Source organism: Coffea arabica, chromosome 5e, assembly GCF_036785885.1.
Source record: "Coffea arabica cultivar ET-39 chromosome 5e, Coffea Arabica ET-39 HiFi, whole genome shotgun sequence".
In the NCBI taxonomy this organism is placed as follows: domain Eukaryota; kingdom Viridiplantae; phylum Streptophyta; class Magnoliopsida; order Gentianales; family Rubiaceae; genus Coffea; species Coffea arabica.
The window spans coordinates 21952548-22096726 of NC_092318.1; positions in this window are offsets into that span (position 1 = coordinate 21952548).

Below are 144179 nucleotides of genomic sequence, written 5' to 3' on the forward strand. Positions count from 1 at the left end.
TTGCATTTCGATGATTTCGATGATGTCATGATTCAGAGATCAAATGTCCGTTTAGTGCTCTCGTGAGCCAGTGAAATCATTGCACTAGAACACCCAACGCTCAAATAGATCATAACACACGAACAGAGAGAGGAAGCCCCTTTTTGAGCTCCAGATAACCATGAACATGAACCACAAACAGAATGGAGACGTTGGTGTCCAGCACAAGACTTTCCCAGAACTCATTGAAGCCAAAATCATATCATGAATTCACATGCAAGCACGCATGAGATGCAATCGAATAAATAATGCAAGAAACATTTCACAAATAACTTTGGAAATAGTTTAGGGTCACTCACCTCCATGGCTCAGAAACCATCCATCATATATCATTGCCTTGCTCAAATCCAAGTCTTAGATCACAAACTCAAGGCAAACAAGTCCTTTAAAAGTTCGGACAGCACTTCCCCTGAATTTGCTTACTTTTCCAGCCATCATGGCTTCATTATATCCTCAGCCAGTCCCAAAGGTACACACACAACAACAAGTTCATCCAATAGCCATTCAGAAAGCTCCAAGTAGTACTAGTACAAGTCAAGATAGGGAAAAGTCCGGAAATGAAAATTAAGCTCAAAACCAGAAAAATAGGTTTTGACGTCATTTTACGGTAATGGCACCAAAGGCACATCGAGTATCGGATGAAGGTGCAAGATACACCGTTTCGAAGCTAAAAGACAGGGCTAAAACATTGTAGAAGGTAACTCAGTCCAAATCCCAGCACAACTAAGTCATATATGCCAAATACCAAACCAGAACCGTAATTGCAGGTTTACAAATTACACTATGCTGTAATCAGTACAACTCAGTCTAAACAGGTCCAAATGCAGAAATTCCAAAGGCATATTGTAGCTAGGGCATCAAGCTACATTTCATCAGAAGACCTCAACACCGAAATCCAAAACAATTCCAGTCAAAACAACCCATTTCAGACGCAGTTCTAACATCCTGATGAACCCAGAACAGCAATAGTAATTTCGGCTTATCTCATTCTACACTACTTCGATTGACCTGAAATTTTACAGGAACCCTTAAAACATTAATACCTACAACTTTCATGTTTTGAGCCAAGGCCAATTCGGCCTCTATCTAGGACCAAAAATTTCGGACAGAATGAAGAACCAAGAACCCTAATTTTCCAGATTTCTTCCAAAACAGAAATTAATTGCAATCTTCCACTTTTTCCACCTCATAGAGTCCTTAAACATCATTTCCAATCATCATAGATAGGCACACAATCATGCTTATATTAAAACAGAAAATTCCCCAAAAATAATAAAACTTCATTATTTCAACCACAAATCAAGAATCAATCCATAAACTTGCATCTTATACAACCACTAAGCATGCTTTAAGCATCAATTAAAGGAGGAGGGTGGTTCTTCACAACTTACCTTTAAAACAAGAGAGAGAGAGAGCTATGGGTAACCTTAACTTTCCAAACAACTTCACACACCAACTCACAATCACTACTTGAAGAGGTTTTATGGAAGGAATTCAAGATTAAACGGTTAGTTTGTGAGATTGGACAAGATTGGAGCAAGAAACTTGGAAGCTTTTCTTTCTTTTCTTGTAAGAAGAGGTTCAGCCAAGCTTGAAGGAAAAATGGAAGATTTTTGGTCAATTTTGATATTAATTTGGTAAAGGCATGAATAGTGGTCAAATGGCAAGATTAACTCTTATGGTGACACTTGTCACCTTTAGGTTTAAAACTTATCTTTTTGTCTCTCCAATACAAATATCTTAACACTTTGTAAAATAATATCACTTAATACAAAATTCCAACAAGTTGTCAAAAATATAATGCATTTACCGCACTTGCGGGTCCCACGTTCAAAATACGCTTTTAATTTCTCAAAAACTAACCGATACTAGAAAAATCATTTTCAAACTATCTTTGCTCATAAACTTTATCTGGGGAATTTTTCTAATAAAGAAAATGTAGAAAGGCGGGCAAATAAATAAAATAAACCCTAGAAAATTAGAAAATTTCCGGGTTCTCAAACTCATTTTTTTCTTCGGGGCGTCACAAACTCACCTCCTTAAAAGAATGTCGTCCTCGACATTCCATCTTGTACTAATCAAGTCAAGACATCCCGCAAGAATCACTAATATTGCAAACCAAACCCACAGTCCGGCATCCTAAACTTCAAGCCTAGGATACACTACAGAGATCTGAAGCCTAAGCTCTGATACCAACTGTGACAGCCCCACTTTCCCCTAAGGCGAACCAAAGGGGTTAGCGGACCGTCTGCCCAGCTCTCGTCGGGACTCAGTCGTTCACTACAATCCTCAATTGAATTTCAAGATAAAACTTCAAATATTACATCAAATTCTCCAAAAATTACATGTCACAAATGCAGCGGAAACAATTCCTAACTATACATAAAATGATTCCAAATCAAAACTGTACAAAACATAGGCCATCCAATCACGTGCACAAGTACTATAAGTCCTTCCTTCGCCTTGAGCCCTGTGGAGGGGAATAAAATATTTTTGGGGTGAGCTAGAAGCTCAGCGAGTAACCAACAAAATCATTAAGCAAATATATTTCACAATGTTGCATTTCGATGATTTCGATGATGTCATGATTCAGAGATCAAATGTCCGTTTAGTGCTCTCGTGAGCCAGTGAAATCATTGCACTAGAACACCCAACGCTCAAATAGATCATAACACACGAACAGAGAGAGGAAGCCCCTTTTTGAGCTCCAGATAACCATGAACATGAACCACAAACAGAATGGAGACGTTGGTGTCCAGCACAAGACTTTCCCAGAACTCATTGAAGCCAAAATCATATCATGAATTCACATGCAAGCACGCATGAGATGCAATCGAATAAATAATGCAAGAAACATTTCACAAATAACTTTGGAAATAGTTTAGGGTCACTCACCTCCATGGCTCAGAAACCATCCATCATATATCATTGCCTTGCTCAAATCCAAGTCTTAGATCACAAACTCAAGGCAAACAAGTCCTTTAAAAGTTCGGACAGCACTTCCCCTGAATTTGCTTACTTTTCCAGCCATCATGGCTTCATTATATCCTCAGCCAGTCCCAAAGGTACACACACAACAACAAGTTCATCCAATAGCCATTCAGCAAGCTCCAAGTAGTACTAGTACAAGTCAAGATAGGGAAAAGTCCGGAAATGAAAATTAAGCTCAAAACCAGAAAAATAGGTTTTGACGTCATTTTGCGGTAACGGCACCAAAGGCACATCGAGTATCGGATGAAGGTGCAAGATACACCGTTTCGAAGCTAAAAGACAGGGCTACAACATTGTAGAAGGTAACTCAGTCCAAATCCCAGCACAACTAAGTCATATATGCCAAATACCAAACCAGAACCGTAATTGCAGGTTTACAAATTACACTATGCTGTAATCAGTACAACTCAGTCTAAACAGGTCCAAATGCAGAAATTCCAAAGGCATATTGTAGCTAGGGCATCAAGCTACATTTCATCAGAAGACCTCAACACCCAAATCCAAAACAATTCCAGTCAAAACAACCCATTTCAGACGCAGTTCTAACATCCTGATGAACCCAGAACAGCAATAGTAATTTCGGCTTATCTCATTCTACACTACTTCGATTGACCTGAAATTTTACAGGAACCCTTAAAACATCAATACCTACAACTTTCATGTTTTGAGCCAAGGCCAATTCGGCCTCTATCTAGGACCAAAAATTTCGGACAGAATGAAGAACCAAGAACCCTAATTTTCCAGATTTCTTCCAAAACAGAAATTAATTGCAATCTTCCACTTTTTCCACCTCATAGAGTCCTTAAACATCATTTCCAATCATCATAGATAGCCACACAATCATGCTTATATTAAAACAGAAAATTCCCCAAAAATAATAAAACTTCATTATTTCAACCACAAATCAAGAATCAATCCATAAACTTGCATCTTATACAACCACTAAGCATGCTTTAAGCATCAATTAAAGGAGGAGGGTGGTTCTTCACAACTTACCTTTAAAACAAGAGAGAGAGAGAGCTATGGGTCACCTTAACTTTCCAAACAACTTCACACACCAACTCACAATCACTACTTGAAGAGGTTTTATGGAAGGAATTCAAGATTAAACGGTTAGTTTGTGAGATTGGACAAGATTGGAGCAAGAAACTTGGAAGCTTTTCTTTCTTTTCTTGTAAGAAGAGGTTCAGCCAAGCTTGAAGGAAAAATGGAAGATTTTTGGTCAATTTTGATATTAATTTGGTAAAGGCATGAATAGTGGTCAAATGGCAAGATTAACTCTTATGGTGACACTTGTCACCTTTAGGTTTAAAACTTATCTTTTTGTCTCTCCAATACAAATATCTTAACACTTTGTAAAATAATATCACTTAATACAAAATTCCAACAAGTTGTCAAAAATATAATGCATTTACCGCACTTGCGGGTCCCACGTTCAAAATACGCTTTTAATTTCTCAAAAACTAACCGATACTAGAAAAATCATTTTCAAACTATCTTTGCTCATAAACTTTATCTGGGGAATTTTTCTAATAAAGAAAATGTAGAAAGGCGGGCAAATAAATAAAATAAACCCTAGAAAATTAGAAAATTTCCGGGTTCTCAAACTCATTTTTTTCTTCGGGGCGTCACAAAAGAAATGGAGTTTTTCTTCTTCCTTTTTTTCCCTTGAGGTTCGGCCGAGCAAGGTGAGAGAGAGAAGATGGTTTTGTGTGTTTAGCATGTGAGGGAAGATTGATGGAAAGTTACTTTAAGTTAGGTGCAAAAAGGTGTCAACTTTGAATAGTTGTCGAATAGTGTTTCGTACCACTACTTTTCTCTCTTGTTTATTGCACTAGTGCACTAATCCTCCAATGTAATTCCTTTAACACTATAATTGTTTCACCTTGGTTATTTTAGGGTTTCTTGGTGATTAAATCTCTATTTTGGGCAAAAAATTTTGAAGTATCTGTACTGAAACCGGTGAGTGTACCACTCCCCTTATTTGTTACTGTAACGCCCCGAGGCAGAAGGAAAGGGAAAAAGTTGCTGGTGAATAGTGTTTTGTGGAGAATCCGGCTAGAAACCGTGCAAATTCCTTATATTTTTCTTAAAATTCCCTTTTCTTTGATAAATACCACTTTATAATGGCCCTACTACTCAATCACCCCACAATAAGTGCCAATGAACCTAGAAAATTGGGTTTCACACTTCGGTTTCAAGATTTGAGCAAATTAGGGTTTTCGCGATTTTTCCGCCGGATGAATTTTCGGGACGGAGCAAGGATCAAATTTGGTGATTAAAAGTGAATTTTAAGTGAAAAATAATATGTGAGTAGTAGCAATGATATAAGGTTAGTGAATGGGAAGCAAAAACCCTAGTACGTGAGTTTTTAAGAAAAACGGCGCGAACCGGCGGGTCCCGCGCACTAGCGATTGAACGCACCACTTGATCACCATTTTTCTTACCAGACTAGCTTATTGACTTGTGAGCAAAATATCTTCTTAAATTGCAGCAGCTTTGACCGAAATTTGTGGCTCAAATGCAAGGAAGGAAAGAGAAAATTTTTGTGGTTAAGGTTAAGCCAAGTGTTGGCCAAACTTGTGGTTAGAATTAATTCTTACCTTTCTACCTTCTTATAAGACAAACTTAGCTTAATCTCATTCATTATTTTCTGCATCTTGGCCGAGTAAGAAGAGAGAAAAAAGGGAGAGCAAGAGTTCACCATTTTCTTCTTGATTTGCTTCAACCCAAGTAACAAATCCAAATCCAAACCGATTAAAGGGTAGCTTGTGAGTTAGGAAGCTTGAGGAACCAAGAAATATCAAAGGGGGTGAAGGATCACTCTACCAAGCCTTGTTTTTAAGGTACCAACATTTGATCATGATCTTTGTTGCTTTGAATCTTGCTTTAAGATGTGTTTTTAGCTTAAGTTTTGGTTTGATTTCATGATTATGCAAGTGGGTGTGATGAATTTGGAAGTTTTCCCCTTTTATATGATGAACTAGGGCTTGAGGAATTTCTGCCCAATTTGTTGTATGATGCTTGTATGTTGCAATTAAGGTTGTATAAGGTGTTTTGGTAGTGATTAGAACAAGAAAATTGAGAAAGTTCCATTGATTACAAAAAATTCCAGAATCTGGAAAATTTTCCCCAACATTCTGTCCGAATTTGTAACCCTATGTTAGAGGCCGAATTGGCCTTAGGTCAAAGAATGAAATTTGTATAGAATGGTATTTTATAGGTGCCTACAAAATTTCAGCTCAATCGAAGAAACGTAGGTCGTGAAAAGTCCAAAATACCCTTACTGGTTTAAGTTTTTCCCCAGCAGTCCGTGTGATCAGTTTGTCCAGTTTATCACGTTTTTTTTACTAGGATCCGTACTGATTTAGCTTTTTTCCAAAACATGAAAATTGTATTATTCTGACTTAGATTTCAAATGCCTCTAAGAACACCAGAATTGGACTTTTGTAGCCTGAGATATGTCCATTACAGTGTAATGCGGTTAAACAGCCGACAAAGTGGATTTTGGTTCTGTAATTTGAGAATTTGACTAAGTTACATTAGAAAATGGACTAAGTGACCTTCATGAACATTGTAGCCCTGAGTCTTAGTTTCGAAACGACATAGGTTACGCCTCAATCCGATAAGCGTAGCCTCAGATATGTTATTTCCGCATCCATACGTCAAATCTGTCTTTTGCTAAATTGAATTTCTGCACTTGCTATTATTGTGAATCTTGATCTTATGATATTGTGAGCCTATGGAATGGCTCTTGACATGAATTGCTGATATATGTGATGTTGGGTTTTGGTTGAGGAAAAATAATGAAGCCTAAATGGCTGGAAAATTAGGTAAACACAAAGGGCATGCTGCCCGAATTTTTACTCGAGAACTAGAAAACTATATTTGCAACTTGAGTGAAGGTTAAGTGATTACCACTTGAACTAGCGAGAACTTTTGCTACTTTGTTATCGATGGTTATACGTTAAAAACCTAAACAAACTTGTACTCTTGAGGAAAAGATATAATGGCCAGTGTAAACTTGTATTTCCTTGTACTTTCAACTCAAGTATTGTTTCCAAGTATATATGCTACAAAAACCTTATCATTTGAAAAGCGAGCAAGTGTTTCACGAATGCCTTTCAAATGAATTTCAATTGGTTGATTCTTATGAACGGAACGTTTAAGTTTCAAATCTTACTCGTGTTTCAAAGTTCTCAAATCGGATTTTTATCGCAGATCTGGACTCCAAATCTGGAGTATAATTGAACGTGACTACTTCAGGCACTATAGTTTGAGTGAGTGATCCTTCAACTATTTCCAAAGTTACTTTTGAACTAATTCTTGCATTTATTACTCCATTGCATATCATTTGGGTTTGGGTGTATGCCATGACATAATTTGGCTCCAATGAGTTCCTGGAAAGTCTTGTGCTTAGAACCAATGTCTCCACTATTGTTTACACATTCTTTGGAGTACGATGGCTCCTTACTTCTGTTTCATGGTTACCTGATCTAAACAAGCATTGGATATTTAAGTACAAGAACTTCACTGGCTCACATGAGCAATAAATGAACATTTGATTACTGCATCATGACATCATATCAATGCTTTATTGTGAAATATACTTGGTTGTTGATTTTACTGGTCACTCGCTGAGCTTCTAGCTCACCCCCTATTATCTTCTTCTCCCCACAGGGATCGAAGTAAAGGAAGAACTTGTTTTTGGATCTTTGTGTGGCTGGATGGCGTACATCTTGTATAGTTTAGTTTAAGTTTTGGTTTGTGTACTTTTGGGCTTGAATAAATATTTGGAATTGAATCGGATGTAAATCTACATTTTACGCTTAGAACTAGTTTCCACTTCGCTTATGATATGTAATTTTGGAGAATTGGATGTATTATTTGAGTTGTACCTTGTAATTTACTTGAGCAATGTAGTAAGTGAGTGAGTCCCGGCGAGAGCTGGGCAGGCGGTCCGCTAAACCCTTTGGTTCGCCTTAGAGGGAGGTGGGGTCGTTACAGTTACTTAACTTGATTTCTGCACTTGCAATCTGTGATCTGAATGACTGTACTATCTGTTTATTCTGTTTGAGACGAGGGTGTACTTTATCACACTCGCTCTCTTGTCTGTCCATATGCCTATTTACTGTGAATAATCTGTTAACTGTATCTGAATCTGTTCGGACGTCGTTTGGAGGCTGGTATCCAACGACCTTTCTGTGACCACTGAGCTCAACACCTGTGGCTAGTGACTCAAGTCGGGCCGGCAAGTCGATTAGATAATGAACCACAGTAGTCTGTTCTGGGAATCTTTGGGTATTGAGACTCTTGATTCCGGTATACTCGAGTTTTACCATTTCTATACTGTATGGAGTTCGGCCCCGGTAAGGGTATGTTTGGTGGACGGAATTGGTGTAAAGTGGGGTCTACGGATACGTTGGTTCTATTTACGTTGACGGAGAGTCAACGGGTTCGGATCAAGTACTGCAAATGGAAATCTGGCTCCTGAGAGCCACCCGTATCCTTTCCCTTTGAACCACGGTGTTTAAATGCTTTCTTTTATATCTGGTATATGTATCTGATTGATTCAACGTGAAAGATCACGATTTTACTGCTATATGTCTGGTACCTCATTGAGCGCAAGCTCACCCCTTTTGTTACCTTTGTTTTCCTTACAGGGTTCCATGTTTTGAAACCAAGATTTTTGGAAGAAAAGAGTTGAGCTAGTTGCAGGACTTCTTTTGTTTATGCTCCTCTGTAACTGAAACCCTAATTGTATTTTGTGTAGCGTGAATACTCTGGCGTGTATTTACTTCATTGGTTCAAGACTCCGATGTAAATATATGGATAAGTGTTTAATCGACGTCCCGTACTTCCGTATGGTTTGGTAAGCTCTGTTTAACCCTTGGTGGTCTCCAATTGTTCGTTTTCGTTGAGTTCTCATGCGTACTATATAGGGTTTGTGTGAATCGACTCCGTCGTCCTGGCGAGAGCTGGGCAGGCGGTCCGTCGAACCCTTTGGTTCGCCTTAGGGTGAGATGGGGCTGTCACAGGTGGTATCAGAGCCACTTCGCGTGGTCTCTACGCGGAGTGAGTTTGGGCCAAGTGGTGTTATGGTCCTGCTTTCGTGAATGCGTTGAAAGGTATAAGTGCTCTTTTGAACGTAAGCTATGAACTGTGCATGTCATAAGTGTAAGGATCATTATCATGGGACTTGAGGAACCTAGGTATGTATGTCGGGTAGGAATCTTTAATATGGATAATTTACACTTGGGACCGGCCGGCTCGAGTTGTGAATTATCTTAGATGAGATTCTTGCGCCCGGATACAAAAGAAATGAGAGCCTAGGTTAGAAAGGACTTGGGCGATCTAGAAATGTGATTCTATGGAACTTCGCGCGGTCTGTTCGGGTATTGTTAAGCATGATCAACCTTGATTAAGATATAAATGGTGTTGTTCTCGTAGATTAAGGACGGAGCTCTAGAGGGGAAAAGCTTTTCGTATAATACTGGATGACCCCGCTACTTTCATGGATTTGTATCTAATTGATTGCTACTGTGTCACGTGTTTGGTACAGTTATGTTATATATGTATGTTTTTTATCTGTGCGTATCTCTTGCTTCTTGCTTTTGCCTATCTATGTTTAATATTTTATTCCCGCTTCGACCCTAGATTGATTAGACCAATGGAGGGCACTCGTAGTGGATGGGGCCGTGGGCGTGGAATTAGGCAACCTACATCTGAGAGGGGCACTGGGGAAACCTCATATGGACCAAACCCTGAACCTAGGATTCACCCCAACGTCCAAATAGCTGCTGCCATGCAGCAAATGACTGATTTGCTAGCCCAAGTGGTGCACCAACAGGGTCAAAACCCTAATCCCAACCCTGGGAACCCTGGTAATCACATAGAAGGCGAGCATAGAGCCCTTGAGAGATTTCAGAAGTTCTCCCCACCCAAATTTCTTGGAGGCCCTGATCCTGACATGGCTGAGAAGTGGCTGGAGAAGATGATCGATATTTTTCCTGCTTTACACTATACCGTGGAGAGACATGTGACATTTGCTGTCTTTCAACTAGAGGGAGCCGCCCGTTCCTGGTGGAATGTCATTCGAATGAAATGGGAAAGAGAACAAACCCCGAGGACGTGGGCGAACTTTATGAGAGAATTTAACGCCAAGTTTTTACCTCCTTTAATCCAAGAAAAGAAGGAAGATGAATTCATTCGGCTTCGCCAGGGAACTCAAACCGTAGCCGAGTATGAGAGTCAATTCACTCGGTTGTCTAAGTTTGCGCCCGAACTGATCGTAACCGAACAAAGACGGATAAGGCGTTTATTCAAGGACTAAATGTTAAGATTCAAAAGGATTTGGCGGTAGCTCAACTTAGTACCTTTAGTGATGCTGTGGAGAAAGCCTAGCGGGTCGAAGATGCGAGGCTACAAGTTAGAAACTTCCAAACCAAGAAAACGGGCTTTTCTGGGAGCAGCTCAGAACAAGCGGATAATAGTACAACTCCTAAAGTTCGAAAGGGAAATGGGGAAGTACGGCTACCAGGGGTGACAGGTGGTGTTCCACAGGGGGGATCAGTCTCTGCTACTCGTGGTCCCTGTGAATATTGCGGAGGGCCAAATCATACGGAAGCAAATTGCTGGAAGAAAGAAGGGAAATGCTTGCGCTGTGGAAGCGCCGAACATCGGATTGCTAACTGTCCAGCTGGCCTGCGCGAGCGGAGAGGGACTCTGCCACCAACCAAGACCAATTCTCAGCAACCAGCCAAGATCAACCCTGGACAGACGAAAGGAGAAGGGACTGGATCGAAGGCACCAGCTCGGGTATATTCTCTAGAGCAGCATCAGGTCCCTGACTCGTCTGAGGACGTAGAAGGTACGATCCGTTGGGTACCTTAGGTTTTGATAGATTCCGTTGATAAGAAAAATTTCGAGGACAAAATTTCTTTAAGGGGGAGAGAGTGTGAGGACCCGTAATTTTCTTAATTTCTAGGTTTTATTTTCTTTGAATTGCACGTTTTTCACATTTTCTTTATTCGAAAAATTTTAAAACTTAATTTTATTAGTAAATATAGTTTTTAAATGATTTTTCTAGTATCGGTTAGTTTTTGAGAAATTAAGAGCGTATATCGGATGTGGGACCCGCTAGTGCGGTAAGTTTGATAAAATTCGGCCAATTAGGTTAAGTTGTATATACCGGGTTTAATTTATCAGGTGTGAAGAGATAATTAGAAGTTACCTAGATGGATTATCATTGGAGAGACAAAAGGATAAGTGTTAAACTTAAAAGGTGCCACGTGTCGCTTTTTCATTCGAGCTTGGACTTTGACCATTATTTCTTACCTTTACTAATACTCAATTTTGACCCAAAACTCACACAATTTTGCAAGCCTTTGGCCGGCCCTCTTGACAAGAAGAAAGAAAAGAAAACTCTCAACCTTTTGCTTCTAATCTTGCCTAAATCTTGCAAACCAACCGATTAATCTTGAGCTTACTCCATAAAAACCCTTAAGTGTGAGGTTGTGAGGTGATTAGTGGAGTTATTTGGAAGCTCAAGGTGCTAAGTGGTCTCTTTTCTTTGGTTACTAAGGTGAGTAGTGAAGGAACCCCTCTTCTCTATCTAATGATGGTTAATTCATGACTTGTGGTAGCCTAAGGGATGAAATTAACTGTTACTTCATGATTTTGGTTGAATTTGGTGAAGTTTTATAATTATTGATGATTTTGCTGTTTTCATATGATTATCATTGTGTGGCTATGTATGATGATTGGAAATGATGTTGAAGGAAGCTAGAAGGTGGAAAGTGTGGCTAATTGGAGAAAATTTCTGTTTTGGAAGGAAATGTTGAAAGTTAGAGTTTCATTTTCTTACATTCTGCCCGGCACTGTACCTCATAGTTAGAGGCCGAATTGGCCTTGAGTTAAAACATGAAAGTTGTAGGGGATGATATTTTAGAGATGCCTAAAAAATTTCAGGTCAATCGGAATAACCTAACTTGTGAAAAGACCAAAATACCCTTGCTTCCCTGTTTCTACCCGAACTTGGTAATCAGTTCTGGTAATTGGTTAATTTGATAGGGAATGCTTTTGATTTGGCTGTTTATGTCTTCTGATGAATTGTATCCTTGTATCTTAGCTTTCGGATGGCTTTGGAATCACTTGATTTGGACTTAGGTAGCCTGACTTATGATGTTTGAACCAGAATGCGGTTTGTGAATCTGTTTTTGCAGTTCTGGTGTAGTATATTGAAATTTTGACCTGGTTACACTCGGAACTGGATAGAGTAGCCTTCTTCAACATTGTACCCTACCTCTTAGCTTCGAAACGGTGTATCTTGTACCTCCATCCGATAATCGTAGTGCCAATGGTGCCAAAACCGCAAAATGATGTCAAAAACTGTTTTTATGGTTTAGAGCTTAAGTCCATTTCCGGATTTCACTGGTTTACTCTAGTGCTTATACATTCTTATGGAGCCCTATTTTGGTGGTATTTTGTGACGGCCCCACCTCACCCTAGGGCAGGCCATAGGGTTCGGCGGGTCTCCTGCCCAGCTCTCGCCGGGACTCACTCACTCACTATAGTCTTCAAACAAATTACAAGGTAAAACTCAGATATTACATCCAATTCTCCAAGAATTACATATCATAAGCGAAGCGTCCACGCTTCCGCTGCGCCACTCTGATCCTTGATACCAGCTATTATACAGGAGGAATTCCAAATCTAAACTGTACAAAATATAGGCCATCCAGTCACGTGAATAAGTATTACAAGTCCTTCCTTCGCCACGAGCCCTGTGGAGGGGAATAAAATAGTTTTGGGGTGAGCTAAAAGCTCAGTGAGTAACCAGTAAAAGCAGTCATCCAATATATTTCACAGTAACGTATTTCAATGATGTCATGATTCAGAGATCAAATGTACGTCTTTTGCTCTCATGAGCCAGTGAAATCATTGCACTTACACACCAATAACAGTAAACAGTAAGAGGGAGCCCCTTTTTGAGCTCCGGAGCCATTTGCTCCAAATAAACAGAGGTGGAGACGTTGGTGTCCAGCACAAGACTTTCCCAGAACTCATTGAAGCCAAAACATGTCATGAATTCACATGCAAACACGCATGATATGCAATCGAGTAAATAATGCAGGAAACGGTTCATAAATCACTTTCGAAGTAGTTTGAGGTCACTCACCTCCATGGCTCAGAAACCATCCATCATATATCATTGCCTTGCTCAAATCCAAGTCGTAGATCACAAACTCAATGCAATCAAGTCCTTTCAAAGCTCGGACAGCACTTCCACTAAATTTGCTAACTTTTCCAGCCATCATGGCTTCATTATTTCCTCAGCCAGTCCCAAAGTCACACAAATAAGTTCATTCAATAGCCGTTCAGTAAGCTCCAAGTAGTACAAGTACAATTCAAGCTAGGAAAAAGTCCGGAAATGAAAGTCAAGCCCTAAAATATTCAAATAAGCACGATAAGACTCGATTACAAGTCATAAACCAATTCCAAATACCACAAAAATAGGGCTCCATAAGCCTACATAAGCATTAGAGGAAACCAGAAAAATCCGGAAATGGAGTTAAGCGTTAACCCGAAAAAAATAGTTTTTGACATCATTTTGTGGTTTTAGTACCAATGGCACTACGATTATTGGATGGAGGTACAAGAGACACCATTTCTAAGCTAAGAGATAGGGCTACAATATTACAGAAGGTCAATGAGCCCAGTTTCGAGTGTAACTAGGTCAAAAATGCAATCTACTACACCAGAACCGCAAAAACAGGTTCACAAATCATATTCTGGTTCAAACATCATAAATCAGGCTACCTAAGTCCAAATCCAGAAATTCCAAAGCCATACGAAAGCTGAGACACAAGGGTACATTTCATCAGAAGACCTCAATAACCAATTCTGAAGCATTCCCAACCAAAATAACCACTTACAGACGCAACTATCAAATTCGGGTAAAACCAGGGCAGCAAGGGTAATTCCATCTTTTCTCAAGCTACGCTACTCCGATTGACCTGAAATTTTTCAGGAATCTCTAAAATATCATTCCCTACAACTTTCATGTTTTAACCCAAGGCCAATTAGGCCTCTAACTATGAGCTACAAAACCGGGCAGAATGTAAACATAAACCCTAGTTTTCCAATTTTCCTTCCAAAACAGAAATTTCCAGCAATTAACCACTTTTTCCACCTTCCAGCTTCATTCTAGATCATTTCCAATCATCATACATAGCCACACCATAACAACCATATGAAATCAGAAAAATTCATGAACAAAAGAAAAATCCATCAATCTCACCCATAGGTCATGAAATCATCCATAAAATGACATGCTCTACCACTAGAAATCCTTAATTGATCATTATTAGCATGAGAGGGAAGATATTTAATACCTCACCTTTGTAACTCCAAGAAACAAGACAACTAGAGCTTGTTCTTCACAAATGGCTCCACTCAACACCTTAAACTAGCTTAGCAACTCACTTTTGTGGAGAAATTTGGAATTCAACCGGTAGGTTTGTAAGATTCAAGCTAGAAATGAAGGAAAATTGAAGAAACTCTCTCTCTCTTTGTCTCCTCCATGGCCGGCCAAGAGCAAGGGAAAATGAAGCTCATTTTGGTCAATTTTTTGGTATTTAGTAAAGTTGGTGAATAGTGGTCAAAACCAAGGTCCAATGAAAACGCGACACCTAGCATCTCTTTTGGCTTATAATTATCCTTTTGTCTCTCCACTCTCATCCATATAACAACCTCAAATTATCTCTTAGCACCTGGTAAAATAAATCCGGTATCCAAAACTTAACCTAACTGGCCGAATTTTACCAAACTTTCCGCACTAGTGGGTCCCACGTCCGATATATGTTCTTAATTTCTCAAAAACCAACTGATACTAGAAAAATCATCTAAAAACTATATTTACTCAATAAAATTATCTGGGGAATTTTCTAATAAAGAAAATGTCGAAAAGGCGGGCGAACAATAAAATAAACCCTAGAAAATTAGAAAATTTTCGGGTTCTCGCACTCATTCTTTCGGGGCGTCACATATTTGGAATTGGTTTATGACTTGTAATCGAGTCTTATTGTGCTTATTTGAATATTTTAGGGCTTGACTTTCATCTCCGGTCATTTTCCTAGCTAAATTTTGTACTTGAATGACTTTAAGCCTAGTGAACGGCTTTTGGAAATGAGATTATTTTTGTATGAGATGTTGGGACTGATTTGAGGAAATAATGAAGCCATTGATGGCTGAAAAATAGGTAAACACAAGGGATATGCTGCCCGAAATTTTACTTCAAGGCTAGTTGGATTTACTTGTGACTTGAGCGAAGGGTTTTAGGGTTGTTCATGTCTTTGATACCAACAGCTACCTTTTACTCCAAAATCACATTGTTATTTCTGTGCACTGGTAGCTAATTTGATCAGGCACACAACTTATAATTGAGTCTTATTTATGCATTTTGTGTACTGGATTCGTGAAAGTGGGAACCATAATTGTTTCACCTTGGTTATTTTAGGGTTTCTTGGTGATTAAAACTCTATTTTGGGCAAAAACTTTTGAAGTATCTGTACTGAAACCGGTGAGTGTACCACTCCCCTTATTTGTTACTTAACTTGATTTCTGCACTTGAAATCTGTGATCTGAATGACTGTACTATCTGTTTATTCTGTTTGAGACGATGGTGTACTTTATCACACTCGCTCTCTTGTCTGTCCATATGCCTATTTACTGTGAATAATCTGTTAACTGTATCTGAATCTGTTCGGACGTCGTTTGGAGGCTGGTATCCAACGACCTTTCTGTGACCTCTGAGCTCAACACCTGTGGCTAGTGACTCAAGTCGGGCCGGCAAGGGCCTGGTCGATTAGATAATGAACCACAGTAGTCTGTTCTGAGAATCTTTGGGTATTGAGACTCTTGATTCCGGTATACTCGAGTTTTACCATTTCTGTACTGTATGGAGTTCGGGACCGGTAGGGGTATGTTTGGTGGACGGAATTTGTGACACCCCGAATATTAGGAGGTTGTTTGTAAAGAAGATACTAAAGTACATTTCTTTGGGTTTGATTTAAAACCTTATTTTGTTTTAAAAGATTAGAAACCCTAAAATTTTAATCAAAAACCCTAGTTTATTTGTGACTAACTGGTTTTCTTAAATGTCTCATATTTTAATAGAAACCCTAATTTTAATCACTGAAATTGTAAAACCCTCACGTTTTTCTTAAAAATTTCCTTTTATTTGGAAATTCATTATTTATTAAAGCCCTACTACCCAATAGTTCCACAATAAGTGCAAATAAACCTAGAAAGTAGGGTTTCACTTTTGGTTTCAAGATTGGAGCAAAAATTAGGGTTTCACGATTTTTCGCCGGATGAATTTTCGGTACGGAGCTAGGACCGAAGTTGGTGATTAAAAATGACTTTTAAGTGAGAAATAATATGTGATGAGGAGCAATGATATAAGGTTAGTGAATGGGAAGTAAAAACCCTAGTACGTGTGTTTTTAAGAAAAACGCCGCGAACCGACGGGTATCGCGCACTACCAATTGAACGCACCACTTGACCACCACTTTCTTACCATACAAGCTTATTGATACTTGAGCAAAATATTTTTTCAATTTCCAGCTAGCTTGACCGAAAATTAAGGCTAGAAATGCAAGAAAGAAAGAGAAAAAATGAAAGGTGGTGGTGGCGACACTTGTCGCCACCTAAGGGTTTCTTGACCAAGACATGGTCATCCTTCTTATCCCCAAATTTTGTTCCTTTTCCCCTCATTATTTCTGCCCCATAGCCGAACAAGGAGAGGAGAGGAAGAGAGCAAGAAAACAAATTCCTCCTTCTTGAGTTGAATCATTCAAGTAAGAAATTGAAATTCCAAACCGATTAAAGTGTGGGTTGTGAGTTGGGAAGCTTGTGGAACCAAGAAATTTCAAAAGGAAGTGAAGTATCACTCTTCCAAGCCTTGTTCTTGAGGTATAAAAATCTGATCATGATCCTTGCTCCTTTAAATTTTGGTTTAAGATGTTCTTTAGATCATGTTTTAGCTTGATTACAAGATATGCAAGTTGTTGTGATGATTTTGGATGATATATCCAAGTTAGGGTTTCATAAATTTCTGTCTGGACTTGTTGTATAGTGGGTATATGTTGTATATAAGATTATATAAGGGGCTTTGGTAGTGTTGGAAGCAAGAAAATGAATAGATTGTCATGAAATCCCAAAAATTCCAGATTTCTGGAATTTCATGTTTACATTCTGCCCTGTTTTAGTACTCATATTTAGAGGCCAAATCAGGCTTGGACTAAAACATGAAAGTTGTATATAATGGTATTTTATAGGTGCTTACAAAATTTCAACCCAATCGGAGCAACGTAGATTGTGAAAAGACGAAAATACCCTCGCTGTTCTAGGTTACATTCCAGAGTTCCGCGTGGATAGTTTAGTCTATTTGGTTGTGTTTATTCACTATAATCCGTTGGGATTTAGCTATTTTACAAAACATGAAAGTTTTAGTATTCTGTCTTAGCTTTTAAACGCCTCCAAGAACACCTTAATCGGACTTGGTAACCTGAGATATGACCATTCCAGTACAGTGCGGTTAATTAGCCAACTAGTTGGATTTTAGTTCTGTAAATTGGGAATTTTACTAGGTTGCATTGGAAACTGGACTAAGTGATCTTCATGAAAATTGTAGCCCTATGTCTTAGCTTCGAAAAGGTATAAGTTACGCCTCAATCCGATAAGCGTAGCCTCGGATGTGTTATTTCCGCAACCACACGTCAAATCTGTCTTTTGCTAGGTTACATTTCCGCACTTGTTATCACTTTGATTTTTGTTCTTATGTTGTTATGAGCCTATGGAACGGCTATTTACTTGAATCTATGATATGTATGACTTTGGGATTGGCTGAGGAAAAATAATGAAGCCATAAATGGCTGGAAAATTAGGTAAACACAAAGGGCATGCTGCCCAAATTTATGCTCGAGGACTAGAGAAATATACTTGCGACTTGAGTAAGGGTTAAGAGTGATTACTACTTGAACCCTCTAGGATATTTCGTCTTCTTTTTCCGAGGTATATAAGTAAGGATTTGGCCTAACTTGTACCCTTGAGAAATACAATCATGACTACTAGAAATACGTTTTCCTTGTACTTTCCACTCAAATGGCATTTCCAAGTATAAATGTTACAAAGTTATATAGTTTGAAAAGCGAGCGAGTGTTTCACGAATATTCTCCAAGTGAATTTCCATGTCTTGATTCTTATTGAACGAAACGTCTAAGTTTCGAATCTTAGTCATTTTTCAAAGTTCTCAAACTGAGTTTTATCACAGATTTGGACTCCGAACCCGGAGTATAACCTGAAAGTGACCAGTAAAGGCACTATATCTTTTGGTGAGTGCTTTCAAATACCGAATTGAACTTGATACTTGAACTTGATATGTGGCCAATATGATTACATGTTATATACGTGAATTGTTAGGGCAAGAGTGTACTTTATCGCACTTGCCCTTATGTGATATATACTTGTTTATTGTTGCAATTGACTCGATATACTTGTTTATGATGCGCGCACTTCCTGGAATTCCAGAAACCCTGCGGCGAGTTACTTAAGTCGAGCCGGCAAGGGCTTGGTCGATTGGGTAATGAACCCTGGGTCTCTTGTTTTGTCGAGTGGAGTGATATCTCCTCGACTAATTGGTATACTCGAGTATTACCACCCGTGTTTCTTGAGGATTTTGGGCCCAGTAGGGGGTTTGAATGGTGGACGGAGAGTAGTTAAGTGGTGCTCTACTGGATTGGTTCCTTTACTTGAAAGTTGACGGAGTGTCAACTACTACGTGATCAATCTCCTGATGATGAATGGAAGTTGGCTCCTGAGAGCCATCCGTATCCTTATGCTTTGGAATGATTATTGCTTATTGGATTATTGTTTATTTTGAAAAACTTTTACACTCGCTCATTTTGAGATTTCTACTTGACGTGTTATTGCTCACCTTTATGAACTCTTCATGCTCGTTACTTTGCTATATCGAAAACTTGTACTTATAAATAATGGTCGATTTACTATTTGGAACCTCACTGGGCTTTTAGCTCATTCCACTCCATTTGTTTTAGCGTAGACTAGTTGTATTTGACTTTTGACTTGCACTCGCGTGTTATTCTTGGTTTTGATGATCACAAAGGTCTTTGAAATGTTTGTTTAACTCTCTTCAAATATAAGTGTTTCTTGCCTATCAAAGAATCAGGTACGAATATGTCAAGAAATGAAAATCAACCAAAAGAAGAAGCAAAAACAGGACACTCATGTCGGACGTCCTAAGGAATTGGTCGGACGTCCGAAAGGATGAAGATCATTAAGAAGAAGATTCTGTCGGACGCTCGTGAGGAAGCATCGGACGTCCGGATGGATCGGACGTACTCCTCGGACGCACATCGAACGTGTCGGACGTCCTAAAAATTCCACAAAATGTTGATGACTCTCTGCCAAGACTCTGTCGGACGCTCGTAAGGAAGCATCGGACGTCCTGAAGGATCGGACGCATGCTTCGGACACACATCAATCTCATCGGACATCCTAAAAATTCCACGAAGATTTGATAACTCTCTGGACGACGTTCGGACACAGAAGCTCGGACGATAAAATACCATCGGACGTCCGAACAACAACTTGACTGAGTTTCGGACGATGGGATCGGACGATGACTAAGACGTCGGACGTCGACAGCTCCAACGGCTAGCTGACTCTTCATCTGCCTTCTATCCGTTGGAAGTATTAATGAAGCTCATTTTTTGCTCCCTTTAAATACAAACGATTCTGATTCAGAAGACGACTTTTGCACACTTTGTTTACAAGATCTCAAGAGATATTTTAGCTAGAAAATAGTCTCTAAAGTTAGATTTGTTCTCCAAGTGGTGTGAATTTCTTGTGAGCTTTTCTCTTGTGATTGAAAGTTTCATTAGTGTAGCTTTGTTGAGGGTTATCTGAGTGATTGTAAAACTTCTTAGCTTGACTAAGTGAGGCTTAGGGCAAGGAGGAAGTGCTCCCTCCATTGTACATCTAGTTGATCATCTTTCATCAAAGAGAAGTTGCTCAACCTAGTGATTGGTCTTCAAGTTTGAGGAAAGCTTGGTAGACAATCGGTTTGATATTCTATCTTATTCTTTTTGTTTAATAAAACTCTCATTGCTTATCTATACTTGTTTTTCGAATCAATATTGCTCTCTTCTTCTAATCTACTTGATTGATCATTATTAGAAAAGAAGGTAAATTTTATTAAGCAAAAATTGCATAAATTTGATTAAGATTTTAATCAACCTAATTCACCCCCCCTCTTAGGTTGTCTTTGGACCTTACATCGCGCTATTACTCGAATAGAATGTTTTTGTATCTGGATTGTATACACTTTGAACCAGTTTGGGTATATTGAGGTTTTGTATCTTGATTGTGCATCAATGTAAATTATAAGTTTGAATTGCGATGTTATTTATGGTCTATGGATGTATGCATGTGATACGAGTGAGTGAGTCCTGGCGAGAGCTGGGCAGGCGGTCCGCCGAACCTTTGGTATGCCTTAGGGGGAGGTGGGGTCGTCACAGAATTGGTGTAAAGTGGGATCTACGGATACGTTGGTTCTATTTACGTTGACGGAGAGTCAACGGGTTCGGATCAAGTACTGCAAATGGAAATCTGGCTCCTGAGAGCCACCCGTATCCTTTCCCTTTGAACCACGGTGTTTAAATGCTTTCCTTTATATTTGGTATATGTATCTGATTGATTCAACGTGAAAGACCATGATTTTACTGCTATATGTCTGGTACCTCATTGAGCGCAAGCTCACCCCTTTTGTTACCTTTGTTTTCCTTACAGGGTTCCATGTTTTGAAACCAATATTTTTGGAAGAAAAGAGTTGAGCTAGTTGTAGGACTTCTTTTGTTTATGCTCCTCTGTAACTGAAACACTAATTGTATTTTGTGTAGCGTGAATACTCTGGCGTGTATTTAGTTCATTGGTTCAAGACTCCGATGTAAATATATGGATAAGTGTTTAATCGACGTCTCGTACTTTCGTATGGTTTGGTAAGCTCTGTTTAACCCTTGGTGGTCTCCAATTGTTCGTTTTCGTTGAGTTCTCACGCGTACTATATAGGGTTTGTGTGAATCGACTCCGTAGTCCTGGCGAGAGTTAGGCAGGCGGTCCGCCGAACCCTTTGGTTCGCCTTAGGGTGAGGTGGGGCTGTCACATACTACTATTGAAGTGCATTCAAGGATACATATGTAACTTAAGATCCAACTAACCCTAAAATCAAACCTTACATCTCACTAATATTCATAAGAGCTGTCGGTTAAATAGGGCATTTGGGCAGTTAGGGGTATTTTAGTCATTTCACAAGATATAGTACTCCGATTGAGCTGAACGTTTTTGGGTAGAAAGCTAACTCAATTCCCTACAACTTTGATGTTTTGAGCAAGAACTGATTTGGCCTTTATCATGGACAAATATGCAGGTCAGTTTGGTTCCAAAAACAGGGCAGAATCACTACAAATGCTGGAAATTAACTATTAAAGCTGGAAAATCATACATAGAAGCTAGAAATCTCATTCCAAAGCTTATAAATTCATCCAACCTCATAACAAAGCTAAACCATTCATAGCAAGGCTGTCCAATACCTTTCAAAGCTGAAAATTATAAGCTAATAAGCAAGACCATGAAATCTTCCATAAAATCCACCACAATCAAGCCATGTGTTGCTTAAATTGCAAAATAAGAAAGAAACAGAGAGGTTTCTAGTATAACATCTCAAAAACCCCCAAAATAAGTTGTAATACAAGAACTTTCTTCCTCCCAAAAGTTCCACCAAACTCACCTCCAAGCTTTCCCAAAGATTGATCGGAGTGGATTCAAGATTCACGTTAATTTTCTCAAGAATCAAGCAAGAGATCAAGTTGGAAAAATTGGAAATTTTTCTCTTTTCTCCTCTCCCTAGAGTTCGGCCACCAAGAAGAAGAAAAGTGAAGATTTTGAGTAAATTTTTGGAAGATAAACACAAGTTTTCTCTTGGTCCAAGTCTTGGTCAAGACTTCATGGATGGTTGACACTTGGAAGGGCAAGGATTAATATCTAGTTAATGAATTAAATATCTGTCTTTTCTCTCTTCAAAAATTTTGGCCAAGAAGGTGGAAAAATGATGGAAAATTGGGGCTAGAGGAAAGATAAGAAGGAAGAAAGTTTCTTAGTCAAATTTTGTGGCTAGCTAATACACTTGGCACCACCAATTTTCCTCTTATTTTTTTTTCTTTTCCTCTTGTTTTTAGGTCAAATATTTCAGCTGGATTTAGGGTCAAATGAGGGAGGATTAAACGAAATAAAACAAGGAGATTAGAGTAAGAGAGTATTGGTCAAGTGGTGTACCCAACAGGAAACAAAGGGCGCACGTCAGTTCAAGCCTACTTTCTTAACTCTCTTGTACTTTTGTTTTAACTTATGTTTCACTAATGTACTCTTAGCACTTTTAATCCCACACTTCCTCTTACTTAAAACTCGCTCTTATCCGTCAAATTTAACACACACACCTTACCGGTTGATTACACTACCAAAATGCACCAAAACCCTAGCATACTCTAACTTTAAAAGTAAAAATAAAACTCTTGACTCAACTAATGAAATCACCATGAAATTTAGGGCTAGTAAATAGTTAAATAATCAAGTAAAGAAACATAGAAGGAAATATAAATTATTTTTTTTAAAAAATGGGAGAAAATTCTAAAGGAAGTTTCGGGTCCTCACACTCTCTCCCCCTTAAGAAAATTTCGTCCTCGAAATTTTACCTTCCATCGCCTCAGATGACTCCGGAGCTTGTTGCTTGTCTAAGGCATATACCCGTGCTGGTACTTTTGGTCGGTTTCCTCTTTCATTAGTTTGTTTCGGTTTGGTCCTATCCACTTATTCAGCACTATTCCCTCATAACTGTTTCTTCGGGCAGTTGCTAATTTGATGGTCGTTACTCCCACAAATCAAACACTTTCGCCCCTTCCTCCAACAATCATCCTCAGTGTGATTTGTCTTCCCACAATATCCACAGGCCAAATAAGAAGCCATTTTCTGGCTTTCTCGAGAAATTTCCTCTTGTCTGATTTGATTTCCTTTTGTAGATCTTTCATCTAGTACTCCTAGTGTTAATGGTGGGTAAGGTGAATGGTTCACTTTTTGCACTTTGGAAGTTCCTCATATGTACTACTAGATGCACTCCTTTTTCGTGCTTGGAAAGCTTTTACCTGTGCCTTCGCATTCTGTGATCCGAATGACAGTACTATCTGTTTATTCTATTTGAGACGATGGTGTTCTTTATCACACTCGCTCTCTTGTCTGTCCATATGCCTATTTACTATGAATAATCTGTTAACTGTATCTGAATCTGTTCGGACATCGTTTGGAGGCTGGTATCCAACGACCTTTCTGTGACCTCTGAGCTCAACACCTGTGGCAAGTGACTCAAGTCGGGCCGGCAAGGGCCTGGTCGATTAGATAATGAACCACAATAGTCTGTTCTGAGAATCTTTGGGTATTGAGACTCTTGATTCCGGTATACTCGAGTTTTACCATTTCTGTACTGTATGGAGTTCGGGACCGGTAGGGGTATGTTTGGTGGACGGAATTGGTGTAAAGTGGGATCTACGGATACGTTGGTTCTATTTACGTTGACGGAGAGTCAACGGGTTCGGATCAAGTACTGCAAATGGAAATCTGGCTCCTGAGAGCCACCCGTATCCTTTCCCTTTGAACCACGGTGTTTAAATGCTTTCCTTTATATTTGGTATATGTATCTGATTGATTCAACGTGAAAGACCATGATTTTACTGCTATATGTCTGGTACCTCATTGAGCGCAAGCTCACCCCTTTTGTTACCTTTGTTTTCCTTACAGGGTTCCATGTTTTGAAACCAATATTTTTGGAAGAAAAGAGTTGAGCTAGTTGTAGGACTTCTTTTGTTTATGCTCCTCTGTAACTGAAACACTAATTGTATTTTGTGTAGCGTGAATACTCTGGCGTGTATTTAGTTCATTGGTTCAAGACTCCGATGTAAATATATGGATAAGTGTTTAATCGACGTCCCGTACTTTCGTATGGTTTGGTAAGCTCTGTTTAACCCTTGGTGGTCTCCAATTGTTCGTTTTCGTTGAGTTCTCACGCGTACTATATAGGGTTTGTGTGAATCGACTCCGTAGTCCTGGCGAGAGTTAGGCAGGCGGTCCGCCGAACCCTTTGGTTCGCCTTAGGGTGAGGTGGGGCTGTCACATACTACTATTGAAGTGCATTCAAGGATACATATGTAACTTAAGATCCAACTAACCCTAAAATCAAACCTTACATCTCACTAATATTCATAAGAGCTGTCGGTTAAATAGGGCATTTGGGCAGTTAGGGGTATTTTAGGCATTTCACAAGATATAGTACTCCGATTGAGCTGAACGTTTTTGGGTAGAAAGCTAACTCAATTCCCTACAACTTTGATGTTTTGAGCAAGAACTGATTTGGCCTTTATCATGGACGAATATGCAGGTCAGTTTGGTTCCAAAAACAGGGCAGAATCACTACAAATGCTGGAAATTAACTATTAAAGCTGGAAAATCGTACATAGAAGCTAGAAATCTCATTCCAAAGCTTATAAATTCATCCAACCTCATAACAAAGCTAAACCATTCATAGCAAGGCTGTCCAATACCTTTCAAAGCTGAAAATTATAAGCTAATAAGCAAGACCATGAAATCTTCCATAAAATCCACCACAATCAAGCCATGTGTTGCTTAAATTGCAAAATAAGAAAGAAACAGAGAGGTTTCTAGTATAACATCTCAAAAACCCCCAAAATAAGTTGTAATACAAGAACTTTCTTCCTCCCAAAAGTTCCACCAAACTCACCTCCAAGCTTTCCCAAAGATTGATCGGAGTGGATTCAAGATTCACGTTAATTTTCTCAAGAATCAAGCAAGAGATCAAGTTGGAAAAATTGGAAATTTTTCTCTTTTCTCCTCTCCCTAGAGTTCGGCCACCAAGAAGAAGAAAAGTGAAGATTTTGAGTAAATTTTTGGAAGATAAACACAAGTTTTCTCTTGGTCCAAGTCTTGGTCAAGACTTCATGGATGGTTGACACTTGGAAGGGCAAGGATTAATATCTAGTTAATGAATTAAATATCTGTCTTTTCTCTCTTCAAAAATTTTGGCCAAGAAGGTGGAAAAATGATGGAAAATTGGGGCTAGAGGAAAGATAAGAAGGAAGAAAGTTTCTTAGTCAAATTTTGTGGCTAGCTAATACACTTGGCACCACCAATTTTCCTCTTATTTTTTTTTCTTTTCCTCTTGTTTTTAGGTCAAATATTTCAGCTGGATTTAGGGTCAAATGAGGGAGGATTAAACGAAATAAAACAAGGAGATTAGAGTAAGAGAGTATTGGTCAAGTGGTGTACCCAACAGGAAACAAAGGGCGCACGTCAGTTCAAGCCTACTTTCTTAACTCTCTTGTACTTTTGTTTTAACTTATGTTTCACTAATGTACTCTTAGCACTTTTAATCCCACACTTCCTCTTACTTAAAACTCGCTCTTATCCGTCAAATTTAACACACACACCTTACCGGTTGATTACACTACCAAAATGCACCAAAACCCTAGCATACTCTAACTTTAAAAGTAAAAATAAAACTCTTGACTCAACTAATGAAATCACCATGAAATTTAGGGCTAGTAAATAGTTAAATAATCAAGTAAAGAAACATAGAAGGAAATATAAATTATTTTTTTTAAAAAATGGGAGAAAATTCTAAAGGAAGTTTCGGGTTCTCACACTCTCTCCCCCTTAAGAAAATTTCGTCCTCGAAATTTTACCTTCCATCGCCTCAGATGACTCCGGAGCTTGTTGCTTGTCTAAGGCATATACCCGTGCTGGTACTTTTGGTCGGTTTCCTCTTTCATTAGTTTGTTTCGGTTTGGTCCTATCCACTTATTCAGCACTATTCCCTCATAACTGTTTCTTCGGGCAGTTGCTAATTTGATGGTCGTTACTCCCACAAATCAAACACTTTCGCCCCTTCCTCCAACAATCATCCTCAGTGTGATTTGTCTTCCCACAATATCCACAGGCCAAATAAGAAGCCATTTTCTGGCTTTCTCGAGAAATTTCCTCTTGTCTGATTTGATTTCCTTTTGTAGATCTTTCATCTAGTACTCCTAGTGTTAATGGTGGGTAAGGTGAATGGTTCACTTTTTGCACTTTGGAAGTTCCTCATATGTACTACTAGATGCACTCCTTTTTCGTGCTTGGAAAGCTTTTACCTGTGCCTTCGCATTCTGTGATCCGAATGACAGTACTATCTGTTTATTCTATTTGAGACGATGGTGTTCTTTATCACACTCGCTCTCTTGTCTGTCCATATGCCTATTTACTATGAATAATCTGTTAACTGTATCTGAATCTGTTCGGACATCGTTTGGAGGCTGGTATCCAACGACCTTTCTGTGACCTCTGAGCTCAACACCTGTGGCAAGTGACTCAAGTCGGGCCGGCAAGGGCCTGGTCGATTAGATAATGAACCACAATAGTCTGTTCTGAGAATCTTTGGGTATTGAGACTCTTGATTCCGGTATACTCGAGTTTTACCATTTCTGTACTGTATGGAGTTCGGGACCGGTAGGGGTATGTTTGGTGGACGGAATTGGTGTAAAGTGGGATCTACGGATACGTTGGTTCTATTTACGTTGACGGAGAGTCAACGGGTTCGGATCAAGTACTGCAAATGGAAATCTGGCTCCTGAGAGCCACCCGTATCCTTTCCCTTTGAACCACGGTGTTTAAATGCTTTCCTTTATATTTGGTATATGTATCTGATTGATTCAACGTGAAAGACCATGATTTTACTGCTATATGTCTGGTACCTCATTGAGCGCAAGCTCACCCCTTTTGTTACCTTTGTTTTCCTTACAGGGTTCCATGTTTTGAAACCAATATTTTTGGAAGAAAAGAGTTGAGCTAGTTGTAGGACTTCTTTTGTTTATGCTCCTCTGTAACTGAAACACTAATTGTATTTTGTGTAGCGTGAATACTCTGGCGTGTATTTAGTTCATTGGTTCAAGACTCCGATGTAAATATATGGATAAGTGTTTAATCGACGTCCCGTACTTTCGTATGGTTTGGTAAGCTCTGTTTAACCCTTGGTGGTCTCCAATTGTTCGTTTTCGTTGAGTTCTCACGCGTACTATATAGGGTTTGTGTGAATCGACTCCGTAGTCCTGGCGAGAGTTAGGCAGGCGGTCCGCCGAACCCTTTGGTTCGCCTTAGGGTGAGGTGGGGCTGTCACATACTACTATTGAAGTGCATTCAAGGATACATATGTAACTTAAGATCCAACTAACCCTAAAATCAAACCTTACATCTCACTAATATTCATAAGAGCTGTCGGTTAAATAGGGCATTTGGGCAGTTAGGGGTATTTTAGGCATTTCACAAGATATAGTACTCCGATTGAGCTGAACGTTTTTGGGTAGAAAGCTAACTCAATTCCCTACAACTTTGATGTTTTGAGCAAGAACTGATTTGGCCTTTATCATGGACGAATATGCAGGTCAGTTTGGTTCCAAAAACAGGGCAGAATCACTACAAATGCTGGAAATTAACTATTAAAGCTGGAAAATCGTACATAGAAGCTAGAAATCTCATTCCAAAGCTTATAAATTCATCCAACCTCATAACAAAGCTAAACCATTCATAGCAAGGCTGTCCAATACCTTTCAAAGCTGAAAATTATAAGCTAATAAGCAAGACCATGAAATCTTCCATAAAATCCACCACAATCAAGCCATGTGTTGCTTAAATTGCAAAATAAGAAAGAAACAGAGAGGTTTCTAGTATAACATCTCAAAAACCCCCAAAATAAGTTGTAATACAAGAACTTTCTTCCTCCCAAAAGTTCCACCAAACTCACCTCCAAGCTTTCCCAAAGATTGATCGGAGTGGATTCAAGATTCACGTTAATTTTCTCAAGAATCAAGCAAGAGATCAAGTTGGAAAAATTGGAATTTTTTCTCTTTTCTCCTCTCCCTAGAGTTCGGCCACCAAGAAGAAGAAAAGTGAAGATTTTGAGTAAATTTTTGGAAGATAAACACAAGTTTTCTCTTGGTCCAAGTCTTGGTCAAGACTTCATGGATGGTTGACACTTGGAAGGGCAAGGATTAATATCTAGTTAATGAATTAAATATCTGTCTTTTCTCTCTTCAAAAATTTTGGCCAAGAAGGTGGAAAAATGATGGAAAATTGGGGCTAGAGGAAAGATAAGAAGGAAGAAAGTTTCTTAGTCAAATTTTGTGGCTAGCTAATACACTTGGCACCACCAATTTTCCTCTTATTTTTTTTTCTTTTCCTCTTGTTTTTAGGTCAAATATTTCAGCTGGATTTAGGGTCAAATGAGGGAGGATTAAACGAAATAAAACAAGGAGATTAGAGTAAGAGAGTATTGGTCAAGTGGTGTACCCAACAGGAAACAAAGGGCGCACGTCAGTTCAAGCCTACTTTCTTAACTCTCTTGTACTTTTGTTTTAACTTATGTTTCACTAATGTACTCTTAGCACTTTTAATCCCACACTTCCTCTTACTTAAAACTCGCTCTTATCCGTCAAATTTAACACACACACCTTACCGGTTGATTACACTACCAAAATGCACCAAAACCCTAGCATACTCTAACTTTAAAAGTAAAAATAAAACTCTTGACTCAACTAATGAAATCACCATGAAATTTAGGGCTAGTAAATAGTTAAATAATCAAGTAAAGAAACATAGAAGGAAATATAAATTATTTTTTTTACAAAATGGGAGAAAATTCTAAAGGAAGTTTCGGGTCCTCACACTCTCTCCCCCTTAAGAAAATTTCGTCCTCGAAATTTTACCTTCCATCGCCTCAGATGACTCCGGAGCTTGTTGCTTGTCTAAGGCATATACCCGTGCTGGTACTTTTGGTCGGTTTCCTCTTTCATTAGTTTGTTTCGGTTTGGTCCTATCCACTTATTCAGCACTATTCCCTCATAACTGTTTCTTCGGGCAGTTGCTAATTTGATGGTCGTTACTCCCACAAATCAAACACTTTCGCCCCTTCCTCCAACAATCATCCTCAGTGTGATTTGTCTTCCCACAATATCCACAGGCCAAATGAGAAGCCATTTTCTGGCTTTCTCGAGAAATTTCCTCTTGTCTGATTTGATTTCCTTTTGTAGATCTTTCATCTAGTACTCCTAGGTTAATGGTGGGTAAGGTGAATGGTTCACTTTTTGCACTTTGGAAGTTCCTCATATGTACTACTAGATGCACTCCTTTTTCGTGCTTGGAAAGCTTTTACCTGTGCCTTCGCATTCTCAATTCTTTGAACTTTCTCAAGAGCTTCCGTCAAAGTATTAACTTGAACCACCGCTAAAGCTTCTTGAATCTCCAAATTCAATCCTTGTATAAACCGTCTCACTCTCCTTCGCTCCGTAACCACCAATTCAAGAGCAAATTTAAACAGTTTAGTAAATTACGTTTCATATTCGGCCACACTCTGGGTTCCCTAATGCAACCTGATAAACTCATCCTCTCTCTTTTCTTGGACCAAAGGTGGGAGGTATTTCTCATTAAACTCCCTTATAAAGTTTACCCACGTCTACGCAGTCTGTTCTCTCTCCCACTTTGCCCTAATAACATTCCACCATGTCCGGGCCGGTCCTGCGAATTGAAATACAGCAAAGTTCACCTGTCTTTGCTCCGTGTAGTTCAAAGCTGCAAAGATATTAATCATCGCCTCTAACCACTGCTCAGTTGTCTCCTGATCAGGCCCTCCAAGGAATTTATGAGGAACAGACTTTTGAAACCGCTCCAAGGCCCTATCCTCTCCCATCTCAGGGCTCCGATGTTGATTCACTGGAGTTTGGCCTTGTTGTTCTACCAATCACGCTAAGATATTGGTCATTTGTTGTATCACTGTCGCCACTTGGTCCCTTGCTTCAACCCTCAGTCCATGATCTTGCTCGGTGTCGCGCCCCATTTTTTGTAAAATAAATAAATGGTTTTAAAAAGTGAATTTTTGATTTGAAAAAATGAATAAAAAGGACGGGTCTAAATGGGACTTGAAAATACGACGTTTTGACCCAAAATAATAGTTTTAAAAAGGGTTTTTGAAATAAAAATCGGAGTCGCCACTTGGTATTGAGTTAAGGTGTACCAAGTGGCGACTTCGATTTTTATTTCAAAAACCCTTTTTAAAACTATTATTTTGGGTCAAAACGTCGCATTTTCAAGTCCCATTTAGACCCGTACTTTTTATTCATTTTTTCAAATAAAAAATTTACTTTTTAAAACCATTTAATTATTTTACAAAAAATGGGGCGTAACAGCTGGTGACTCCACTGGGGACTTAGAGAGTCCGAGCAAATTTGATTTAGTCAATCTTTTTCTTCTTTAACCTTTTCATATATCACATTTGGAGGTTTAGGGTTGCATTCTTCTTTTCCTTTTGCCATTTTTCTCTTTTTAGGGATTTTGCATCTATCACGCGCACAATCGCTCTTCGCACACTATGTATGTGATGAATGGATGATTTATTTATTTGTTTACTTTTACTTGTTTCGCGATTGCATTTTGGGGATGGGGGGTAGTTACCCTAGAACCTTCGACCGCATCTAATGGTACAATCCCTCCCCTCAATAAGAAAGCACCTCATACGTGCATGCATAGTCTTATTTACCCTATTTTTTTTCGTGGGCATTTCCCACACCTCCTTGTAGGATTAGGATCGATTGCCTTGGGTAGGCGGATGGTGTGCTCTGCGCCCATAGCGCTACCTAAGGGATCACTCGAGCCACCGATCGAAGGCCCTGGGAGTGATGACCCTTCGCCTTTAGGTCTGAAGGCTTGGGAGCCGAAGCCTTATCGAGTCTAGATGCATTAGTGAGCCAAACCTCATGCATCCATACTAGAGTTGCCTAGGGTAGAGTCGACCTTATCCGGAATTAGGAACACTAGGCACGAGGGGAGGGATTCCACCATTCTTTCCTTATTTTTCTTTATTGTCTTTTATATCAATTAATTGCCTCAACGTGTTATGTGATTATTTACTGAACTAACATTTCTTTGTTTTCTTGTCTTTTGCATTCACAAACGCTAGGAATTAAGAGATCTGGCATGATCCACTTTTTAGAACTTACCCTCTTAGATAGGTTATTGCATGTTTAAGATTCCAATGAATTGCATTTATAGATTGAAAATTGAACATCATTCTAGGCCCACCCTGGCGTATAAAGGGTCCTTTTAGGTCGTGATATCATTTAAATTGTATGTTTTATCGCTTTAATAAACTGGCATCATGCATAAACCCTAGAGAGGGAATGCCACTTAGGGAATCCCGTTATAGGAATAAACCGCCCTGTGTCTCGGATATTTAATCCAAGGAGACTTGCACATTTACATTTTGTACCATCCAAAGGGGTAGTGCACAAGATAAGGTAGGATCCGATCATTTTCATAGAGCGATCTTTGGAATATGAGCATCTAATAATCACTTTTTGGCCATTTTATCAAAATTGGTAAAAATCTCTTGCGTAAAGGACATTAATTTGAAGAAATTTACCAATATTTCCTCACTGTTGAGACGATAAATAAATTGAGGCCAAAATTTGATATTAGAAGGCTCATAGACTAATGCATCGCAATAAATTTTTGAAACTACCAATGGATAGATTGATTTTTAAATAAGCTGTCAATTCCATTCAATCCATTGGACCATTTTATTCATCAATTTTATCCAGTCCATTTTATCAATTTGTTCATTTTTAGGGCAACCTAGTCGATTTTAAATTTATTTGACTAGTTTACCCATTTTAGAGCAATCTAGTCGGTTTTGAATAGATCACCAATTTCATTCAATTCATTTGATTAGTTCTTAGGGCAATCTTATTGATTTTGAATAAATCATCAATTGCGTCCGATCCATTTGACCAGTTTACCTATTTTTAGGATAATTCGGTCGATTTTGAATAAATTATCATTTCACTCGATCTGTTTGATCAATTGATTTCATTCAATTCATTTGATTAGTTTATTCATTTTTAGGGTTATCCATTCAACTTTGAATTTCATTCAATGCATTTGACCATTTTACCCTTTTTAAGGTAATCTAGTCAATTTTGAATAAATCATCAATTTCATCCTATTCATTTGACCCGCTTATTCCCTTTAGGGTTTAAGTCTAAGGTTCACTGAATAAATTAGTCGAGACATTGCAATCCTTTCAAGAATAGGCTCTTTTACACATCATTTTATGTGTTGATCAAAGCAAGCAATCCTTTCAAGAATAGGCTCTTTTACACATCATTTTATGTGTTGATCAAAGCAAGCAATCCATTCGGACTTTGTCCTCATTTTGACAAATGTCTCTCGTCACTCCAATTGACCAAATTTTTCAAATTATCTTTCACTTAATAAGTTGGTCGGATTCATCAGGTATTGTATAGTACCTACCCCAGGTGATTGCATTTCCATGCTAGGCTAACCCTTGGCGTAAAAAGGGCTCCCCCATAGGACATGCATACCGATTTTACAATTTTGCTTACTAACTCTGGGTTTTTTGTTCTTTTATTTTTCCCCCTCCCCTGCATTTATAAAAGGGATTTCAATGAAGTAAAAATATTCTTTCTATATTTGATAACGATTTTGTCTAATGAATCCTGAAAATAACAAGTATTACTTGATTCTTGGGCAGGCCCTACAATGTAAATTTGAAATTTCATCTGGAAGCGCTCGTATAAAACATCTAAGAGATTTCATTGCTCAACGGAAAAAGGGGGCTATTAAGAGAGAAAAGTGTGTATACATGTGTAAAGGAGTTCTTTAGAATGTTTCTCATATGTATTGCTTTTAAAATTCTTCAAACATTGACAATAATGAAGCTTTTATTCAGACAATTATTTGTTTTGTATATACTTGTCTACATTTCATTCTTTGTTGAGCTCATTAAGAGATTTCATGATGAATTTTAAGAAATAAGCTCGAGTTGAGATTTTTTCAACCTCTTGCCTGAAAATTCACGTTAGATTGGTGATCCGAGCTATACAATAAGAGTGCTCAGAATTAAAAGAGGTCACTCAAAAGATCCAATGAGATACCTTTTCCTCCTTCACTGTACAATTCATATTTTTGCCTACCTTATTAGCCCCCCAATAAATCAATCACATTGATTGACAAATTGCAAATTGGGGCAATCTTTGTTTAAAAGTGTCCACTGTGTCTAATCCGGTTCAATTCACATCTAAGTGAAAGCAAAAATGTACATTATTCTTGTTTGTTTTGAAAATTTGGAATGACACTTCAAGCGTTCGTTTCTCTATCTATACAAATTTTATCATTTGCTCTCCCAATTGAGCCTTTAAAAGAATAATTTCATTTCAAATAAGAGCCTTAATGATCATTACCCTACATTGGAAAATTTTTCAAATATCAAAAGGGAATGGATTCTCAACGAGCAAATCGTTTACTTTGGTTGTCATGAGGCGTAAGAATGATACTTTGGCCATCGTTTCTACAATCTAAACACTGCTTATCCCTTGCATCCTCATTTGAGCTAAAATGGGTGGTTCTTTTCAAAGGCACTTATGATCGCACCCCATAATGGGGAAGGAGATTGGAGAATTTGAAAAAAGGGGAAGGAAAAGCATAAATGCTAAAATTGAATTGGGAAAATTTGATTCTACCATTACTATCTGGGCTTCAATTTTGACGGAAAAGGAAAAGGATGAGTTTTGTCCGACGAACCACTTATGGATGAAAAAGAGTCTTTCTCAGTCAGTTAATTCAGATACGTGCAAGAAATTTCGCATTAATGAAAGTTTCCTTTCAGGGTCAATGTGAGGAATGGAATCAATGTGAGGAATGGAATGAAAGTCAGGCCGTCTTCCTTTCCAATCAAACATTTTATCCCTAGTTATCCCTTTTGAACCATCAGAATAATCTATTTCGGCAACCCCTGAGAATCGCAAACCCCACATTGGGGTAAATTGAGTTTTGAAAAAGAAAGGAAAAGGAAAACCCCAATCTGGGGCAAATTTAATTGTTTAAGGAAAGCCGAAAGAAAATGAAAGAAAAGAAAACCTCGGTGAATGAAACAACCGAAGGCCGGAAAAGAGAAGAAAGAAAAGAAAAGAAAAGGAAGAAAATGAAAGAAAAAGCCTCAATGGAGAATGAACTGAGGCAAGTTTTGATTTAGCCCTGAAATAGGGTTGACGCAACAATGCGATCTCAGATTATTTAAACCACTTTTGAAATCTTCCTTCAAGCCTTAACTTTTCTAAATACCCCACCAGACCCCATTACAAAAGCCGAAAGTCCTGACTTCTGTTCTTTGCAATGGCCCTGTCAAGAAAATTTCTGATGCCAGAAAATTTTAGCTGTATTTCTGAATTGCTTGGGTATGAGGTTGACACTACTCACCATGTGAAAATCCACCAGGTCGAGAAAAAGGAGAAAGAAGCAAAAAGCAAAGCAAGAAGAGTAAATGCAAGAAAAATACAAAAAAAAAAAAAAATTCTACGCTGAAATCCCTGGTGAATGATGAGAAAAGTGCAAACAAAGTCTGAGATCTTTGAGTACGAAATGAGAGCAGTTTTGAGAAAAATGCGATCTTCGGTGCAATATCCTTGGAAATTTTTTCTTTAACTATCGTTTTCCAGCCGCATTACAAGCTCATAAAGTCCATCGCTGACTTATCCCTCATGACAACTCAAAACAAGGGTTACGCTCCTAAGAAATCTACCTGTCACTCATGATCATAAAGTTATAACCTGTTTCTGCATGTTTTGGTATCGTTTCTACCCCTCTGTTGCGAGCTTACAAAGCTTATGTGTTGACTAAGTTTTCTTAAGAAATAAGGGTGACAAACTATTTTGCTTTCACTAAGATGTGATATCGAATGGGCACGAAAATAAGACAAATCTTGACCTCCCATTTCCTTTAGCCACTTCCAAATCAGAAATGACGCCCACTTGATTGGTCCTGAAAGATGAGCCAACAAGAAGTGGTGACCCGCTACTCTAAGCACAGATGCTAAAAGTGAGGAAGAAATCTTCTGTAATTTAGTGTTATTATGAGAGATTCATCATGAAATTTCTGCTTGAGTTCAAACTCGACGTTTAAATTTCTTCACATTGTATATATGATTATTTTCTCAATTCTAGAAAGTGCGGTTTCTCTTTGTTCAAATAAATGGAGAATCATCTGAACAAATTTTTACAATCAAAGGAGCCCACACTGGGGCAAATTTTCATTTGAGAGATTTCACAAAATTAGCCCACACTGGGGCAAAAAATTTTCAATACATCTGGGAATTTCGTCCAAGAGTCAAATAATACATTTTTCGAATCAATCACTTTGCTCTTTTCATGCAATTTAAGTGCATGTTGTACTTTGGTAAGCCCCCTGTGCAGGTATTCATGGCTCAAAACGATGGAGAAACATCAATTGAGGTGGAAGGCCGATGCCGGAAAAGAAAAGGAAGAAAAAAGAAGAAGGGCCCACGCTGGGGATTAGGTCTTATCCCACTGACATTAACAAAAATCCCGTTGGGCCTGGACTTTACGCCACCAACATCCCGTTGGGCCTGGACTTTGCGTCACAAAAATCACGTTGGGTCTGGATTTTGTGCCGCCAACATCACAAAAATCACGTTGGGCCTGGATTTTGTGCCGCCAATATCACAAAAATCACGTTGGGCCTGGATTTTGTGCCGCCAACATCACAAAAATCACGTTGGGTCTGGACTTGGTGCCGCCAACGTCACAAAGATCACGTTGGGCCTGGATTTTGTGCCGCCAATATCACAAAGATCACGTTGGGCCTGGATTTTGTACCGCCAACATCACAAAGTTCACGTTGGGCTTGAATTTTGTACCACCAACTAAGGCAGGCTCGGGTTTAATCCCACTGACCAATGCATCACATTGGGGCAAATCTTTGGATAATTTCTCAAGCAAGTCTTATACAGTTTTTTCATACATACCAGCATTTCATTTACACTGCCACTAGCCGTGGGTCAGTCCCACTAGTGAGCATTTTCATTTGCACTGCCACTAGCCATTGGGTCAATTCCACTAGTGAGCATTTCTTTTGTACCGACACTAGCCGTTGGGTCAGTCCCACTAGTGAGCATTTCATTTGCACTGCCACTAGCCATTGGGTCAGTCCCACTAGTGAGCATTTCTTTTGCACCGCCACTAACCGTTAGGTCAGTCCCACTAGTGTGCATTTCATTTTCATTGCCACTAAACATGGGTCAGTCCCACTAGTGTGTATTTCATTTTCACTGCCACTAGCCGTTGGGTCAGTCCCACTAGTGTGCATTTAATTTTTCATTGCCACTGAACATGGGTCAGTCCCACCAGTGTGCATTCCATTTTCATTGCCGCTAAACATGGGTCAGTCCCACCAGTGTGCATTCCATTTTCATTGCCGCTAAACATGGGTCAGTCCCACTAGTGTGCATTTCATTTTCACCGCCACTGAACATGGGCTAGTCCCACCAGTGTGCATTTCATTTTCATTGCCGCTAAACATGGGTCAGTCCCACTAGCGTGCATTTCATTGCCACTATATGGGTCAGTCCCACTAGTGTGCATTTCATTTTCACCGCCACTGAACATGGGTTAGTCCCACCAGTGTGCATTTCATTTTCTTTGCCGCTAAACATGGGTCAGTCCCACTAGCGTGCATTTCATTTACACCGCCACTGAACATGGGTTAGTCCCACCAGTGTGCATTTCATTTTCATTGCCGCTAAACATGGGTCAGTCCCACTAGCGTGCATTTCATTTACACCGCCACTGAACATGGGTTAGTCCCACCAGTGTGCATTTCATTTTGCACCGCCACTAGCCGTTGGGTCAGTCCCACTAGTGAGCATTTCATTTACACTGCCACTAGCCGTTGGGTCAGTCCCACTAGTGAGCATTTTTTTTTGCACCGCCACTAGTCGTTGGGTCAGTCCCACTAGTGAGTATTTTATTTACACTGCCACTAAACGTGGGTCAGTTCCACTAGTGTGCGTTTCATGATTTAAATTTTGTTCGGATGAGTCCCATGATTTAATTTTTGTTCGGGTCAGTCCCATGATTTAAAAGTTTTGTTCGGGTCAGTCCTATGATTAAAATTTTGTTCGGGTCAGTCCCATGATTTAAAGTTTGTTCGGGTCAGTCCCATGATTTAAAATTTGTTCGGGTCAGTCCCATGATTTAAGTTTTGTTCGGGCCAGTCCCATGATTTAAGTTTTGTTCGGGCCAGTCCCATGATTTAAGTTTTGTTCGGGTCAGTCCCATGATTTAAAGTTTGTTCGGGTCAGTCCCATGATTTAAATTTCGTTTAAATTTTCTGTTCGGGTCAGTCCTGTTTTGAATATTCTGTTCAGGTCAATCCCGTTTAAATTTCCTATTCGGGTCAGTCCCGTTTTAAATTTCTTGTTCGGGTCAGTCCCGTTTTAAATTTCTCGTCTGGGTCAGTCCCATTTTAAAATTTTTGTTAAAGGAGGTCAGTCCTCATTTTCAAAGACAACAGTTGTTCGAATAGTGGCAACCGAATGACACAGGTAAGTATTTGGTGTCTACTTCTTTGTCTCAAGTTTTTTCAAAACTCAGACAAAGACGGGCAAACTGTAGACACCAAATTTTTTTATTTTTTTTAACTTTATTTGTTTAATTAATTTAATAGGTTTATTTGCTTCAATTCTAGGGTTCTTATTTTTATTTTATTTTATTTTTGTTCTGGTTTATTTTATTTTTTATTTTTTTTACTTTTTATTTTTGTCTTCATACTAAATTTCAGAAAAACAAAAGAAAAGGGAAAAAAGAGAAAAAGGAAAAAAGAGTGAAAATGACAAGTGGGGAGGCATGCATTTGGACAAGTGTCTCTTTTATGTTTTAGACAACTAAGCACCTAAGGGGTGAGGTGTTAGGGACACATGGTAAGTTTAAGGAGATTTTGGAGGGATTGAGCTAGAGGGAACCATCGGAGAGGCTTGAGAACAGAGGGGCAACAAGACAAGAAGAAAAATAGAGGAAGAAAATGAGCAAAGGAGGGAGCCGAGGGGGCGGCGGACAAGGGATTAGCAAGGAGGAAACTGTCGGGCAAGCAAAAGAAAAATCAAAGGAGAAAAGGCTTCAGCGAAGAAAAAGAAAAAACAGAGAACAGGGGGGGAGGATCTATTAGCAGCTGGAAAAAGAAAGCTGAGGTTTTCGTCGGAAAGATGGTGAAAGCTAGAAACGGGGGAGAGCCAGAAAGGGAGAAACTGAGAGGAAGAAGGAGAACTGGGGACTTGGGCTGGAGAGGAAAATAGAGCAAGGGAAAAACCCAAGGAAAAAGAAAAAAGGCTCTGCGTCTGGGGTTGAAGAAGGCTACGAGAGTTGGTGGGGGAGCTTTGAAGGGAGAGACCGAGGGATTAGCAGAAAAACGCAATGAGAGAAAAGATTTTCCTTCCCAACACTGCCGCCTCTCATCTTCCTCGGCCGCCATGGCAACCGCCCTGTTCTTCTTCACCTTCTTGTTTCTCCGGCAGACATTAACGGGGCCGTTTGTCGTCGCCGTCTGAAGTTGCTGATGCTGAGAGTGGGACCGGGAAGGAGCTCTGAATGTAATAGCTGGAAACGTGACGCCCACCAATGTCCCTAATGTCGTACTCCAGTCATGGAAAAATGAACCTGTAGACTGTTTGTAAAAATGCCCAAATGAAAATCTTCAAACAAATGTCTATGTTTAAAGACATGCGGCGGTGGCGGTGGAGGCAACAGTGGCAGTAACAGGAATTAAACATGAGGACCTTTATCCAACGGAGAAGGTAAGTGGCTTTTTCCCTTAAATTTTACTTCACCGTGGCTTGGTCGAGGGCAATTTTCTTGTTGACTATCTGCAATTGCAATCATAAATGCTCTATGGGTTTATTGGACTGTATTTTTTGTGTTGCTGGCAAATTGTGGGCTAGTTATAGACTCAATTAAGCAAAGAAATACTGAATTTTTCAATGCCCATTTATTGCTCGATGAAATGCCCAACTGAGAATTCGGTTTGAAAGGACGAATTGATTTCTGTTTGCAAACGTTCGGCCAGTCCATGCTTGTCAAAATAGTTGATTCGGATAGTTCGTTTGGCATCCGCTTGTTTGGTATCTGTTCTGTTCCTTGGTATGAATTCGAATTATGTCATGAGATTGCTAGGAAAGGAAGCTTGTGTGAGTTTTATTTATCTTTTGGGGAATGACGAAGAGTTGAAGTTTTGATGTTTTCGTCCGAGAAGAAAGCTGAAATGGTAACTGGTTTAATCTGCTGGAGAAGATGACAATTTGTTCAGATTTATAGTTTCAGTCCCTCCATTTTCTTTTTGTTTTATGATTTGGCCCCATGTTTTCTGAGCTTCATAATTCGACCCCGAAACCTTCGTGATTCCTTCAATTACGTCCCTATTTTTGTTGTGTTTGAACCCCCCAAGTTCCCCCTTATTCTGATGTGACCCCAAAAATTGGAAAAGCTGAACTAATTTCGCCCGTTTGGATTTTTTTATCATCTTTTAATTTTCTTAAGTAGTCTTTCGGGGTAGATTAATTCTTGGTTTTAGGTCATAATTGTGGCTTAAATAATTTTAGTTGATTTGTTATCTTGTTGGGTTTAGACTTATGTTTTGGCTAATGATATTTGGCTGGGTTTGTGCAATAGGGTTTAATTTATTTTTGGGTTTTGACTTGGGCTAGAGGGTCAAGGCCCATTTGTTTGGTTGGCTAATTTTAGGCCAAAATAATAGATTAACCCGCCTGTTTTGCTTGGGTTTTCGGTTGGGCTAGGAGGGTTTCGGCCCAAACAAACAAAGAAAACGGCCCAATGGCCTATTAAGTCAAAAAGTCTGGTGATGAAATTTCATTCCAGTCCCCTGACTTTTGGATATTTTCACTAAGGCCCTAAAAACTTTTAATTTCTTTCAATTGGGTCCTTAACTTAATTGCAAATAGGTCCCTAAACTTTATTTTTCTCTAATTTTGGCCCCAAAATTTTGTTAATCTTTGCAATTAAGTCCCTTCTTCTGTTAACTTCTTAAATGTGGGTTGTCTACATGATTTAACTGATTCAATTTCATGTTTATTTTTATCTTTTGTGATTATTTGTTAATGCCTTGACCCTTTCTTTGTTTTTTGGAGGGTAAATAAGTAAGTTCATTCCATTAGAGCCCTAACTCAAGGGAGGTACACTCTATCCCTTATTCTTGACTCTATTTGACCCTATGTGCCTCATGTGACTTTACGTGTTTAATTGCATGCCCCTTAAATGTTTCCATTTCATTTATTTATTTATTCGCTTCATTTGTTTTTTTAGTTTTGTATATTTATTTTAGTCCGATTTTAATTATTTGGGAGGCACTTGAATGCCAAAGTTGTAATAGTTAGGTTATTATTTTATTTATTTATTCTTTCCCCCCCAGATTGTAGTAGGGCCTCCCTAATGTAATAGTTAGGATTTTATTTGCTTTATTTGTTTTGTGTGATTTGCATGCTTACGTGCTATGTGTTACCGCTTTCTTAGGGCCTTGCATCTAGATACCATGCCTATGTGTTATGTGTTTATGTGATATTATGTGTTTATATGCTTTTATTAAGTTTTGCATGATTAAATTAGTGTATGACGTGATATCACACTAGTCCAATGCTAGTTGTGACTCATTTTCGGATACCACACTAGTCCAACGCTAGTTGTGGCCATTTTTCCGATTTTCCTACTAGTCCAATGCTAGTGAGGATTCATAGGTGTAGGCTAGCCCAACGCTGGACCCTTAGGAGCCCTGCTAACGCTAGATCATATTTGTATGACTGCATTACATTTTCATGCATTTTTTTTACTTTCCAGGGCTTTTTATCTTGCATGACATTCCTCTTATCCCCCTATATGTATATCACTTATCCCATATTCCCCCTATATGTATATTCCTTATCCTTACGTGTGAAAACATGACATTAGACTTGCATTCCATTTAGGGGAAAATTATAAACTAGGTTAGATCATTTGCTTGTTTAGATAGGAAAGCCCCTTGGATATGGGATATGGACGAGTTTGGCTTTCTAGCCTTAGCACGCTCGTATTCCCTCTATTAAAGGGAAAATTGAGTCACAAAACATTAGTCCCCCGCACCCGTTATGATGCATCCCTCTAGGTCATGTATATTTGTACATACTTTTATTTTCGTATTTTCTCTTTGAGTCTCATATTTTTGCACGATTCGTGACTTCTTCGAAATAATCACTTTGGGCATCGCAAGTAATGCGATTTGCATCAATTGAGTTTTGAAGAGAAATTTCGACCCACCGATACCCTCTTAGGTCTAGGATTTGCATTCATATAGTACATCCAAATGTGATAAATCTTTAGGTTAAAATAAGAAAATTTTTGACTAAATCGCGCAACTAGCCTTGGCTAGGTTGAAAGGGTGCCTTGGATTTTTATCCTTACCTTCCCTTTCTTCAAATGTGACTCCCGAATCTTTTTCTCTGATTTTCGTAGATTTGGAGTCGTTTAAAAAGGGTTTTTCTATTTTTTTTCTTTTAACAAATTCATTTTTTAGGTGACTTGGTACACCTTAACTCAATACCAAGTGGCGACTCCGATTTTTATTTCAAAAACCCTTTTTAAAACTATTATTTTGGGTCAAAACGTCGCATTTTCAAGTCCCATTTAGACCCGTGCTTTTTATTCATTTTTTCAAATAAAAAATTCACTTTTTAAAACCATTTATTTATTTTACAAAAAATGGGGCGCGACACTCGGCTGCTATTTCTCTTGCATTCCTTGGTTCTTGTGATTGCCTAGCCCCACGGCCACGACTAGCTCCACGGCCACGACTACGTCTCCCCTCCATACCCTTTTCTCTCTTTTTTTTTTCAAAAGGTGATACAGTACGTAAACAAAATAAATTGGCTAAAGTGGCAGGATAAAGGCAATTTTTAAACCATAAAACCAAGGATAAGGAAACATGCTTAGCATATCTATAATGCACCAAGTTCACAAAGATACATATCAAGATGAACAAAATCAAGTGCAGCAAGTACTATACATGTGAGCATTGACATGTCACGAGCAAAATACATGCAGTGGCAATATAGTGGCAAAACAAGAAGAAAAACACGACATGCCATCCCAACCACCCTAACTTACTTCCTACAACCTCAAGGTCTTACATTTCTAGCTTAGGTCATCACTGAACTAGCTGATTCCACTTCTCTTTGGCTGATATTGTCCCACACTCGGTTAAAATATTCTCCGTCCGATCTCTCACTCGTCTGTTGACCTCTTCCAATTACTCTCGCAAAATATTAGCCCGTTCTTGTTCCCTGCAAATGGAGATCTCACGTCCCTAGCATTGCCCTCAATTCTTGCGTACTCGGGTACAAGAATCCGAAATAAGATAATCACAACTCGAGCCGGCCGGTCCCAAGAGTAAATCACAACATTTGAGATTCCTACCCAACATACATATTTACTTTTCCCCAAGCATCAAGATAAAGGGTTTAGACCTATCACATTCATGATTCATAGCTTACGCTCTAGAAGAGTACTTAAGCCTTTACTCATTCACATAATACCACTTGGCCCAAGCTCACCACGCGCAGAGACCACGCAAAGTAGCTCTGATACCACCTGTGACGACCCCACCTCCTCGTAGGGCGTACCCCAGGGTTTGGCGGACCGCCTGCCCTACTCTCGCCAGGACTCGTTCACTCTCTTCAAATAAAATAAGGTATAACCTCAAGAATAAGTGAAATAACAGTTCCCAAACTTGGAACGTATACTTACATTCATTTCTATCTCAAACATTCATATAATACAAAATATAACAAAAGTTGTGAATTTCAGATACATTCAACCCTAACCGAGTACTAGTGCGAGTACAAACGCAAAAATTCAAAAACTAGACTATGCTAGCATGTATCAGTTGCACGCCCTTGCTCGTATCCCCTGTAAGGAAAACAAAAACTAAAGGAATGAGTTAAAAGCCCAGTGAGGTTCCCAAACAAGTAATCAAGCAATTTAAACAAGGACATTATTCATTGAAGAGAAAACATTCACAATATAAAAGCAATGAGAACACATTCATTAAAAGGATACGTGCCCACGTGGAGCCATTCGTTCATTCATTTGCCAACCATTTTCCTTATCCCTTCAATTTATTAGAAAAACATTTGCAAGTGAAAACTCCTCCAGGGTTCTTGACATTCCTTCATTGATTTCATTTCCCGTCACTAGCCAATTCACTGACCAGTTCTCCACCAACCTTCGTGATCATATTCGAGTATACCAAAACACTGTCCGAGGGTCACCAGCCGCCCGATCGAGTCCACTTCTGGCTCGAGTTGGCTGGCAACAAAGGGCAAGCGCCCAGTTCAGCCAAAAGGCTTACATTCATGCACAAGTAGCATTCGATCATTTAATCATTGAAAATTTCACGTTAACTTAGGTCGAGTGCGATAAAGTACACACTCGCCTATCAAAAATTCATTTCATAATCATTGAAAAGCAATTAACATTCAAGCAAACATTCACAACAACCCACATAGTTATTGGAAGCACAACATACAAAGAACACTCACAAATATGAGTAAGAGTTATGTCAAAAGTTTCCATCCGGGTTGTACTCTGGTTCACCAAAGAAACCTAGATCAGTCAAAACAAGGTATTATGGTTCAACTAATCAAAATCTAGATGAACCATCAAAAATCCAGAAATTACTAGTGCAAATATCAAAATACAGTTTTAGAGTGAATAACAACATTTGAACTTCCAAGTCACGAAAAATCTTGAGTCATTTCTCAAATTCAAAAATAATGAAAGAAAATTCTAGGAATTAGTAGTTGAAAGAACAACCAATCCCAAATTGAAGTGAGCAAATGTAATTCAAAGTTTTAGAGATAAAACTAATATTTTTCATCTTAGTTGATACCAAATCTTGGTATAAAACAACTCATATACTACTATTGAAGTGCATTTAAGGATACATATGTAACTTAAGATCCAACTAACCCTAAAATCAAACCTTGCATCTCACTAATATTCATAAGAGCAAGTAATAGAAATTTGGGTAGTATTTCCCTTATTTTCTTACTTTTCCCATCCAAGTACAACTTGGATTCACACCAACAACCCTCCAATCCAACCACAAGTGATAACCAACCACATTAATCTATTTAAGGCCTTAAAACCAATCGAACAAAACAAATAATAACTTATCACCATGGACCAAAGCTGGAAACCAGTTTAAAGAAGAACAAATAAATGGTTGTTTTGTCATCCTTCAGTGTTTTGGTCGTAACTGTAGCTAGGTATATCGGATCAAGGTAAATTTTATGGAGTTTCAAAGCTAAGACATAGACCTACATTTCCTATGAAAACATCAACACCCAGTTCTGTGAGGACTCATGTTTTTATTCTTAAAATAGACTTTTTTATAATTAATTACCCTAGAGTTAGTTAATTACATTTTTGTTGCATAAATTTCTTTTAAATTTCGTTTTTATCGTGCGCGAGACGAAAGTTTGCGTATTTCACGTCGGAACGACTAAGTGGGGATTTGAGAAATTTATATTAGACTCATAAGAGTGAGTAGTTACAGTGTTAAGGGAATTACATTGGAGGATTCGTGCACAAGTGAAACAAACAAGAGAGAAAAGTGGTAGTGCACCTCACTTTTCGAGCACTATTCAGAGTTGACTTTTACAAAGCTTCTTGGCCACAATTTCTTCAAGCTTCCAAGGCAAGATTGAACACTCAAAACCCTCCTCTCTCTCATACCTTTCTCGGCCGAAACTCAAGAGGAAAAGAAGGGAAGAAAACTCTCATTGTCTTGCTCCAATCTTGTTCCATTTCACTTGAAAAGCTTCACCCAACTCACAAAACCTTTGGAGATTAGTTCTAGCTCGGAGAAAGACAACATCTTGTGGAGCTTTTAGGAGGATTTGTGGTGGAAAAATCTGATTTTTCATCTAGGGTTAGAGGTAATCCTTTAACTCTTCTACTCTTTCCATTTTCTTCAAGAATTATGGTTAGTTTTGCATGGGTTTGAAACCCTAAGCAAGAAATAAGTTAGAGGACTTGAGGAGTTTCATTTATCACCTTAATCTCTAGACTAGCGATCTTGAGGTGGATTATAGGTGGCTGACTTGAGGATTAAAATGTTTGATTATTGTGTTTATGTGTTATATGAGAGGATTACGGTTAGAAGAGGGAGAGAAAGTTCAAAAATTTTGGTTAGTGTGCTGGCTGAAAATTCTGTCCATTGTTGCTCTGTTTTAATTCAAAATTTTGATGCTTGTTTGGCTGTGAAATTGATGGTTATATGTTGTATATTGTGTGTAGAATGTTCCTTGCAAAAATCGTTTCATTTGGTTGCACAAAACTTGAGTTTTGGCAAGAATCAAATCTGGAAAACGTGTAGCAGAGGTCTCGGACAGTGCATCTTTGTTCGAACATATCTCTTTGTACAAAAGTCAAAATTGAGTGCCGTTAGTGGCATTCAAAACTAGACATTCATAGCTTTCCAATGGTATAAAAATCACCTACTAGTTCGAACTGAATGAACCGTAGTGATTCAACAAATTTGACTGTCCTGTTGTGATTGTCTGTCCGAAAGGAATGGAGAAGCTGCATCGTGTGGCTTGATTTTCTCTCACTTGTGAACTGATTTTGAAAATGACTCTTTCTGATGAATGTAGAATTTTGAACCTAGTTTACAATTCTATAAACCATTCTTAATTTGAACTTGTATTGAGTGAGATGTGGTCTGATTTCGAAACTGCAACAAATCTGGAAACTGGAAAGTTTTTCCCTTCTTGCTAGCCGAATGGTCAGGTTTATTTTGGGATGTTTTGTTTGGAAAATTTTGATGTCAATTAACCATCAAATGCTTATTAAATGTTTTTGGAACCTTGGTTTCAAAAATGGAGTGAATTGAGGTTGATTTCATTGGACAAAACCTTTGGAAAGAAAGAAAGAGTGGGTTGGCAGATTTGCTTTGAAAATTTCACGAATATTAGTCATTTTGTTAACTGCCTTCCCATGTGAGTTTTTGCCTATAATTCGATAGAGAGGTAGTCCACATATGGAAGTTTAAGTGTACCAAATTTGGTGTAATTTCAATACCATTTCGATATCCAAATGATGCCCCTAAGATGGCTCTTCAAATCTGGAAATTTCTGATCAGTGTGCAAAATTCAGCTGGGTTTAAGCTGTTATATCTTGATGCTCAAAACTCCAAATTTAGTTTCGCTTGTTGTGTTTGAAACTTGGTTTGGAACTCTTATTGTGTTATAAATTTCAGAGGTTGATTCACTTCCTGTGAATTTTTCCGAATTTCCAAAAATTGATGAAAAACAAGACTGGTTCAAACCTGTCTTCTTGGAACTGAAACTTTGAGCTGAATAATGAATGCCTTTCGTTTAGAATATTGGAAAAATATCTTCTAGGAACTTTTAGTAGTTCGAACCTAGTTTCCGACGGTATAAAGTTTTCTATTTTTGGACATGCCGAACTCAAGATCTGATTTTTCAAAATCGTCGCGCAAAACAGAAATTTTCCGAATTCATAAGAACTGAGTTTTGAGAACTTGTCACTCTCTCTCGATGTCGATAGACTGTTTTAAACTCGATTTCATGGAAGTGGCAACTCTCTCTTGGGACTTTAACTCCTCACTTTCGAACCTCGATTTTCGAGAGATTTAGGTTCTCTTTTAAGACATTGATTTAGTCTGAACAAGTGTACATTCTTTCTTGGTTGATGCATGGTTGTGAGTGATAAAAAAAAATTGTTATTTCTTTAGGCGCTCAAGGCAATCTTCAAGAGAATCTCGGAGCGGACACCTAAAAGTTTGTTTGATCACTTACTCCCTTTTTTACTTGGTGAGTGTCCAGTGCATGATTTGTTGCTAAATGCGTGAATTGCTTCTTGTGAATTGTGTGAATTCGAATTGTCGAGACGAGTGTGTACTTTATCGCACTAGTTCTCTTTTAAATGAAATTATGATCAAATTTTGCTATGTGAATTGATATTCGACTCATGTGAAGTGATGTGGTTGTGAATCATATTTGTGATCGTCGATTGGAGCGTTGTCTCATCGACTTATATTCGTATTTGGGGGGACACCCAAACTCATAGGTTAACTTTATGACTCGAGCCGGCATGGGTTTGGTCGAGAAGCTTGATGAACCATGAGAAATTCGTAAAGCTTGATCTATTTGAGAGATCTCGCTTGGCATACTCGAGTAGTATCGCCTTTTAAAATGATAAGCAGGCCCGGAACAGGGGGTGTAAAGGTGAACGGGATTCGTGAAGTAAAACGGTGTTCTACGGACTAAATATACCTACTCGGTTGACAGAGTGTCATCACGCGGAGGTATATGATCGAGACTCGGCAAAACAAGTGAAATTTAGCTCCTGAGAGCTCCTGTGTCCTCATTAAATGTGTTTTATTTTAAATTGTGAATTACTTGAATGTTATTGCTTATTTCTCGCATAAGTGCTATTGCTACTTGAAATTGTGAATTACTTGAATGTTATTGCTTATTTCTCTCAGGAGCTAAGTTCCACTTGCTTTGCCAGTTCATTCGTATATCTCCCCGTGATGACTCTCCGTCAACCGGGTTGATATTTCCAAACCGTAGATCACCACTTACTTCTCATCCGTCCACCATACACCGCTTCGGGCCCGCACGACATTTATGAGGCGATACTCCACGAGTATGCCAAGCAAGATCTCTCCAATAGATCAAGTTTATCATGTGAATCTCATGGCTCACCGAGGTTCCCGACCAAGCCCATGCCGGCTCGGGTTCCAAGGTCGACCTATGAGTTTGGGCGTCCCCCATGTATCATGTAAGTGTCGAGGAGATTCACTCCATCGACGTATGCAGCCATAGCATACCATGTCATGTATTTAAGCATTTGACAGGTTTAAGCATGTATTTCAGGTCATGTAAACCAGGCAAACCATGTTAAGCATGAGTCATTTGTTTCAAATGAGAACGAGTGCGATAAAGTACACACTCGACTCCATTTTTCAAAACTAAGCAGGCTAAGCATGTAATCAGGTAAGCCAAGCATGAATCAAGTCCATAGAGTTCAAGTAGTCATACACTTGACACTCACCGAGCAAATCAAGAAGAAATATTTTCTGGAACTTCAAGTGTGCACGGTAGGATCCTCTTGAAGGTCCTCATGTGCGCCTGAGCAATTAATAATATATTGTCATTCATATATCCCAACTATCAAGGAAGATTGTACACCAGTACAATCTAAGGAAATTTCATGAAATCGAACCTCAATTACTCGTAAATCGAGGTTCAATTAGAGTTTCTTAAAGTACAAAAGCATTTGGATTTTTATCTTGGAAATCGAGGTTAAAACGTTTGCATAATGTCGAAAGAATAAAGAGTTCTTGGAAAACTCTATTTCCTTGAAAGTTGGAAAATTTCAGTTTTGATATGGATCTTTGAAAAATCGTATCTCACTCGATACAAGTCTAAAATTGGAAAACTTTATACCGTTGGAAACCTCTTGGAAAGTACTAAAATTTTTTAGAAGACACTGTTTCATGAATCTAAGCGGAAGGTATTCAAAAATGAGCTTAAATTTGCTGTTCCAGAACACCCAGGATTGAGCCGGGGTTGGTTTTTCGCTAACTTTGGAAATTCGGCAGAATTCACTCGTTGCAAACCAGCCCTTGAAATTTATAACTCAATTAGAGGTGCAAGTAAGGTTTAGGACAGAACAACCGGATCGAGACTCGGAGTTTCGAGCACCCATATATGGTAGCTCAAATTTGGGAAAAATTCAAGACTGTTGAACAAATTTCCAGATTTGGGTTTCCGACTTTGGACCTTTAGTTAAGTGTTGAAACCGACTTGGTTGGTACCAAATTTTGCAGTATAGTACTCCCATATGTAGGGTATCTCTCTATCAAATTTCGTAGAAAAATACCTTCGGAAAGGTGGTTAACCAATCAACCAAAGTTTTGAATTTACTAAGGCAAAACTGCCTTTAGCTCCATTTCTCCCCGTTTCCAAACATTCGGCTAAAGAAAACCTCTAAACATGGTTCATTTGTGTAAGAAAAGTCTAAGGAACATACATGGTACATTTGGTAGGTGTTTAGCACCAAGAAATTCATTTAGTAAGACCACAACAAGTCTTACATCAAATCTGTCCAAATCCAAGGGTTTTCAAGAACAGGGCAGTCACCGTATTTTGATCATAACTCACTCAATTTAACTCAGAATTGAGCATGGTTGATAGTGTTGGAAAATAGATTCATAGGGTTATAATTTCACAGAAGAAATCGTTTTAAGTTTCAGCATGCTACTGTCTCGAAATTAAGCCTAAAGTTGCAGCATCATCAAATCATTTCAGCAGAACAGAGAAACAGGGTAGCCTTCTTAAAACGATTGGTTTGGATCACACACTTGGAACCAAAATGTGTATTTTATACCGTTACAAAGGTGTGTATGTCTAGTTTCAAATGCCACTGACGGCACTCGATTTCGACGTCGGAGGACAAAGTTACGGCCGCAACACTATCGCTGGACAGAGCTACACGGAAGCAGTTTTCCAGCTTGACTGGTTTCACAAAAAAATTCATTTGCCCAACCAAACTTCAATATTTTCCAATGAAAATTTTTACACAACTAATACAACATATAAACATCATATTCAAGCCATTAGATCATCAAAAATTGGCCTTAAAATAACCGAACGGGGCAGGGGCAAAATCAGAAATTTCTATTCCATGAGTTCCTTGAGATTTCTGCTAATTATACTCCATTAATCCACCATTTCAAACACTAAACCAACATTATAAATAGCATCAATCACCATATCAGCCATCAAGACAGAGGTGGGAGTTCATAGAGCCCACCTTCCATTTTTTTTTTCAACAACAACAACAACCCATAGGAAATTTAGAGCAAAAAGGTATACTAGAACTTCCAAAAACTGAAATTAGAAAGCTTGATCATGACTTACTCTAGTTGATGAACAACTCAGAAATTTTGGTCCCTCCTTGCTCCTAAGCGAGCCGTGAAAAGTCCCCCCTTTTTAGCTAGATATGAACTCCAAGTCTTAGGCTAAGTAGTGTTAAAATTTGAGAGAATTTGGCAGAGATTTGAGTAAAATTTGTAGAGGGAAATGTTGAAGAGTTTTGGTTGTTTCTTTGCAGCTTCTAGCCGGCCATGGAAGCTTGGAGAAATGATATGTTTGGTCTGACCCTTTGGCGTACAAAGAAAGCTTAACGTCTAATAGTTTAGGTGCGCAAAAGTCAACCGCAAATAGTGCGCATACGCGTGCGTTTTGTGCTCGATTTCTCTTAAGTTTGTTGCACTAGTGCACTAAACCTCTAAGGCACTTACATTCATATAAATATTATTCATTCTTAATTGTCCCAAACTAATGGTCCAAAGTCCCACAATTAAGCGCGCGTGTGAAAACGCGTATTTCCAATTTAGGCGCGATAAAGTGAAACCTTTGAGAAATTCTTATAACGATCGTACCACCAACTATCACTTGAGTACTTAAACCTAAATTTACCTATTTTAAGACCATTGTACATGTCTCCAAATTTTCAAACTTATTGTACTCTCAATCGGTTAAAATTTCCAAACACGTTTTCGCTATTTTCACTAAACGAGCTTCCAAAAAAAATTAATTTTTGAAACAAGTCACTTTAAAAATATAATGAAGCTATAATTCCATATATTTAGGTCTAATAAGGATAGAAAATAATATTCGGGGCAAAAATCCAAATAGATAATTAATTGAGCCAAAATTAGGGGTTTAAAAATAATAATTTTATGAGTCCTCACGTGAATTGAGTATTAATTCCTCAATTAACCTTTCTTAATCTATTATTGATCATTCTTAATTCTCCAATATTAATACACTCCCGATTCAAGTATAGCCTAGAAAAAAGTGCACCCGTCGTTCCGGACTAAACAAATTTTCGAAAAGCGAATTTTCCAACAAAACGCTTTAAAAATATAAAGAGGCGTCGTTCCATATAAATGGATTTAAAATGGTCGAAATAAATAATTCGGAGAAAATGAGTGAATAATCATTTAAATATTCCAGTAATATTCTATAAAAATAAGAAAATTTTCGGGTCCTCACAAGCTCATCCCATTAGCTTTAATTTCCTTAACAGGAGCTGAAATGGAAAGAATTGGAGAAGCCAACTTGATGGACTTTTGATTAGGGTTTTGAATGTAATTGTTTAGACAACTTTTGGAGGTTGTATATTTGGGGGAATGTTGATGTACTTTCGGTATCTTGAAATGTAAGATTTGAATGTTTATTAAGGAAGCGATTTCTTTATATCTTCGACTTTTATTATTTGGGTATTTGCCTTAAATTGAATTGGATTTGTATCGAGTCCTGGTGAGAGTTGGGCAGGCGTCCCGCCGATACCCTTTGGTTCGCCTTAGGGAGAAGTGGGGGCGTCACAGTTAGTATCAGAGCACTAGGTTTAGAGATCTATTCGGGAGATATATTAGAGACTTTACCCTCGAGAATAGGAATGAGATAACTTAGTTATACCTTAAGTAATGTTTGAGCGAGTTAGTGACTTTAAGTTTCTAACCCGAAAATTGTGGTTGTTTTGTAGGGATGGAGAATGGTAATGAAGGACACGCTGCTAATGGTAATGGTCATGTTAATGGCCACGTGGAGTCTCTTAGGCCTATTTACTATCGAGCACTTGGTGGAGAGGCTCGCATTCGATTCTCACCTTCTTATAGGTTTCCCCGTTGTCCCTGTAGGGCAACGCACGAGTACCCTAATGACCTGGTACTGTCCATTGACGATGAGTGTCGTCAGTTGGTGAATACCAACAGAGTTTTACTCCAGGAGGTCGACGAGCTGAGCGCCATGATTGATGCTTAGGGTGCTAGGATTGCGGAGCTAGAGGGGACGGTAGTGGACGAGCTGGCTAGGACTGAGGGCGCTCGTGATGAGTTTCAAAGGGCTAGATGTGAGGACTCGCAAAATTTACTTATTTAATTTCCTATTTCTAGCTTATTTAATTATTTACTTGGCCATTTACTCTGAATATTATTTTCTAACCTCTTTAGACCTAATTACATGGATCTATAACTTAATTATATTTTTAAAGTGACTTGTTTCAAAATTTAATTTTTGGAAGCTCGTTAAGTGAGAATAGTGAATGCGCATTTGGAAGCAATAACCGATGTGAGAGTACAATAAGCCTGGAAAATTGGGGACTTGTACATTAGTCTTAAAATATGTAATTTTATATTTAAGTATTCAAGTATTAGTTAGTGATACAATCGTTATAAGAATTTCTTGGAGATTTCGCTTTATCGCGCAAAAATCAGAAGTACGCGTTTTTATGCGCGCGATTAATTGAGGGACTTAAGACCTTTATTTTTAGACTATTAAGAGTGAATAATAATAATATGAATGGAAGTGCATTAGAAGTTTAGTGCACTAGTGAAACAAACTCGAGAGGAATCGAGCACAAAACGTGAACGTGTATGCGCGACGAGAGAGTTGACTTTTGCTTAATTTTGGGCCACACATTTTAGCTTCTCTTGGAAGCTTAATTTTTGATCAAACCTCTCTCTCTCATGCTTCATTCCAGCCGGCCAAGGAGAAGAAAAAAAAACAACTCAAAGCTCTTCCATTTTATTCTTCATTCCTTCATCAATCTTCCACCAAATCACACCAAAATTTAACCACACTTAGCTAATCACTTGGAGACCACATCAAGCTAGGAAAGAGGGCTGCTTTCACGATTTTTCTTGCGCTAAGGAGGACCGAAATTTCTGCTTGGTTCATCAACTAAAGTAAGTGATGATCAACCATGAAAATCTTGATTTATGGAAGTAGTAGTGCACTTATAAGCTCATGCATGCATGTGGGTAGCTTTATTTATGTTGGATTTTGGTGTGTGAGCTCTATGAATTCCCACTATGGTTGGATGGACTGATTTGATGAATTATGGTGTTATTAATGTTGGTTTAGTGCTTGTTATACTAGAAATGAGTGATGTTAAGGATGAAAACCCAAAAGAGGTCAAAGGGAGAATTTTTCCGATTCTGCCCCTGTGAATTTCGTGTGCTTTAGTGCACATTTTTGAGCTTCTAATGACTTGTTTTTGATGTATATGTGTAATATAAGTTGTGTACAAATTTTCATCAAAATTCCGTGATTTGGTTGGCCAAATGTTGTGTTTTCGGAAATCAGCAAAACTGGAAATTTTTCCCGTAACTGCTCTGGCAGTGTTCTTGTTTTGGCTACAACTTTTTGCCCCGATGTCAAACTCGAGTACCGTTTATGGCACTGGAAACTAGACATTCCCAGCTTTCCAATGGTATAAAATGTACATTCTAGTTCCACCTTAGTCGTCCATACCAATCGTTTGAACATGACTGTCCTGTTTCACGTCTACACTGGGAGCTCTGTTTTGAGCAGCTAATTGGTGCCCAAATATGAGCTAGCCGTGGATAGATTTGGGAAAAAGTTTCTTCCAAGAAATTGTATCTTTAAGAATCTATTTTTCAACGCCACCAATCATGCTCAATTCCGAGTTGAATTGAGTGATTTATGACCAGATTTCAAAACTGACTTTGTGGGAGAAAACCCTCATGTTGGACAGATTTGTAACCAATCTTGATTTGAGACTTTCTATTCGAAATTCTTGGTGTAAATCACCTACCAAATGTATCTTGGATCCTTATTAGACCTGGTTATCATAAATGAGACATGTTTTAGGCATTTTATTGGCCAAAGGTTTGAGAAAAAAAAAACTAGAGGTGCAAGGCAGCTTGGCCTTGGAGACTTGGAAAACTTTGATGATTTTGTTAACCAACTTCTCGAATGAATTTTCCTATGAAATTTGGTAGAGGAATAGCCCTTATAAGGTAGGATGATACTACCAAACTTGGTGCCATTCCGAGTCCATTTCGATGTTCAACCAATGTTCCAAATTTAGTGATTTAAGTCTGGAAAATTGGCCCAACGGTCTCATTTTTCAGCAACTTTGAACCACCATATCTTGGTTCTCAGAACTCCAATTCTTGTTTTACTTGTTTTGTTTTAAACTTTGATTGTAAATCTATTTGAGTTTCAAATCTGAGAGGCTAGTTCAAATTCTGTGAATTTTACCGAATTTCCAAAGTTGGCGAAAAACCAACCTCAAAACTGTCTCGCAAGCCTAAAACAGTGACTTTGAGCCAATTTTTGAATGCCCTCCGTTGGGAATCATGGGAAAGTGTATTCTAGGAACTTTAGTACTTTGGAAGTAGTTTCCAACGGTACCAAATTTCCCATTTTTGGACTTGTAGAGAGTGAGATACGATTTTGCAAAGTAAGTGTAACAAATCTGAAAATTCATAACTTAAAGGAAATGGAGTTTTTTTCAAACTCTCTCTTTTCCTTTGATATCACTTGATCATTTTACACTCGATTTCAAAGATGGAAATCAGATTTCACTTGTGTTTTAAAATCCCACTATTGAGCCTCGATTTACGAATAATTAAGGCTCATTTTTTATGAAATTTTCTTAGATCGCACATGTGTACAATCTTCCTTAGTAATTCTGTGACGCCCCCACTTCTCCCTAAGGCGAACCAAAGGGTATCTGCGGGACGCCTGCCCAACTCTCGCCAGGACTCAAGTCAATTCCCGTTCAAGCTTAATGAAATACCAGCCATCACGATGATATAAGTAAGAAAGGGAGGTCATTCCCATAAATAACATTCAAACTTACATCACGAGTTCCAAAATACGTCAAGTATCCAATCCTTACATCAAGTTCTCAAAGGTTACATCAAATCCCAACATATACAATAATCAAGAGTCTAACTCAGTACATTGAAAAACCCTAATACAAAAGTACATTCAAAAGGAGTTTCTCCGAGGTTCACTCCAAATCCTTCCCTGTTAAGGAAAATAAATCTACAGCGTGAGCAAAAATGCTCGTGAGGCCAAGAACACATATGCAGTCACATTATTCGAGTAACAATCCCAATTTAACAAGTAGAGCAATAATATTGCAATAAATAACAATTCGAGCGAGAAAAATAAACAGAAACAATTCAAGAATATAGGAGCTCTCAGGAGCTATTTTCCACTTGCACGATCACGAACCTCCACGAGTCGACACTCTGTCAATCGAGTAGGTTTAGTCCGTAGAACTTCACTTATCATGTCCCCTTTCACCTTACATACCCCTGTATCAGGCCCGCCTGTCATTTGTTTGAGGCGATACTGCTCGAGTATGCCAAGCAAGATCTCTTAATAGATCAAGCTTTTGTTTTCTCATGGTTCGCCAAGGAGCCCGACCAAGCCCATGCCGGCTCGAGTCCAAGGTTAGTCAGTGAGATTTGGGCATCCCCCACTTACCACTTGAGTCGAGGAGATTCACTCCGATCGACTTATGCAGCCATAGCATAAATAATCACATAAACATTTCATTTAAATTCACTTAACAAGTCACTTTGAGTATTTCATATCATGAAATTCAAGTACACTTCACTTAAATGAGAATGAGTGCGATAAAGTACACACTCGACTCAGCGTTTTCAAAATGTTCTATTATCAAAAGCAATTAACACGTTTTCACATACTTGACACTCACCAAGTAAACAAGAAAGAAATGTCACTTGAAATTCAGGTATCCACTGTAGGATCCTCTTGAAGGTCCTCGTGCGAGCCTGAGCAAATTAATAGTGAATTATCATTTATAAACCCCAATTATCACGCATGAGTGTACGCTTGTACAATCCGAGAAAATTTCTCGGAAGTGAGCCTAATTTATTCATAAATTGAGGCCCAAAAGTGGGGTTTCAAAAGTACAAGAGAAATCGAGTTTTCGCCTTCAAAATCAAGGGTAAAACGTTCAAGTGATATCGAGGGAAAAGGAGAATTTGAACAACTCTATATCCCTTAAGTTTTGGAAATTTCAGTTTTGATACGAGATCTTTGAAAAATCGTATCTCACTCGTTACACGTCCAAAATTGGAAAACTTAGTACCGTTGGAAACTCCTTCCAAAGTACTAAAAGTTCCTAGAATACACTTTTTCATGATTCCAAACGGAAAGTATTCAAAATTTAGCTCAAAGTTGCTGTTTTGGGGCACTTGAGACAGGTTTAGGTTGCTTTTTGGCCAACTTTGAAAATTCGGCAAAATTCACTTGATTTGAACAAACATATGAATTTGGAACTCTATTAGAGTTGTAATCCAAGTTTAAGACACAACAAGCAGATCAAGATTCGGAGTTTTGAGCACCAAGATATGGTAGCTCAAAGTTACTAAAATTTCCTTGTTAATCAAGGGTTTTCCAAACTCAATTCATGAACTTTGGAAGTTTAGTTGAGCAGCTAAACGAACTCAGAATGGCACCAAAATTAGGAGTATAATGGTACCACATAAGGACTATTTCTCTGTAAAATTTCATAGAAAAACACGTACGGAAAGATGGTTAACAAAACCACTAAAGTTCCAAGGAGTTCCAAGGCAAATCTGCCTTGGACTTCCGTTTTTCCGTTTTCAACCATTTGGCCAAGGAAAATTCCTCAAACATGGTTCATTGGTGTAGACAAGGTCTAATAATCATCCAAGATGTGTTTGGTAGGTGATTTATACCAAAACTTTCAAATAGCAAGGCCCAAATCAATATTGGTTACAATCTGTCCAAAATGAGGGTTTTCGCCTACAGAGTCGGTTTCGAAATCTGGTCATAATTTACTCAATTCAACTCAGAATTGAGTGTGGTTGGTGGCGTTGGAAAACACATTTATAAAGCTACAATTTATCATAAGAAACCATTTCAACATCTTTCCACAACTAGTCCACATTGTAGCCTCAAGTTGTAGTTCATGTTCTGTCTTCCAGTGAACAACGAAACAGGACAGCGATTTTCAAATGAATGGTGTGGCTCACTCAAGTAGAACCAGGTCTTGCATATTATATCAATGGAAATCTGGGAATGTCTAGTTTCCAGTGCCACAAACGGCACTCGATTTCGACATCGGAGCAAGGAGTTATGGCCGAAACAAGATGACTGCTTGGGCAGTTACGGGAACCATTTTCCAGTTTTCTAAGCTTTCGAAATCAACACATTTGGGTGACCAAATCATGTTATTTTTCAATGAAACTTTTCACACACTCAATATAACATGTATACATCATAAAAAAGCCATTAGAACCTCAAAATTTTGCATCAAAGTGCATGAACATAGCAGGGGAAAAATGGTCACTTTTGGTCATTGCACCATCCTTAAGTTTCAATCAACAACCCAACATTATTTCACTAATTTAAGCACCAAACTAACATTAATAACATCATCATTCACCAAATCAGTCCATCCATCAGATGTGGGAGTTCATAGAGCCTACACAACCATTTTTCCAACATAAACAAGCTACCCACATACATGCAAGAGCTTAGATGTGCACTAGAACTTCCATAAATCAAGTTTTCAAGGTTTGATCGTTCATTACCTCGCTTGATGAGCAAAACAGAAATTTTCGGCCTCTCCTTAGCCCAAGAAAACTGTGGAAAGCAGCCCCCTTTTGTAGCTTAATGTGGTCTCCAAGTGATTAGCTAAGTGTGTTGTGAATTTGAGTTGATTTGTGTAAGAAATGAAGCAAGATTTGACGAAGAAAATGGAGGAGTTTCTTGGTTCCTTTTTGTTCTTGATGGCCGGCTTTTTTGGAGGGAAGAAAAGAAGAGATGTGCTGATGGTAAGCTTCCATGAGAAGCTTTAGAATTTGGCCAAAAGTTGTTTCAAAAGTCAACTAGGAACAGTGCGCGTACGCGCGCGTTTCGTGCTCGATTCTTCTCGAGTTTATTTCACTAGTGCACTAAACCTCCAATGCACTTCTATTCATATTAATATTATTCAATCTTAATTGTTCGAAAATAAGGGTCTAAAGTCCCTCAATTAAATCGCGCGCGTAAAAACGCATGCTTCGTATTTAAGCGCGATAAAGCGAAATCTCCAAGAAATTCTTATAACGATAGCTTCACTAATTAATACTTGAATATTTAAGTATAAAATTACCTATTTTAAGACTAATGTACAAGTCTCCAATTTTCCAAGTTCATTGTACTCTCAAATCGGTTATTGTCTCTAATCGCGTATTCACTATCCTAGCGAAACGAGCTTCCCAAAAATTAATTTTTGAAACTAGTCACTTTAAAAATATAAGTAAGCTATAGTTCCATGTAATTAGGTCTAAAAAGATTAGAATAAAATATTCGGAGTGAACGGGCATTTAAATATTTAAATGGGCTAGTAATAGGGGTTTAAAATAGGAAAATTTGTGAGTCCTCGCATGAGTCTAGTATTACTTCCTCAAATCTCCAATAAATTTGCATCAGCGCGTCTTTCGGAAAACTATCGACGCGCGAGCGGTAAGCACTTAATTAGAACTTATTCACCTTTAATTTCTCAATTAACTTTCTTAATCTACTATTGATCATTCTTAATTTTCCCAAGATAATTACACTCTCGAATAGAATATCACCTCGAAACACATGTACTCATTATTTCTCACTTAAACGAACCTCCAAAAATTAAATTTGGTAACGGGACGTTTTAAAAACCATAAGGAAGACATTGTGTGAAAACCCGTAACTTTTCCATTTTCTAGGTTTTATTATCTTTAATGGCATGTTTTCTGCATTTTCTTGATTAGGAAAATTTCTAGATAATTTGTATGAGTAAATAGAGGTTTTAGGTGATTTTTCTAGTATCGAATAGGTTTTGAGAAATTAAGAGCGTATTTCGGACGTGGGACCCGCTAGGGTGAAAAGTTCGGAAAAATTCGGCCAACTAGGTTAAGTTTTGGACACTGGGTTTAAATTATCGGGTGCTAAGAGATAATTAGAGGTTACCCAAGTGGATTGGTGAGAGAGGAAACAAAGAGATAGAGATGCATTAATTAGGGTGACAAGTGTCACCATATGATTCAATCTTGCTATAAGACCACTATTCATTCTTTTACCATTTGACCAACTAAACCAATAAAACAAAAATTACCAAAATTCACCCTTATTTCAAGCTCTTGAAGTCGGCTCTCTCCAAGGAAAAAAGAAAGAAAACCTCTCCAAATTCTTAGCTCTACTCTTGTTCAAATCCAAGAACTCAACCATTTAATCTTGCTTTTGTTCCATAGAAACTCTTAAGTGAGTGATTGTGAGGTGTTTTGTGGAGTTGTTTGGAATACTAAAGTGATTAGTTGCTCCCTCTCTTGTGTTGCTAAGGTGAGTAGTGAAGGAACCCCTCTCCTCCGTCTAATGATGTTTAATTCATGATTGGTGGTGGTATAAGATGCAATTTTATGGATTATATCTTGATTTTTGGTTGAATTGGTGAAGTTTTATAATTATTGGTGATATTTCTATTTTCATATGAATATGATTATGTGGTCATGTATGATCATTGGAAATGATAGTTAAGGAAGCTAGAAGGTGGAAAAAGTGGTTAATTGCAAGCAATTTCTGTTTTGGAAAGAAAATTGGAAAGTTAGGGTTTCTTTGAATTACATTCTGCCTGGCACTGTAGCTCATAGTTAGAGGCCGAATTGGCCTTGGGTTAAAACATGAAAGTTGTATAGAATGATATTTTAGAGATGTATGAAAAATTTCAGGTCAATCGGAGCAACGTAACTTGTGAAAATATGGAATTACCCTTGCTGCCCTGTTTCTACCCGAATTTGAGAATTGCTTCTGTACTGGGTTATTTTGGTTGGGAATGCTTCGGAATTAGTTGTTCAGGCCTTCTGATGAATTGTATCCCTGTTTCTTAGCTTTCGGATGGCTTTAGAATTACTGGATTTGGACTTAGGTAGCCTGATTTATGATGTTTGCACCAGAATGCGATTTGTGAATCTGTTTTTACGGTTCTGGTGTAGTATATTGCATTTTGGACCTGGTTACACTCGAAACTGGGCTGAGTGACCTTATGTAACATTGTATCCCTATCTCTTAGCTTCGAAACGGTGTCTCTTTCACCTCCATCCGATAATCGTAGTGCCATTGGCACCAAAACCGCAAAATAATGTCAAAAACTATTTTTTTTGGGTTAACACTTAACTCCATTTCCGGATTTTTCTGGTTTCCTCTAATGGTTATGTATGCTTATGGAACCCTATTTCGGTAGTATTTGGCATTGGTTTATGACTTGTAATCGAGTCTTATTGTGCTTATTGGAATATTTTAGGGCTTGACTTTCCTTTCCGGTCATTTTCCTAGCTAAAATTTGTACTTGAATGACTTTAAGCCTAGTGAACGGCTTTTGGAAATGAGATTATTTTTGTACGAGATGTTGGGACTGATTTGAGGAAATAATGAAGCCATGACGGCTGGAAAAGTAAGCAAAGTTAGGGGAAATACTGTCCAATTTTCTAGGCCGTTTGGTTCCTTTAAGTTTGAATTGCCTTTTGGTAGAAATGAAGGGCTTTTGGGTTGTTTGAGCCTAGGTCTTCATGTTACCTTTTCGTTTCCAAAAATCATGTTTTGCACCCTTGCATTAGTAATTATTTGGCGAGGCATACGACTGGTAGTCGAGCCTCACATGTGCATTCTGTATACTCAATTTTTGACAGTGGAACCTTCAATTGTTTTACTTTGATTATTTTAGGGTTTCTTGGTGATTAAAACTCTCTTGTGGGCAAAAATTTTTGAGGTATCTGTACTGACACCGGTGAGTGTACCACTCCCCTCACTTGTTGTTTAACTCGATTTCTGTACATGCAATCTGTGATATGAACGACTGAACTATCTGTTTATTCTGTTTGAGACGAGGGTGTACTTTATCACACTCGTTCTCTTGTCTGTTCATATGCCAATTTTGAGTGCGTATCTGAATCTGCTATCTGTATCTGGTATCTGTATCTGTATCTGTTCTGACGTCGTTTGGAAGCTTGTATCCAACGGCCTTTCTGTGACCTCTGAGCTCAACCCCTGTGGCTAGTTACTCGAGTCGGGCCGGCAAGGGCCTGGTCGATTAGATAACGAACCACGGTTGTCTGTTTTGGGATCTTTGGGTATTGAGACCCTTGATTCCGGTATACTCGAGTATTACCATTTCTGATCTGATTGGATTTCGGGCCCGGTGGGGGTATGTGAGGTGGAAGGAGTCGAAGAAAGTGGAGTCTACGGTATTGGTTACTTCTGTAACGTTGACGGAGTGTCAACTGTTATTTCGATCAAGTTTCGGTGAAGCAAATGGGAATTTGGCTCCTGAGAGCCACCCGTATCCTTTCTGTCTATGGTGTTTGTTCACTTCTTTATTTGATGCACATATGTGATTAATTGAATATGAAGTTCCATGTTTCTTATTTGCTATTGTTTTGGTACCTCATTGAGCGTAAGCTCACCCCTTCCCGTTATCTTTGTTTTCCTTACAGGAAACCACTTTTGGGGCTAAGATGTTTTGAAGCACGAGTCGAGCTAGTTTTAATATCTTTTGTAAAGCTCCTCGATAATTGGAAAACCCTAAATGTATTTTGATCCAACGTTTTCTTTTGGCTGGTAAACTTATTAATATGTACATATTAAAGTGTTTCCTCATGTTTATGTGGAATTTGTATTTCGGAATGTCCATTCTCTCATGTCATAATGGGTGCTTGTACCTGGTTGGATGATGACGTGGCAGCGGCCCGTCCAATTCGATTTGATTCTTGTAGTTTTATTCCGGTTTTGTTTGAGTGAACGACTGAGTCCCGGCGAGAGTTGGGCAGGCGGCCCACCGAACCCTTTGGTTCTCCTTAGGGGGAGGTGGGGCTGTCACAGGTGGTATCAGAGCCACTTCGCGTGGTCTCTGCGCGGAGAGAGCTTGGGCCAAGTGGTGAATGCGTCAAAAGGTATAAGTGCTCTTTTGAGCGTAAGTTATGAACTGTGCATGTCATAAGTGTAAGGATCATTATCATGGGACTTGAGGAAGCTAGATGTGTACGTCAGGTAGGAATCTTAAACCTTGTTGATTTGCACTTGGGAGCTTACAGCCTGAGTTGTAAATTCTCTTAGTTTGGGATTCTTGTACTTGAGTACCAAATACTTTTCCTAAGGGAATACTTGTGAATTCGGAAGGGGTATAGTCTTGTGTGTGATGAGGTAACTAGAAATCATAAGTGATTTTGAGATAAGTTATGATGACAAAGGTCAGAGCACGAGGAATTCTTGTATTGGACTTGACATTGACCCGATTGAGGAGATTGGAATGAGGGATGCTATCTCAGATTTGCCCAATAAAAGTTGAGCTAGGGGTTTTTAAGTGATAGTTTATTATTAAATGTTCAAGCACTCAAAAGGACCCTCAGGAGGATCTCACGGGAGACGCCTAAACCCTCGTTTGTACTTGCTACTTGAATCACTTGGTGAGTGTCAAGTGTGTGAAAATGTGTTAATTGCTTTTGATAATAGAATATTTTGAAAATGCTGAGTCGAGTGTGTACTTTATCGCATTCGTTCTCATTTAAGTGAAGTGTACTTGAATTTCGTAACATGAAATACTTGAATTGCTTGAAGTGACTTGTTAAGTGAATTTAAGTGAAGTGTTAAAGTGATTATTTATGCTATGGCTGCATAAGTCGATCGGAGTGAATCTCCTCGACTCTTAAGTGTTAAGTGGGGGACACCCAAATCTCACTGGCTAACCCTGGACTCGAGCCGGCATGGGCTTGGTCGGGCTCCTTGGCGAACCATGAGAAATAAAAGCTTGACCTATTAAGAGGTCTTGCTTGGCATACTCGAGAAATATCGCCTTATAAATGTATTGCGGGCCCGGTGTGGTATGTAAGGTGAGAAGGGGAAAGTATAAGTGAAGTTCTACGGACTAAACCTGTGAGGACCCGCAAATTTCTCATATTTTTTCTCAAAAATGCCCTTTTATTTGGAAATTACTATTTATTAAAGCCCTACTACCCAATTATTCCACAATAAGTGTAAATAAACCTAGAAAGTAGGGTTTCACTTTTGGTTTCAAGATTGGAGCAAAATTTGGGTTTTCGCGATTTATCGCCGGATGAATTTTCGGTACTGAGCAAGGATCAAATTTGGTGATTAAAAGTGACTTTTAAGTGAGAAATAATATGTGATTAGGAGCAATGATATAGAGTTGGTGAATAGGAAGTAAAAACCCTAGTACGTGTGTTTTTAAGAAAAACGGCGCGAACCGACGGGTACCGCGCACTACCGATTGAACGAACCACTTGACCACCACTTTCTTACCATACAAGCTTATTGATATTTGAGCAAAATATCTTCTTAATTGTCAGCTGCCTTTGACCGAAAATTGAGGCTAGAATAACAAGGAAAAGGAAAGAGAAAAATGAAAGGTGGTGGTGGCGACAAGTGTCGCCACCCTAGAGTTTCTTGACCAAGAGTTGGTCTTTCTTCTTATTTCCAAATTTTGCACTTTCCTCTTCATTTTTTCTGCTGCTGGCCGACCAAAAGAGAGAGAGAAAGGGAGAGCAAAAGAAAACTTCTTTCTTCTTGAATCTTAGCCAAATCAAGTGAGAAAATCGATTTCCAAACCGATTAAAGTGTTAATTGTGAGTTGGGAAGCTAGAGGAACTAGAAATTTTCAAAGGAGGTGGATTATCACTCATCCAAGCTTGTCTTTGAGGTATTAAATCTGATCATGGTCCTTGATCTTTTAAATCTTGCGTTAAGATGTTATTTAGCTTAAGTTTTGGCTTGATTTCAAGATGTGCAAGTGATTGTGATGATTATTGGAAGAAATAAACAAGTTAGGGTTTTGGCGATTTGCTGCCAAACTTGATGTATGATTCATATAGGTTGTATTTAAGGTTATATAAGGGGTTTTGGTAGTGTTGGAAGTAAGAAATCAAGGAAGGTTGCATTGAAAACTGAAAATTCCAGATTTCTGGAAAATTTCCCCACTTTCTGCCCGGTTTTGTTGCTGCATGTTAGAGGCCGAATTGGCCTTAGGTTAAAACATGAAAGTTGTATAGAATGGTATTTTATAGGTTCCTACAAAATTTCAACTCAATTTGAGCAACGTAGGCCATGAAAAGACCAAAATACCCTCACTATTTTAAGGTTTTTCCCATTAGTCCGTTTGGTCATTTTATCCAGTTTATCATGTTTATTCACTAGGATCTGTACTGATTTAGCTTTTTGCCAAATCACGTTTATCACGTTCTTGGAATTACGTTTATCACGTTTATCACGTTCTTGGAATTACATTCTGCCCGGTTTTGTCGCTCATAGTTAGAGGCCGAATTGGCCTTGGATTAAAACATGAAAATTGTAGGGAATGATATTTTAGAGGTGCCTACAAAATTTTAGGTCAATCGGATTAGCGTAGCTTGAGAAAAGATGGAATTACCCTTGCTACCCTGGTTTTACCCGAATTTGGGAATTGCTTCTGTAATTGGTTATTTTGGCCAGGAATTCTTCCGAATTGGTTGTTGAGGTCTTCTGATGAAATGTAACCCTTAGCTTTCATATGGCTTTGGAATTTCTGGATTTGGACTTAGGTAGGCTGAGTTATGATGTTTGTACTAGAATGCGTTCTGTGAATCTGTTTTTGCGGTTCTGGTGTAGTAGATTGCATTTTTGACCTGGTTACACTCGAAACTGGGTCGAGTGACCTTCTGTAATATTGTAGCCCTATCTCTTAGCTTCGAAATGGTGGGTCTTTCACCTTCATCCGATAAGCGTAGTGCCATTGGTACCAAAACTGCATAATGATGTCAAAAACTGTTTTTTTCCGTGTTAACACTTACTCCATTTCCGGATTTTTCTGGTTTCCTCTATTGCTTGTGTGTGCTTATGGAACCCTATTTTGGTGATATTTGGCTTTGGTTTGTGGCTCATTATCGAGTCTCATTGTATTTGTTTGCATGTTTTAGGGCGTGACGGTAGTTCACGGCGTTCCTTTGACGGAAGTGCATGAAATATCACTTTCAAGCTTGGTGAGTGTACTACTCACTTGTGTGTTACTATATGGCTTTGATACTTGAACTTGATGAGTTAAATGTTATTGCACCATTGATATTGATTGAAGTGAGGGTGTACTTTATCACTCTCACTTATTTCTCATGTTATTGGAATGTTACATGAAATGAAAGTACATGACTTGGTGTCGTTTGGACGAGTATCCAACGACCATGATTGTTATCATTGAGCTCAACCTCATTGGTAGTTGATTGAATCGAGCCGGCGAGGGCTTTGTCGTGACAATTAATGAGCCTTGGGGAAAATGTTAAATGGAATCTTGTAGTATGAGAGACTCTCGATTCCGTTATACTCGAGTAATACCACAGTGCAAGTGTTTGGAGTTCGGGCCCGGTAGGGGAATGTTAGGTGGAAGGAATGGAAGTAAAGTGAAGTCTACGGTTGGTTACTTTTAAACATTGACGGAGAGTCATTGAGATCCGATCAAGAATGCAAACGAGGAAAAGAGCTCTTGAGAGCCGCCAGTATCCTTTTATCATCATTATTGATGTGTGTCTTTATTTACTTTTGATGAATTGGACTGAAGAGCTTGATGCATCTATGAACTTGGTTGCTTGAGTAGTATTATCTCACTGGGCAATTAGCTCACTCTATTCCTTTTGTTTTCCTTACAGGAAAATAAATACTTTTGGACTGCAATTGATAATTGGTTGCCGAATTGAGCTAGTTGGACATATCTTTTGTATAGCTCATTTATTGAAACCCTAAATGTACTTTTGGGACCGTTTCTCTTTTGATTTGGCAAACCAGACATGTATCCACTTTTGAATACTGTTGTATGCCACTTTGGCTTGTAAATGCTAAATTTCAAGATGTGAATGTTTGCTTGATATTTGGTTGGGTTCTGACGGGTCGGTTACTATTCATAGCCGACTCCGGTTTCATTTTTTTTTATTTTGACAATTTGACCTGTTTACACGCGTTTGTAAGTTCCGGAACGTATTAGCACGCTCTATACCCAACCGTTAGTCCTGGCGAGAGCTGGGCAGGCAGTCCGCTAACCCCTTTGGTTCGCCTTAGGGAAAGGTGGGGCTGTCACAGGTGGTATCAGAGCCTAGGTTTGAATTAACCTGGGTGTAATAGAAATGCTCGATTTGAGGGTTCTTTGTTTATGGCCTTTAAGTTTATTTATGGTTAATTGCTCTTTTGGTGTAGGATGGCCGGACAGGGTGAGCCTAGTGATAGTCCTTCGGGCGAGAGACCTCGTGGAGCGCTCCCCGTGATACCATACCAGATACGGCCAAGAGGGGCCGTCGTGCGCTGGAGTCCGTCTAACCGCCTCAGACGGTGTGAGTGCCGCCATAAGTATGCTTACCCTAACGCTCTGGTGTTTGCCGTGGCCGAGGAGCGTAAGGCGTTAGCCGCAGATAATGCTAGGCTGGAGGCCGAGGTGACCCAGCTTAGGGCGGCCAATGAGAAACAGGTCGAGCGCATTAAGAGCTTGGAGTACGACGTGCTAGAGGTAGAGGATAGGGTGGATGACCTCTGCACTCAGCTTAGGGAAGTCCGTGAGCGCGAGTCTAAGAGAGCCCGAAAGGTGAAGGTTCGAGCTGCCTCGATCTTGAACCTCTGTACTGACGTGGTCGAGGGCGTGAGCGACGAGGACTCATGTGCGGGGCCCGAGGCTGGGGTTGGATCTACTCCGTCGGGTGGGTCTACTAGCTCGTCGTCGGACTAGGTTATGACTCCTAGGGTCTTTGAGATAGTTGTGTTTTCTGTATATAGGGCGGATAGGGAAAGAGCCTTAGGTAATCGTTTTGTACGTTTGGGTTAGCTACGTGTATATTTCTTTTGGATGGGGCTTTTCCCTCGTGGATTGTCCATGTTTGTACTTGACTTGACTGTACTTGACTTGACTGGTTGTTTATATGTGTGTTGTTGCCTTGTTTGGAATGTATATATATGGTTGTAAAAGTTTTTGGGATTTTATTTACATGCATTGTCATTTTATTGTTCTAGTACGTTTGATTATCAAATAGAACTTATGGAAGGCACACGTAGTGGACCGGGGCATGGGCGCGGGAATAGGCAACCTACGCCAGACCGGGGTGCTGGGGAAACCTCATCTGGACCCAATCCTGAACCGAGAGTTGACCCCAATGTACAGATAGCTGCCGCTATGCAGCAAATGACCAACCTGCTGGCACAAGTGGTGCAGCAACAAGGCCAGAATCCAAACCCTAATCCTAGAAACCCTGGAAACCCTGGCAATCATGTCGAGAGCGAAGACAGAGCTCTCGAACCATTTCAAAAGTTTGCTCCACCCAAGTTCATTGGGGGACCCGATCCGGATGTCGCCGAAAGGTGGCTCGAAAAGATGGTCGATATTTTCGCTGCCCTGCACTATACCGAAGAACGGCAGGTGACTTTTGTCGTTTTCCAGCTGGAAGGGGCGGCCCGTTCCTGGTGGAATGTCATACGGCAAAAATGGGACTTGGGTAAATTTTATGAGAGAGTTTAACGCGAAATTCTTCCCTCCACTGGTTCAGGAGAGGAAGGAAGATGAGTTCATCCGACTCCGCCAAGGAGCTCAATCGGTGGCGAAATACGAGAGACAGTTCACCCGCCTGTCCAAATTTGCGCCTGAGTTGATTGTGACAGAGCAACGGCGAATTAGGTGTTTTATCCAGGGCCTAAACGTGGAGATTCAGAAGGATCTCGCAGTGGCTCAAATCAATACTTTTAGCGAGGCCGTTGAGAAGGCCCAACGGATAGAGAGTGCTAGATTGCAAGTACGGAACTTCCAGGCGAAAAAGCGGGGTTTTTCTGGAAGCAGCTCTGGACAAGGGGATAAAGGTACCCCCTCCAAGTTCGGACGAGGAGCTGGGGGTGGACGACAGTCGGGTACTAGCAGAGGGGCTCAGTCTAGGGGTGGCTCAGCCGGGAGAGGCCAAGGCGGAAACTTCCAGAAGGGTTCAGGTTCGGCGTCCCGTGGGCCTTGTGGGTATTGCGGAAAGTCGAATCACACTGAAGATAATTGCTGGAAGAAGGGAGGTAAATGTCTGTGTTGCGGAAGCGTAGACCACAAGCTTGCTACCTGTCCACTCTTAAAGCAAGACGAAAAGGGAACTCAGATCGCGCCAAAGACCAATACGGGACCGGATAAGGGGAATGGGACGAAACCTAAGGTGCCAGCTCGAGAATATTCATTAGAACCTCAGCAGGTCCCAGATTCCTCAGAGTTCGTAGAAGGTACGATCCCTATTTTCCACCGTTTTGCCAAAGTTTTAATTGATCCTGGTGCCACTCATTCCTTCGTTAACCCTGATTTCATATGTGGCATCGATATAAAACCTGCTAGTTTACCATACGATCTAGAAGTTAGTACACCTACGGGGAATCAACGTTTGGTTACTAATATGGCTTATAAGGATTTTGAAGTGTGGGTAAGAGAGAAGAGATTGTTAGGGGACTTGATAAGTTTGGTCATTAAGGGGTATGATGTGATATTGGGTATGGACTGGCTAGCCAAGTATAATACCCAACTGAATTGTAAAACAAAAGTGGTAGAATTCCGCATTCCTGGTGAGGCAACCTTAAGATTGGATATAAGGGGTAGGTTAGCCTCATCTGCTTTGATTTCGGGCATTCGGGCTAGGAAATTGCTAAGTAGAGGGGCGTAAGGATTTTTAGCCTTTCTGATTAATACCCCCACGGATAAGTTGAAAGTGGAGGACGTGCCCATAGTGAAGGAATTTTCGGACGTGTTTCCTGATGAGCTAGTAGCTCTGCCTCCGGAAAGAGAGATTGAATTCAAAATAGACCTGCTACCGGGATTCTCACCTATCTCAAAAATACCATACCGAATGGCTCCTGCTGAGCTCAAGGAGTTAAAGTTGCAATTACAGGACCTTCTGGAGCGGGGATTCATTCAAGAGAGTGGGTCTCCTTGGGGAGCTCATGTACTGTTTGTGAAGAAAAAGGACGGTGGATTGAGGATGTGTATCGACTATCGGGGCCTGAATAATATCACGGTGAAAAATAAGTATCCACTGCTCCACATAGATGACTTGTTTGACCAGTTGCAAGGAGCGGTGGTTTTCTCGAAACTGGATCTCCGTCAAGGGTATTATCAGCTATTAATCAGGAAGGAAGACATTCCGAAAACCGCCTTCAACTCAAGATACGGGCATTACGAGTTTGCAGTTATGCCCTTTGGATTAACGAATGCTCCTGCCGCCTTCATGGATTTAATGCATAGGGTTTTTAAGCCCTATCTGGATCGCTTTGTCGTGGTAAGCCCTATCTGGATCGCTTTGTCGTGGTCTTCATCGATGATATTCTAGTCTATTCCAAGACACGTGAAGAGCATGAGTAGCACTTGAGGATTGTTTTACAAACCCTAAGAGACCATCAACTGTACGCCAAGTTCAGCAAGTGCGAATTTTGGCTGGAGAAAATTGCTTTTCTGGGACACGTAATTTCTCAAGAGGGTATTTCAGTTGACCCTGCAAAAGTTGAGGTTGTGACTAATTGGAAGAGGCCAGAAAATCCCACCGAGGTCCGCAGCTTTCTAGGACTGGCTGGCTATTACCGGCGTTTCATCAAGAATTTTTCTAAACTAGCCGGTCTTTTAACTGACTTGACAAAGAAACATGGTCGATTCATTTGAAATGCCCGAAGTGAGACAAGTTTTCAAGAATAAAAGAAAAAATTGACCACGGCTCCAGTGCTAGTCTTACCAAACGGGGTGGACGGATTTGCCGTGTATACTGACACGGCACGGGAAGGCCTGGGTTGTGTATTAATGCAAAACAGTAATGTGATCTCTTTTGCCTCGAGAAAGTTAAAACCCCACGAGCAGAACTATCCAACCCACGATCTGGAGTTAGCCGCAGTTGTTTTTGCTCTGAAGAAATGGAGACACTACCTATATGGGGTAACCTTTGAGGTTTACTCCGATCACAAAAGTCTGAGGTACCTCTTCTCACAGAAGGAATTAAACATGAGGCAGCGACGGTGGATGGAATTTTTGGAGGATTACGACTGTACCATCAACTACCATCCAGGAAAGGCGAACGTGGTGGCCGATGCCCTAAGTCGCAAAGCTCAGGTAGCAAGCTTAATGATCAAAGAGTGGGATTTGTTAGAATCCGTTTGTGAGTGGAAACCCTACCTTGGGAGTCATAAAGTGATTTTTGGTAACATTAAGGTAACCTCCACTCTCTTGGAGAGGATTAACGAAGCTCAAAAGGAGGATTTGATGGTGCAGAAATGGGGAGAGAAAGTGGGAAAAGGAGAAACAACTGACTTCAATTTCAGTCCTGAAGGTATTTTAAAATACCGAAACCGAATAGTGGTGCCGAAGGATGAATCGTTGAAAACGGAGATTCTAGAGGAAGCCCATCGGTCCAAGTATACAATCCATCCGGGTAGTAGCAAGATGTATCAGGACCTGAAAGGAACCTATTGGTGGGATAATATGAAGAAAGAAATCGCTCTATACTTGCAAAAATGTCTCATTTGCCAACAGGTTAAAGCGGAGCATCAAAAACCATCGGGCCTGTTACAACCCCTTGAGATACCCGAGTGGAAGTGGGAAAACATCACCATGGACTTCGTTTCGGGTTTGCCGCGGACGCAAAGAGGGCACGATGCCGTGTGGGTGATCGTCGATCGATTAACCAAATCAGCCCATTTCCTGCCGGTAAACATGAAGTATTCCATGAACAAGTTGGCCCAACTGTACATGGACGAGATCGTAAGACTACACGGCGTTCCAGTCAGTATCGTCTCCGATCAAGATCCACGTTTCGTATCTCGATTTTGGCAGAAATTCCAAGAGACACTAGGGACGAAACTCCACTTGAGCACCACCTATCACCCTCAGACGGATGGACAATCGGAACGAACAATCCAAACTCTCGAGGATATGCTACGGACTTGCATTCTGGATTTTGGAGGCAACTGGGGTCAACACATGACCTTAGTAGAGTTCGCGTACAATAATAGCTACCATTCGTCGATTCAAATGGCTCCATACGAGGCACTATATGGATGAAAATGCCGATCACCGATCTACTGGGACGAAGTTGGCGAGAAAAAGGCGCTAGATCTAGCAACTATTCCATGGATGGAAGAGGCTCGAGAAAAGGTCAAGTTGATACGGCAACGACTCCAAACTGCTCAAAGCCGACAAAAGAGTTACGCCGACAACCGAAGAAAAGACTTGGAATTCGAAGTTGGAGACCGTGTTTTCCTCAAGGTTACACCGTTACGGAGTGTCACGGCGGGTAGAGGAAAGAAATTGCAACCGAGGTTCGTCGGACCTTACAAGATCCTGCAGAGGATAGGTGCGGTGGCATATAGACTAGAGCTGCCGTCAAGTCTCTCTAGAATTCACGATGTCTTCCACGTCTCGATGCTAAAGAAGTACTATCCCGACCCATCCCATGTCTTACAACCAGAGGAGATCGACGTAGACGAATCGCTTGCTTACGAAGAAAAACCTGTCCAAGTGCTTGACCGGAAAGTCAAAGAGCTCAGAAACAAGCAGATTCCGTTAGTGAAGATACTATGGAGAAACCATGGGATAGAGGAAGCTACCTGGGAAGTGGAAGAAGAAATGCGAAAGAAATATCCTAACCTTTTCGTAAGTTGAGGTGAGAAATTTCGAGGGCGAAATTCTTTTAAGGGGGAGAGAGTGTGAGAACCCGTAATTTTTCCCATTTTCTAGGTTTTATTATCTTTCATGGCTTGTTTTCTGCATTTTCGTGATTAGAAAAAATTCTAGATACTTTTAAGGAGCAGATATAGTTTTTAGATGATTTTTCTAGTATCGAATAGGTTTTGAGAAATTAAGAGCGTATACCGGACGTGGGACCCACTAGTGCGAAAAGTTCGAAAAAATTCGGCCAACTAGGTTAAGTTTTGGATACTGGAATTAATTTACCGGGTGTTAAGAGATAATTAGAGGTTGCTATGTGGATTGATGTGAGAGGGAACAAAGGGATAGAGATGCATTAATAGAGTGACAAGTGTCACTTGGACATTGGTGGCACTTTTTGACTACTATTCACACTTTTACCATTTGGTTAAAATAACTCAAAATTGACCAAAAATTCACTCAAAATTTTCTCTTCATAGCCGGCCCTCTCCTCCAAGAAAGAAAGAAAGAAAACTCTTCAAATTCTTGCCTCCATCTTGCTCAAATTCAACTAATCAACCACTTAATCTTGCTTTTGTTCCATAGAAACCTTTAAGTGAGTGATTGTGAGGTGTTTGGTGGAGTTGTTTGGAAAGCTAAGAGGACTAGTTGCTCTCTTTCTTGTGTTGCTAAGGTAAGTTGAGAAGGACCCCTCTCCTCCCTCTAATGATGCTTAAATCATGATTAGTGGTAGTATAAGATGCAATTTTATGGATTACATCTTGATTTTGGTTGAAATGATGAAGTTTTATAATTTTTGGGGATTTTTCTGTTTTCACATGAATATGATTATGTGGTTATGTATGATGATTGGAAATGGTATTTAAGGAAGCTAGAAGGTGGAAAAAGTGGTAAATTGCAAGCAATTTCTGTTTTGGAAAGAAAACTGGAAAATTAGGGTTCTTGGAATTACATTCTGCCCGGTTTTGTAGCTCATAGTTAGAGGCAGAATTAGCCTTGGGTTAAAACATGAAAGTTGTAGGTAATGATATTTTAGAGGTTCCTTCAAACTTTTAGGTCAATCGGAGTAGTGTAACTTGAGAAACGACGGAATTACCCTTGCTGCCCTGGTTTTACCCGAATTTGGGAATTGCTTCTGTAATTGGTTATTTTGGTCAGGAATGCTTCCGAATTGGTTGTTACGGTCTTCTGATGAAATGTAACCCTGTTTCGTAGCTTTCAGATGGATTTGGAATTTCTCGATTTGGACTTAGGTAGGCTGAGTTATGATGTTTCCACTAGAATACGTTCTGTGAATCTGTTTTTGCGGTTCTGGTGTAGTAGATTGCATTTTTTACCTGGTTACACTCGAAACTGGGTTGAGTGACCTTCTGCAATATTGTAGCCCTATCTCTTAGTTTCAAAACGGTGGGTCTTACACCTTCATCCAATAAGCGTAGTGCCATTGGTACCAAAATCGCATAATGATGTCAAAAACTATTTTTTTCCAGGTTAACACTTACTCCATTTCCGGATTTTTCTGGTTTCCTCTATTGCTTGTGTGTGCTTATGGAACCCTATTTTGGTGATATTTGTCTTTGGTTTATGACTCGTTATCGAGTCTCATTGTACTTGTTTGCATGTTTTAGGGCGTGACGGTGGTTCACAACGTTCCTTTGACGGAAGTGCATGAAATATCACTTTCAAACTTGGTGAGTGTACTACTCACTTGTGTGTTACTATATGGCTTTGATACTTGAACTTGATGAGTTAAATGTTATTGCACCATTGATATTGATTGAAGTGAGGGTGTACTTTATCACTCTCACTTATTTCTCATGTTATTGGAATGTTACATGAAATGAAAGTACATGACTTGGTGTCGTTTGGACGAGTATCCAACGACCATGATTGTTATCATTGAGCTCAACCCCATTGGTAGTTGATTGAATCGAGCCGGTGAGGGCTTGGTCGTGACAATTAATGAGCCTTAGGGAAAATGTTATATGGAATCTTGTAGTATGAGAGACTCTCGATTCCGGTATACTCGAGTAATAGCACAGTGCAAGTGTTTGGAGTTCGGGCCTGGTAGGGGAATGTTAGGTGGAAGGAATGGAAGTAAAGTAAAGTCTATGGTTGGTTATTTTTAAACATTGACGGAGAGTCAATGAGATCCGATCAAGAATGCAAACGAGGAAAAGGGCTCTTGAGAGCCGCCCGTATCCTTTTATCATCATTATTGATGTGTCTCTTTATTTACTTTTAATGAATTGGACTGAAAAGCTTGATGCATCTATGAACTTGGTTGCTTGAGTAGTATTATCTCACTGGGCAATTAGCTCACTCTATTCCTTTTGTTTTCCTTACAGGAAAATAAATACTTTTGGACTGCAATTGATAATTGGTTGCCAAATTGAGCTAGTTGGATATATCTTTTGTATAGCTCATTTATTGAAACCCTAAATGTACGTTTGGGACGGTTTCTCTTTTGATTTGGCAAACCAGACATGTATCCACTTTTGAATACTGTTGTATGCTACTTTGGCTTGTAAATGCTAAATTTCAAGATGTGAATGTTTGCTTGATATTTGGTTGGGTTCTGACGGGTCGGTTACTATTCATAGCCGACTCCGATTTCATATTTTTTTATTTTGACATTTTGACCTGTTTACACGCGTTTGTAAGTTCCAGAACGTATTAGCTCGCTCTATTCCGAACCGTTAGTCCTGGCGAGAGCTGGGCAGGCAGTCCGCTAACCCTTTTGGTTCGCCTTAGGGGAAGGTGGGGCTGTCACAATCTTAGTGTATTCGAAGTCAAGGGAGGAACATGAACAACATTTGCGGATAGTGCTACAAACCCTAAGAGAGCACCAACTGTTCGCTAAGTTCAGTAAGTGTGAATTTTGGTTGGAAAAGGTGGCGTTTCTAGGTCACATAATTTCAAAAGATGGCCTTGCTGTAGGCCCGGCGAAAGTGGAAGCTGTGGCCAAATGGAAGCGGCCTGAAAATCCCACAGAGGTGCGAAGTTTTCTAGGTCTAGCAGGGTACTACCGCCGATTTATAAAGAATTTTTCGAGAATTACGGGACCCTTGACTAACTTGACCAAGAAACAAGGAAAGTACATTTGGGATGTTAAGTGCGAGAGTAGTTTCCAAGAGTTTAAGAAACAATTGACTATGGCTCCAGTTTTAGCTTTGCCCAGTGGGAACGATAGTTATACAGTTTATACCGATGCTTCAAAAGAAGGGCTAGGTTGCGTGCTGATGCAGAATAGAAATGTTATTGCCTACACATCTCGGAAGTTAAAACCTCATGAGCAGAATTATCCGACCCATGACTTGGAGCTTGCAGCTGTAGTGTTCGCTTTGAAGAAATGGCGACATTATCTCTATAGTGTAACTTTCGAGGTTTATACGGATCATAAGAGTCTTAAGTATCTGTTTTCTCAAAAGGAGCTAAATCTAAGACAACGTCGGTGGGTAGAGTTCTTAGAGGATTATGACTGTACCATTAACTATTATCCTGGAAAGGCCAACGTTGTAGCAGATGCTTTAAGCCGAAAGGCTCAACTAGCAAGTTCCATAATGGGAGAGTGGAGCCTGTTCGAAGATGTCTATGAGTGGAAACCTCGTCTGGAACCGGAGAAGGTGATTTTTAGAAATATTGAGGTGAAGTCGGCACTGTTGGATTGGATTAAAGAGGGCTAAGCAAAGGACACAATGGTGCAAAATGGGTGGAAAAAGTGAAAAAAGGGGAGTTACCTAATTTTAACCTAAGCCATGATGGAATCTTAAAATTCCAAAATCGTGTCGTTATACCTAAGGATGAGGAATTAAAGAGGGGGATTTTGGAGGAATCACACCGCTCTAGGGTTTACTTTTCTAGGGTTTACTTTCTGCTACTCGTGGTATGTATGATTTGATGTATATTTGAGATTTATATTGAAATTTGTTTGAGGTTTGTAGTGAGGGATGAGTCCCGGCGAGAGCTGGGCAGGCGACTCGCCGAACCCTGGGGTACGCCCTTGGGGGAGGTGGGGCCATCACAGGTGGTATCAGAGCTTAGGTTTCAGATTTCTGTAGTGTATCCTATGCTAAAGTTTAGGATGCCAGACTGTGGAATTCGATTTGATTCAAAAGTTAAGCGATTGAGGGATAAAAGCTAGAGCCTGCTTCGCGTGGTCTCTGCGCGGAGTGAGCTTGGGCCAAGTGGTGTTTTGGTCCTAATTTCGTGAATGGGTATTAAGGATTAAGGATTTTTTTTTTTGAAGCTTAAGTTACGAATCATGAAACGTTCTAGGTTTGAACCCTTATCATGGTACTTTGGGGACAATGGTTAGGTATGCCAGGTAGGAATCTCTAATATGGATGATTTACTCTTGAGACCGGCCGGCTCGAGTTGTGAATTGTCTTATTGTGAATTCTTGTACTTGGGTACCATATAGTGTGTTCTTATGTACATGTAATGGACCTGATTTGATATTACGCATGAGTAATGTGACCTATATTTGGACTTGAATTCGGTGACTGTTTGAGAATGTGAATTGCTGGGTATAGGCTAGCCGAGTGAGTTCTTATTCGTACCTGTGCTCCTTGAACTTGAAGTAATTGACTCTATTTTTGAACTTATATGTTTGAACCCTGCTTCGACCTTGTTTTTGAACTTATTTGTACTCGTGTGGTTGTAGACCGGCTACTATTCTTCTGTAGCGGTTGAACTAAAACTTTCTGGTGAGGCATTGCCTGTTGTGTTTCCAAACACCGCCAGGGATGAATTTCTTGAATTAAGACTCACTGGTGAAGTATACCATTGTGCTAGCTTGTTGTGTTTCCAAGCACCGCCAGGGGTAAATATTTCGACTTGAGAAATTTTTGACTTGAGACTTGCATTTTGAGAACATGAACAGGCTTTGTTTGGCTAGAGTGAGTACAAGAAATTAAAGGGCACCTTGGGAAGTGGAGTAAGAAATCGGACGGGGGTGATTTTCACTGAGTGTGGGACGACAAGTCGCGTTTCTTTCATTTTGCCCTTGCATTGTTTCTACATGTCATTTACTTATGGTATGTTAATGCCTACATATATAGTACTTACTGCACTTGACTTTGTCTAACCTGAAATGTCCCTTGGTGTATATGGTGCATTATATTGTATATATTTTGCGTGACTTGTATATATACGTACACACTTTGATCTTGAACCATATTTTGTCCCAATTATAGAAACTATAAAACCATCAAATGGAAACTCGTGGTGGGGGTAGAGGACGAGGACAAGGAACCGAAGGGGTAACTAATGAAAATGCGAATACGCAAGCCGAAACCCAGGTAGCTACAGCCATACAGCGAATGGCTGATTTACTAGAACGAATGGTCAACCAACAGGGTCAAGGCCAAGTACAGCATCCTGGCAATCATGAAGGAGAGGACCGTGCCTTAGAACGGTTCCAAAAATTTCTACCGCCAAAATTCTTGGGTGGACCTAGTCCTGATATAGCGGAGAGTTGGTTGGAGCGAATGTTAGACATTTTTGCTGCGTCAGGATACTCAGAGGAACGGCAGATAGCTTTCGCCATTTTTGAATTTGAGGGAGCGGCTCGTGCCTGGTGGAATGTGATTCGAGCCAAATGGGATAGAGAGCAAACCCCATGGACATGGGTGAATTTTACTCGTGAGTTTAATGAGAAGTACTTACCGCCACTTGTTCAGGAAAGGCGAGAGGATGAGTTCATACGCCTACGTCAAGGGACTATGAGTGTGGCGGAGTACGAGACACAGTTTACCAAACTCTCTCGTTTTGCTCCAGAATTAGTACTGACAGACCAAAGGAGAATTCGTCGGTTTGTTCAGGGTTTGAACGTGGAAATTCAAGAGGCATTGGCAGCTGCTCAATTGGAGACTTATAGTCAAGCGATTGAAAAGGCACAAAGAATTGAAAGTACTAAGAGTCAAGTAAAGGCCTTTCATGATAAGAAAAGAAGGCACCCAGATACAAGCAGTTATATTGAGGGACAGAGCTCGGGGAACGAGCCATCACTTAAGAAGAGTCGGGGAATAGGTGGACCACGATCCACTGGGATCCCAAATCAAGGAAATGTTGAGAAAAATCAGGTAGGAAGAGAGGCCCAAAGGGGTACCTCACGAGGAGGTCCGATGTCAGGACCTAGAATGACATGCGGATTTTGTGGAGCTGCTAATCACATAGAAGATAATTGTTGGAAGAAAGGACAAGTACGGAAATGCTACCGATGTGATAGTGCTGAGCATCTGATTGCTCAGTGCCCTCACCTACCAAAAGAAGGAAATTTGCCAAGGGCAGAAGGGAACACGTCTAAGAAGACTAATGCCACGGGTAATCGACCGAAAGTGCCGGCAAGGACCTATGCAATAGGAAGCCAAGAGGTGACAGACCCATTAACAATCACCGAAGGTACCTTCCCTATTTTCCATCGTATTGAGGTATTTGAGTATTCCAACCCTTTAGTTCGTTGATTGGAATTTCGAGAACGAAATTCTTTTAAGGAGGGGAGATTGTGACACCCCAACTTTTAAGATGCTATTGTTTTACGGTTTCTTTCGTTCATTTTATTTTAAAACATTATTTTGTTTCAAAGAAGATATTAAAGTTATTTCTTTGGGTTTGATTTAAAACCTTATTTTGTTTTAAAAGACTAGAAACCCTAAAATTTTAATCAAAAACTCTAGTTTACTTGTGACTATGTTTAAATCCCTCATATTTGACTCAAAACCCTAATTTTATTCTATGGAATTGTAAAATTCATCACATTTTTCTTAAAATACCTTTTATTTGGAAATTATTCATTTATTATGACCCTACTACTCAAGCACCCCATAATAAGTGTAAATGAACCTAGAAAGTAGGGTTTCACTTTTCGTTTTCAAGATTGGAGCAAATTAGGGTTTTCGCGATTTTTTGCCGGATGATTTTTCGGTATGGAGCAAGGATCAAATTTGGTAATTAAAAGTGACTTTTGGGTGAGAAATAATATGCGATTAGAAGAAATGATAAAAAGTTAGTGAAAAGAGAAAAAAAAACCCTAGTACGTGTGATTTAAGGAAAAACGGCTCGAACCGACGCGTACCGTGTACTACCAATTTAACCACCACTTGATCACCACTTTCTTGCCATACAAGCTTATCACTAATTGAGCAAAATATCTTCCCCCTCATGGCTATCTCTTGACCGAAATTTGTGGCTAAAATGCAAGGAAAGAAAGAGAAAATTTTGTGGTTGTGGTTGATCCAAGTGTTGGCAAAACTTGTGGCTTAGACTAATCCTAATCTTCTTGCCTTTTAATCACCATAGAGCAGCCTTTCTTCTTCATTTTTCCTTGAGCTTGGCCGAGACAAGAGAGAGAGAGAGGGGGAGCAAGAGAAAACAATTTTCTTCTTGATTTGCACCATCTAAGTGAGAAACAAAAATTCTAAACCGATTAAGTTGTTATCTAGCTCAAGTGCTACCTACCGGTGTAATTTTCTTGAGGAACAAAGGCCTTAAACACTTGTTTCTAATCTCCTTGGAAAGGTATACATGCTAGAACCTTGACTCTCCGATTAAATTCGCGATTAGTTGCTAAATATGTCACATATGGTTGAATTATTGATGTATGTGGTGAAATAGAGGCTTGGATCATGATTTTCCATTTTTATTGGAATTTTTACAGCTTTCCTATAATTTTTCTAGTGCTTAAAAATTGGGGCTTTGATGTTTATAATCTGATATGGGAAGTTAAGGTAGTGAAGCAAGCCAAAAATAAGGAAATTAGCAATTGATTGCAAGAATCCCAGATTTCTGGAAAATTTCAGTTCAGTTCTGCCCGGTTTTGGTACTCATAGTTAGAGGCCGAATTAGGCTTGATATAAAACATAAAAGTTGTATAGAATGCTATTTTATAGGTTCCTACAAAATTTCAACTCAATCGGAGCAACGTAGGCTGTGAAAAGACCACAATACCCTCATTGTTTTAGGATGTTTCCAGTGTTCCGTTTTAGTCAGTTCATCCCGTTTATCATGTTTATTCACTATAATCCGTTCGGATTTAGCCATTTTCCAAAACATGAAATTTTTAGTACCCTGTCTTATCTTTTCAACGCCACAAAGAACACCTTAAACGGACCTTGGTAGACTGAGATATGGCCATTTGAATGCAGTACGGTTGTTTAGCCAAATAGTTGGAACCAGGTTATATGAATTGGAAATTTGATTAGGTTACACTGCAAATTAGACTAAGTGCTCTTCATGAAAATTGTGGGCCTTCGTCTTAGCTTCAAAATGGTATAAGTTACATTTCAAATCCGATAAGCGTAGCCTCGGATGTGCCCGTTCCGCAAAAACCCATCAAAACTGTTTTTTGTACACATTGTTTCCGCACTTGATATTAGCTTAATTGTTGTTCTCGTATTATTTTGGAGCCTATGGAATGGCTATTGAAATGGAATGGTTTTATGGATAACTTTGGGTTGGATTGAGTAAAATATTGAAGCCATAAATGGCTGGAAAATGGGTAAACACAAGGGGCATGCTGCCGAATTTTCACGAGAAAGATAAACTAGTCTTCGGAGTCCTAGTTTTATATTTTGCAAATTTAACTTGGTTACACTGAAAAATGGATTGAGTTATCTTCATGGAAGTTGTAACCTTTTGTCTAAGGTTCGAGACACTATCTAGTACATTTTGATCCGATAACCCTAGCTCCCGTTATGGACAAGATCGTGTAACCGTTTTGATTATTTTGACCGTTTTCAACTGTATTTGATCGATTCAGTTATAAATTGCTATTGTATGGCCGTTTCACTCATGTGTATATAATCTGCCCATACAGATCTTGAGACTTTTGACGGTGACGGTCAAGCTTCGTGAATTGTATCATTTTTCGTGCCAAGTTGTATCAAGTGAGTAATTGGGTGGTTATTGATGTGAAATTGTTAAAGTGCTTTGTACATGTTAAATGGGTACGTAGGCGAGGGTGTACTTTATCTCACTCGACCTAAGCCCATCCTTTATTTTGATTTTCTATGTGAGAATACATGCTTTATGTTGAGTATCACCCTCTTGCTGTGTGCTGAGGAGGGGAATTACATGACTTGAGTATCACCCTTTTGCTGTGTGCTGATAGGGGTGATCTCGTGACTTGAATTAAACCCCATTTGTTGTGTGCTGTTTGGGGTAAGTATCTTGTTGTGCACTTGTTGAGAGATACCATCTATTGAGAGATCGGATATCTCAGGGTTTGGTTCCAGCCCGGTTCCAAGGGTTAGACGAACTATTCGAGTCAGCCGGGGCTTGGTCGAAGATAGTTCCATGCTAAACTTGGGATTTAGTTTGTTGTTATAGTTTTGATGAAAGCTAAGTTACTTTATTTCGCTCGAGCTGCTGTGTGTTGTTGACTGGTCAACGGGGGTTGATAAGGTGAACGGGTAACGTTTAAGTGGAGTCTACGGACCATGAGTATTTGGTTGACAGAGTGTCAACAGGCGTTCAAGTTCGGGGAATTGAACTGGCTTTGGAGCCACCCGTATCCTACACTTGTGATGTTACTTTTCTGTTTTTTATGTGAAATATCCTGATTTACTTGTTTAATTATGTGAGTTTTATTTTTTTTCCCCCTGATTGCTGACTAAGCATATAGCTTACCCCATTCCATTTGTTTTCCTTAGCAGGGGGCCGACGCGGGGAATCGCTCGATTTTAGATGAGTGAGCTTGTACTTGTTATAAGTTAACTGGCAAGATGTATATAGTTGTTGCGGTGGTTATAATTATCAACTTTTCTAGGGTTTACTTTCTGCTACTCGTGGTATGTATGATTTGATGTATATTTGAGATTTATATTGAAATTTGTTTGAGGTTTGTAGTGAGGGAGTGAGTCCCGACGAGAGTTGGGCAGGCGACTCGCCGAACCCTGGGGTACGCCCTTGGGGGAGGTGGGGCCGTCACAGTGGATGTTTTTTTTTCCTATGGATGTACGTTAATTTTCTTGAGCGATGAGTGAGTGAGTTCTGGCAAGAACTGGGCAGGCGATCCATCGAACCCTAGGGTATGCCATAGGGAGAGGTGGGGCTGTCACAGATGGTATCAGAGCAGACTCCTGTCCTCGGTGTGCCAGCGAGGACGCTGGGTCTCATAATGGGGGTGGATTGTAATGATCCCACATCGGCTAGGGGGAGAGGCTAGGCTGCTTTGATAAGTCTGTAGTGGTCTCTCCCACCTCGACGAGGCCTTTTGGGGAAGCAGCCTGCGGGTGCCTGTTGTGTTGTCCAGCACCGCCGAGAACAAAATCCAATGCCCCACAGGGTGTCAGACTGTAGAAAAATATTGTCGAGGGACTGTTAGAGTGGTATCAGAGCTGACTCCCCACCCCGGTGTGCCAGCGAGGACGCTGGGTCCCCTAAGGGTGGTGGATTGTAATGATCCCATATCGGATAAGGAGGAAGCTTGGGCTGTTTTAATAAGTCTGTAGTGGTCTTTTGGTGAGGTAGCCTGCGGGCGCTTGTTGTGTTGTCCTGCACCGCCAAGAACAAAACCAAAGGCCCCACGGGGTGTCAAACTGTGGGACAATATTATCGAAGGACTGTTAGAGGCCCTGTAAGGGGTTTGGATGGGAGACAGAGTGTAGTTTAAGTGGTGCCCTATAGGATTGGTTACTTACTTGAAAGTTGACGGAGTGTCAACTATTACTTGATCAAGCTCTGCTGATGCAATGGGAATTTGGTTCCAGAGAGCCATCCGTTTCCTTATACCTTGGAATGATTAGTACTTATCGTGTTATTGTTCCGTTTTAAAAGAAAATCTTTACACTCGCTCATTTTGAAATTTGCTACTTGAAGTGTTATTGCTCACTTTTTTGAACTTTTCATGCACATTACGTTGCTACGTGATACTTGTACTTTTAAATAATGGTCAACTTCCTATTCGAAATTTCACTGGTTTTTCTTACAGGGGGTGTGAGCGAGGCGTGAGACCGTTACGGAGTTGTCTATTTTTGAAGTTTTGAAATGGTACTCACGCTAGCACTCGAATAGGGTTGATTGTACTCGAATTGTAAACACTTCGAAGTATATTTTGGTGTGTAGAAGTTTTGTACCTGGATTTGAGCATCAAAGTATATATTAAGTTGAAGTGGATGTGTTTTTTTTCCTATGGATGTACACTATTTTTCTTGAATTATGAGTGAGTGAGTCCTGGCGAGAATTGAGCAGGCGACCCGCCGAATCCTGGGGCACGCCCTAGGGGGAGGTGGGGCTGTCACAGATGGTATCAGAGCCAACATCTGACCCCGGTGTGCCAGCGAGGATGCTGGGTTTCCTAAGGGGGGTGGATAGTAATGATCCCACATCGGCTAGGGAGGGAGGCTTGGCAGCGTTGATAAGTCTGTAGTGGTCTCTCCTACCTCGACGAGGCCTTTTGGGAGGGTAGCCTGCGGGTGCCTGTTGTGTTGTCCAGTACCGCCAACAACAAAATCCACGGCCCCACGGGGTGTCAAACTGTAGAACAATATTGTCGAGGGACTGTTAGAGTGGTATCAGAGCCGACTCCCGACCTCGGTGTGCCAGCGAGGACGCTGGGTGCCCTTAGGGGGATGGATTGTAATAATCCCACATCGGATAGGGAGGGAGCCTGGGCTGCTTTGATAAGTTTGTAGTGGTTTCTCCTACCTCGACGAGACCTTTTGGTGAGGTAGCCTGCGGGCGCTTGTTGTGTTGTCCTGCACCGCCAAGAACAAAACCAAAGGCCCCACGGGGTGTCAAACTATGGGACAATATTATCGAAGGACTGTTAGAGGCCCAGTAAGGGGTTTGGATGGTGGATGGTGTGTAGTTTAAGTGGTGCCCTATAGGATTGGTTACTTACTTGAAAGTTGACGGAGTGTCAACAATTACTTGATCAAGCTCTGCTGATGCAATGGAAATTTGGTTCCAGAGAGCCATCCGTTTCCTTATACCTTGGAATGATTAGTACTTATCGTGTTATTGTTCCGTTTTAAAAGAAAAACTTTACACTCGCCCACTTTGAGATTTGCTGCTTGAAGTGTTATTGCTCACTTTTTTGAACTTTTCTTGCTCATTACTTTGCTACGTGTTACATGCACTTTTAAATAATGGTCAACTTGATATTTAGAATCTCACTGGTTTTCCTTACAGGGGGTATGAGCGAGACTTGAGACCGTTACAGAGTAGTCTAGTTTTGAAGTTTTGAAATGGTACTCACGCTAGCACTCGACTAGGGTTGATTGTACTCGAATTGTAAACACTTTCAAGTATATTTTGGTGTGTCGAAGTTTTGTACCTGGATTTGAGCATCAAGCTATATATTAAGTTGAAGTGGATGTGTTTTTTTTCCTATGGATGTACGTTACTTTTCTTGAATTATGAGTGAGTGAGTCCTGGCGAGAACTAGGCCGGCGATTCACCGAACCCTGGGGTACGCCCTAGGGGGAGAAGGGGCTGTCACTGATGGTATCAGAGTCGACTCCTGACCCCGATGTGCCAGCGAGGACGCTGGGTCTCCTAAGGGGGGTGGATTGTAATGATCCCACATCGGCTAAGGAGGGAGGCTAGGCTACTTTGATAAGTCTGTAGTGGTCTCCCCCACCTCGAAGAGGCCTTTTGGAGAGGTAGCCTGCGGGTGCAAGTTGTATTGTCCAGCGCCGCCAAGAACAAAACCCACTGCCCCACGGGGTGTCGGACTACAGGACAATATTGTCGAGGGACTGTTAGAGTGGTATCAGAGCCGACTCTCGACCCCGGTATGCCAGCGAGGATGCTGGATACACTAAGGAGGGTGGATTGTAATGGTCCAACATCGGATAGGGAGGGAGCCTGGGCTTTGATAAGTCTGTAGTGGTCTCTCCTACCTCGACGAGGCCTTTTGGTGATGTAGCCTGCGGGCGCTTGTTGTGTCGTCCTGCACCGCCAAGAAGAAAACCAACGGCCCCACGGGGTGTCAAACTGTGGGACAATATTATCGAAGGACTGTTAGAGGCCCAGTAAGGGGTTTGGATGGTGGACGGAGTGTAGTTTAAGTGGTGCCCTATAGGATGGGTTACTTACTTGAAAGTTGACGGAGTGTCAACTATTACTTGATCAAGCTCTGCTGATGCAATGGGAATTTGGTTCCAGAGAGCCATCCGTTTCCTTATACCTTGGGATGATTAGTACTTATCGTGTTATTGTTCCGTTTTAAAAGAAAATCTTTACACTCGCTCATTTTGAAATTTGCTACTTGAAGTGTTATTGCTCACTTTTTTGAACTTTTCATGCACATTACGTTGCTACGTGATACTTGTACTTTTAAATAATGGTCAACTTCCTATTCAAAATTTCACTGGTTTTTCTTACAGGGGGTGTGAGCGAGGCGTGAGACCGTTACGGAGTTGTCTATTTTTGAAGTTTTGAAATGGTACTCACGCTAGCACTCGAATAGGGTTGATTGTACTCGAATTGTAAATACTTCGAAGTATATTTTGGTGTGTAGAAGTTTTGTACCTGGATTTGAGCTTCAAGGTATATATTAAGTTGAAGTGGATGTGTTTTTTTTCCTATGGATGTACATTATTTTTCTTGAATTATGAGTGAGTGAGTCCTGGCGAGAATTGAGCAGGCGACCCGCCGAATCCTGGGGTACGCCCTAGGGGGAGGTGGGGCTGTCACAGATGGTATCAGAGCAAACTTCTGACCCCGGTGTGCCAGCGAGGATGCTGGGTTTCCTATGGGGGGTGGATAGTAATGATCCCACATCGGCTAGGGAGGGAGGCTTGGCAGCGTTGATAAGTCTGTAGTGGTCTCAACTACCTCGACGAGGCCTTTTGGGAGGGTAGCCTGTGGGTGCCTGTTGTGTTGTCCAGTACCGCCAACAACAAAATCCACGGCCCCACGGGGTGTCAAACTGTAGAACAATATTGTCGAGGGACTGTTAGAGTGGTATCAGAGCCGACTCCCGACCTCGGTGTGCCAGCGAGGACGCTGGGTGCCCTAAGGGGGGTGGATTGTAATGATCCCACATCGGATAGGGAGGGAGCCTGGGCTGCTTTGATAAGTTTGCAGTGGTCTCTCCTATCTCGACGAGGCCTTTTGGTGAGGTAGCCTGCGGGCGCTTGTTGTGTTGTCCTGCACCGCGAAGAACAAAACCAAAGGCCCCACGGGGTGTCAAACTGTGGGACAATATTATCGAAGGACTGTTAGAGGCCCTGTAAGGGGTTGGGATGGGAGACGGAGTGTAGTTTAAGTGGTGTCCTATAGGATTGGTTACTTACTTGAAAGTTGACGGAGTGTCAACTATTACTTGATCAAGCTCTGCTGATGCAATGGGAATTTGGTTCCAGAGAGCCATCCGTTTCCTTATACCTTGGAATGATTAGTACTTATCGTGTTATTGTTCCGTTTTAAAAGAAAAATTTTACACTCGCTCACTTTGAGATTTGCTACTTGAAGTATTATTGCTCACTTTTTTGAACTTTTCTTGCTCATTACTTTGCTACGTGTTACATGCACTTTTAAATAATGGTCAACTTGATATTTGGAATCTCACTGGTTTTTCTTACAGGAGGTATGAGCGAGGCATGAGACTGCTACAGAATAGTCTAGTTTTAAAGTTTTGAAATGGTACTCACGCTAGCACTCGACTAGGGTTGATTGTACTCGAATTATAAACACTCTGAAATATATTTTGGTGTGAAGAAACTTTGTACCTAGATTTGAGTATCAATATATATATTAAGTAGAAGTGGATGTGTTATTTTTCTTATGGATGTACTTTATTTTTCTTGAGCTATGATGAGTGAGTCCTGGCGAGAATTGGGCAGACGACCCGCCGAACCCTAGGGTACACCCTAGGGGGAGGTGGGGCTGTCACAGATGGTATCAGAGCCGACTTCTGATCTCGGTGTGCCAGCGAGGATGGTGTGTCTCCTAAGGAGGGTGGATTGTAATGATCCCACATCGGCTAGGGAGGGAGGCTAGGCTGCTTTGATAAGTCTGTAGTGGTCTCTCCTACCTAGACGAGGCCTTTTGGGGAGGTAGCCTGCGGGTGCCTGTTGTGTTGTCCAGTACCGCCAACAACAAAATCCACGGCCCCACGGGGTGTCAAACTGTAGAACAATATTGTCGAGGGACTGTTAGAGTGGTATCAGAGCCGACTCCCGACCTCGGTGTGCCAGCGAGGACGCTGGGTGCCCTTAGGGGGGTGGATTGTAATGATCCCACATCGGATAGGGAGGGAGCCTGGGCTGCTTTGATAAGTTTGTAGTGGTCTCTCCTACCTCGACGAGACCTTTTGGTGAGGTAGCCTGCGGGCGCTTGTTGTGTTGTCCTGCACCGCCAAGAACAAAACCAAAGGCCCCACGGGGTGTCAAACTATGGGACAATATTATCGAAGGACTGTTAGAGGCCCAGTAAGGGGTTTGGATGGTGGATGGTGTGTAGTTTAAGTGGTGCCCTATAGGATTGGTTACTTACTTGAAAGTTGACGGAGTGTCAACTATTACTTGATCAAGCTCTGCTAATGCAATGGGAATTTGGTTCCAGAGAGCCATCCGTTTCCTTATACCTTGGAATGATTAGTACTTATCGTGTTATTGTTCCGTTTTAAAAGAAAAGCTTTACACTCGCCCACTTTGTGATTTGCTGCTTGAAGTGTTATTGCTCACTTTTTTGAACTTTTCTTGCTCATTACTTTGCTACGTGTTACATGCACTTTTAAATAATGGTCAACTTGATATTTAGAATCTCACTGGTTTTCCTTACAGGGGGTATGAGCGAGGCTTGAGACCGTTACAGAGTAGTCTAGTTTTGAAGTTTTGAAATGGTACTCACGCTAGCACTCGACTAGGGTTGATTGTACTCGAATTGTAAACACTTTCAAGCATATTTTGGTGTGTAGAAGTTTTGTACCTGGATTTGAGCATCAAGGTATATATTAAGTTGAAGTGGATGTGTTTTTTTTCCTATGGATGTACATTATTTTTCTTGAATTATGAGTGAGTGAGTCCTGGCGAGAATTGAGCAGGCGACCCGCCGAATCCTGGGGTACGCCCTAGGGGGAGGTGGGGCTGTCACAGATGGTATCAGAGCCAACTTCTGACCTCGGTGTGCCAGCGAGGATGCTGGGTTTCCTATGGGGGGTGGATAGTAATGATCCCACATCGGTTAGGGAGGGAGGCTTGGCAGCGTTGATAAGTCTGTAGTGGTCTCTCCTACCTCGACGAGGCCTTTTGGGAGGGTAGCCTGCGGGTGCCTGTTGTGTTGTCCAGTACCGCCAACAACAAAATCCACGGCCCCACGGGGTGTCAAACTGTAGAACAATATTGTCGAGGGACTGTTAGAGTGGTATCAGAGCCGACTCCCGACCTCGGTGTGCCAGCGAGGACGCTGGGTGCCCTAAGGAGGGTGGATTGTAATGATCCCACATCGGATAGGGAGGGAGCCTGGGCTGCTTTGATAAGTTTGTAGTGGTCACTCCCACCTCGACGAGGCCTTTTGGTGAGGTAGCCTGCGGGCGCTTGTTGTGTTGTCCTGCACCGCCAAGAACAAAACCAAAGGCCCCACGGGGTGTCAAACTGTGGGACAATATTATCGAAGGACTGTTAGAGGCCCTGTAAGGGGTTTGGATGGGAGACGGAGTGTAGTTTAAGTGGTACCCTATAGGATTGGTTACTTACTTGAAAGTTGACGGAGTGTCAACTATTACTTGATCAAGCTCTGCTGATGCAATGGGAATTTGGTTCCAGAGAGCCATCCGTTTCCTTATACCTTGGAATGATTAGTACTTATCGTGTTATTGTTCCGTTTTAAAAGAAAATCTTTACACTCGCTCATTTTGAAATTTGCTACTTGAAGTGTTATTGCTCACTTTTTTGAACTTTTCATGCACATTACGTTGCTACGTGATACTTGTACTTTTAAATAATGGTCAACTTCCTATTCGAAATTTCACTGGTTTTTCTTACAGGAGGTGTGAGCGAGGCGTGAGACCGTTACGGAGTTGTCTATTTCTGAAGTTTTGAAATGGTACTCACGCTAGCACTCGAATAGGGTTGATTGTACTCGAATTGTAAACACTTCGAAGTATATTTTGGTGTGTAGAAGTTTTGTACCTGGATTTGAGCATCAAGGTATATATTAAGTTGAAGTGGATGTGTTTTTTTTCCTATGGATGTACATTATTTTTCTTGAATTATGAGTGAGTGAGTCCTGGCGAGAATTGAGCAGGCGACCCGCCGAATCCTGGGGTACGCCCTAGGGGGAGGTGGGGCTGTCACAGATGGTATCAGAGCCAACTTCTGACCCCGGTGTGCCAGCGAGGATGCTGGGTTTCCTAAGGGGGGTGGATAGTAATGATCCCACATCGGCTAGGGAGGGAGGCTTGGCAGCGTTGATAAGTCTGTAGTGGTCTCTCCTACCTCGACGAGGCCTTTTGGGAGGGTAGCCTGCGGGTGCCTGTTGTGTTGTCCAGTACTGCCAACAACAAAATCCACGGCCCCACGGGGTGTCAAACTGTAGAACAATATTGTCGAGGGACTGTTAGAGTGGTATCAGAGCCGACTCCTGACCTCGGTGTGCCAGCGAGGACGCTGGGTGCCCTAAGGAGGGTGGATTGTAATGATCCCACATCGGATAGGGAGGGAGCCTGGGCTGCTTTGATAAGTTTGTAGTGGTCTCTCCTTCCTCGACGAGGCCTTTTGGTGAGGTAGCCTGCGGGCGCTTGTTGTGTTGTCCTACACCGCCAAGAACAAAACCAAATGCCCCACGGGGTGTCAAACTGTGGGACAATATTATCGAAGGACTGTTAGAGGCCCTGTAAGGGGTTTGGATGGGAGACGGAGTGTAGTTTAAGTGGTGCCCTATAGGATTGGTTACTTACTTGAAAGTTGACGGAGTGTCAACTATTACTTGATCAAGCTCTGCTGATGCAATGGGAATTTGGTTCCAGAGAGCCATCCGTTTCCTTATACCTTGGAATGATTAGTACTTATCGTGTTATTGTTCCGTTTTAAAAGAAAAATTTTACACTCGCTCACTTTGAGATTTGCTACTTGAAGTATTATTGCTCACTTTTTTGAACTTTTCTTGCTCATTACTTTGCTACGTGTTACATGCACTTTTAAATAATGGTCAACTTGATATTTGGAATCTCACTGGTTTTTCTTACAGGAGGTATGAGCGAGGCATGAGACTGCTACAGAATAGTCTAGTTTTAAAGTTTTGAAATGGTACTCACGCTAGCACTCGACTAGGGTTGATTGTACTCGAATTATAAACACTCTGAAATATATTTTGGTGTGAAGAAACTTTGTACCTAGATTTGAGTATCAATATATATATTAAGTAGAAGTGGATGTGTTTTTTTTCTTATGGATGTACTTTATTTTTCTTGAGCTATGATGAGTGAGTCCTGGCGAGAATTGGGCAGACGACCCGCCGAACCCTAGGGTACACCCTAGGGGGAGGTGGGGCTGTCACAGATGGTATCAGAGCCGACTTCTGATCTCGGTGTGCCAGCGAGGATGGTGTGTCTCCTAAGGAGGGTGGATTGTAATGATCCCACATCGGCTAGGGAGGGAGGCTAGGCTGCTTTGATAAGTCTGTAGTGGTCTCTCCTACCTAGACGAGGCCTTTTGGGGAGGTAGCCTGCGGGTGCCTGTTGTGTTGTCCAGTACCGCCAACAACAAAATTCACGGCCCCACGGGGTGTCAAACTGTAGAACAATATTGTCGAGGGACTGTTAGAGTGGTATCAGAGCCAACTCCCGACCTCGGTGTGCCAGCGAGGACGCTGGGTGCCCTTAGGGGGGTGGATTGTAATGATCCCACATCGGATAGGGAGGGAGCCTGGGCTGCTTTGATAAGTTTGTAGTGGTCTCTCCTTCCTCGACGAGACCTTTTGGTGAGGTAGCCTGCGGGCGCTTGTTGTGTTGTCCTGCACCGCCAAGAACAAAACCAAAGGCCCCACGGGGTGTCAAACTATGGGACAATATTATCGAAGGACTGTTAGAGGCCCAGTAAGGGGTTTGGATGGTGGATGGTGTGTAGTTTAAGTGGTGCCCTATAGGATTGGTTACTTACTTGAAAGTTGACGGAGTGTCAACTATTACTTGATCAAGCTCTGCTAATGCAATGGGAATTTGGTTCCAGAGAGCCATCCGTTTCCTTATACCTTGGAATGATTAGTACTTATCGTGTTATTGTTCCATTTTAAAAGAAAAGCTTTACACTCGCCCACTTTGTGATTTGCTGCTTGAAGTGTTATTGCTCACTTTTTTGAACTTTTCTTGCTCATTACTTTGCTACGTGTTACATGCACTTTTAAATAATGGTCAAGTTGATATTTAGAATCTCACTGGTTTTCCTTACAGGGGGTATGAGCGAGGCTTGAGACCGTTACAGAGTAGTCTAGTTTTGAAGTTTTGAAATGGTACTCACGCTAGCACTCGACTAGGGTTGATTGTACTTGAATTATAAACACTTTCAAGTAAATTTTGGTGTGTAGAAGTTTTGTACCTGGATTTGCGCATCAAGCTATATATTAAGTTCAAGTGGATGTGTTTTTTTTCCTATGGATGTACGTTACTTTTCTTGAATTATGAGTGAGTGAGTCCTGGCGAGAACTAGGCAGGCGATTCACCGAACCCTGGGGTACGCCCTAGGGGGAGAAGGGGCTGTCACTGATGGTATCAGAGCCGACTCCTGACCCCGATGTGCCAGCGAGGACGCTGGGTCTCCTAAGGGGGGTGGATTGTAATGATCCCACATCGGCTAAGGAGGGAGGCTAGGCTACTTTGATAAGTCTGTAGTGGTCTTCCCCACCTCGAAGAGGCCTTTTGGAGAGGTAGCCTGCGGGTGCAAGTTGTATTGTCCAGCGCCGCCAAGAACAAAACCCACTGCCCCACGGTGTGTCGGACTGCAGGACAATATTGTCGAGGGACTGTTAGAGTGGTATCAGAGCCGACTCTCGACCCCGGTGTGCCAGCGAGGATGCTGGATACACTAAGGAGGGTGGATTGTAATGGTCCAACATCGGATAGGGAGGGAGCCTGGGCTTTGATAAGTCTGTAGTGGTCTCTCCTACCTCGACGAGGCCTTTTGGTGAGGTAGCCTGCGGGCGCTTGTTGTGTCGTCCTGCACTGCCAAGAAGAAAACCAACGGCCCCACAGGGTGTCAAACTGTGGGACAATATTATCGAAGGACTGTTAGAGGCCCAGTAAGGGGTTTGGATGGTGGACGGAGTGTAGTTTAAGTGGTGCCCTATAGGATTGGTTACTTACTTGAAAGTTGACGGAGTGTCAACTATTACTTGATCAAGCTCTGCTGATACAATGGGAATTTGGTTCCAGAGAGCCATCCGTTTCCTTATACCTTGGAATGATTAGTACTTATCGTGTTATTGTTCCGTTTTAAAAGAAAAACTTTACACTCGCCCACTTTGAGATTTGCTGCTTGAAGTGTTATTGCTCACTTTTTTGAACTTTTCTTGCTCATTACTTTGCTACGTGTTACATGCACTTTTAAATAATGGTCAACTTGATATTTAGAATCTCACTGGTTTTCCTTACAGGGGATATGAGCGAGGCTTGAGACCGTTACAGAGTAGTCTAGTTTTGAAGTTTTGAAATGGTACTCACGCTAGCACTCGACTAGGGTTGATTGTACTCGAATGGTAAACACTTTCAAGTATATTTTGGTGTGTAGAAGTTTTGTACCTGGATTTGAGCATCAAGCTATATATTAAATTGAAGTGGATGTGTTTTTTTTCCTATGGATGTACGTTACTTTTCTTGAATTATGAGTGAGTGAGTCCTGGCGAGAACTAGGCAGGCGATTCACCGAACCCTGGGGTACGCCCTAGGGGGAGAAGGGGCTGTCACTGATGGTATCAGAGCCGACTCCTGACCCCGATGTGCCAGCGAGGACGCTGGGTCTCCTAAGGGGGGTGGATTGTAATGATCCCACATCGGCTAAGGAGGGAGGCTAGGCTACTTTGATAAGTCTGTAGTGGTCTCCCCCACCTCGAAGAGGCCTTTTGGAGAGGTAGCCTGCGGGTGCAAGTTGTATTGTCCAGCGCCGCCAAGAACAAAACCCACTGCCCCACGGGGTGTCGGACTGCAGGACAATATTGTCGAGGGACTGTTAGAGTGGTATCAGAGCCGACTCTCGACCCCGGTATGCCAGCGAGGATGCTTGATACACTAAGGAGGGTGGATTGTAATGGTCCAACATCGGATAGGGAGGGAGCCTGGGCTTTGATAAGTCTGTAGTGGTCTCTCCTACCTCGACGAGGCCTTTTGGTGAGGTAGCCTGCGGGCGCTTGTTGTGTCGTCCTGCACCGCCAAGAAGAAAACCAACGGCCCCACGGGGTGTCAAACTGTGGGACAATATTATCGAAGGACTGTTAGAGGCCCAGTAAGGGGTTTGGATGGTGGACGGAGTGCAGTTTAAGTGGTGCCCTATAGGATTGGTTACTTACTTGAAAGTTGACGGAGTGTCAACTATTACTTGATCAAGCTCTGCTGATACAATGGGAATTTGGTTCCAGAGAGCCATCCGTTTCCTTATACCTTGGAATGATTAGTACTTATCGTGTTATTGTTCCGTTTTAAAAGAAAATCTTTACACTCGCTCATTTTGAAATTTGCTACTTGAAGTGTTATTGCTCACTTTTTTGAACTTTTCATGCACATTACGTTGCTACGTGATACTTGTACTTTTAAATAATGGTCAACTTCCTATTCAAAATTTCACTGGTTTTTCTTACAGGGGGTGTGAGCGAGGCGTGAGACCGTTACGGAGTTGTCTATTTCTGAAGTTTTGAAATGGTACTCACGCTAGCACTCGAATAGGGTTGATTGTACTCGAATTGTAAACACTTCGAAGTATATTTTGGTGTGTAGAAGTTTTGTACCTGGATTTGAGCATCAAGGTATATATTAAGTTGAAGTGGATGTGTTTTTTTTCCTATGGATGTACATTATTTTTCTTGAATTATGAGTGAGTGAGTCCTGGCGAGAATTGAGCAGGCGACCCGCCGAATCCTGGGGTACGCCCTAGGGGGAGGTGGGGCTGTCACAGATGGTATCAGAGCCAACTTCTGACCCCGGTGTGCCAGCGAGGATGCTGGGTTTCCTAAGGGGGGTGGATAGTAATGATCCCACATCGGCTAGGGAGGGAGGCTTGGCAGCGTTGATAAGTCTGTAGTGGTCTCTCCTACCTCGACGAGGCCTTTTGGGAGGGTATCCTGCGGGTGCTTGTTGTGTTGTCCAGTACCGCCAACAACAAAATCCACGGCCCCACGGGGTGTCAAACTGTAGAACAATATTGTCGAGGGACTGTTAGAGTGGTATCAGAGCCGACTCCTGACCTCGGTGTGCCAGCGAGGACGCTGGGTGCCCTAAGGGGGGTGGATTGTAATGATCCCACATCGGATAGGGAGGGAGCCTGGGCTGCTTTGATAAGTTTGCAGTGGTCTCTCCTATCTCGACGAGGCCTTTTGGTGAGGTAGCCTGCGGGCGCTTGTTGTGTTGTCCTGCACCGCCAAGAACAAAACCAAAGGCCCCACGGGGTGTCAAACTGTGGGACAATATTATCGAAGGACTGTTAGAGGCCCTGTAAGGGGTTTGGATGGGAGACGGAGTGTAGTTTAAATGGTGCCCTATAGGATTGGTTACTTACTTGAAAGTTGACGGAGTGTCAACTATTACTTGATCAAGCTCTGCTGATGCAATGGGAATTTGGTTCTAGAGAGCCATCCGTTTACTTATACCTTGGAATGATTAGTACTTATCGTGTTATTGTTCTGTTTTAAAAGAAAAATTTTACACTCGCTCACTTTGAGATTTGCTACTTGAAGTATTATTGCTCACTTTTTTGAACTTTTCTTGCTCAATACTTTGCTACGTGTTACATGCACTTTTAGATAATGGTCAACTTGATATTTCGAATCTCACTGGTTTTTCTTACAGGAGGTATGAGCGAGGCATGAGACTGCAACAGAATAGTCTAGTTTTAAAGTTTTGAAATGGTACTCACGCTAGCGCTCGACTAGGGTTGATTGTACTCGAATTGTAAATACTCTGAAGTATATTTTGGTGTGAAGAAACTTTGTACCTAGATTTGAGTATCAATATATATATTAAGTAGAAGTGGATGTGTTTTTTTTCTTATGGATGTACTTTATTTTTCTTGAGCTATGATGAGTGAGTCCTGGCGAGAATTGGGCAGACGACCCGCCGAACCCTAGGGTACACCCTAGGGGGAGGTGGGGCTGTCACAGATGGTATCAGAGCCGACTTCTGATCTCGGTGTGCCAGCGAGGATAGTGTGTCTCCTAAGGTGGGTGGATTGTATTGATCCCACATCGGCTAGGGAGGGAGGCTAGGCTGCTTTGATAAGTCTGTAGTGGTCTCTCCTACCTAGACGAGGCCTTTTGGGGAGGTAGCCTGCGGGTGCCTGTTGTGTTGTCCAGTACCGCCAACAACAAAATCCATGGCCCCACGGGGTGTCAAACTGTAGAACAATATTGTCGAGGGACTGTTAGAGTGGTATCAGAGCCGACTCCCGACCTCGGTGTGCCAGCGAGGACGCTGGGTGCCCTTAGGGGGGTGGATTGTAATGATCCCACATCGGATAGGGAGGGAGCCTGGGCTGCTTTGATAAGTTTGTAGTGGTCTCTCCTACCTCGACGAGACCTTTTGGTGAGGTAGCCTGCGGGCGCTTGTTGTGTTGTCCTGCACCGCCAAGAACAAAACCAAAGGCCCCACGGGGTGTCAAACTATGGGACAATATTATCGAAGGACTGTTAGAGGCCCAGTAAGGGGTTTGGATGGTGGATGGTGTGTAGTTTAAGTGGTGCCCTATAGGATTGGTTACTTACTTGAAAGTTGACGGAGTGTCAACTATTACTTGATCAAGCTCTGCTAATGCAATGGGAATTTGGTTCCAGAGAGCCATCCGTTTCCTTATACCTTGGAATGATTAGTACTTATCGTGTTATTGTTCCGTTTTAAAAGAAAAGCTTTACACTCGCCCACTTTGTGATTTGCTGCTTGAAGTGTTATTGCTCACTTTTTTGAACTTTTCTTGCTCATTACTTTGCTACGTGTTACATGCACTTTTAAATAATGGTCAACTTGATATTTAGAATCTCACTGGTTTTCCTTACAGGGGGTATGAGCGAGGCTTGAGACCGTTACAGAGTAGTCTAGTTTTGAAGTTTTGAAATGGTACTCACGCTAGCACTCGACTAGGGTTGATTGTACTCGAATTGTAAACACTTTCAAGCATATTTTGGTGTGTAGAAGTTTTGTACCTGGATTTGAGCATCAAGGTATATATTAAGTTGAAGTGGATGTGTTTTTTTTCCTATGGATGTACATTATTTTTCTTGAATTATGAGTGAGTGAGTCCTGGCGAGAATTGAGCAGGCGACCCGCCGAATCCTGGGGTACGCCCTAGGGGGAGGTGGGGCTGTCACAGATGGTATCAGAGCCAACTTCTGACCTCGGTGTGCCAGCGAGGATGCTGGGTTTCCTATGGGGGGTGGATAGTAATGATCCCACATCGGTTAGGGAGGGAGGCTTGGCAGCGTTGATAAGTCTGTAGTGGTCTCTCCTACCTCGACGAGGCCTTTTGGGAGGGTAGCCTGCGGGTGCCTGTTGTGTTGTCCAGTACCGCCAACAACAAAATCCACGGCCCCACGGGGTGTCAAACTGTAGAACAATATTGTCGAGGGACTGTTAGAGTGGTATCAGAGCCGACTCCCGACCTCGGTGTGCCAGCGAGGACGCTGGGTGCCCTAAGGAGGGTGGATTGTAATGATCCCACATCGGATAGGGAGGGAGCCTGGGCTGCTTTGATAAGTTTGTAGTGGTCACTCCTACCTCGACGAGGCCTTTTGGTGAGGTAGCCTGCGGGCGCTTGTTGTGTTGTCCTGCACCGCCAAGAACAAAACCAAAGGCCCCACGGGGTGTCAAACTGTGGGACAATATTATCGAAGGACTGTTAGAGGCCCTGTAAGGGGTTTGGATGGGAGACGGAGTGTAGTTTAAGTGGTGCCCTATACGATTGGTTACTTACTTGAAAGTTGACGGAGTGTCAACTATTACTTGATCAAGCTCTGCTGATGCAATGGGAATTTGGTTCCAGAGAGCCATCCGTTTCCTTATACCTTGGAATGATTAGTACTTATCGTGTTATTGTTCCGTTTTAAAAGAAAATCTTTACACTCGCTCATTTTGAAATTTGCTACTTGAAGTGTTATTGCTCACTTTTTTGAACTTTTCATGCACATTACGTTGCTACGTGATACTTGTACTTTTAAATAATGGTCAACTTCCTATTCGAAATTTCACTGGTTTTTCTTACAGGAGGTGTGAGCGAGGCGTGAGACCGTTACGGAGTTGTCTATTTCTGAAGTTTTGAAATGGTACTCACGCTAGCACTCGAATAGGGTTGATTGTACTCGAATTGTAAACACTTCGAAGTATATTTTGGTGTGTAGAAGTTTTGTACCTGGATTTGAGCATCAAGGTATATATTAAGTTGAAGTGGATGTGTTTTTTTTCCTATGGATGTACATTATTTTTCTTGAATTATGAGTGAGTGAGTCCTGGCGAGAATTGAGCAGGCGACCCGCCGAATCCTGGGGTACGCCCTAGGGGGAGGTGTGGCTGTCACAGATGGTATCAGAGCCAACTTCTGACCCCGGTGTGCCAGCGAGGATGCTGGGTTTCCTAAGGGGGGTGGATAGTAATGATCCCACATCGGCTAGGGAGGGAGGCTTGGCAGCGTTGATAAGTCTGTAGTGGTCTCTCCTACCTCGACGAGGCCTTTTGGGAGGGTAGCCTGCGGGTGCCTGTTGTGTTGTCCAGTACTGCCAACAACAAAATCCACGGCCCCACGGGGTGTCAAACTGTAGAACAATATTGTCGAGGGACTGTTAGAGTGGTATCAGAGCCGACTCCTGACCTCGGTGTGCCAGCGAGGACGCTGGGTGCCCTAAGGAGGGTGGATTGTAATGATCCCACATCGGATAGGGAGGGAGCCTGGGCTGCTTTGATAAGTTTGTAGTGGTCTCTCCTTCCTCGACGAGGCCTTTTGGTGAGGTAGCCTGCGGGCGCTTGTTGTGTTGTCCTACACCGCCAAGAACAAAACCAAATGCCCCACGGGGTGTCAAACTGTGGGACAATATTATCGAAGGACTGTTAGAGGCCCTGTAAGGGGTTTGGATGGGAGACGGAGTGTAGTTTAAGTGGTGCCCTATAGGATTGGTTACTTACTTGAAAGTTGACGGAGTGTCAACTATTACTTGATCAAGCTCTGCTGATGCAATGGGAATTTGGTTCCAGAGAGCCATCCGTTTCCTTATACCTTGGAATGATTAGTACTTATCGTGTTATTGTTCCGTTTTAAAAGAAAAATTTTACACTCGCTCACTTTGAGATTTGCTACTTGAAGTATTATTGCTCACTTTTTTGAACTTTTCTTGCTCATTACTTTGCTACGTGTTACATGCACTTTTAAATAATGGTCAACTTGATATTTGGAATCTCACTGGTTTTTCTTACAGGAGGTATGAGCGAGGCATGAGACTGCTACAGAATAGTCTAGTTTTAAAGTTTTGAAATGGTACTCACGCTAGCACTCGACTAGGGTTGATTGTACTCGAATTATAAACACTCTGAAATATATTTTGGTGTGAAGAAACTTTGTACCTAGATTTGAGTATCAATATATATATTAAGTAGAAGTGGATGTGTTTTTTTTCTTATGGATGTACTTTATTTTTCTTGAGCTATGATGAGTGAGTCCTGGCGAGAATTGGGCAGACGACCCGCCGAACCCTAGGGTACACCCTAGGGGGAGGTGGGGCTGTCACAGATGGTATCAGAGCCGACTTCTGATCTCGGTGTGCCAGCGAGGATGGTGTGTCTCCTAAGGAGGGTGGATTGTAATGATCCCACATCGGCTAGGGAGGGAGGCTAGGCTGCTTTGATAAGTCTGTAGTGGTCTCTCCTACCTAGACGAGGCCTTTTGGGGAGGTAGCCTGCGGGTGCCTGTTGTGTTGTCCAGTACCGCCAACAACAAAATTCACGGCCCCACGGGGTGTCAAACTGTAGAACAATATTGTCGAGGGACTGTTAGAGTGGTATCAGAGCCGACTCCCGACCTCGGTGTGCCAGCGAGGACGCTGGGTGCCCTTAGGGGGGTGGATTGTAATGATCCCACATCGGATAGGGAGGGAGCCTGGGCTGCTTTGATAAGTTTGTAGTGGTCTCTCCTTCCTCGACGAGACCTTTTGGTGAGGTAGCCTGCGGGCGCTTGTTGTGTTGTCCTGCACCGCCAAGAACAAAACCAAAGGCCCCACGGGGTGTCAAACTATGGGACAATATTATCGAAGGACTGTTAGAGGCCCAGTAAGGGGTTTGGATGGTGGATGGTGTGTAGTTTAAGTGGTGCCCTATAGGATTGGTTACTTACTTGAAAGTTGACGGAGTGTCAACTATTACTTGATCAAGCTCTGCTAATGCAATGGGAATTTGGTTCCAGAGAGCCATCCGTTTCCTTATACCTTGGAATGATTAGTACTTATCGTGTTATTGTTCCGTTTTAAAAGAAAAGCTTTACACTCGCCCACTTTGTGATTTGCTGCTTGAAGTGTTATTGCTCACTTTTTTGAACTTTTCTTGCTCATTACTTTGCTACGTGTTACATGCACTTTTAAATAATGGTCAACTTGATATTTAGAATCTCACTGGTTTTCCTTACAGGGGGTATGAGCGAGGCTTGAGACCGTTACAGAGTAGTCTAGTTTTGAAGTTTTGAAATGGTACTCACGCTAGCACTCGACTAGGGTTGATTGTACTTGAATTGTAAACACTTTCAAGTAAATTTTGGTGTGTAGAAGTTTTGTACCTGGATTTGCGCATCAAGCTATATATTAAGTTCAAGTGGATGTGTTTTTTTTCCTATGGATGTACGTTACTTTTCTTGAATTATGAGTGAGTGAGTCCTGGCGAGAACTAGGCAGGCGATTCACCGAACCCTGGGGTACGCCCTAGGGGGAGAAGGGGCTGTCACTGATGGTATCAGAGCCGACTCCTGACCCCGATGTGCCAGCGAGGACGCTGGGTCTCCTAAGGGGGGTGGATTGTAATGATCCCACATCGGCTAAGGAGGGAGGCTAGGCTACTTTGATAAGTCTGTAGTGGTCTTCCCCACCTCGAAGAGGCCTTTTGGAGAGGTAGCCTGCGGGTGCAAGTTGTATTGTCCAGCGCCGCCAAGAACAAAACCCACTGCCCCACGGTGTGTCGGACTGCAGGACAATATTGTCGAGGGACTGTTAGAGCGGTATCAGAGCCGACTCTCGACCCCGGTGTGCCAGCGAGGATGCTGGATACACTAAGGAGGGTGGATTGTAATGGTCCAACATCGGATAGGGAGGGAGCCTGGGCTTTGATAAGTCTGTAGTGGTCTCTCCTACCTCGACGAGGCCTTTTGGTGAGGTAGCCTGCGGGCGCTTGTTGTGTCGTCCTGCACTGCCAAGAAGAAAACCAACGGCCCCACAGGGTGTCAAACTGTGGGACAATATTATCGAAGGACTGTTAGAGGCCCAGTAAGGGGTTTGGATGGTGGACGGAGTGTAGTTTAAGTGGTGCCCTATAGGATTGGTTACTTACTTGAAAGTTGACGGAGTGTCAACTATTACTTGATCAAGCTCTGCTGATACAATGGGAATTTGGTTCCAGAGAGCCATCCGTTTCCTTATACCTTGGAATGATTAGTACTTATCGTGTTATTGTTCCGTTTTAAAAGAAAAACTTTACACTCGCCCACTTTGAGATTTGCTGCTTGAAGTGTTATTGCTCACTTTTTTGAACTTTTCTTGCTCATTACTTTGCTACGTGTTACATGCACTTTTAAATAATGGTCAACTTGATATTTAGAATCTCACTGGTTTTCCTTACAGGGGATATGAGCGAGGCTTGAGACCGTTACAGAGTAGTCTAGTTTTGAAGTTTTGAAATGGTACTCACGCTAGCACTCGACTAGGGTTGATTGTACTCGAATGGTAAACACTTTCAAGTATATTTTGGTGTGTAGAAGTTTTGTACCTGGATTTGAGCATCAAGCTATATATTAAATTGAAGTGGATGTGTTTTTTTTCCTATGGATGTACGTTACTTTTCTTGAATTATGAGTGAGTGAGTCCTGGCGAGAACTAGGCAGGCGATTCACCGAACCCTGGGGTACGCCCTAGGGGGAGAAGGGGCTGTCACTGATGGTATCAGAGCTGACTCCTGACCCCGATGTGCCAGCGAGGACGCTGGGTCTCCTAAGGGGGGTGGATTGTAATGATCCCACATCGGCTAAGGAGGGAGGCTAGGCTACTTTGATAAGTCTGTAGTGGTTTCCCCCACCTCGAAGAGGCCTTTTGGAGAGGTAGCCTGCGGGTGCAAGTTGTATTGTCCAGCGCCGCCAAGAACAAAACCCACTGCCCCACGGGGTGTCGGACTGCAGGACAATATTGTCGAGGGACTGTTAGAGTGGTATCAGAGCCGACTCTCGACCCCGGTGTGCCAGCGAGGATGCTTGATACACTAAGGAGGGTGGATTGTAATGGTCCAACATCGGATAGGGAGGGAGCCTGGGCTTTGATAAGTCTGTAGTGGTCTCTCCTACCTCGACAAGGCCTTTTGGTGAGGTAGCCTGCGGGCGCTTGTTGTGTCGTCCTGCACCGCCAAGAAGAAAACCAACGGCCCCACGGGGTGTCAAACTGTGGGACAATATTATCGAAGGACTGTTAGAGGCCCAGTAAGGGGTTTGGATGGTGGACGGAGTGCAGTTTAAGTGGTGCCCGATAGGATTGGTTACTTACTTGAAAGTTGACGGAGTGTCAACTATTACTTGATCAAGCTCTGCTGATACAATGGGAATTTGGTTCCAGAGAGCCATCCGTTTCCTTATACCTTGGAATGATTAGTACTTATCGTGTTATTATTCCGTTTTAAAAGAAAATCTTTACACTCGCTCATTTTGAAATTTGCTACTTGAAGTGTTATTGCTCACTTTTTTGAACTTTTCATGCACATTACGTTGCTACGTGATACTTGTACTTTTAAATAATGGTCAACTTCCTATTCAAAATTTCACTGGTTTTTCTTACAGGGGGTGTGAGCGAGGCGTGAGACCGTTACGGAGTTGTCTATTTCTGAAGTTTTGAAATGGTACTCACGCTAGCACTCGAATAGGGTTGATTGTACTCGAATTGTAAACACTTCGAAGTATATTTTGGTGTGTAGAAGTTTTGTACCTGGATTTGAGCATCAAGGTATATATTAAGTTGAAGTGGATGTGTTTTTTTTCCTATGGATGTACATTATTTTTCTTGAATTATGAGTGAGTGAGTCCTGGCGAGAATTGAGCAGGCGACCCGCCGAATCCTGGGGTACGCCCTAGGGGGAGGTGGGGCTGTCACAGATGGTATCAGAGCCAACTTCTGACCCCGGTGTGCCAGCGAGGATGCTGGGTTTCCTAAGGGGGGTGGATAGTAATGATCCCACATCGGCTAGGGAGGGAGGCTTGGCAGCGTTGATAAGTCTGTTGTGGTCTCTCCTGCCTCGACGAGGCCTTTTGGGAGGGTATCCTGCGGGTGCTTGTTGTGTTGTCCAGTACCGCCAACAACAAAATCCACGGCCCCACGGGGTCTCAAACTGTAGAACAATATTGTCGAGGGACTGTTAGAGTGGTATCAGAGCCGACTCCTGACCTCGGTGTGCCAGCGAGGACGCTGGGTGCCCTAAGGGGGGTGGATTGTAATGATCCCACATCGGATAGGGAGGGAGCCTGGGCTGCTTTGATAAGTTTGTAGTGGTCTCTCCTATCTCGACGAGGCCTTTTGGTGAGGTAGCCTGCGGGCGCTTGTTGTGTTGTCCTGCACCGCCAAGAACAAAACCAAAGGCCCCACGGGGTGTCAAACTGTGGGACAATATTATCGAAGGACTGTTAGAGGCCCTGTAAGGGGTTTGGATGGGAGACGGAGTGTAGTTTAAATGGTGCCCTATAGGATTGGTTACTTACTTGAAAGTTGACGGAGTGTCAACTATTACTTGATCAAGCTCTGCTGATGCAATGGGAATTTGGTTCTAGAGAGCCATCCGTTTACTTAGACCTTGGAATGATTAGTACTTATCGTGTTATTGTTCTGTTTTAAAAGAAAAATTTTACACTCGCTCACTTTGAGATTTGCTACTTGAAGTATTATTGCTCACTTTTTTGAACTTTTCTTGCTCAATACTTTGCTACGTGTTACATGCACTTTTAGATAATGGTCAACTTGATATTTCGAATCTCACTGGTTTTTCTTACAGGAGGTATGAGCGAGGCATGAGACTGCAACAGAATAGTCTAGTTTTAAAGTTTTGAAATGGTACTCACGCTAGCGCTCGACTAGGGTTGATTGTACTCGAATTGTAAATACTCTGAAGTATATTTTGGTGTGAAGAAACTTTGTACCTAGATTTGAGTATCAATATATATATTAAGTAGAAGTGGATGTGTTTTTTTTCTTATGGATGTACTTTATTTTTCTTGAGCTATGATGAGTGAGTCCTGGCGAGAATTGGGCAGACGACCCGCCGAACCCTAGGGTACACCCTAGGGGGAGGTGGGGCTGTCACAGATGGTATCAGAGCCGACTTCTGATCTCGGTGTGCCAGCGAGGATAGTGTGTCTCCTAAGGTGGGTGGATTGTATTGATCCCACATCGGCTAGGGAGGGAGGCTAGGCTGCTTTGATAAGTCTGTAGTGGTCTCTCCTACCTAGACGAGGCTTTTGGGGAGGTAGCCTGCGGGTGCCTGTTGTGTTGTCCAGTACCGCCAACAACAAAATCCATGGCCCCACGGGGTGTCAAACTGTAGAACAATATTGTCGAGGGACTGTTAGAGTGGTATCAGAGCCGACTCCCGACCTCGGTGTGCCAGCGAGGACGCTGGGTGCCCTTAGGGGGGTGGATTGTAATGATCCCACATCGGATAGGGAGGGAGCCTGGGCTGCTTTGATAAGTTTGTAGTGGTCTCTCCTACCTCGACGAGACCTTTTGGTGAGGTAGCCTGCGGGCGCTTGTTGTGTTGTCCTGCACCGCCAAGAACAAAACCAAAGGCCCCACGGGGTGTCAAACTATGGGACAATATTATCGAAGGACTGTTAGAGGCCCAGTAAGGGGTTTGGATGGTGGATGGTGTGTAGTTTAAGTGGTGCCCTATAGGATTGGTTACTTACTTGAAAGTTGACGGAGTGTCAACTATTACTTGATCAAGCTCTGCTAATGCAATGGGAATTTGGTTCCAGAGAGCCATCCGTTTCCTTATACCTTGGAATGATTAGTACTTATCGTGTTATTGTTCCGTTTTAAAAGAAAAGCTTTACACTCGCCCACTTTGTGATTTGCTGCTTGAAGTGTTATTGCTCACTTTTTTGAACTTTTCTTGCTCATTACTTTGCTACGTGTTACATGCACTTTTAAATAATGGTCAACTTGATATTTAGAATCTCACTGGTTTTCCTTACAGGGGGTATGAGCGAGGCTTGAGACCGTTACAGAGTACTCTAGTTTTGAAGTTTTGAAATGGTACTCACGCTAGCACTCGACTAGGGTTGATTGTACTCGAATTGTAAACACTTTCAAGTATATTTTGGTGTGTAGAAGTTTTGTACCTGGATTTGCGCATCAAGCTATATATTAAGTTCAAGTGGATGTGTTTTTTTTCCTGTGGATGTACGTTACTTTTCTTGAATTATGAGTGAGTGAGTCCTGGCGAGAACTAGGCAGGCGATTCACCGAACCCTGGGGTACGCCCTAGGGGGAGAAGGGGCTGTCACTGATGGTATCAGAGCCGACTCCTGACCCCGATGTGCCAGCGAGTACGCTGGGTCTCCTAAGGGGGGTGGATTGTAATGATCCCACATCGGCTAAGGAGGGAGACTAGGCTACTTTGATAAGTCTGTAGTGGTCTTCCCCACCTCGAAGAGGCCTTTTGGAGAGGTAGCCTGCGGGTGCAAGTTGTATTGTCCAGCGCCGCCAAGAACAAAACCCACTGCCCCACGGTGTGTCGGACTGCAGGACAATATTGTCGAGGGACTGTTAGAGTGGTATCAGAGCCGACTCTCGACCCCGGTGTGCCAGCGAGGATGCTGGATACACTAAGGAGGGTGGATTGTAATGGTCCAACATCGGATAGGGAGGGAGCCTGGGCTTTGATAAGTCTGTAGTGGTCTCTCCTACCTCGGCGAGGCCTTTTGGTGAGGTAGCCTGCGGGCGCTTGTTGTGTCGTCCTGCACTGCCAAGAAGAAAACCAACGGCCCCACAGGGTGTCAAACTGTGGGACAATATTATCGAAGGACTGTTAGAGGCCCAGTAAGGGGTTTGGATGGTGGACGGAGTGTAGTTTAAGTGGTGCCCTATAGGATTGGTTACTTACTTGAAAGTTGACGGAGTGTCAACTATTACTTGATCAAGCTCTGCTGATACAATGGGAATTTGGTTCCAGAGAGCCATCCGTTTCCTTATACCTTGGAATGATTAGTACTTATCGTGTTATTGTTCCGTTTTAAAAGAAAATCTTTACACTCGCTCATTTTGAAATTTGCTACTTGAAGTGTTATTGCTCATTTTTTTGAACTTTTCATGCACATTACGTTGCTACGTGATACTTGTACTTTTAAATAATGGTCAACTTCCTATTCGAAATTTCACTGGTTTTTCTTACAGGGGGTGTGAGCGAGGCGTGAGACCGTTACGGAGTTGTCTATTTTTGAAGTTTTGAAATGGTACTCACGCTAGCACTCGAATAGGGTTGATTGTACTCGAATTGTAAACACTTTGAAGTATATTTTGGTGGGTAGAAGTTTTGTACCTGGATTTGAGCATCAAGGTATATATTAAGTTGAAGTGGATGTGTTTTTTTTCCTATGGATGTACATTATTTTTCTTGAATTATGAATGAGTGAGTCCTGGCGAGAATTGAGCAGGCGACTCGCCGAATCCTGGGGTACGCCCTAGGGGGAGGTGGGGCTGTCACAGATGGTATCAGAGCCAACTTCTGACCCCGGTGTGCCAGCGAGGATGCTGGGTTTCCTAAGGGGGGTGGATAGTAATGATCCCACATCGGCTAGGGAGGGAGGCTTGGCAGCGTTGATAAGTCTGTAGTGGTCTCTCCTACCTCGACGAGGCCTTTTGGGAGGGTAGCCTGCGGGTGCCTGTTGTGTTGTCTAGTACCGCCAACAACAAAATCCACGGCCCCACGGGGTGTCAAACTGTAGAACAATATTGTCGAGGGACTGTTAGAATGGTATCAGAGCCGACTCCTGACCTCGGTGTGCCAGCGAGGACGCTGGGTGCCCTAAGGGGGGTGGATTGTAATGATCCCACATCGGATAGGGAGGGAGCCTGGGCTGCTTTGATAAGTTTGCAGTGGTCTCTCCTATCTCGACGAGGCCTTTTGGTGAGGTAGCCTGCGGGCGCTTGTTGTGTTGTCCTGCACCGCCAAGAACAAAACCAAAGGCCCCACGGGGTGTCAAACTGTGGGACAATATTATCGAAGGACTGTTAGAGGCCCTGTAAGGGGTTTGGATGGGAGACGGAGTGTAGTTTAAGTGGTGCCCTATAGGATTGGTTACTTACTTGAAAGTTGACGGAGTGTCAACTATTACTTGATCAAGCTCTGCTGATACAATGGGAATTTGGTTCCAGAGAGCCATCCGTTTCCTTATACCTTGGAATGATTAGTACTTATCGTGTTATTGTTCCGTTTTAAAAGAAAAATTTTACACTCGCTCACTTTGAGATTTGCTACTTGAAGTATTATTGCTCACTTTTTTGAACTTTTCTTGCTCATTACTTTGCTACGTGTTACATGCACTTTTAAATAATGGTCAACATGCTATTTGAAATCTCACTGGTTTTCCTTACAGGGGGTATGAGCGAGGCGTGAGACCGTTACAGAGTAGTCTAGTTTTGAAGTTTTGAAATGGTACTCACGCTAGCACTCGACTAGGGTTGATTGTACTCGAATTGTAAACACTTCGAAATATATTTTGGTGTGTAGAAACTTTGTACCTAGATTTGTGTATCTATATATATATATTAAGTTGAAGTTGATGTGGTTTTTTTTCTTATGGATGTACTTTATTTTTCTTGAGCTATGAGTGAGTGAGTCCTGACGGGAATTGGGGAGGCGACCCGCCGAACCCTGAGGTACAGCCTAGGGGGAGGTGGGGCTGTCACAGATGGCATCAGATCCGACTACTGACCCCGGTGTGCCAGGGAGGATGCTGTGTCTCCTAAGGGGGGTGGATTGCAATGATCCCACATCGTCAAGGGAGGGAGGCTAGGCTGCTTTGATAAGTCTGTAGTGGTCTCTCCTACCTCGATGAGGCCTTTTGGGGAGGTAGCCTGCGGGTGCCTGTTGTGTTGTCCAGTACCGCCAACAACAAAACCCACGGCCCCACGGGGTGTCAGACTGTAGAACAATATTGTCTTGGGACTGTTATAGTGGTATCGGAGCCGACTCTCGACCTCGGTGTGCCAGCGAGGACGCTGGGTCCCCTAAGGGGAGTGGATTGTAATGATTCCAAATCGGATTGGGAGGGAGCCTGGGCTACTTTGATAAGTTTGTAGTGGTCTCTCCTACCTCGACGAGGCCTTTTGGTGAGGTAGCCTGTGGGCGCTTGTTGTGTCGTCCTGCACCGTCAAGAAAAAAAACCAACGGCCCCACGGGGTGTCAAACTGTGGGACAATATTATCGAAGGACTGTTAGAGGCCCTGTAAGGGGTTTGGATGGGAGACGGAGTGTAGTTTAAGTGGTGCCCTATAGGATTGCTTACTTACTTGAAAGTTGACGGAGTCTCAACTATTACTTGATCAAGCTCTGCTGATGCAATGGGAATTTGGTTCCAGAGAGCCATCCGTTTCCTTATACCTTGGAATGATTAGTACTTATCGTGTTATTGTTCCGTTTTAAAAGAAAAATTTTACACTCGCTCACTTTGAGATTTGCTACTTGAAGTATTATTGCTCACTTTTTTGAACTTTTCTTACTCATTACTTTGCTACGTGTTACATGCACTTTTAAATAATGGTCAACATGCTATTTGAAATCTCACTGGTTTTCCTTACAGGGGGTATGAGCGAGGCGTGAGACCGTTACAGAGTAGTCTAATTTTGAAGTTTTGAAATGGTACTCACGCTAGCACTCGACTAGGGTTGATTGTACTCGAATTGTAAACACTTCGAAATATATTTTGGTGTGTAGAAACTTTGTACCTAGATTTGTGTATCTATATATATATATTAAGTTGAAGTTGATGTGGTTTTTTTTCTTATGGATGTACTTTATTTTTCTTGAGCTATGAGTGAGTGAGTCCTGACGGGAATTGGGGAGGCGACCCGCCGAACCCTGAGGTACAGCCTAGGGGGAGGTGGGGCTGTCACAGATGGCATCAGATCCGACTACTGACCCCGGTGTGCCAGGGAGGATGCTGTGTCTCCTAAGGGGGGTGGATTGCAATGATCCCACATCGTCAAGGGAGGGAGGCTAGGCTGCTTTGATAAGTCTGTAGTGGTCTCTCCTACCTCGATGAGGCCTTTTGGGGAGGTAGCCTGCGGGTGCCTGTTGTGTTGTCCAGTACCGCCAACAACAAAACCCACGGCCCCACGGGGTGTCAGACTGTAGAACAATATTGTCGTGGGACTGTTATAGTGGTATCGGAGCCGACTCTCGACCTCGGTGTGCCAGCGAGGACGCTGGGTCCCCTAAGGGGAGTGGATTGTAATGATTCCAAATCGGATTGGGAGGGAGCCTGGGCTACTTTGATAAGTTTGTAGTGGTCTCTCCTACCTCGACGAGGCCTTTTGGTGAGGTAGCCTGTGGGCGCTTGTTGTGTCGTCCTGCACCGTCAAGAAAAAAAACCAACGGCCCCACGGGGTGTCAAACTGTGGGACAATATTATCGAAGGACTGTTAGAGGCCCAGTAAGGGGTTTGGATAGTGGACGGAGTGTAGTTTAAATGGTGCTCTTTAGGATTGCTTACTTACATGAAAGTTGACGGAGTCTCAACTATTACTTGATCAAGCTCTGGTGATGCATTGGGAATTTGGTTCCAGAGAGCCATCCGTTTCCTTATACCTTGGAATGATTAGTACTTATCGTGTTAATGTTCCGTTTTAAAAGAAAAACTTTACACTCGCTCATTTTGAAATTTGCTACTCGAAGTGTTATTGCTCACTTTTTTGAAATTTTCATGCACATTACGTTGCTACGTGATACTTGTACTTTTAAATAATGATCAACTTGCGATTTGAAATTTCACTGGTTTTCCTTACAGGGGTTGTGAGCGAGGCGTGAGACCGTTACGGAGTAGTCTATTTTTGAAGTTTTGAAATGGTACTCACGCTAGCACTCGAATAGGGTTGATTGTACTCGAATTGTAAACACTTTGAAGTATATTTTGGTGGGTAGAAGTTTTGTACCTGGATTTGAGCATCAAGGTATATATTAAGTTGAAGTGGATTTGTTTTTTTTCCTATGGATGTACGTTATTTTTCTTGAATTATGAGTGAGTGAGTCCTGGCGAGAATTGAGCAGGCGACACGGCGAATCCTGGGGTACGCCCTAGGGGGAGGTGGGGCTGCCACAGATGGTATCAGAGCCAACTTCTGACCCCGGTGTGCCAGCGAGGATGCTGGGTTTCCTAAGGGGGGTGGATAGTATTTATCCCACATCGGCTAGGGAGGGAGGCTTGGCAGCGTTGATAAGTCTGTAGTGGTCTCTCCTACCTCGACGAGGCCTTTTGGGAGGGTAGCCTGCGGGTGCCTGTTGTGTTGTCCAGTACCGCCAACAACAAAATCCACGGCCCCACGGGGTGTCAAACTGTAGAACAATATTGTCGAGGGACTGTTAGAAAGGTATCAGAGCCGACTCCTGACCTCGGTGTGCCAGCGAGGACGCTGGGTGCCCTAAGGGGGGTGGATTGTAATGATCCCACATCGGATAGGGAGGGAGCCTGGGCTGCTTTGATAAGTTTGCAGTGGTCTCTCCTATCTCGACGAGGCCTTTTGGTGAGGTAGCCTGCGGGCGCTTGTTGTGTTGTCCTGCACCGCCAAGAACAAAACCAAAGGCCCCACGGGGTGTCAAACTGTGGGACAATATTATCGAAGGACTGTTAGAGGCCCTGTAAGGGGTTTGGATGGGAGACGGAGTGTAGTTTAAGTGGTGCCCTATAGGATTGGTTACTTACTTGAAAGTTGACGGAGTGTCAACTATTACTTGATCAAGCTCTGCTGATACAATGGGAATTTGGTTCCAGAGAGCCATCCGTTTCCTTATACCTTGGAATGATTAGTACTTATCGTGTTATTGTTCCGTTTTAAAAGAAAAATTTTACACTCGCTCACTTTGAGATTTGCTACTTGAAGTATTATTGCTCACTTTTTTGAACTTTTCTTGCTCATTACTTTGCTACGTGTTACATGCACTTTTAAATAATGGTCAACATGCTATTTGAAATCTCACTGGTTTTCCTTACAGGGGGTATGAGCGAGGCGTGAGACCGTTACAGAGTAGTCTAGTTTTGAAGTTTTGAAATGGTACTCACGCTAGCACTCGACTAGGGTTGATTGTACTCGAATTGTAAACACTTCGAAATATATTTTGGTGTGTAGAAACTTTGTACCTAGATTTGTGTATCTATATATATATATTAAGTTGAAGTTGATGTGGTTTTTTTTCTTATGGATGTACTTTATTTTTCTTGAGCTATGAGTGAGTGAGTCCTGACGGGAATTGGGGAGGCGACCCGCCGAACCCTGAGGTACAGCCTAGGGGGAGGTGGGGCTGTCACAGATGGCATCAGATCCGACTACTGACCCCGGTGTGCCAGGGAGGATGCTGTGTCTCCTAAGGGGGGTGGATTGCAATGATCCCACATCGTCAAGGGAGGGAGGCTAGGCTGCTTTGATAAGTCTGTAGTGGTCTCTCCTACCTCGATGAGGCCTTTTGGGGAGGTAGCCTGCGGGTGCCTGTTGTGTTGTCCAGTACCGCCAACAACAAAACCCACGGCCCCACGGGGTGTCAGACTGTAGAACAATATTGTCTTGGGACTGTTATAGTGGTATCGGAGCCGACTCTCGACCTCGGTGTGCCAGCGAGGACGCTGGGTCCCCTAAGGGGAGTGGATTGTAATGATTCCAAATCGGATTGGGAGGGAGCCTGGGCTACTTTGATAAGTTTGTAGTGGTCTCTCCTACCTCGACGAGGCCTTTTGGTGAGGTAGCCTGTGGGCGCTTGTTGTGTCGTCCTGCACCGTCAAGAAAAAAAACCAACGGCCCCACGGGGTGTCAAACTGTGGGACAATATTATCGAAGGACTGTTAGAGGCCCTGTAAGGGGTTTGGATGGGAGACGGAGTGTAGTTTAAGTGGTGCCCTATAGGATTGCTTACTTACTTGAAAGTTGACGGAGTCTCAACTATTACTTGATCAAGCTCTGCTGATGCAATGGGAATTTGGTTCCAGAGAGCCATCCGTTTCCTTATACCTTGGAATGATTAGTACTTATCGTGTTATTGTTCCGTTTTAAAAGAAAAATTTTACACTCGCTCACTTTGAGATTTGCTACTTGAAGTATTATTGCTCACTTTTTTGAACTTTTCTTGCTCATTACTTTGCTACGTGTTACATGCACTTTTAAATAATGGTCAACATGCTATTTGAAATCTCACTGGTTTTCCTTACAGGGGGTATGAGCGAGGCGTGAGACCGTTACAGAGTAGTCTAATTTTGAAGTTTTGAAATGGTACTCACGCTAGCACTCGACTAGGGTTGATTGTACTCGAATTGTAAACACTTCGAAATATATTTTGGTGTGTAGAAACTTTGTACCTAGATTTGTGTATCTATATATATATATTAAGTTGAAGTTGATGTGGTTTTTTTTCTTATGGATGTACTTTATTTTTCTTGAGCTATGAGTGAGTGAGTCCTGACGGGAATTGGGGAGGCGACCCGCCGAACCCTGAGGTACAGCCTAGGGGGAGGTGGGGCTGTCACAGATGGCATAAGATCCGACTACTGACCCCGGTGTGCCAGGGAGGATGCTGTGTCTCCTAAGGGGGGTGGATTGCAATGATCCCACATCGTCAAGGGAGGGAGGCTAGGCTGCTTTGATAAGTCTGTAGTGGTCTCTCCTACCTCGATGAGGCCTTTTGGGGAGGTAGCCTGCGGGTGCCTGTTGTGTTGTCCAGTACCGCCAACAACAAAACCCACGGCCCCACGGGGTGTCAGACTGTAGAACAATATTGTCGTGGGACAGTTATAGTGGTATCGGAGCCGACTCTCGACCTCGGTGTGCCAGCGAGGACGCTGGGTCCCCTAAGGGGAGTGGATTGTAATGATTCCAAATCGGATAGGGAGGGAGCCTGGGCTACTTTGATAAGTTTGTAGTGGTCTCTCCTACCTCGACGAGGCCTTTTGGTGAGGTAGCCTGTGGGCGCTTGTTGTGTCGTCCTGCACCGCCAAGAAAAAAATGGTGTTTGGAGCCAACTTCGGACCCCGGTGTGCCAGCGAGGATACTGGGTTTCCTAAGGGGGGTGGATTGTAATGATCCCACCTCGGCTAGGGAGGGAGGCTTGGCAGCGTTGATAAGTCTGTAGTGGTCTCTCCTACCTCGACGAGGCCTTTTGGGAATGTAGCCTGCGGTTGCCTGTTGTGTTGTCCAGTACCGCCAACAACAAAATCCATGGCCCCACGGGGTGTCAAACTGTAGAACAATATTGTCGAGGGACTGTTAGAGTGGTATCAGAGCCGACTCCTGACCTCGGTGTGCCAGCGAGGACGCTGGGTGCCCTAAGGGGGGTGGATTGTAATGATCCCACATCGGATAGGGAGGGAGCCTGGGCTGCTTTGATAAGTTTGCAGTGGTCTCTCCTATCTCGACGAGGCCTTTTGGTGAGGTAGCCTGCGGGCGCTTGTTGTGTTGCCCTGCACCGCCAAGAACAAAACCAAAGGCCCCACGGGGTGTCAAACTGTGGGACAATATTATCAAAGGACTGTTAGAGGCCCCGTAAGGGGTTTGGATGGTGGACGGAGTGTAGTTTAAGTGGTGCCATACAGGATTGGTTACTTACTTGAAAGTTGACGGAGTGTCAACTATTACTTGATCAAGCTCTGGTGATGCAATGGGAATTTGGTTCCAGAGAACCATCCGTTTCCTTATACCTTGGAATGATTAGTACTTATCGTGTTATTGTTCCGTTTTAAAAGAAAAACTTTACACTCGCTCATTTTGAGAATTGCTACCTGAAGTGTTATTGCTCACTTTTTTGAACTTTTCATGCTCATTACTTTGCTACGTGATATTTGCACTTTTAAATAACGGTCAACATGCTATTTGAAATCACACTGGTTTTCCTTACAGGGGGTATGAGCGAGGCGTGAGACCGTTACAGAGTAGTCTAGTTTTGAAGTTTTGAAATGGAACTCACGCTAGCACTCGAATAAGGTTGATTGTACTCGAATTGTAAACACTTTGAAGTATATTTTGGTGGGTAGAAGTTTTGTACCTGGATTTGAGCATCAAGGTATATATTAAGTTAAAATGGATGTGTTTGTTTTCCTATGAATGTACGTTATTTTTCTTGAATTATGAGTGAGTGAGTCCTGGCGAGAATTGAGCAGGCGACCCGCCGAATCCTGGGGTACGCCCTAGGGGGAGGTGGGGCTGTCACGGATGGTATCAGAGCCAACTTCTGACCCCGGTGTGCCAGCGAGGATACTGGGTTTCCTAAGGGGGGTGGATTGTAATGATCCCACATCGGCTAGGGAGGGAGGCTTGGCAACGTTGATAATTCTGTAGTGGCCTCTCCTACCTTTTGGGAAGGTAGCCTGCGGGTGCCAGTTGTGTTGTCCAGTACCGCCAACAACAAAATCCACGGCCCCACGGGGTGTCAAACTGTAGAACAATATTGTCGAGGGACTGTTAGAGTGGTATCAGAGCCGACTCCCGACCTCGGTGTGCCAGCGAGGACGCTGGGTGCCTTAAGGGGGGTGAATTGTAATGATCCCACATCGGATAGGGAGGGAGCCTGGGCTGCTTTGATAAGTTTGCAGTGGTCTCTCCTACCTCGACGAGGCCTTTTGGTGAGGTAGCCTGCGGGCGCTTGTTGTGTCGTCCTGCACCGCCAAGAAGAAAACCAACGGCCCCACGGGGTGTCAAACTGTGGGACAATATTATCGAAGGACTGTTAGAGGCCCAGTAAGGGGTTGGGATGGTGGACGGAGTGTAGTTTAAATGGTGCTCTTCAGGATTGCTTAGTTACATGAAAGTTGACGGAGTTTCAACTATTACTTGATCAAGCTCTGGTGATGCATTGGGAATTTGGTTCCAGAGAGCCATCCGTTTCCTTATACCTTGGAATGATTAGTACTTATCGTATTATTGTTCCGTTTTAAAAGAAAAACCTTACACTCACTCACTTTGAGATTTGCTACTCGAAGTGTTATTGCTCACTTTTTTGAACTTTTCATGCTCATTACTTTGCTACGTGATAGTTGCACTTTTAAATAATGGTCAACATGCTATTTGAAATCTCACTGGTTTTCCTTACAGGGGGTATGAGCGAGGCGTGAGACCGTTACAGAGTAGTCTAGTTTTGAAGTTTTGAAATGGTACTCACGCTAGCACTCGACTAGGGTTGATTGTACTCGAATTGTAAACACTTTGAAGTATATTTTGGTGTGTAGAAACTTTGTACCTAGATTTGAGTATCTATATATATATTAAGTTGAACTTGATGTGGTTTTTTTTCTTATGGATGTACTTTATTTTTCTTGAGCTATGAGTGAGTGAGTCCAGACGAGAATTGGGCAGGCGACCCGCCGAACCCTGGAGTACCCCCTAGGGGGAGGTGGGGCTGTCACAGATAGTATCAGAGCCGACTACTGACCCCGGTGTGCCAGGGAGGATGCTGTGTCTCCTAAGGGGGGTGGATTACAATGATCCCACATCGTCTAGGGAGGGAGGCTAGGCTGCTTTGATAAGTCTGTAGTGGTCTCTCCTACCTCGACGAGGCCTTTTGGGGAGGTAGCCTGCGGGTGCCTGTTGTGTTGTCCAGTACCGCCAACAACAAAACCCACGGCCCCACGGGGTGTCAGACTGTAGAACAATATTGTCGTGGGACAGTTAGAGTGGTATCGGAGCCCACTCTCGACCTCGGTGTGCCAGCGAGGACGCTGGGTCCCCTAAGGGGGGTGGATTGTAATGATTCCAAATCGGATAGGGAGGGAGCCTGGGCTACTTTGATAAGTTTGTAGTGGTCTATCCTACCTCGACGAGGCCTTTTGGTGAGGTAGCCTGCGGGCGATTGTTGTGTCGTCCTGCACCGCCAAGAAGAAAACCAACGGCCCCACGGGGTGTCAAACTGTGGGACAGTATTATCGAAGGACTGTTAGAGGCCCAGTAAGGGGTTGGGATGGTGGACGGAGTGTAGTTTAAATGGTGCTCTTCAGGATTGCTTAGTTACATGAAAGTTGACGGAGTTTCAACTATTACTTGATCAAGCTCTGGTGATGCATTGGGAATTTGGTTCCAGAGAGCCATCCGTTTCCTTATAGCTTGGAATGATTAGTACTTATCGTGTTATTGTTCCGTTTTAAAAGAAAAACCTTACACTCACTCACTTTGAGATTTGCTACTCGAAGTGTTATTGCTCACTTTTTTGAACTTTTCATGCTCATTACTTTGCTACGTGATAGTTGCACTTTTAAATAATGGTCAACATGCTATTTGAAATCTCACTGGTTTTCCTTACAGGGGGTATGAGCGAGGCGTGAGACCGTTACAGAGTAGTCTAGTTTTGAAGTTTTGAAATGGTACTCACGCTAGCACTCGACTAGGGTTGATTGTACTCGAATTGTAAACACTTTGAAGTATATTTTGGTGTGTAGAAACTTTGTACCTAGATTTGAGTATCTATATATATATTAAGTTGAACTTGATGTGGTTTTTTTTCTTATGGATGTACTTTATTTTTCTTGAGCTATGAGTGAGTGAGTCCAGACGAGAATTGGGCAGGCGACCCGCCGAACCCTGGGGTACACCCTAGGGGGAGGTGGGGCTGTCACAGATGGTATCAGAGCCGACTACTGACCCCGGTGTGCCAGGGAGGATGTTGTGTCTCCTAAGGGGGGTGGATTGCAATGATCCCACATCGTCTAGGGAGGGAGGCTAGGCTGCTTTGATAAGTCTGTAGTGGTCTCTCCTACCTCGACGAGGCCTTTTGGGGAGGTAGCCTGCGGGTGCCTGTTGTGTTGTCCACTACCGCCAACAACAAAACCCACGGCCCCACGGGATGGCAGACTGTAGAACAATATTGTCGTGGGACAGTTAGAGTGGTATCGGAGCCCACTCTCGACCTCGGTGTGCCAGCGAGGACGCTGGGTCCCCTAAGGGGGGTGGATTGTAATGATTCCAAATCGGATAGGGAGGGAGCCTGGACTACTTTGATAAGTTTGTAGTGGTCTCTCCTACCTCGACGAGGCCTTTTGGTGAGGTAGCCTGCGGTCGCTTGTTGTGTCGTCCTGCACCGCCAAGAAGAAAACCAACGGCCCCACGGGGTGTCAAACTGTGGGACAATATTATCGAAGGACTGTTAGAGGCCCAGTAAGGGGTTGGGATGGTGGACGGAGTGTAGTTTAAATGGTGCTCTTCAGGATTGCTTAGTTACATGAAAGTTGACAGAGTTTCAACTATTACTTGATCAAGCTCTGGTGATGCATTGGGAATTTGGTTCCAGAGAGCCATCCGTTTCCTTATACCTTGGAATGATTAGTACTTATCGTATTATTGTTCCGTTTTAAAAGAAAAACCTTGCACTCACTCACTTTGAGATTTGCTACTCGAAGTGTTATTGCTCACTTTTTTGAACTTTTCATGCTCATTACTTTGCTACGTGATAGTTGCACTTTTAAATAATGGTCAACATGCTATTTGAAATCTCACTGGTTTTCCTTACAGGGGGTATGAGCGAGGCGTGAGACCGTTACAGAGTAGTCTAGTTTTGAAGTTTTGAAATGGTACTCACGCTAGCACTCGACTAGGGTTGATTGTACTCGAATTGTAAACACTTTGAAGTATATTTTGGTGTGTAGAAACTTTGTACCTAGATTTGAGTATCTATATATATATTAAGTTGAACTTGATGTGGTTTTTTTTCTTATGGATGTACTTTATTTTTCTTGAGCTATGAGTGAGTGAGTCCAGACGAGAATTGGGCAGGCGACCCGCCGAACCCTGGGGTACACCCTAGGGGGAGGTGGGGCTGTCACAGATAGTATCAGAGCCGACTACTGACCCCGGTGTGCCAGGGAGGATGCTGTGTCTCCTAAGGGGGGTGGATTACAATGATCCCACATCGTCTAGGGAGGGAGGCTAGGCTGCTTTGATAAGTCTGTAGTGGTCTCTCCTACCTCGACGAGGCCTTTTGGGGAGGTAGCCTGCGGGTGCCTGTTGTGTTGTCCAGTACCGCCAACAACAAAACCCACGGCCCCACGGGGTGTCAGACTGTAGAACAATATTGTCGTGGGACAGTTAGAGTGGTATCGGAGCCCACTCTCGACCTCGGTGTGCCAGCGAGGACGCTGGGTCCCCTAAGGGGGGTGGATTGTAATGATTCCAAATCGGATAGGGAGGGAGCCTGGGCTACTTTGATAAGTTTGTAGTGGTCTATCCTACCTCGACGAGGCCTTTTGGTGAGGTAGCCTGCGGGCGATTGTTGTGTCGTCCTGCACCGCCAAGAAGAAAACCAACGGCCCCACGGGGTGTCAAACTGTGGGACAGTATTATCGAAGGACTGTTAGAGGCCCAGTAAGGGGTTGGGATGGTGGACGGAGTGTAGTTTAAATGGTGCTCTTCAGGATTGCTTAGTTACATGAAAGTTGACGGAGTTTCAACTATTACTTGATCAAGCTCTGGTGATGCATTGGGAATTTGGTTCCAGAGAGCCATCCGTTTCCTTATAGCTTGGAATGATTAGTACTTATCGTGTTATTGTTCCGTTTTAAAAGAAAAACCTTACACTCACTCACTTTGAGATTTGCTACTTGAAGTGTTATTGCTCACTTTTTTGAACTTTTCATGCTCATTACTTTGCTACGTGATAGTTGCACTTTTAAATAATGGTCAACATGCTATTTGAAATCTCACTGGTTTTCCTTACAGGGGGTATGAGCGAGGCGTGAGACCGTTACAGAGTAGTCTAGTTTTGAAGTTTTGAAATGGTACTCACGCTAGCACTCGACTAGGGTTGATTGTACTCGAATTGTAAACACTTTGAAGTATATTTTGGTGTGTAGAAACTTTGTACCTAGATTTGAGTATCTATATATATATTAAGTTGAACTTGATGTGGTTTTTTTTCTTATGGATGTACTTTATTTTTCTTGAGCTATGAGTGAGTGAGTCCTGACGAGAATTGGGCAGGCGACCCGCCGAACCCTGGGGTACACCCTAGGGGGAGGTGGGGCTGTCACAGATGGTATCAGAGCCGACTACTGACCCCGGTGTGCCAGGGAGGATGCTGTGTCTCCTAAGGGGGGTGGATTGCAATGATCCCACATCGTCTAGGGAGGGAGGCTAGGCTGCTTTGATAAGTCTGTAGTGGTCTCTCCTACCTCGACGAGGCCTTTTGGGGAGGTAGCCTGCGGGTGCCTGTTGTGTTGTCCAGTACCGCCAACAACAAAACCCACGGCCCCACGGGGTGTCAGACTGTAGAACAATATTGTCGTGGGACAGTTAGAGTGGTATCGGAGCCCACTCTCGACCTCGGTGTGCCAGCGAGGACGCTGGGTCCCCTAAGGGGGGTGGATTGTAATGATTCCAAATCGGATAGGGAGGGAGCCTGGGCTACTTTGATAAGTTTGTAGTGGTCTCTCCTACCTCGACGAGGCCTTTTGGTGAGGTAGCCTGCGGGCGCTTGTTGTGTCGTCCTGCACCGCCAAGAAGAAAACCAACGGCCCCACGGGGTGTCAAACTGTGGGACAATATTATCGAAGGACTGTTAGAGGCCCAGTAAGGGGTTGGGATGGTGGACGGAGTGTAGTTTAAATGGTGCTCTTCAGGATTGCTTAGTTACATGAAAGTTGACGGAGTTTCAACTATTACTTGATCAAGCTCTGGTGATGCATTGGGAATTTGGTTCCAGAGAGCCATCCGTTTCCTTATACCTTGGAATGATTAGTACTTATCGTGTTATTGTTCCGTTTTAAAAGAAAAACCTTACACTCACTCACTTTGAGATTTGCTACTCGAAGTGTTATTGCTCACTTTTTTGAACTTTTCATGCTCATTACTTTGCTACGTGATAGTTGCACTTTTAAATAATGGTCAACATGCTATTTGAAATCTCACTGGTTTTCCTTACAGGGGGTATGAGCGAGGCGTGAGACCGTTACAGAGTAGTCTAGTTTTGAAGTTTTGAAATGGTACTCACGCTAGCACTCGACTAGGGTTGATTGTACTCGAATTGTAAACACTTTGAAGTATATTTTGGTGTGTAGAAACTTTGTACCTAGATTTGAGTATCTATATATATATTAAGTTGAACTTGATGTGGTTTTTTTTCTTATGGATGTACTTTATTTTTCTTGAGCTATGAGTGAGTGAGTCCTGACGAGAATTGGGCAGGCGACCCGCCGAACCCTGGGGTACACCCTAGGGGGAGGTGGGGCTGTCACAGATGGTATCAGAGCCGACTACTGACCCCGGTGTGCCAGGGAGGATGCTGTGTCTCCTAAGGGGGGTGGATTGCAATGATCCCACATCGTCTAGGGAGGGAGGCTAGGCTGCTTTGATAAGTCTGTAGTGGTCTCTCCTACCTCGACGAGGCCTTTTGGGGAGGTAGCCTGCGGGTGCCTGTTGTGTTGTCCAGTACCGCCAACAACAAAACCCACGGCCCCACGGGGTGTCAGACTGTAGAACAATATTGTCGTGGGACAGTTAGAGTGGTATCGGAGCCCACTCTCGACCTCGGTGTGCCAGCGAGGACGCTGGGTCCCCTAAGGGGGGTGGATTGTAATGATTCCAAATCGGATAGGGAGGGAGCCTGGGCTACTTTGATAAGTTTGTAGTGGTCTCTCCTACCTCGACGAGGCCTTTTGGTGAGGTAGCCTGCGGGCGCTTGTTGTGTCGTCCTGCACCGCCAAGAAGAAAACCAACGGCCCCACGGGGTGTCAAACTGTGGGACAATATTATCGAAGGACTGTTAGAGGCCCAGTAAGGGGTTGGGATGGTGGACGGAGTGTAGTTTAAATGGTGCTCTTCAGGATTGCTTAGTTACATGAAAGTTGACGGAGTTTCAACTATTACTTGATCAAGCTCTGGTGATGCATTGGGAATTTGGTTCCAGAGAGCCATCCGTTTCCTTATACCTTGGAATGATTAGTACTTATCGTGTTATTGTTCCGTTTTAAAAGAAAAACCTTACACTCACTCACTTTGAGATTTGCTACTTGAAGTGTTATTGCTCACTTTTTTGAACTTTTCATGCTCATTACTTTGCTACGTGATAGTTGCACTTTTAAATAATGGTCAACATGCTATTTGAAATCTCACTGGTTTTCCTTACAGGGGGTATGAGCGAGGCGTGAGACCGTTACAGAGTAGTCTAGTTTTGAAGTTTTGAAATGGTACTCACGCTAGCACTCGACTAGGGTTGATTGTACTCGAATTGTAAACACTTTGAAGTATATTTTGGTGTGTAGAAACTTTGTACCTAGATTTGAGTATCTATATATATATTAAGTTGAACTTGATGTGGTTTTTTTTCTTATGGATGTACTTTATTTTTCTTGAGCTATGAGTGAGTGAGTCCTGACGAGAATTGGGCAGGCGACCCGCCGAACCCTGGGGTACACCCTAGGGGGAGGTGGGGCTGTCACAGATGGTATCAGAGCCGACTACTGACCCCGGTGTGCCAGGGAGGATGCTGTGTCTCCTAAGGGGGGTGGATTGCAATGATCCCACATCGTCTAGGGAGGGAGGCTAGGCTGCTTTGATAAGTCTGTAGTGGTCTCTCCTACCTCGACGAGGCCTTTTGGGGAGGTAGCCTGCGGGTGCCTGTTGTGTTGTCCAGTACCGCCAACAACAAAACCCACGGCCCCACGGGGTGTCAGACTGTAGAACAATATTGTCGTGGGACAGTTAGAGTGGTATCGGAGCCCACTCTCGACCTCGGTGTGCCAGCGAGGACGCTGGGTCCCCTAAGGGGGGTGGATTGTAATGATTCCAAATCGGATAGGGAGGGAGCCTGGGCTACTTTGATAAGTTTGTAGTGGTCTCTCCTACCTCGACGAGGCCTTTTGGTGAGGTAGCCTGCGGGCGCTTGTTGTGTCGTCCTGCACCGCCAAGAAGAAAACCAACGGCCCCACGGGGTGTCAAACTGTGGGACAATATTATCGAAGGACTGTTAGAGGCCCAGTAAGGGGTTGGGATGGTGGACGGAGTGTAGTTTAAATGGTGCTCTTCAGGATTGCTTAGTTACATGAAAGTTGACGGAGTTTCAACTATTACTTGATCAAGCTCTGGTGATGCATTGGGAATTTGGTTCCAGAGAGCCATCCGTTTCCTTATACCTTGGAATGATTAGTACTTATCGTGTTATTGTTCCGTTTTAAAAGAAAAACCTTACACTCACTCACTTTGAGATTTGCTACTTGAAGTGTTATTGCTCACTTTTTTGAACTTTTCATGCTCATTACTTTGCTACGTGATAGTTGCACTTTTAAATAATGGTCAACATGCTATTTGAAATCTCACTGGTTTTCCTTACAGGGGGTATGAGCGAGGCGTGAGACCGTTACAGAGTAGTCTAGTTTTGAAGTTTTGAAATGGTACTCACGCTAGCACTCGACTAGGGTTGATTGTACTCGAATTGTAAACACTTTGAAGTATATTTTGGTGTGTAGAAACTTTGTACCTAGATTTGAGTATCTATATATATATTAAGTTGAACTTGATGTGGTTTTTTTTCTTATGGATGTACTTTATTTTTCTTGAGCTATGAGTGAGTGAGTCCTGACGAGAATTGGGCAGGCGACCCGCCGAACCCTGGGGTACACCCTAGGGGGAGGTGGGGCTGTCACAGATGGTATCAGAGCCGACTACTGACCCCGGTGTGCCAGGGAGGATGCTGTGTCTCCTAAGGGGGGTGGATTGCAATGATCCCACATCGTCTAGGGAGGGAGGCTAGGCTGCTTTGATAAGTCTGTAGTGGTCTCTCCTACCTCGACGAGGCCTTTTGGGGAGGTAGCCTGCGGGTGCCTGTTGTGTTGTCCAGTACCGCCAACAACAAAACCCACGGCCCCACGGGGTGTCAGACTGTAGAACAATATTGTCGTGGGACAGTTAGAGTGGTATCGGAGCCCACTCTCGACCTCGGTGTGCCAGCGAGGACGCTGGGTCCCCTAAGGGGGGTGGATTGTAATGATTCCAAATCGGATAGGGAGGGAGCCTGGGCTACTTTGATAAGTTTGTAGTGGTCTCTCCTACCTCGACGAGGCCTTTTGGTGAGGTAGCCTGCGGGCGCTTGTTGTGTCGTCCTGCACCGCCAAGAAGAAAACCAACGGCCCCACGGGGTGTCAAACTGTGGGACAATATTATCGAAGGACTGTTAGAGGCCCAGTAAGGGGTTGGGATGGTGGACGGAGTGTAGTTTAAATGGTGCTCTTCAGGATTGCTTAGTTACATGAAAGTTGACGGAGTTTCAACTATTACTTGATCAAGCTCTGGTGATGCATTGGGAATTTGGTTCCAGAGAGCCATCCGTTTCCTTATACCTTGGAATGATTAGTACTTATCGTGTTATTGTTCCGTTTTAAAAGAAAAACCTTACACTCACTCACTTTGAGATTTGCTACTTGAAGTGTTATTGCTCACTTTTTTGAACTTTTCATGCTCATTACTTTGCTACGTGATAGTTGCACTTTTAAATAATGGTCAACATGCTATTTGAAATCTCACTGGTTTTCCTTACAGGGGGTATGAGCGAGGCGTGAGACCGTTACAGAGTAGTCTAGTTTTGAAGTTTTGAAATGGTACTCACGCTAGCACTCGACTAGGGTTGATTGTACTCGAATTGTAAACACTTTGAAGTATATTTTGGTGTGTAGAAACTTTGTACCTAGATTTGAGTATCTATATATATATTAAGTTGAACTTGATGTGGTTTTTTTTCTTATGGATGTACTTTATTTTTCTTGAGCTATGAGTGAGTGAGTCCTGACGAGAATTGGGCAGGCGACCCGCCGAACCCTGGGGTACACCCTAGGGGGAGGTGGGGCTGTCACAGATGGTATCAGAGCCGACTACTGACCCCGGTGTGCCAGGGAGGATGCTGTGTCTCCTAAGGGGGGTGGATTGCAATGATCCCACATCGTCTAGGGAGGGAGGCTAGGCTGCTTTGATAAGTCTGTAGTGGTCTCTCCTACCTCGACGAGGCCTTTTGGGGAGGTAGCCTGCGGGTGCCTGTTGTGTTGTCCAGTACCGCCAACAACAAAACCCACGGCCCCACGGGGTGTCAGACTGTAGAACAATATTGTCGTGGGACAGTTAGAGTGGTATCGGAGCCCACTCTCGACCTCGGTGTGCCAGCGAGGACGCTGGGTCCCCTAAGGGGGGTGGATTGTAATGATTCCAAATCGGATAGGGAGGGAGCCTGGGCTACTTTGATAAGTTTGTAGTGGTCTCTCCTACCTCGACGAGGCCTTTTGGTGAGGTAGCCTGCGGGCGCTTGTTGTGTCGTCCTGCACCGCCAAGAAGAAAACCAACGGCCCCACGGGGTGTCAAACTGTGGGACAATATTATCGAAGGACTGTTAGAGGCCCAGTAAGGGGTTGGGATGGTGGACGGAGTGTAGTTTAAATGGTGCTCTTCAGGATTGCTTAGTTACATGAAAGTTGACGGAGTTTCAACTATTACTTGATCAAGCTCTGGTGATGCATTGGGAATTTGGTTCCAGAGAGCCATCCGTTTCCTTATACCTTGGAATGATTAGTACTTATCGTGTTATTGTTCCGTTTTAAAAGAAAAACCTTACACTCACTCACTTTGAGATTTGCTACTTGAAGTGTTATTGCTCACTTTTTTGAACTTTTCATGCTCATTACTTTGCTACGTGATAGTTGCACTTTTAAATAATGGTCAACATGCTATTTGAAATCTCACTGGTTTTCCTTACAGGGGGTATGAGCGAGGCGTGAGACCGTTACAGAGTAGTCTAGTTTTGAAGTTTTGAAATGGTACTCACGCTAGCACTCGACTAGGGTTGATTGTACTCGAATTGTAAACACTTTGAAGTATATTTTGGTGTGTAGAAACTTTGTACCTAGATTTGAGTATCTATATATATATTAAGTTGAACTTGATGTGGTTTTTTTTCTTATGGATGTACTTTATTTTTCTTGAGCTATGAGTGAGTGAGTCCTGACGAGAATTGGGCAGGCGACCCGCCGAACCCTGGGGTACACCCTAGGGGGAGGTGGGGCTGTCACAGATGGTATCAGAGCCGACTACTGACCCCGGTGTGCCAGGGAGGATGCTGTGTCTCCTAAGGGGGGTGGATTGCAATGATCCCACATCGTCTAGGGAGGGAGGCTAGGCTGCTTTGATAAGTCTGTAGTGGTCTCTCCTACCTCGACGAGGCCTTTTGGGGAGGTAGCCTGCGGGTGCCTGTTGTGTTGTCCAGTACCGCCAACAACAAAACCCACGGCCCCACGGGGTGTCAGACTGTAGAACAATATTGTCGTGGGACAGTTAGAGTGGTATCGGAGCCCACTCTCGACCTCGGTGTGCCAGCGAGGACGCTGGGTCCCCTAAGGGGGGTGGATTGTAATGATTCCAAATCGGATAGGGAGGGAGCCTGGGCTACTTTGATAAGTTTGTAGTGGTCTCTCCTACCTCGACGAGGCCTTTTGGTGAGGTAGCCTGCGGGCGCTTGTTGTGTCGTCCTGCACCGCCAAGAAGAAAACCAACGGCCCCACGGGGTGTCAAACTGTGGGACAATATTATCGAAGGACTGTTAGAGGCCCAGTAAGGGGTTGGGATGGTGGACGGAGTGTAGTTTAAATGGTGCTCTTCAGGATTGCTTAGTTACATGAAAGTTGACGGAGTTTCAACTATTACTTGATCAAGCTCTGGTGATGCATTGGGAATTTGGTTCCAGAGAGCCATCCGTTTCCTTATACCTTGGAATGATTAGTACTTATCGTGTTATTGTTCCGTTTTAAAAGAAAAACCTTACACTCACTCACTTTGAGATTTGCTACTTGAAGTGTTATTGCTCACTTTTTTGAACTTTTCATGCTCATTACTTTGCTACGTGATAGTTGCACTTTTAAATAATGGTCAACATGCTATTTGAAATCTCACTGGTTTTCCTTACAGGGGGTATGAGCGAGGCGTGAGACCGTTACAGAGTAGTCTAGTTTTGAAGTTTTGAAATGGTACTCACGCTAGCACTCGACTAGGGTTGATTGTACTCGAATTGTAAACACTTTGAAGTATATTTTGGTGTGTAGAAACTTTGTACCTAGATTTGAGTATCTATATATATATTAAGTTGAACTTGATGTGGTTTTTTTTCTTATGGATGTACTTTATTTTTCTTGAGCTATGAGTGAGTGAGTCCTGACGAGAATTGGGCAGGCGACCCGCCGAACCCTGGGGTACACCCTAGGGGGAGGTGGGGCTGTCACAGATGGTATCAGAGCCGACTACTGACCCCGGTGTGCCAGGGAGGATGCTGTGTCTCCTAAGGGGGGTGGATTGCAATGATCCCACATCGTCTAGGGAGGGAGGCTAGGCTGCTTTGATAAGTCTGTAGTGGTCTCTCCTACCTCGACGAGGCCTTTTGGGGAGGTAGCCTGCGGGTGCCTGTTGTGTTGTCCAGTACCGCCAACAACAAAACCCACGGCCCCACGGGGTGTCAGACTGTAGAACAATATTGTCGTGGGACTGTTAGAGTGGTATCGGAGCCCACTCTCGACCTCGGTGTGCCAGCGAGGACGCTGGGTCCCCTAAGGGGGGTGGATTGTAATGATTCCAAATCGGATAGGGAGGGAGCCTGGGCTACTTTGATAAGTTTGTAGTGGTCTCTCCTACCTCGACGAGGCCTTTTGGTGAGGTAGCCTGCGGGCGCTTGTTGTGTCGTCCTGCACCGCCAAGAAGAAAACCAACGGCCCCACGGGGTGTCAAACTGTGGGACAATATTATCGAAGGACTGTTAGAGGCCCAGTAAGGGGTTGGGATGGTGGACGGAGTGTAGTTTAAATGGTGCTCTTCAGGATTGCTTACTTACATGAAAGTTGACGGAGTTTCAACTATTACTTGATCAAGCTCTGGTGATGCATTGGGAATTTGGTTCCAGAGAGCCATCCGTTTCCTTATACCTTGGAATGATTAGTACTTATCGTGTTATTGTTCCGTTTTAAAAGAAAAACCTTACACTCGCTCACTTTGAGATTTGCAACTTGAAGTGTTATTGCTCACTTTTTTGAACTTTTCATGCTCATTACTTTGCTACGTGATAGTTGCAACTTTTCATGCTCATTACTTTGCTACGTGATAGTTGCACTTTTAAATAATGGTCAACATGCTATTTGAAATCTCACTGGTTTTCCTTACAGGGGGTATGAGCGAGGCGTGAGACCGTTACAGAGTAGTCTAGTTTTGAAGTTTTGAAATGGTACTCACGCTAGCACTCGACTAGGGTTGATTGTACTCGAATTGTAAACACTTTGAAGTATATTTTGGTGTGTAGAAACTTTGTACCTAGATTTGAGTATCTATATATATATTAAGTTGAACTTGATGTGGTTTTTTTTCTTATGGATGTACTTTATTTTTCTTGAGCTATGAGTGAGTGAGTCCTGACGAGAATTGGGCAGGCGACCCGCCGAACCCTGGGGTACACCCTAGGGGGAGGTGGGGCTGTCACAGATGGTATCAGAGCCGACTACTGACCCCGGTGTGCCAGGGAGGATGCTGTGTCTCCTAAGGGGGGTGGATTGCAATGATCCCACATCGTCTAGGGAGGGAGGCTAGGCTGCTTTGATAAGTCTGTAGTGGTCTCTCCTACCTCGACGAGGCCTTTTGGGGAGGTAGCCTGCGGGTGCCTGTTGTGTTGTCCAGTACCGCCAACAACAAAACCCACGGCCCCACGGGGTGTCAGACTGTAGAACAATATTGTCGTGGGACAGTTAGAGTGGTATCGGAGCCCACTCTCGACCTCGGTGTGCCAGCGAGGACGCTGGGTCCCCTAAGGGGGGTGGATTGTAATGATTCCAAATCGGATAGGGAGGGAGCCTGGGCTACTTTGATAAGTTTGTAGTGGTCTCTCCTACCTCGACGAGGCCTTTTGGTGAGGTAGCCTGCGGGCGCTTGTTGTGTCGTCCTGCACCGCCAAGAAGAAAACCAACGGCCCCACGGGGTGTCAAACTGTGGGACAATATTATCGAAGGACTGTTAGAGGCCCAGTAAGGGGTTGGGATGGTGGACGGAGTGTAGTTTAAATGGTGCTCTTCAGGATTGCTTAGTTACATGAAAGTTGACGGAGTTTCAACTATTACTTGATCAAGCTCTGGTGATGCATTGGGAATTTGGTTCCAGAGAGCCATCCGTTTCCTTATACCTTGGAATGATTAGTACTTATCGTGTTATTGTTCCGTTTTAAAAGAAAAACCTTACACTCACTCACTTTGAGATTTGCTACTCGAAGTGTTATTGCTCACTTTTTTGAACTTTTCATGCTCATTACTTTGCTACGTGATAGTTGCACTTTTAAATAATGGTCAACATGCTATTTGAAATCTCACTGGTTTTCCTTACAGGGGGTATGAGCGAGGCGTGAGACCGTTACAGAGTAGTCTAGTTTTGAAGTTTTGAAATGGTACTCACGCTAGCACTCGACTAGGGTTGATTGTACTCGAATTGTAAACACTTTGAAGTATATTTTGGTGTGTAGAAACTTTGTACCTAGATTTGAGTATCTATATATATATTAAGTTGAACTTGATGTGGTTTTTTTTCTTATGGATGTACTTTATTTTTCTTGAGCTATGAGTGAGTGAGTCCTGACGAGAATTGGGCAGGCGACCCGCCGAACCCTGGGGTACACCCTAGGGGGAGGTGGGGCTGTCACAGATGGTATCAGAGCCGACTACTGACCCCGGTGTGCCAGGGAGGATGCTGTGTCTCCTAAGGGGGGTGGATTGCAATGATCCCACATCGTCTAGGGAGGGAGGCTAGGCTGCTTTGATAAGTCTGTAGTGGTCTCTCCTACCTCGACGAGGCCTTTTGGGGAGGTAGCCTGCGGGTGCCTGTTGTGTTGTCCAGTACCGCCAACAACAAAACCCACGGCCCCACGGGGTGTCAGACTGTAGAACAATATTGTCGTGGGACTGTTAGAGTGGTATCGGAGCCCACTCTCGACCTCGGTGTGCCAGCGAGGACGCTGGGTCCCCTAAGGGAGGTGGATTGTAATGATTCCAAATCGGATAGGGAGGGAGCCTGGGCTACTTTGATAAGTTTGTAGTGGTCTATCCTACCTCGATGAGGCCTTTTGGTGAGGTAGCCTGCGGGCGATTGTTGTGTCGTCCTGCACCGCCAAGAAGAAAACCAACGGCCCCACGGGGTGTCAAACTGTGGGACAATATTATCGAAGGACTGTTAGAGGCCCAGTAAGGGGTTGGGATGGTGGACGGAGTGTAGTTTAAATGGTGCTCTTCAGGATTGCTTACTTACATGAAAGTTGACGGAGTTTCAACTATTACTTGATCAAGCTCTGGTGATGCATTGGGAATTTGGTTCCAGAGAGCCATCCGTTTCCTTATACCTTGGAATGATTAGTACTTATCGTGTTATTGTTCCGTTTTAAAAGAAAAACCTTACACTCGCTCACTTTGAGATTTGCAACTTGAAGTGTTATTGCTCACTTTTTTGAACTTTTCATGCTCATTACTTTGCTACGTGATAGTTGCATTTTTAAATAATGGTCAACATGCAATTTGAAATCTCACTGGTTTTCCTTACAGGGGGTATGAGCGAGGCGTGAGACCGTTACAGAGTAGTCTAGTTTTGAAGTTTTGAAATGGTACTCACGCTAGCACTCGAATAGGGTTGAATGTACTCGAATTGTAAACACATTGAAGTATATTTTGGTGTGTAGAAATTTTGTACCTGGATTTGTGCATCAAGGTATATATTAAGTTGAAGTGGATGTGTTTTTTTTCCTATGGATGTACGTTATTTTTCTTGAATTATGAGTGAGTGAGCCCTGGCGAGAATTGAGCAGGCGACCCGCCAAATCCTGGGGTACGCCCTAGGGGGAGGTGGGGCTGTCACAGATGGTATCAGAGCCGACTACTGACCCCGGTGTGCCAGGGAGGATGCTGTGTCTCCTAAGGGGGGTGGATTGCAATGATCCCACATCGTCTAGGGAGGGAGGCTAGGCTGCTTTGATAAGTCTGTAGTGGTCTCTCCTACCTCGACGAGGCCTTTTGGGGAGGTAGCCTGCGGGTGCCTGTTGTGTTGTCCAGTACCGCCAACAACAAAACCCACGGCCCCACGGGGTGTCAGACTGTAGAACAATATTGTCGTGGGACAGTTAGAGTGGTATCGGAGCCCACTCTCGACCTCGGTGTGCCAGCGAGGACGCTGGGTCCCCTAAGGGGGGTGGATTGTAATGATTCCAAATCGGATAGGGAGGGAGCCTGGGCTACTTTGATAAGTTTGTAGAGGTCTCTCCTACCTCGACGAGGCCTTTTGGTGAGGTAGCCTGCGGGCGCTTGTTGTGTCGTCCTGCACCGCCAAGAAGAAAACCAACGGCCCCACGGGGTGTCAAACTGTGGGACAATATTATCGAAGGACTGTTAGAGGCCCAGTAAGGGGTTGGGATGGTGGACGGAGTGTAGTTTAAATGGTGCTCTTCAGGATTGCTTACTTACATGAAAGTTGACGGAGTTTCAACTATTACTTGATCAAGCTCTGGTGATGCATTGGGAATTTGGTTCCAGAGAGCCATCCGTTTCCTTATACCTTGGAATGATTAGTACTTATCGTGTTATTGTTCCGTTTTAAAAGAAAAACCTTACACTCGCTCACTTTGAGATTTGCAACTTGAAGTGTTATTGCTCACTTTTTTGAACTTTTCATGCTCATTACTTTGCTACGTGATAGTTGCATTTTTAAATAATGGTCAACATGCAATTTGAAATCTCACTGGTTTTCCTTACAGGGGGTATGAGCGAGGCGTGAGACCGTTACAGAGTAGTCTAGTTTTGAAGTTTTGAAATGGTACTCACGCTAGCACTCGAATAGGGTTGAATGTACTCGAATTGTAAACACATTGAAGTATATTTTGGTGTGTAGAAATTTTGTACCTGGATTTGTGCATCAAGGTATATATTAAGTTGAAGTGGATGTGTTTTTTTTCCTATGGATGTACGTTATTTTTCTTGAATTATGAGTGAGTGAGCCCTGGCGAGAATTGAGCAGGCGACCCGCCGAATCCTGGGGTACGCCCTAGGGGGAGGTGGGGCTGTCACAGATGGTATCAGAGCCGACTACTGACCCCGGTGTGCCAGGGAGGATGCTGTGTCTCCTAAGGGGGGTGGATTGCAATGATCCCACATCGTCTAGGGAGGGAGGCTAGGCTGCTTTGATAAGTCTGTAGTGGTCTCTCCTACCTCGACGAGGCCTTTTGGGGAGGTAGCCTACGGGTGCCTGTTGTGTTGTCCAGTACCGCCAACAACAAAACCCACGGCCCCACGGGGTGTCAGACTGTAGAACAATATTGTCGTGGGACAGTTAGAGTGGTATCGGAGCCCACTCTCGACCTCGGTGTGCCAGCGAGGACGCTGGGTCCCCTAAGGGGGGTGGATTGTAATGATTCCAAATCGGATAGGGAGGGAGCCTGGGCTACTTTGATAAGTTTGTAGAGGTCTCTCCTACCTCGACGAGGCCTTTTGGTGAGGTAGCCTGCGGGCGCTTGTTGTGTCGTCCTGCACCGCCAAGAAGAAAACCAACGGCCCCACGGGGTGTCAAACTGTGGGACAATATTATCGAAGGACTGTTAGAGGCCCAGTAAGGGGTTGGGATGGTGGACGGAGTGTAGTTTAAATGGTGCTCTTCAGGATTGCTTAGTTACATGAAAGTTGACGGAGTTTCAACTATTACTTGATCAAGCTCTGGTGATGCATTGGGAATTTGGTTCCAGAGAGCCATCCGTTTCCTTATACCTTGGAATGATTAGTACTTATCGTGTTATTGTTCCGTTTTAAAAGAAAAACCTTACACTCACTCACTTTGAGATTTGCTACTCGAAGTGTTATTGCTCACTTTTTTGAACTTTTCATGCTCATTACTTTGCTACGTGATAGTTGCACTTTTAAATAATGGTCAACATGCTATTTGAAATCTCACTGGTTTTCCTTACAGGGGGTATGAGCGAGGCGTGAGACCGTTACAGAGTAGTCTAGTTTTGAAGTTTTGAAATGGTACTCACGCTAGCACTCGACTAGGGTTGATTGTACTCGAATTGTAAACACTTTGAAGTATATTTTGGTGTGTAGAAACTTTGTACCTAGATTTGAGTATCTATATATATATTAAGTTGAACTTGATGTGGTTTTTTTTCTTATGGATGTACTTTATTTTTCTTGAGCTATGAGTGAGTGAGTCCTGACGAGAATTGGGCAGGCGACCCGCCGAACCCTGGGGTACACCCTAGGGGGAGGTGGGGCTGTCACAGATGGTATCAGAGCCGACTACTGACCCCGGTGTGCCAGGGAGGATACTGTGTCTCCTAAGGGGGGTGGATTGCAATGATCCCACATCGTCTAGGGAGGGAGGCTAGGCTGCTTTGATAAGTCTGTAGTGGTCTCTCCTACCTCGACGAGGCCTTTTGGGGAGGTAGCCTGCGGGTGCCTGTTGTGTTGTCCAGTACCGCCAACAACAAAACCCACGGCCCCACGGGGTGTCAGACTGTAGAACAATATTGTCGTGGGACTGTTAGAGTGGTATCGGAGCCCACTCTCGACCTCGGTGTGCCAGCGAGGACGCTGGGTCCCCTAAGGGGGGTGGATTGTAATGATTCCAAATCGGATAGGGAGGGAGCCTGGGCTACTTTGATAAGTTTGTAGTGGTCTCTCCTACCTCGACGAGGCCTTTTGGTGAGGTAGCCTGCGGGCGCTTGTTGTGTCGTCCTGCACCGCCAAGAAGAAAACCAACGGCCCCACGGGGTGTCAAACTGTGGGACAATATTATCGAAGAACTGTTAGAGGCCCAGTAAGGGGTTGGGATGGTGGACGGAGTGTAGTTTAAATGGTGCTCTTCAGGATTGCTTAGTTACATGAAAGTTGACGGAGTTTCAACTATTACTTGATCAAGCTCTGGTGATGCATTGGGAATTTGGTTCCAGAGAGCCATCCGTTTCCTTATACCTTGGAATGATTAGTACTTATCGTGTTATTGTTCCGTTTTAAAAGAAAAACCTTACACTCACTCACTTTGAGATTTGCTACTCGAAGTGTTATTGCTCACTTTTTTGAACTTTTCATGCTCATTACTTTGCTACGTGATAGTTGCACTTTTAAATAATGGTCAACATGCTATTTGAAATCTCACTGGTTTTCCTTACAGGGGGTATGAGCGAGGCGTGAGACCGTTACAGAGTAGTCTAGTTTTGAAGTTTTGAAATGGTACTCACGCTAGCACTCGACTAGGGTTGATTGTACTCGAATTGTAAACACTTTGAAGTATATTTTGGTGTGTAGAAACTTTGTACCTAGATTTGAGTATCTATATATATATTAAGTTGAACTTGATGTGGTTTTTTTTCTTATGGATGTACTTTATTTTTCTTGAGCTATGAGTGAGTGAGTCCTGACGAGAATTGGGCAGGCGACCCGCCGAACCCTGGGGTACACCCTAGGGGGAGGTGGGGCTGTCACAGATGGTATCAGAGCCGACTACTGACCCCGGTGTGCCAGGGAGGATGCTGTGTCTCCTAAGGGGGGTGGATTGCAATGATCCCACATCGTCTAGGGAGGGAGGCTAGGCTGCTTTGATAAGTCTGTAGTGGTCTCTCCTACCTCGACGAGGCCTTTTGGGGAGGTAGCCTGCGGGTGCCTGTTGTGTTGTCCAGTACTGCCAACAACAAAACCCACGGCCCCACGGGGTGTCAGACTGTAGAACAATATTGTCGTGGGACTGTTAGAGTGGTATCGGAGCCCACTCTCGACCTCGGTGTGCCAGCGAGGACGCTGGGTCCCCTAAGGGAGGTGGATTGTAATGATTCCAAATCGGATAGGGAGGGAGCCTGGGCTACTTTGATAAGTTTGTAGTGGTCTATCCTACCTCGATGAGGCCTTTTGGTGAGGTAGCCTGCGGGCGATTGTTGTGTCGTCCTGCACCGCCAAGAAGAAAACCAACGGCCCCACGGGGTGTCAAACTGTGGGACAATATTATCGAAGGACTGTTAGAGGCCCAGTAAGGGGTTGGGATGGTGGACGGAGTGTAGTTTAAATGGTGCTCTTCAGGATTGCTTACTTACATGAAAGTTGACGGAGTTTCAACTATTACTTGATCAAGCTCTGGTGATGCATTGGGAATTTGGTTCCAGAGAGCCATCCGTTTCCTTATACCTTGGAATGATTAGTACTTATCGTGTTATTGTTCCGTTTTAAAAGAAAAACCTTACACTCGCTCACTTTGAGATTTGCAACTTGAAGTGTTATTGCTCACTTTTTTGAACTTTTCATGCTCATTACTTTGCTACGTGATAGTTGCATTTTTAAATAATGGTCAACATGCAATTTGAAATCTCACTGGTTTTCCTTACAGGGGGTATGAGCGAGGCGTGAGACCGTTACAGAGTAGTCTAGTTTTGAAGTTTTGAAATGGTACTCACGCTAGCACTCGAATAGGGTTGAATGTACTCGAATTGTAAACACATTGAAGTATATTTTGGTGTGTAGAAATTTTGTACCTGGATTTGTGCATCAAGGTATATATTAAGTTGAAGTGGATGTGTTTTTTTTCCTATGGATGTACGTTATTTTTCTTGAATTATGAGTGAGTGAGCCCTGGCGAGAATTGAGCAGGCGACCCGCCAAATCCTGGGGTACGCCCTAGGGGGAGGTGGGGCTGTCACAGATGGTATCAGAGCCGACTACTGACCCCGGTGTGCCAGGGAGGATGCTGTGTCTCCTAAGGGGGGTGGATTGCAATGATCCCACATCGTCTAGGGAGGGAGGCTAGGCTGCTTTGATAAGTCTGTAGTGGTCTCTCCTACCTCGACGAGGCCTTTTGGGGAGGTAGCCTGCGGGTGCCTGTTGTGTTGTCCAGTACCGCCAACAACAAAACCCACGGCCCCACGGGGTGTCAGACTGTAGAACAATATTGTCGTGGGACAGTTAGAGTGGTATCGGAGCCCACTCTCGACCTCGGTGTGCCAGCGAGGACGCTGGGTCCCCTAAGGGGGGTGGATTGTAATGATTCCAAATCGGATAGGGAGGGAGCCTGGGCTACTTTGATAAGTTTGTAGAGGTCTCTCCTACCTCGACGAGGCCTTTTGGTGAGGTAGCCTGCGGGCGCTTGTTGTGTCGTCCTGCACCGCCAAGAAGAAAACCAACGGCCCCACGGGGTGTCAAACTGTGGGACAATATTATCGAAGGACTGTTAGAGGCCCAGTAAGGGGTTGGGATGGTGGACGGAGTGTAGTTTAAATGGTGCTCTTCAGGATTGCTTACTTACATGAAAGTTGACGGAGTTTCAACTATTACTTGATCAAGCTCTGGTGATGCATTGGGAATTTGGTTCCAGAGAGCCATCCGTTTCCTTATACCTTGGAATGATTAGTACTTATCGTGTTATTGTTCCGTTTTAAAAGAAAAACCTTACACTCGCTCACTTTGAGATTTGCAACTTGAAGTGTTATTGCTCACTTTTTTGAACTTTTCATGCTCATTACTTTGCTACGTGATAGTTGCATTTTTAAATAATGGTCAACATGCAATTTGAAATCTCACTGGTTTTCCTTACAGGGGGTATGAGCGAGGCGTGAGACCGTTACAGAGTAGTCTAGTTTTGAAGTTTTGAAATGGTACTCACGCTAGCACTCGAATAGGGTTGAATGTACTCGAATTGTAAACACATTGAAGTATATTTTGGTGTGTAGAAATTTTGTACCTGGATTTGTGCATCAAGGTATATATTAAGTTGAAGTGGATGTGTTTTTTTTCCTATGGATGTACGTTATTTTTCTTGAATTATGAGTGAGTGAGCCCTGGCGAGAATTGAGCAGGCGACCCGCCGAATCCTGGGGTACGCCCTAGGGGGAGGTGGGGCTGTCACAGATGGTATCAGAGCCGACTACTGACCCCGGTGTGCCAGGGAGGATGCTGTGTCTCCTAAGGGGGGTGGATTGCAATGATCCCACATCGTCTAGGGAGGGAGGCTAGGCTGCTTTGATAAGTCTGTAGTGGTCTCTCCTACCTCGACGAGGCCTTTTGGGGAGGTAGCCTACGGGTGCCTGTTGTGTTGTCCAGTACCGCCAACAACAAAACCCACGGCCCCACGGGGTGTCAGACTGTAGAACAATATTGTCGTGGGACAGTTAGAGTGGTATCGGAGCCCACTCTCGACCTCGGTGTGCCAGCGAGGACGCTGGGTCCCCTAAGGGGGGTGGATTGTAATGATTCCAAATCGGATAGGGAGGGAGCCTGGGCTACTTTGATAAGTTTGTAGAGGTCTCTCCTACCTCGACGAGGCCTTTTGGTGAGGTAGCCTGCGGGCGCTTGTTGTGTCGTCCTGCACCGCCAAGAAGAAAACCAACGGCCCCACGGGGTGTCAAACTGTGGGACAATATTATCGAAGGACTGTTAGAGGCCCAGTAAGGGGTTGGGATGGTGGACGGAGTGTAGTTTAAATGGTGCTCTTCAGGATTGCTTAGTTACATGAAAGTTGACGGAGTTTCAACTATTACTTGATCAAGCTCTGGTGATGCATTGGGAATTTGGTTCCAGAGAGCCATCCGTTTCCTTATACCTTGGAATGATTAGTACTTATCGTGTTATTGTTCCGTTTTAAAAGAAAAACCTTACACTCACTCACTTTGAGATTTGCTACTCGAAGTGTTATTGCTCACTTTTTTGAACTTTTCATGCTCATTACTTTGCTACGTGATAGTTGCACTTTTAAATAATGGTCAACATGCTATTTGAAATCTCACTGGTTTTCCTTACAGGGGGTATGAGCGAGGCGTGAGACCGTTACAGAGTAGTCTAGTTTTGAAGTTTTGAAATGGTACTCACGCTAGCACTCGACTAGGGTTGATTGTACTCGAATTGTAAACACTTTGAAGTATATTTTGGTGTGTAGAAACTTTGTACCTAGATTTGAGTATCTATATATATATTAAGTTGAACTTGATGTGGTTTTTTTTCTTATGGATGTACTTTATTTTTCTTGAGCTATGAGTGAGTGAGTCCTGACGAGAATTGGGCAGGCGACCCGCCGAACCCTGGGGTACACCCTAGGGGGAGGTGGGGCTGTCACAGATGGTATCAGAGCCGACTACTGACCCCGGTGTGCCAGGGAGGATGCTGTGTCTCCTAAGGGGGGTGGATTGCAATGATCCCACATCGTCTAGGGAGGGAGGCTAGGCTGCTTTGATAAGTCTGTAGTGGTCTCTCCTACCTCGACGAGGCCTTTTGGGGAGGTAGCCTGCGGGTGCCTGTTGTGTTGTCCAGTACCGCCAACAACAAAACCCACGGCCCCACGGGGTGTCAGACTGTAGAACAATATTGTCGTGGGACTGTTAGAGTGGTATCGGAGCCCACTCTCGACCTCGGTGTGCCAGCGAGGACGCTGGGTCCCCTAAGGGGGTGGATTGTAATGATTCCAAATCGGATAGGGAGGGAGCCTGGGCTACTTTGATAAGTTTGTAGTGGTCTATCCTACCTCGATGAGGCCTTTTGGTGAGGTAGCCTGCGGGCGATTGTTGTGTCGTCCTGCACCGCCAAGAAGAAAACCAACGGCCCCACGGGGTGTCAAACTGTGGGACAATATTATCGAAGGACTGTTAGAGGCCCAGTAAGGGGTTGGGATGGTGGACGGAGTGTAGTTTAAATGGTGCTCTTCAGGATTGCTTACTTACATGAAAGTTGACGGAGTTTCAACTATTACTTGATCAAGCTCTGGTGATGCATTGGGAATTTGGTTCCAGAGAGCCATCCGTTTCCTTATACCTTGGAATGATTAGTACTTATCGTGTTATTGTTCCGTTTTAAAAGAAAAACCTTACACTCGCTCACTTTGAGATTTGCAACTTGAAGTGTTATTGCTCACTTTTTTGAACTTTTCATGCTCATTACTTTGCTACGTGATAGTTGCATTTTTAAATAATGGTCAACATGCAATTTGAAATCTCACTGGTTTTCCTTACAGGGGGTATGAGCGAGGCGTGAGACCGTTACAGAGTAGTCTAGTTTTGAAGTTTTGAAATGGTACTCACGCTAGCACTCGAATAGGGTTGAATGTACTCGAATTGTAAACACATTGAAGTATATTTTGGTGTGTAGAAATTTTGTACCTGGATTTGTGCATCAAGGTATATATTAAGTTGAAGTGGATGTGTTTTTTTTCCTATGGATGTACGTTATTTTTCTTGAATTATGAGTGAGTGAGCCCTGGCGAGAATTGAGCAGGCGACCCGCCGAATCCTGGGGTACGCCCTAGGGGGAGGTGGGGCTGTCACAGATGGTATCAGAGCCGACTACTGACCCCGGTGTGCCAGGGAGGATGCTGTGTCTCCTAAGGGGGGTGGATTGCAATGATCCCACATCGTCTAGGGAGGGAGGCTAGGCTGCTTTGATAAGTCTGTAGTGGTCTCTCCTACCTCGACGAGGCCTTTTGGGGAGGTAGCCTACGGGTGCCTGTTGTGTTGTCCAGTACCGCCAACAACAAAACCCACGGCCCCACGGGGTGTCAGACTGTAGAACAATATTGTCGTGGGACAGTTAGAGTGGTATCGGAGCCCACTCTCGACCTCGGTGTGCCAGCGAGGACGCTGGGTCCCCTAAGGGGGGTGGATTGTAATGATTCCAAATCGGATAGGGAGGGAGCCTGGGCTACTTTGATAAGTTTGTAGAGGTCTCTCCTACCTCGACGAGGCCTTTTGGTGAGGTAGCCTGCGGGCGCTTGTTGTGTCGTCCTGCACCGCCAAGAAGAAAACCAACGGCCCCACGGGGTGTCAAACTGTGGGACAATATTATCGAAGGACTGTTAGAGGCCCAGTAAGGGGTTGGGATGGTGGACGGAGTGTAGTTTAAATGGTGCTCTTCAGGATTGCTTAGTTACATGAAAGTTGACGGAGTTTCAACTATTACTTGATCAAGCTCTGGTGATGCATTGGGAATTTGGTTCCAGAGAGCCATCCGTTTCCTTATACCTTGGAATGATTAGTACTTATCGTGTTATTGTTCCGTTTTAAAAGAAAAACCTTACACTCACTCACTTTGAGATTTGCTACTCGAAGTGTTATTGCTCACTTTTTTGAACTTTTCATGCTCATTACTTTGCTACGTGATAGTTGCACTTTTAAATAATGGTCAACATGCTATTTGAAATCTCACTGGTTTTCCTTACAGGGGGTATGAGCGAGGCGTGAGACCGTTACAGAGTAGTCTAGTTTTGAAGTTTTGAAATGGTACTCACGCTAGCACTCGACTAGGGTTGATTGTACTCGAATTGTAAACACTTTGAAGTATATTTTGGTGTGTAGAAACTTTGTACCTAGATTTGAGTATCTATATATATATTAAGTTGAACTTGATGTGGTTTTTTTTCTTATGGATGTACTTTATTTTTCTTGAGCTATGAGTGAGTGAGTCCTGACGAGAATTGGGCAGGCGACCCGCCGAACCCTGGGGTACACCCTAGGGGGAGGTGGGGCTGTCACAGATGGTATCAGAGCCGACTACTGACCCCGGTGTGCCAGGGAGGATGCTGTGTCTCCTAAGGGGGGTGGATTGCAATGATCCCACATCGTCTAGGGAGGGAGGCTAGGCTGCTTTGATAAGTCTGTAGTGGTCTCTCCTACCTCGACGAGGCCTTTTGGGGAGGTAGCCTGCGGGTGCCTGTTGTGTTGTCCAGTACCGCCAACAACAAAACCCACGGCCCCACGGGGTGTCAGACTGTAGAACAATATTGTCGTGGGACTGTTAGAGTGGTATCGGAGCCCACTCTCGACCTCGGTGTGCCAGCGAGGACGCTGGGTCCCCTAAGGGAGGTGGATTGTAATGATTCCAAATCGGATAGGGAGGGAGCCTGGGCTACTTTGATAAGTTTGTAGTGGTCTATCCTACCTCGATGAGGCCTTTTGGTGAGGTAGCCTGCGGGCGATTGTTGTGTCGTCCTGCACCGCCAAGAAGAAAACCAACGGCCCCACGGGGTGTCAAACTGTGGGACAATATTATCGAAGGACTGTTAGAGGCCCAGTAAGGGGTTGGGATGGTGGACGGAGTGTAGTTTAAATGGTGCTCTTCAGGATTGCTTACTTACATGAAAGTTGACGGAGTTTCAACTATTACTTGATCAAGCTCTGGTGATGCATTGGGAATTTGGTTCCAGAGAGCCATCCGTTTCCTTATACCTTGGAATGATTAGTACTTATCGTGTTATTGTTCCGTTTTAAAAGAAAAACCTTACACTCGCTCACTTTGAGATTTGCAACTTGAAGTGTTATTGCTCACTTTTTTGAACTTTTCATGCTCATTACTTTGCTACGTGATAGTTGCATTTTTAAATAATGGTCAACATGCAATTTGAAATCTCACTGGTTTTCCTTACAGGGGGTATGAGCGAGGCGTGAGACCGTTACAGAGTAGTCTAGTTTTGAAGTTTTGAAATGGTACTCACGCTAGCACTCGAATAGGGTTGAATGTACTCGAATTGTAAACACATTGAAGTATATTTTGGTGTGTAGAAATTTTGTACCTGGATTTGTGCATCAAGGTATATATTAAGTTGAAGTGGATGTGTTTTTTTTCCTATGGATGTACGTTATTTTTCTTGAATTATGAGTGAGTGAGCCCTGGCGAGAATTGAGCAGGCGACCCGCCAAATCCTGGGGTACGCCCTAGGGGGAGGTGGGGCTGTCACAGATGGTATCAGAGCCGACTACTGACCCCGGTGTGCCAGGGAGGATGCTGTGTCTCCTAAGGGGGGTGGATTGCAATGATCCCACATCGTCTAGGGAGGGAGGCTAGGCTGCTTTGATAAGTCTGTAGTGGTCTCTCCTACCTCGACGAGGCCTTTTGGGGAGGTAGCCTGCGGGTGCCTGTTGTGTTGTCCAGTACCGCCAACAACAAAACCCACGGCCCCACGGGGTGTCAGACTGTAGAACAATATTGTCGTGGGACAGTTAGAGTGGTATCGGAGCCCACTCTCGACCTCGGTGTGCCAGCGAGGACGCTGGGTCCCCTAAGGGGGGTGGATTGTAATGATTCCAAATCGGATAGGGAGGGAGCCTGGGCTACTTTGATAAGTTTGTAGAGGTCTCTCCTACCTCGACGAGGCCTTTTGGTGAGGTAGCCTGCGGGCGCTTGTTGTGTCGTCCTGCACCGCCAAGAAGAAAACCAACGGCCCCACGGGGTGTCAAACTGTGGGACAATATTATCGAAGGACTGTTAGAGGCCCAGTAAGGGGTTGGGATGGTGGACGGAGTGTAGTTTAAATGGTGCTCTTCAGGATTGCTTACTTACATGAAAGTTGACGGAGTTTCAACTATTACTTGATCAAGCTCTGGTGATGCATTGGGAATTTGGTTCCAGAGAGCCATCCGTTTCCTTATACCTTGGAATGATTAGTACTTATCGTGTTATTGTTCCGTTTTAAAAGAAAAACCTTACACTCGCTCACTTTGAGATTTGCAACTTGAAGTGTTATTGCTCACTTTTTTGAACTTTTCATGCTCATTACTTTGCTACGTGATAGTTGCATTTTTAAATAATGGTCAACATGCAATTTGAAATCTCACTGGTTTTCCTTACAGGGGGTATGAGCGAGGCGTGAGACCGTTACAGAGTAGTCTAGTTTTGAAGTTTTGAAATGGTACTCACGCTAGCACTCGAATAGGGTTGAATGTACTCGAATTGTAAACACATTGAAGTATATTTTGGTGTGTAGAAATTTTGTACCTGGATTTGTGCATCAAGGTATATATTAAGTTGAAGTGGATGTGTTTTTTTTCCTATGGATGTACGTTATTTTTCTTGAATTATGAGTGAGTGAGCCCTGGCGAGAATTGAGCAGGCGACCCGCCGAATCCTGGGGTACGCCCTAGGGGGAGGTGGGGCTGTCACAGATGGTATCAGAGCCGACTACTGACCCCGGTGTGCCAGGGAGGATGCTGTGTCTCCTAAGGGGGGTGGATTGCAATGATCCCACATCGTCTAGGGAGGGAGGCTAGGCTGCTTTGATAAGTCTGTAGTGGTCTCTCCTACCTCGACGAGGCCTTTTGGGGAGGTAGCCTACGGGTGCCTGTTGTGTTGTCCAGTACCGCCAACAACAAAACCCACGGCCCCACGGGGTGTCAGACTGTAGAACAATATTGTCGTGGGACAGTTAGAGTGGTATCGGAGCCCACTCTCGACCTCGGTGTGCCAGCGAGGACGCTGGGTCCCCTAAGGGGGGTGGATTGTAATGATTCCAAATCGGATAGGGAGGGAGCCTGGGCTACTTTGATAAGTTTGTAGAGGTCTCTCCTACCTCGACGAGGCCTTTTGGTGAGGTAGCCTGCGGGCGCTTGTTGTGTCGTCCTGCACCGCCAAGAAGAAAACCAACGGCCCCACGGGGTGTCAAACTGTGGGACAATATTATCGAAGGACTGTTAGAGGCCCAGTAAGGGGTTGGGATGGTGGACGGAGTGTAGTTTAAATGGTGCTCTTCAGGATTGCTTACTTACATGAAAGTTGACGGAGTTTCAACTATTACTTGATCAAGCTCTGGTGATGCATTGGGAATTTGGTTCCAGAGAGCCATCCGTTTCCTTATACCTTGGAATGATTAGTACTTATCGTGTTATTGTTCCGTTTTAAAAGAAAAACCTTACACTCGCTCACTTTGAGATTTGCAACTTGAAGTGTTATTGCTCACTTTTTTGAACTTTTCATGCTCATTACTTTGCTACGTGATAGTTGCATTTTTAAATAATGGTCAACATGCAATTTGAAATCTCACTGGTTTTCCTTACAGGGGGTATGAGCGAGGCGTGAGACCGTTACAGAGTAGTCTAGTTTTGAAGTTTTGAAATGGTACTCACGCTAGCACTCGAATAGGGTTGAATGTACTCGAATTGTAAACACATTGAAGTATATTTTGGTGTGTAGAAATTTTGTACCTGGATTTGAGCATCAAGGTATATATTAAGTTGAAGTGGATGTGTTTTTTTTCCTATGGATGTACGTTATTTTTCTTGAATTATGAGTGAGTGAGCCCTGGCGAGAATTGAGCAGGCGACCCGCCGAATCCTGGGGTACGCCCTAGGGGGAGGTGGGGCTGTCACAGATGGTATCAGAGCCGACTACTGACCCCGGTGTGCCAGGGAGGATGCTGTGTCTCCTAAGGGGGGTGGATTGCAATGATCCCACATCGTCTAGGGAGGGAGGCTAGGCTGCTTTGATAAGTCTGTAGTGGTCTCTCCTACCTCGACGAGGCCTTTTGGGGAGGTAGCCTGCGGGTGCCTGTTGTGTTGTCCAGTACCGCCAACAACAAAACCCACGGCCCCACGGGGTGTCAGACTGTAGAACAATATTGTCGTGGGACTGTTAGAGTGGTATCGGAGCCCACTCTCGACCTCGGTGTGCCAGCGAGGACGCTGGGTCCCCTAAGGGGGGTGGATTGTAATGATTCCAAATCGGATAGGGAGGGAGCCTGGGCTACTTTGATAAGTTTGTAGTGGTCTATCCTACCTCGACGAGGCCTTTTGGTGAGGTAGCCTGCGGGCGATTGTTGTGTCGTCCTGCACCGCCAAGAAGAAAACCAACGGCCCCACGGGGTGTCAAACTGTGGGACAATATTATCGAAGGACTGTTAGAGGCCCAGTAAGGGGTTGGGATGGTGGACGGAGTGTAGTTTAAATGGTGCTCTTCAGGATTGCTTACTTACATGAAAGTTGACGGAGTTTCAACTATTACTTGATCAAGCTCTGGTGATGCATTGGGAATTTGGTTCCAGAGAGCCATCCGTTTCCTTATACCTTGGAATGATTAGTACTTATCGTGTTATTGTTCCGTTTTAAAAGAAAAACCTTACACTCGCTCACTTTGAGATTTGCAACTTGAAGTGTTATTGCTCACTTTTTTGAACTTTTCATGCTCATTACTTTGCTACGTGATAGTTGCATTTTTAAATAATGGTCAACATGCAATTTGAAATCTCACTGGTTTTCCTTACAGGGGGTATGAGCGAGGCGTGAGACCGTTACAGAGTAGTCTAGTTTTGAAGTTTTGAAATGGTACTCACGCTAGCACTCGAATAGGGTTGAATGTACTCGAATTGTAAACACATTGAAGTATATTTTGGTGTGTAGAAATTTTGTACCTGGATTTGTGCATCAAGGTATATATTAAGTTGAAGTGGATGTGTTTTTTTTCCTATGGATGTACGTTATTTTTCTTGAATTATGAGTGAGTGAGCCCTGGCGAGAATTGAGCAGGCGACCCGCCGAATCCTGGGGTACGCCCTAGGGGGAGGTGGGGCTGTCACAGATGGTATCAGAGCCGACTACTGACCCCGGTGTGCCAGGGAGGATGCTGTGTCTCCTAAGGGGGGTGGATTGCAATGATCCCACATCGTCTAGGGAGGGAGGCTAGGCTGCTTTGATAAGTCTGTAGTGGTCTCTCCTACCTCGACGAGGCCTTTTGGGGAGGTAGCCTACGGGTGCCTGTTGTGTTGTCCAGTACCGCCAACAACAAAACCCACGGCCCCACGGGGTGTCAGACTGTAGAACAATATTGTCGTGGGACTGTTAGAGTGGTATCGGAGCCCACTCTCGACCTCGGTGTGCCAGCGAGGACGCTGGGTCCCCTAAGGGGGGTGGATTGTAATGATTCCAAATCGGATAGGGAGGGAGCCTGGGCTACTTTGATAAGTTTGTAGTGGTCTATCCTACCTCGACGAGGCCTTTTGGTGAGGTAGCCTGCGGGCGATTGTTGTGTCGTCCTGCACCGCCAAGAAGAAAACCAACGGCCCCACGGGGTGTCAAACTGTGGGACAATATTATCGAAGGACTGTTAGAGGCCCAGTAAGGGGTTGGGATGGTGGACGGAGTGTAGTTTAAATGGTGCTCTTCAGGATTGCTTACTTACATGAAAGTTG